This window comes from Somniosus microcephalus, chromosome 8 (genome assembly GCF_052327205.1).
Source record: "Somniosus microcephalus isolate GS21.2 chromosome 8, FLI_Smic_1.0, whole genome shotgun sequence".
Classification (NCBI taxonomy): domain Eukaryota; kingdom Metazoa; phylum Chordata; class Chondrichthyes; order Squaliformes; family Somniosidae; genus Somniosus; species Somniosus microcephalus.
This window is the reverse complement of record NC_140994.1, coordinates 132992538-133136716: the sequence shown is the minus strand read 5'-3', so window position 1 is coordinate 133136716 and position 144179 is coordinate 132992538. Positions and strand designations below refer to the sequence as shown.

Sequence of the window (144179 nt, the reverse complement as noted above, 5' to 3'; positions counted from 1 at the left end):
TATGCTGACAAGACAAAAGTGGCTCCCAATCACATCTGTCCCTGTCTCAGCCCCACCGTGGACCTGAATCAGCAAGGGGATTTGTGCTGATTCAAATATTTTAAACAGACGACTTTTATTTTGATGTGACTTTTTTGTGGAGTGATGAGGGTGAGTAACGATCCCCGATACAAAACCACAGAAATTGAGTAAGTAACCTTCCTTTTCCTGTGCTAAATGCTGATCTATCTGCTATGCATTTTAAAAGCACCGAATTTAACTTGGGCCACGTTCGAGGATGGTGGCAGGATGGGTGGAATGGGGCGGGGTGTGGAGTGGGGTGAGGTGGGGGGGAAGGGGGAGTGGGGGGTGGGTGGGGGAGGGGAGGGGGCAGGGCAGGGAAGCTCCCTTCACCTCAGTGGAGAATTGAGTGTTAGGTTCGGGCCATTTTAACTGCCCATCTGCCCCCTTCATTTTATTCGGGTGAGAGCATTTTTCTTTTTTGTCAAACCTTAAAAACACGTGGACAGAAATGAATGCTGATGGTAATTGTGGACACGTACTCAACACATTCACTTGTTATTCTGCTATGTTAACAGAGGTGTTAATACACTAAAAATATATCAGTTGAATTGGACCGTGAGCTTCAGTAGGCTGTTTGATTGTAGAATGCTTCAGTATAGAAGATTAAGAGGTGATCTAATTGAGGTGTTTAAGATGATTCAACTTAATCATAATCATAAACTTACCTTGATAGGGTACATTTGGTGATTTATTTCATTGCTGTTTGTGGGAGAATTCTGTGCATAAAATGGCTGCCGCGTTTTGCTAAATTATAACAATGACTACACATCAAAATTACTTAATTGACTGTGAAGCACTTTGGAATGTCCTGAGGTCATGAAAGACGTGAGATAAATGCAAATTATTTCTTTTAGTGACTGAGCAGAGGAGAGCGATGAGGCAAGATGTGTGGGTGGGGCCAGCAAATGACTCATTTAAGGAATGACTAAACATAGTCAGGATTATCAATCTGACATAAAACCAAATGGGGCTCAGGTTTTCTGGTCACCTGATCCAAATTTGAGAACTTGGGTTATCGAAATAATTAGGGGGTAGGGATAGAAAAAAAAGAAAGGAAGAACTTACATTTATATAGCCCCTTTCATGGCCTTTTTATGACCTTTTTATAGCTAATGAAGCACTTTTGAAGTGCAGTCACTGTTGTAATGTAAGAAACGCAGCAGCCAATCTGCACACGAGGTCCCACAAACAGCAATGAGAAAATGGCAGATAATCTCTGTTAATGATGTTGGTCGAGGGATAATTATTGACCAGGACACCGGTGAGAACTCCCCTGCCATGGCATCTTTTACCTCTATCTGAAAAGGCAGACAGGGCCCCAGTCTAATGTTTCATTCAAAAGATGGCACCTCCGACAGTGCAGCACTCCCTCAGTACTGTACTGGAGTATCAGCCGAGATTATGTGTTCAAGTCTCTAGAGTGGGACTTGAACCCACAACCTTTTCTAATTCGTCACACTGCTTGTCTGACATCCAGCATTGGATGAGCAGAAATTTTCTCCAACTACATACTGGGAAGGCCGAAGCCATTGTCTTCTGTCCACCCAACAAACTCCGTTCCCTAGCCACCGACTCCATCCCTCTCCCTGGCAACTGCCTGAGGCTGAACCAGACCGTTTGCAACCATGGTGTCATATTTGACTTCGAGTTGAGTTTCCGACCACATGTCTGCTCCATCACCAAGACCGCCTACTTCCACCTCCGTAACATCGCCCGACTCCGCCCCTGCCTCAGCTCATCTGCTGCTGAAACCCTCATCCATTCCTTTGTTACCTTTAGACTTGACTATTCCAATGCACTCCTGGCCGGCCTCCCATCTCACACCCTCGCTAAACTTGAACTCTGCTGCCCATACCCTAACTCACACCAAGTCCCTTTCACCCAAATCCCTGTGCTCGCTGACCTATATTGTCTCCCGATCCGGCAACGCCTCAAATTTTAAAATTTTCATCCTTGTTTTCAAATCCCTCTGTTAAGTCTGTGTGTTCCAGTTGTATTAAGATTAATTACTGACACAGACTACAAGAATAAAGTTCAACAGGTCTTTACTAGTTGGAGGTCAGAACTATACTAAATACAATATCACTACACAGTACTTATATACCGGTGGTCACCACCGGTATTACGTATACAGCAGCCAGAGAAAGTAGTACATCTCTTAAGGTGGAACAGGCTTAAGTTCTCTTAAGGTGGAACAGGTTACATACACCACAATCCTCCCTTTTTAGCTTAACAGTCATATCCCCACTTAACATAACATAATAACATATATACATATATAACTTCAGGTATAAACAGTTCAAAGGTTCAGTCTCTCAGGAGGCCTTCTGATTCGGTTTGGATAACGCCTTTCAGTGATCTCTGATTCTTGTTGCTGAGGTGACTCTTCTTGTTGGTTTCCTATGTATTGGACGTCATCATCAGGTACAGTCCCTGCCGAGGTAGATGCTTCAGGTTCATTAACGTCTTCCACAGTTGTCTCTGTCGCAACCATGGGTTCGACCCTTGCTCTTGATTCTACCAGTTGATCCGCATGACGCCTTATCACATTGTTACCAATATCTACTGTGTACATCAGAGGTCCTTGTCTGGCCCGAATTGTTCCGGACTGCCATTTTTCATTTCCATAGCCCCTTGCCAACACTGGTTGTCCTACGTCGAAACTTCGAGTGGACTTGTTATTAATATGCCGGAACTGTTTGTTTTCCACTTTCCTCCGCACATTTGGTTTTAACAAGTCCAACCTGGACCGCAACCTCCTGTTATAAAACATCATGGCAGGACTTTGGTTAGTCACTGCATGAGCGGCGTTTCGATATACCATTAGTAAATTGTCCACCTTGTGTATTAACGGAATCTGATCATCGTTCATGGCCTTTATTGTCTTTTTGAATGTTTGGACAAATCTCTCGGCCAACCCGTTTGTCGCCGGATGATATGGGGCAGAGGTATAATGTTTCACCCCATTCTTCTTTAAGAATTTTTGGAATTCTTCCGACACGAACTGTGGTCCGTTGTCCGAACATATCTGTTCTGGCAATCCGTTCCTTGCGAATATTGTTCTTAACACCGCAATTGTCTTTTCTGAAGTAGTGGTATTCATCTTGATCACTTCTGGCCATTTGGAATGTGCGTCCACCGCAATTAGGAACATGGAGTCCATGAATGGACCAGCAAAGTCAATATGTACGCATTGCCATGGGGCTGAAGGCCATTCCCATGGGTGTAGCGGTGCGATCGGAGGTGCATTTTGCACTTTTTGGCACCCAGCGCAGCTTTTTGTCAACTCCTCTATCTGTTGGTCAATGCCCGGCCACCATACATAAGCTCTAGCAAGACTTTTCATCTTAACTCCCCCCAGATGACCTTCATGCAGTTCCTTTAGAACTCTTTCCCGTAACTTGGGAGGAATAATCACTCTTGTCCCGTACATCAAAGTACCATGGCAGACGGACAGCTAGTCTCGCCTTGCCGAGAATGCCGGTAACAGAGGATCACCATGTGTTGGCCATCCCTTCACTGTCACCTCGTAAACTTGGGACAGTGTCGGGTCGTTCCTGGTTTCTCTTTCAATACTTGCATTGGTGACTGGTAAACACTCGATGATGGTTGAATGAAATAACTCAACAGGGTCAACTTTTGTCGTCTCTTCTGCTTCAGGTAGTGGCAGGCGCGACAGCCCATCAGCATTGCCATGCTGCTTTGTACCTTTGAATTCTATTTGATATTGATGTGCCCCTAGGAAAAGGGACCATCTCTGGAGTCGCTGTGCTGTCATCACCGAAACACCCTTCTTAGGGTTAAAAATGGATACCAACGGCTGATGGTCTGTCAGAAGTGTGAATTTTTGGCCCTGCAGGTAATGATTAAACTTCTTCACTCCCCATACAAGGCTGGGAGCCTCCCTATCGATCTGCGCATAGTTGCGCTCAGCGGAGGTCAATGATCTGGATGCAAACGCGACTGGCCTTTCCGTGCCATTTGGCAACTTGTGTGAGAGTACTGCCCCAATACCATATGGAGAAGCATCACAAGCCAACCGAATAGGCAGTGTCGGGTTGAAGTGAGTCAACACTTCCTCTGAGGTGATCAATTCTTTGCTTTTGCGAAATGCCTTCTTACAGTTTTCGCTCCATTCCCATGGTACCCCCTTCTGTAAAAGAGCGTTCAGCGGGTGCAGTACCATGGATAGATTCGGTAGAAACTTATGGTAATAGTTAATCAATCCCAGAAACGACCTCAACTGAGAGACAATATCCGGAGCGGGAGCCTTTACAACTGCCTCTATCTTGTCAGGAGACTTATGAAGCCCCTCCCGGTCAATGACATGACCACAGTACGAGATCCGCTTCTGAAAGAACTCACGTTTCTGCCGATTAACTCTAAGTCCATACTCTTTCAGTCTGTTGAGCACCAGTTCCAAGTTTGCGAGGTGTTCTTCATCACCATCACCTGTAATCAGAATATCGTCCAGGTAACATTGTGTGCCTGGAATTCCCTGTAATACCTGCTCCATGGCCCTCTGCCAAATTGCCGGAGCCGATGCCACTCCAAAAACCAGCCTATTATACCGGTACAAACCTCTATGCGTGTTGATCGTGAGGTACTGGCGTGACTCTTCTTCAACTTCCATCTGCAAGTATGCCTGCGCCAGGTCTATCTTGGTGAAGTGTTTCCCGCCAGACAACGAAGCAAAAATATCCTCAATCCGCGGAAGCGGATACTGCACCGTGTGAAGCACCGGATTAACGGTAATCTTGAAATCTCCACAGATGCGAACCTTCCCTGGTTCTCCTGGCTTGTTGCTCGAAGGACGTTTCATAACGGGAACAATGGGCGTAGCCCACTCACTCCAATCTACCTTAGACAGTACACCTGAACGTTCTAGCGCTTCCAGTTCCGCTTCTACAGTAGGTCGTATTGCATTGGGTACCGGTCTGGCTTTGAAAAATTTTGGTTGTGCATGTTCATCAATCTTGATGTTTGCCGTAATTCCTTTCAGTGTTCCCAGTCCTTGCTGGAACACCTCTTTAGCATCATCCAATATTTTGGACAATCGTTTAGGTTTGACATCTGTTTCCCTGGAATCTACCGTTAGTGCTTTTAAGGAGTGCCAGTCCATATTCATTTTCCTAATCCACTCCCGTCCCAGTAGTGGTGGACCTCCTTCAGGTAGCACATATAAGTCCATTACTTGGCTTTCTTCGCCCTTGTGGACCACTTTTACCTCTATCTTTCCGATGGGGTACACTCTTTGCCCCGTGTATGTTTTCAATATAATCTCCGTATCCCGTAGGGGAATATGTTGGAATAACCTTTTGTAATCTTTCTTATTCATGACCGTCAATGCCCATCCAGTGTCCAATTCCATCTTTACTTGGACTCCTGCTATCTGAAGAGTGACCCAAATTGTCTGGAGATCTGCATCCTTACCAACGTTGTGTACTCTTAAGCTACCCAGTTCATTACTGCTAGCGTCTGAATCTGACTTCTGTTCGTTCGAACTGGTCTTTGTCACCTTGTGCACCTTTATGTATTTTCCTTGCGGTGACTTTTTGTTGCTGGTCTTCTTTCCTGACCGGCATACTTTAGCTATGTGGCCAAGCCTGCCACACGTTCTGCATTCTTGGTTTTTAAACCAACACTGGTTCTGATCGTGTGTTGTCTTTCCACAACGATAACATTTTACAGTACTCAAACCCAATTTATTTGTACTGAGTTCCGGTGACCGTAGCTGCATTACTGCCGTGCCTCTCGCTGCGGCTTCATGTGCTGCTGCCATAGTGACCGCTTTCTCAAGCGTCAGCTCATTCTCCTCGAGCAGTCGCTTTTGTGTATCTTCTTTTAATAATCCACACACAAATTTATCTCTTAGCGCGTCTGTTAGTCCCGTTCCAAACTGACAGTACTTTGCTGGTTTACGCAATTCCATTAAATATTCAGCATTGCCTTCATCCTTCAGCTGCCTTCTGCTGTAAAATTTAAATCGTTCCGCTAGCATCAGCGGCGTGGGGTTTAGATGATTTTTCAGGACAGTAACAATCTCCTCGAACGTCTTATCCGCCGGTTCATCTGGTGATAAAAGGTGTTTCAATTGCCCGTATGTCTTCGCACCCATTAAGTTTAATAAAGTTAGTGCTTTCTCTGCATCTGGGATTTTATTTGCTTTACAATAATTTTCTATGTGTTCTACATACATGGCCCAATCTTCGATGTCGCTATCAAAGATATTAATGTTCCCATGTTTAGGCATCGTTGCAATTTATTTTATCCCAAGATGGCGGCTTCCCGCTCTTGTCTTCGTCCTCCGCCTACAAAATGGCAGTTTTCCCGCGCTTGGCGGTCTTCACCCACTGGCTGCAATGGCGTTTGGCGTGCCGCTGCTGCTCCCCTTTCCCAGCGGTTAGTAACTCCCCCGACGCTGTCTCCGCTTCACCGCGGCTCCCTCGGGCATTCGCGCTTCCCCGATGTCGCGCCTCGCAGCCCTTCTTGCAGCCCGGTTATTAGCACTGGCTGCGTTCGCCTTCACCGCAGCTTTCACGCCTTCAGTCGCCCCAGACGCTGCGCCTTTTTGGCCCGAAAGCGGCCCGGCCCTTATCACCAGCCGCGATCGATGTCCCCGCGCTGCGCCTTTCGGCCCGAATGCGGCCCGGCCCTTATCTCCAGTCGCGATCGATCTCACCGCCCTTATTCCTCCGTCTTCCTCCCCCCGTCTGTACAGCCAACGCGGCCGACTTTCTGCTCGCGTCGCTGACCGGCTTACCCACCACCGAGGTAGAAAGAAGATAGCTGACTGCCGCTGATGGAGGCTTCGAGTTCAGGATGTCTTCTGCACTCCGGGTTCTCAATGCCTGCCGCGCGACGTGTCTTCCAGCAGGGTGATGAGGGTGGATGCCTCGCTTCGACGCCCGTTCTGTGGACGAAGCCGCCGTGGATATAAACTGCCGCAGGGTAAGAATCGGACTCGTCGCCACTGTTAAGTCTGTGTGTTCCAGTTGTATTAAGATTAATTACTGACACAGACTACAAGAATAAAGTTCAACAGGTCTTTACTAGTTGGAGGTCAGGACTATACTAAATACAATATCACTACACAGTACTTATATACCGGTGGTCACCACCGGTATTACGTATACAGCAGCCAGAGAAAGTAGTACATCTCTTAAGGTGGAACAGGCTTAAGTTCTCTTAAGGTGGAACAGGTTACATACACCACACCCTCCATGGCCTCGCCCCTTCCTATATCTATAACGTCCTCCAGCCCTACAATACTTCAAGATCTCTGTGTTCCTCCAATTCTGGTCTCTTGCGCATTCCCGATTTTACTCACTCCACCATTGGCAGTCATGCCTTCAGCTGCCTAAGCCCTAAGCTCTGGAATTCCCTCCCTAAACATCTCCATTGTGCCACCTCTCTCTCCTCCTTTAAGATGCTCCTTAAAACCTACATCTTTGTATGAGATTTTGGTCATCTGCCCTATGTATGTCCTTATGTAGCTCAGTGTCAAATTTTGTTTGAAAACTCTCCTGTGCAGTGCCTTGGGATATTTTTCTACATTAAATATGCTATGGGGGAGAAATTCAGCATGTTAGCCTGTGGGAGGCGCTAATGGGTTTGCGGTGGTGCACGGCGAATCCAACGCCTGACGAGAAATTCACCTGAGATTTAGCGCTGGCGCTAACATTTACCGCCTGGGCCTTTAGCGGATGCCAGATTGTGACGTCAATACATTTGGAACGCCCCGTTAACGGCCCAGATGCAAAATTGATGTTCGCCCCCCTGCCTTAGTGCCTGGCCTGAACAATGGCAGGAAGAGGAGACGGGATGCAGTCGGATGGCCACAATAGGAGCGGTATTTAAAGGGATCAACAGCCGTTTTCAGTGAATTAAACGTTTCTTACTTTCAGAAGTGTTCTGCCTTCTAAAAAATTGTCACTTTCATTCTGCTAAGATTTCAAAGTTCTACATTTGGTTACATTAATGGGGGCTGTACTGGCACTCCACCTCGTCCTCCAGCATCAATGTCGCAGGCAGCGGAGGCAGAGACAAACATTGGAAAACGTGGCCTGAGGGAGGAGGGCCAACAGGGCTCTCAACAGAAGGCCTTGCCCTCCCAGGGTATTCCGGGAACACTTCTCCTACATAAATTTAACTGAGCAGCAGTGTCTGAAAAGGCGCCGCTTCACCAAGGAATTGGTCACACAGCTCTGCCACTTCCTGCATCCAGACCTCGAGCCTCAGGTCAGGACCACCACGGCACTCTCAGTGGCAGACAAGGTCACCGTCGCCCTCAGTTTCTATGCCAGCAGATCCTTCCAGTCTGCAGCAGGAGATATATCTAACATCTCGCAGTTCGCTGTCCATTGCTACATCCGGGAGGTCACAGATGCTCTCTACAGAAGGAGAAGGGACTACATTTCCTTCCCCATCACCAGAGAAAAGAAGGACAAGCATGCATGTGGCTTTACCAGGGTAGCGGGATTCCCCATGGCACAGGGCACCATTGACTGCACCCACGTTGCTTTGCGGGCATCATATAACAATCCTGAGATCTTCCGTAACCGCAAAGGCTACCACTCACTTAATGTCCAGTTGGTGTGTGACCACACACGGCGAATCCTGACCGTCAATGCCCGGTATCCTAGCAGCAGCCACGATGCCTTCATCCTGTGCCAGCTCTCTTCCAGTCACCATTTCAAGCTCGTGGCTGGCTGGCTGACAAGGTCTATCTGATCTCCACCTGGCTCGTGACTCCCCTCCACAACCCCAACACTTCTGCCCAGCGCTCATATAATGAGTGCCATGCCGCCAACAGGAACATCATCGAGCAGACCATCGGGGTGCTCAAACAATGGTTCCGCTGCCATGACCGCTCGGGAGGAGCCCTCCAGTACTCGGCTGAGCGGATGTCCCATTTCGTCGTGGTCTGCTGCATGCTGCACAACTTGGCCATCATGAGGACCCAGCCCTTGCCACCAGGCATAGTGGGACCACCTAAGGAGGAGAAAGAAGAGGAAGAGGAGGAGGAGGAGAAGGAACAGCAGCGAGGGAGGAGGCAGCCACTCAATTGGCTTTCTGGAAGGGTGGTCTGTGACCGCTTCATCAGACTGCGGTTCCAATAAATAGTACCCCACATCCCGGGTGCTCACCACATCCCCATCATTCCATCTGTTTCGCAGGCCATATCACAGCACAAAGCTGAAATGAGAGAGCGTAGAAAATCTGCAAAATTCCAATAATAAATTTATCAACATTCAGCTAACACATATATACAACAACAATATTAACTAATCACCCTTGTGCAAACCCTTACTTCCCCTTTTCCTAATCTACTGCTCCTACGTAATCTGTTCCCAGTGGCTGCAGCAGGGCTGGTGGAAGGCTGCTGAGTGTTGAATCCGTGATTCTTAGAGTATGATGTTTTCCCAATAACTACACGGAGGCTGTAACTTAACAATCAACAGGTCTTTACTGGAGTAGGGTAGTCTCAAGACTGGCAGTACAGAGGCTTGCTCAAGGCTTATATACAGGTGTGGTCACTGCCAGTACTACAGTATACAGGAGCTGTAAAAGTAGTTCTCTCTTAAAGGTACATACACTACAATTCCTCCCCTTTTAGATTAGCAGGACCCATAATATTCAAATAACAATTAACACTTTAACATGCACAATAAACAGAAATAGTCCATTTATAGATTCAATCTTTGGGGCGGCTTCCTGATCCTTTCTGGATAGCGCCTTTCCTGAGGTTCTTGTTCTTGGTGCGGAGGCGATTCTGGCCTTCTTTCGTCGGTTAGTTCGTCAGTTTCCACTGCTACTGTTTCTGAGGTAGATGCTACCGGTATGTTGGGTTCATCCCCAGGTACGCGAGACATGGGGTTGACTCGTTCCTGTGACGCTAAGATCTGGTCGACGTGGCGTCTCACAATGTTCTCCCCGACATCCACTGTGTACATTAATGGCCCCTGCCGTGTGCATATCGTTCCGGGTTGCCATTTCTCTGTTCGGTAGTCATGGGCCAAGACTGGTTGTTCTACATTGAAGCTCCTTGTCGGCTTCTCATTGATGTGCTGGAATTGTTTATCCTCAACATTTCTTCGCACATTTGGTCTGAGCAAATTCAGACGAGATCTCAACCTTCGGTTAAAGAACATCATGGCCGGGGTCTGGTTGGTAACTGCATGTGTCGCATTTCTGTAGGCTAACAGGAAATTGTCCACCTTATGCTGCAGTGGAATTTCATCATCGCACATGGCCTTTATCGCCTTTTTAAAGGTTTGTACGAACCTCTCAGCCAATCCATTTGTGGCTGGATGATACGGGGCGGATGTGTAATGCCTTACCCCATTCCTTCTCATAAATTTCCGAAACTCTTCGGACACAAACTGTGGTCCATTATCAGAGCAAATCTGCTCTGGCAAGCCGTTCCTGGCAAATATGGTCCATAGGACTGCAATTGTTTTCTCTGTAGTGGTTGAGGACATTTTTATCACCTCAGGCCATTTCGAGTGAGCATCCACTGCTATTAAGAACATTGAGTCCCTGAATGGACCAGCAAAATCAATATGCACCCGTTGCCATGGAGAGGAGGGCCACTCCCATGGGTGTAGAGGGGCATGTGGTGGTGCATTTTGGACCTTCTGGCATCCTGAGCAGCTCTTGGTTAGGTCCTCGATTTGTTGATCGATCCCCAGCCACCACGCATAAGCCCTAGCAAGGCTTTTCATTTTCACCCCTCCCAGATGACCTTCGTGAAGCTCATTTAGCACTCTCTCCCTTAACTTGGGTGGAATTACCACTCGGGATCCACACATCACTGTCCCCTGGCATACTGACAGCTGTTCTCTTCTGGATGAGAATGCTGGCAACAGTGAGTCGCCATGTGTTGGCCATCCCCTCACCGTCAAATCATATACCTGAGACAGTGTTGGATCATTGCGGGTCTCCTTCTCTTTATCCGCGTTAGTTACAGGCAATCGTTCAATTATTGACGAATAAAATATCTCGATAGGGTCCACTGCTGGTGCTTCCTCCACAGTAGGCAGTGGCAGGCGTGATAGCCCATCAGCGTTGCCATGCTGTTTCGTGCCTTTATATTCTATTTCATATTGGTTTGCCCCTAGAAAAAGGGACCATCTTTGTAACCGTTGTGCAGTCATCACCGGAACGCCCTTCTTAGGATTAAAGGTGGAGACAAGTTGTTGGTGGTCAGTCAGCAAGGTGAACTTCTGCCCATGCAGATAGTGGTTGCATTTTTTTACTCCCCATACTAGGCTGAGGGCCTCCCTGTCAACCTGGGCGTAGTTGCGCTCGGCTGAGGTTAGTGACCGAGACGCAAAGGCTACTGGCCTCTCCAACCCGTCTGGGAATTTGTGCGACAGCACCGCTCCAATACCATAGGGTGATGCACCACATGCCAGCATCTCGTGAAGTGGTGCGCCGATAACAACCTGGCCCTTAACATCAAGAAAACCAAAGAAATCATTGTGGACTTCAGGAAGTCTAAAGGCGGAAGTCACAACCCCATCCACATCCATGGGGCTGTGGTGGAAAGGGTGGACAGCTTTAAGTTCCTCGGAGTCCACATCACGGAAGACCTCTCCTGGACCCTCAATACCTCCTCTCTAGTGAAGAAGGCCCAGCAGCGCCTATATTTTCTAAGGAGGCTGAAGGGATGTAACCTGTCACCCCTGATCCTCTCTAACTTTTATCGCTGCACAATAGAGAGCATCCTGATGAACTGTAGCACTGTATGGTATGGCAGCTGTAGCTACTATGACCAGAAAGCCCTGCAGCGGATAGTCAAAACTGCCCAACGCATTACCGGCACCCGGCTACCGACCATAGAGCACATATACCAGAAACGCTGTTTACGGAGGTCACGGACCATCATCAAAGACCTTACCCACCCCAGCCACAGTCTGTTCGCCCCCCTGCCATCTGGGAGACGCTACAGATGCATTTGCACACGAACGACCAGATTTAGGAACAGCTTCTTTCCCAGGGCTGCCATCCTATTGAACTTCACAAATAAACTCTAAAGCCTGCACATCTGTCAATGCACTTTATTATGTTTATGTTAATGTATTACAAGCCAAATGAATGTTGAATGTTTAAATGTCTTAATCTAAATGTACACTCTCAGGAGCCGCAAGCCTACATTTCGTTGTACTGCACTTGTGCACTAACAATGACAATAAAGTTGATTATGATTATGATTAAGCGAATTGGTAGTGCTGGGTTGAAATGGGCCAACACCTCTTTTGATGTGATCAATTCTTTGCACTTCTGGAAAGCTCGTTTACATTCGTCATTCCACTTCCATGGTACCCCCGTTTGCAGTAGGGTGTTCAGTGGGTGTAATACTGTAGACAAATTTGGTAAGAACTTATGGTAGTAGTTCACCAGCCCGAGGAACGACCTCAGTTGTGACACATTTTCCGGTGCTGGAGCCTTGACTACTGCCTCAATCTTTTCAGGGGACTTATGTAACCCCTCTTCATCAATAACGTGGCCACAATACGAGATCTGCTTCTGGAAAAACTCGCACTTGTGGCGATTAGCTCGTAGCCCACATTTCTTTAATCTAGTGAGCACCTTCTCCAGGTTGGCGAGGTGATCACTGTCATTTTTGCCCATGACCAGGATGTCGTCCAAATAACACTGGGTCCCTGGAATCCCTTGCAGGACTTGATCCATCAACCTTTGCCAAATAGCCGGAGCCGATGCTACCCCGAACACCAGCCGGTTGTATTGGTAGAGACCTTTATGAGTGTTGATCGTGAGGTATTGTTTCAAGGCTTCTTCTACCTCCATTTGCAAGTACACCTGGGCTAGATCAATTTTGGTGAAGCGTTTACCTCCAGATAGCGAGGTGAAAATATCCTCAATCCGTGGAAGCGGATATTGTACCGTGTGAAGGATTGGGTTCACTGTCACCTTAAAATCCCCACAGATGCGGACCTTCTTTGGTTCCCCAGGCGTATTACTCAATGACCTCTTCATTACAGGAATGATGGGTGTAGCCCACTCGCTCCAGTCTACTTTGGACAGTACTCCTGAACGTTCCAACCCTTCCAGCTCTGCTTTGACGGCTGGTCGGATCGAATAAGGCACTGGTCTGGCCTTAAGAAACTTTGGGCTTACATTTTCCTCTATTTTAATCGTTGCTGTTATGCCTTTTAGTGTTCCGAGTCCCTCCTGGAACACTTCTTGTGCGTCAGTTAGCATTTTTGACAGTCATCCAGGTGTGACGTCATCATCCTTTTTGGCCTCAACCTTCAGTGCCTGTATGGAATGCCAATCTAATTGTATCTTCCGGATCCATTCACGTCCTAGTAGTGGTGGTCCTCCATCTGGCAATACATATAGGTCCATTTTAGGTATTTCCTGGCCTTTGTATATCACTTTCACCCTTATTTTTCCTTTGGGGTAGACTTTTTGCCCCGTGTACGTCTTCAAGACAATCTCTGTAGCTTTCAAGGGTATATGTGAAAATAGCCGCTTTTAGTCCCTTTGGTTTATGACTGTTAGGGCTGATCCTGTGTCCAATTCCATTTTCACTTGGACTCCGTCTATCTTGAGTGTGACCCAGATAGTCTGGTGATCCTTCATTTTGTTTACCTTATGTAGTTTCAGACAACCCAGCTCCTTGCTTCTGGAGTCTGTATCACTTTTCTGTTCGTCTGAACTACTGTCCATCACCTTATGTACTTTTTTGTACTTCTCCTGTGGAGATTTCTTGCTGTTGGTTTTCTTCCCTGACCTGCAGACTCTTGCTATGTGTCCTGCTTTTCCACACTGCCTGCACACTTGGTCCTTGAACCAACAATCCTTCTGGTCGTGTGTTGTTCTGCCGCAGCGATAACACTTCCCTGCTCCATATGACATTTCATTGGTGCCATATTCTTGCGGTCTCCGTTGTATCTCTGCAGCGCCCCTTGCGGCTGCTTCGTGTGATACTGCCATGCTGAAAGCCTTGTCCAGCGTAAGATCCTTTTCTGATAGAAGCCGTTTCTGGGTTCCTTCACTTTGAAGCCCACACACAAACTTGTCCCTTAACGTATCTGCTAGTCCCACTCCAAACTGGCAGTGTTTCGATAGCTTGCGCAGTTCCGTTAAGTACTCAGCATTACTTTTGTCTTTATGCTGGTTCCTTTTGTGGAACTTAAATCTTTCTGCTATCAGCAGCGGTGTGGGGTTTAAGTGGTCCTGTAGGATTTCTACTATGCTTTCGAAATTCTTATCCACGGGCTTCTCTGGGGTTATTAGGTTTCGCAGTAAGCCATAAGTTTTTGCACCCATGGAATTTAACAAAACCAGTGCTTTCCTAGCATCTGGCACTTCATTCGCCCTGCAGTACACCTCAATGCGTTCCACATATGTCGCCCAATCTTCGACTTCATTGTCGAACACAGAGATACTGCCACTCTTCGGCATCCCTGGGTGTGATTTAACTGTCAAAAATGGCGTCTCCCGCGCTCTCCCTTCTTCTCCGCTGGCAGAAAATGGCATCTCCCGCGCTTTCCTTTCTTCCTGCGCTCGCCCTTCTTCTCCGCTGCGGCTTCTAAAAATGGTGTCTCCCGCGCTCTCCCTTCTTCTCCGCGGCTCAATGGTGTGTCCCGCGCTCTCCCTTCTTCTCCCCGCAGATGCTGTTCAGCCCCTGAGCCCTGGCTGTGCTCTGCGCATTCTCCTGTGCGCCTTTCCCGTTTCCGCCGCTCGGTCCTGAACCCAGCTGCTGCTTTACCCTCTCTCTCTCTGTTTTGTTTTTCCTCGACGCCGCTTGGTTTTCAACCCCCGGCTGCGCCCTGTGCGCTTCAGCCTCTCTCTTACCCCTTCGACGCTGCTCGGCTTTTTCTCTGCCGTCGGTCGGCTCCAGCCGCCGCTGTCCGGGAAGGGTCTGCACTGTACCTGTTGCCAGTCTGTTGCTGGATCGTCGTGGCTGGGGAACCAAGCCCGGCTCTCAACAGCCTCCCCTGCGATGTTCACTCTCTGCCGGACGACTGGGCGGTTGCTCGTGGTCGACGCCCGTGCTTCTGGCCTCGACTTTCTTCCACCGCCCTCCTGGAGCGAATCCTTGAAGGGAAATGCAGAGTTGCAGGTAGATTCGAATCGACCTCGTCGCCACTGTTGAATCCATGATTCTTAGAGTATGATGTTTTCCCAATAACTACACGGAGGCTGTAACTTAACAATCAACAGGTTTTTACTGGAGTAGGGCAGTCTCAAGACTGGCAGTACAGAGGCATGCTCAAGGCTTATATACAGGTGTGGTCACTGTCGGTACTACAGTATACAGGAGCTGTAAAAGTAGTTCTCTCTTAAAGGTACATACACTACACTGAGTGTCGTTGCCAGAGACTACAGATGGCCTTGCAGGATGCCCTCGACCAGCTCTGGGCCTGGAAGGCCCGGCTGCACACTGCACCACCTCAGCATGGGTGGCAGCAGTCTGGGCTGGCTGGATGACAGGCAACGTCAAGGGCAATGGTGGAGTGACAGTGGTGGGAGCAGGAATGCTCTCATCCTGAGAGAGGACAGCTGGTTCCTGCTCCACTGACCCACTGCCACTCCCCCGGGGCAGCACTTCAGCATCCCTACCAGTCTGCTGGAGAACAGATTGCTGGCCTGCTGCGACACTGTGAGATACCCGATGGACTGTGGTGGACCCACGACGATAGCAGCAGTCAGAGCTTGCGTGGCATCAACTGAGACTGAATGAGAGTAGTCGGAGACTCGATGGGAGCAACCATTGACTGCATTACAGCACTAAGACGTTGCGTGGCTTCTGTCTGTGCTGCATTGGAAGCTGCCTCATCACCCATGACACGCGGCATGAGATCTGGGTCCCCACGGTCTCTCGAAGTCCACCATCCCTTGCAGACTGCCAATGATGAACTTCATGGTGTGCACAGAGCTCAGTGCAATGTTGGAGGTGGACTCCTCCACGCTCCTTACGATTTCCAACAGGCACCTATCATCTTGGTGTGCATGCCCATCACCCTTCTTGTGAACGCCTCCCCATCGAGGTCCTCATCTGAGTTGTATGCAGCAGAACTCGCACGTGAACTCGCCCTCCAGGGAGCTGGCTCCCGAGCTATCCTTTCCCCCTGGCCTTGCTACAGCCCGCTCGTCCCTGGTGCATCACCCAGTGCAGACCCCTCTAGTAAACTTGCCTCTAAAGATAGTGCAGTGCCAGTATCTGAGGTGGTGCCTGCGGGTGAGACATGCAGTGAGGTGGTGCTTTCTTCTGTAGTGTATGTAACTGTTCTACCGTTAAGAGAACTATTGTATGTAACCGTCCCCCTTTAAGAGAACTATTTTAGGTGTGGCACTATTTGATCTTGGCTGCTGTATACTGTAATACCGACGGTGACCACACCAGTATATAAGTGCTGTGTCAGGATTTATTGGGCAGATTCGCCCTGACCTTCGAATAGTAAAGTCCTGTTAAAGTTACTCTTGTAGTCTGTGTATTAATTCAACATAATACCCACAGACTTTACAGTGGCGACGAGTTCGATCTTACCCTACGGCAACAATACTTCCGAAGCAGTTAACGAGCGTCGAGAAGAGGCACCCGCCTTCGTCGTTCTGCTGAGAGAAAACTCGAGTCTGCAGAGCAAGGAAGAAGGAAGAATTCAGACACAAAGCCTTCCATCAGCAATAGGCACTGATTGTCCCTTCTGCCACGGTGGTGAGTGAGCCGATCAGCACGAGAAGCAAGTCGGCCACGGTGACTGTGAGTAAAGGGAAAATAAAAAAATAAACGGAGGATAAGGGCGGTGAACTCGACCATGGTCGGGGGAAAGGAGCCGGACAGAAGTCGGGCCCAGAGGCGCTGAGACTGGGGCAGCGTGGAGCACGGAAGCCGCGGTACAAGTGGGCTGGGAGACGCAACGGCATCGTGAGACAGCTAGACCGCGACTGGCGAAAAAGGCCGGGCAGCTACCGAGGCCACAAGGCGCTGTGACCGGGATCGTAAGGCGCGGGAAGATATAAAAATAAATAAACCGCGGTGAACTCAGCCGCAGCCGGGGAGGAAAGCACCGGACTGCGAGAGGGCTGGGAGGCGCGATTGGAGTGAAAAAGGCCGGCAGCGACCGAGGCCACGAAGCGCTGCGACCGGGATCGTAAGGCGCGGGAAGATATAAAAATAAATAAATCGCGGAGAACTCAGCCGCAGCCGGGGAGGAAAGCACCGGACTGCGAGAGGGCTGGGAGGCGCGATTGGAAGCTGCTGAGGGAGAGACAGAGCCCGAGCGAGCGGAAGAGACAGAGCCCGAGCGAGGGAGACTGAGCGAGATCCAGCCCGCAGCTGGAACTGTTCGCCGTCAACGGGTTGTCCCCAGCGCCAGTTGCCCTGCCGAGAAAAGGGAACAAAGAACGCACTGAAGCCGACGCGCAGGCTGCGAACCCCGAAAGCCAGCGGTCGTCGCCCGAGGGAAAAAGCTTACCCTCCCGCCAGGAGAAGACAAGCGCGGGAAACCGCCATTTTGCCAGTAGGCGGGGAAGAAGACAAGCGCGGGAAACCGCCATTTTGCCAGTAGGCGGGGAAGAAGACAAGCGTGGGAAACCGCCATTTTGGAAAAAAAAAGTTAACAAACAAATTCGTTGTTGTTTCGCAGAAAGATAGTGAGAGATAGTGAAGATGCCTAAGCATGGTAACATCAACAACTTCGATTCCGAGGTGGAAGATTGGGCCACGTACGTAGAACGTATTGAGATATATTGTGAGGCCAATAAAATAGCAGATGATGATAAAGCTCTCACCTTATTAAACGCAATGGGGGTCAAGACATACGGGCTATTGAAGCATCTTCTATCACCAGCTAAACCGGCGGATCAGACTTTCGCTAATATTGTTACTGCCCTGAAGGATCATTTGAACCCCACACCACTGATGTTGGTGGAATGATTCAAATTCTATGCGAGAACACAACGGAAAGAGGAAAGCAACGCGGAATACTTGGTCAAACTGCGTAGACTAGCGAAATACTGCCAGTTTGGGGAAAATCTGAGAGAGGCATTGAGAGACAAGTTCGTGTGCGGGTTGTCGAAGGAAGGAACACAAAAGCGTCTGCTCGAAGAGAACGATCTTACACTTGATAGGGCTGTCCTTATTGCAGCATCGCATGAAGCCGCAGCGAGAGGCACAGCGGAAATGCAGCTGAAGGCAGCGGTACTCAGTGTGGATCAAATTACTTAGGGTACATCGAAATGTTATCGTTGTGGGAAGACAACACACGACCAGAACCAATGCTGGTTTAAAAACCAGGAATGTAGAAAATGTGGCAAGCTTGGTCACATAGCTAAGGTATGCCGGTCAGGGAAGAAGACCAACAACAACAAAAAAAAGTCACCGCAGGAAAAGTACAACAAGGTACACAAGGTGGCTGAGAAGAGTTCAGATGAACAGAATTCGGATTCAGACCCAAACGGCCAGGAACTGGGTAGTCTGTGAATTCACAATGTGAGTAAAGAAACCGACCTACAAACTATATGGGTCATGCTAAAAATAGCCGGAGTCCGAGTGAAAATGGAATTGGACACAGGATCAGCCCTATCAGTCATAAATCGAAAGGATTACAACCGGCTATTCTCACATATACCCTTGAGAGATACTAAGTTTGTATTGCAGACATACACGGGGCATAAAGTATACCCCATGGGAAAGATAAGAGTCAAGGTGAGAGACAGGGGCAAAGAACACCCAGGAATGGATTTATATGTACTACCTGAGGGAGGACCACCACTTCTAGGACGGGAGTGGATCAAGAAAATAAACATGGAATGGCACTACCTAAAAGCAATAACGAGTGAGGACTCGGTGCAGACAATCAGCTCAGACTCTGAAACGGATGACGATAAGACCAGCCCAAGTACGAAAGACAAGTCTAAAATGGACTTGCTGACTAAGGTTGGAAAAACGAAGGCGTGCATAAATGCTTATGCTCCAGAGGAGAACAAAGTTGCAGAACAGAATTCCACTGAACAACAACAACATAGTTTGACAGCGAATTCTGAGTCTGTCCAGGTTACAGACATATACATTACTGAGGAACACCGAACTCGAACTCAACTCCATTGCAAATTACGACAGCAATTAGAACAATTGAGTTGCCGTCTCGAGCAAGAGATGAAAGCAATGCAAAAGTTCTTGGACACCGAATGGGAGGATCTGGAAAGACAACAGAAGCAGCTGAGGGAGGAAAGGGAGCAGGAGCACACAAACCGTCTGTGCAAGGAGGCCAAATGAATCAAAGCTGATTCGGGTTCTGAAGGTGCGTGCTCTAATCTGGTGGAACATGATGTTCAGCAACTGAAGGCGCTTGTTAGCAGGTTGCAGGCAGAAAAGGCTGAGTTGGTCGACATGACTTCCGAGCTCCTACTGAAGTTGGGTGCAGCATCACCGGACGATTCAATTGTGGAAATTCGAATGGTGGAGGCTGCGGATGATGGCGAAGTAGAAACAGCAAAGGAGCCCCAGGGCGAATGGGAAACGGATGATGGCAGAAGAATTAACAGTCAGCCAACTCTTTCATATGCTGAGGGACAAGACTCTAAAATGGAAAAAACTTGAACACGAGCCTCAATCTTCAAAGAAAAGGGGTTCGGAGCTCTCAAAAGTTATTGAAATAGCTGAGGTGGCAACACAGACTGAGAAGACTGCAGCAGAGCAGCCCTTGGATGCCAAAAGTACGCTGACTCGCGTCAATGTAGAACAACGGAATGCTGAAACAGCTACTTCAGTAGAAGGATTGAATAGTCCGATCAATCAATCTCCGAATGAAGTTGAAGTATTGAAATCACAAATGAGGTCATTAGTAAAAGACTTGCAGGAAGCCCAGGAAAAGCGGGATGAAGCTGAACGCATGAAGAAGTCTCTTCAGGAAAGATGTCTGGATTTGGAACAAAAGTTGGCTAACGTCCAGCTGGGTAAGGAGGAAATAGAAGACCCTCTCGCTGGTCTAGCTCAGGACGACACCGAATATTACCATGACCTGTTGAGCGACACTGAATATTACGATGACCTGGTCTGCCCAGCTTGTGCTGAAAACTCCCAAAGTGCCGAAACCATGATGAATCACCTAAAGTCTAAGGAACATCGGGAGATGGTGGCGCTACTACGGGAAAAGGAGGATGAGAGGGAGGAACTGTGCATGCAGCTGGCAGCTGACAGTGGAGCCCAGAGAGTCTCCAGGAAGCAGAAAAGGAAAAGATGAAGCAGAAGACGATGACCATCTGAACCATTATCACCTCTACCAGATCACGCACGTGGTCCCTCCGAACGGAGCCAAATCAGTTGGGAAGTAGAGAAACTTCCCAAGGCAATCTAGCTGTTTGTAAAAGTCAACAATGCTGGTTCAGAAGTGACGGAAGTTCAAGCTGTTAAGTTAGGGAAGGACTATTGGATGAGTCACTCCAGCAACGTGAACCGACTACACCACAAGGAACTGCTACACCACGGAGGCGTTGTCCGGACCGAGTCAAGAAGCACAGGAGACGCCTCCACAGAGACTGAATCTGTGAACTGTTTCCCGCAGAGACTGAATCTGTGAACTGTTTTCTGCAGAGACTAAATCTGTGAACTGTTTTCCGCAGAGACTATATCTGTGAACTGTTTTTACATGAAGTGAATATATGTTATGTTTAATGGGGAATAAGTATGTTGTAAGCTAAAAAGGGAGGATTGTAGTGTATGCAACTGTTCTACCGTTAAGAGAACTATTGTATGTAACCGTCCCCCTTTAAGAGAACTATTTTAGGTGTGGCGCTATTTGATCTTGGCTGCTGTATACTGTAATACCGACGGTGACCACACCGGTATATAAGTGCTGTGTCAGGATTTATTGGGCAGATTCGCCCTGACCTTCGAATAGTAAAGTCCTGTTAAAGTTACTCTTGTAGTCTGTGTATTAATTCAACATAATACCCACAGACTTTACATCTTCCTCCTCCTCTTTTCCTGCCTCACTCTCACTGGGAGGCTCAGGGATAAGCTGGTCAGCTGGCTGCTGAGTATCTGAAAGCTTAAAGGCTCAAGACTCACGTTAAGGTGAGGGCAAGGGGGCAGGAAGGGAGCAAGGAATTCAGACAGTATAATAAGCTGGAAAGTGGGAAAGGCTTGTGGTGTGAAGGGGAACTGGGATGAGAAAAGGAGAAGGGATTAACATACCATTGTTATCCCTAAGGGGGTTGACGTCGCCAACGGCCATGGCGCCCATCACCTGCTGCCCAATGACTCTCAGCACTCACTCCTCCAAGTTTGTAAGCTGTTGGATGTTCGCTTCACCCCTGCCTGTACGTCGCTGGTCCCTCCTATTGTGGGCCAGCTTGGCCTGCAAGAGAAAGGGAAGTGTGTGAATGAGTGTGCAGCTATGTGTTTGGGAGATGTGCCTGCCATAGTTGAATAGCTGTGATTGTAGGCAAGGTGAGAGATGTGGATGTAAGTTTGAATAGGTGGAGATGTTTGGTGGGTGAGTGGTGGGGTGTGGGGGTTTGAGCAGTGTGTACGGACCGACTTTGCAGAACGCCGATTGAGTGGCTGCCTCCTCCGTTGCTGCTGTTCAGATGCATGTATGAAGCATATACTCACCCTGAGTGAGGTCATTGAATTTTTTACAGCACTGTGTGAGGGTCCTGAGGACCACACTGCTGGCCAAGACATCCTGGCCCACTTTCCTCCACATTGCCCTGAAGACCCGGGGCAATGGCCTCCTGCCAGTGGCTGGGAACAACACTGCCCTCCTTCTTTTGACTGCCACGACCAATGCCTCCAATGCCTGGTCGCTGAAATGGCGAGCTCTCTCCCTGGGATTGGGATCAGCCATGAGGATAAGAGGTGTAGCTGTTGAGTTACTTGGAGGTCGCCTTCAGAACCAGCAATGTTGAGAATGAGGTTGTGCAGAATGATTGAACCTCCTCTTTAAGAGCTGGAAGGAGCCAGTGTGAATGATGAGTCCCGATTGGAGTGCACCTGAAATTGGTTATCGCTCTGTGGGTAGCGCCCCGCTCTCTCTGTGTAGCGCCTTAAGTTAGGTGATTAGCACTTGATTTAGCGCTCCAGTTCTTTCTTGGAGCTCTAACAATCAATTTCGCAGGAGGTCAGAAGGATTAGTGCCTGCCTAATTCTACAAGATTTTAAAATTTAGCACTCCAACTGGGGCATTAGAGCCATCACTGAACCACGGCTGACTCCAGGATGTGTACCTGATTAAAACTAAGATGCAGAATCCTTGAGTTAGCTATTTTGTCAGCTTTGTTCATGGCATGAGGTTATTTAGTGGGCTAAATTCGGTTGATTTGTGCCTCCCGTTAGCGCCCTAATTCAGCGAGATGTTAGCGGTGGCGCTAACCGTTAGCGCTGCGCACGCTGCACTGCCAACAAGGACGTCATCGCCGTGCGCAGTGCCACGCCCGCACCCCGGCTGTAACATTGGGTGGCGTCCCCCGACTTACCGCCGGGTGCTATGTCCGCCGGGGTCAGGGGGGCCCATCTGCGGCTAGGGCGGCGCTCGTTAAAGGGGAGGTGGCGGGCGGCCATTTTTGTTGTTGGCCACCTGCCAGCACCTGCCCCCATTGCTGGCCCCGGCCCTCGTGAAGCCCCCCCGCAGAGTGCTGGGCTCACGGAGAGCAGCCGGCACTCCCGATCCCTGGTGGCCCAGCTGGGCGCCGGGATAGGCTGCGCCACGCCCCTCCCCTTTAATAAGGGGAGGAAGGCCAGCAGTACCATGGCACATAGCGCTGCGATATTGGCTCGCAGTGCCCCAAGAGCGACGCGGGGCGTTTCCAGTAGCGCCCCTCCTCCTTCTAGGGACGCTACCCGGGACAATCGGCCACGGGGGCGCTAATTTTTTCGGGGAGCTACCCAATTTTTACCCCTTAGTCTCACATTTTTTCTGCCTTTGGTCTGAGCTACTCTGCACGAGCTTCTTACTGGCAGTCTAAACAGCTGTGAGTTATTTCTGCTCAACCAGCTGCAATTCTCATATCCTCATCATGACAATATCACCGAGGAGAGAAATCAACTCAGGGAGTTCCCCGTGGCCTTCCTTACCCAGTTTTTATCTTCAGAGTGCCTTCTCCTAGGTAGGCTGTAACTAAGGATAAAGAGCCCACTTTCCCTTCATGATGGGCAGGCCACCCGCACCCATCAGTCACAAGTACCCCCGCAGGACGTCAATCCACTATTCAGATCCAGCATTCCTGAGCCTATCTGGGTAGCTAAGGTAGCTAAGTCTCTGCTCACTGGAGCTGTCAGCTACTGACTCCAAGGCAGGAAAGCTACCACTGAGCCAGTGGTCACTCTGTTTATCACCGAGATAACTTCACTGCTTTCCTACCTCAGCCTCTCCACCGAGCAACTTCTCATCCTCGGTGATTTCAACCTCCATCTCAATTCAACATGCTCTCTCTCCTCTGAGTCCACTAGCCTCTTATCCTCCCTTAACCTCTCCCTTGATGTAAACTCCCCAACACATATTCATGGCCACCCCCTTGACCTTGCCATCTCTCGTGGCCTCGCTACTCCCATTGTGTCAATTGCAGATAAGGCCATCTCTGACCACTTCCTCGTATCGCTCTCCACCCACGTCCCCCTTCCCCCTACTTCCTTCTGTGTCCGCCCCTGGAAAAAACTCTCTCCCATCTCTCTTACAGCAGCACTTATGAAATCCCAACTGTCCAACCTTTGGCCCTCCATTCATCATGACATTTCTGCAGCTACTGCTCAACCACACCCTCACCACCACCTTTGATGCCCTAGTCCCTACTAAAACAATTATGCTCTCTCACCCTGGCCGTTCCCCCTGGTATGGCCCTCACCTTCGCTCCCTTAAGTCCAAGGGGCGCAGACTTGAATGGATATGGCGGACAACTGGTTTCGCCATTCACCGCCAGATCTGGATGGACCACATAAAGCATTATTGGGTCCTGCTCTTGTCTGCCAAAATTGCTCACAATTCCAGAATCATTCTAGAATGCAAAGATAAACTGCGGCTTCTATTCTCTACTGCTAACTGTCTTCTTAACCCCCTCTCTCCTGTCTCCTCCACCCTCATCTCCAACAAGAAGTGTAAGGAGCTCATGGACTTCTTTGCTCTAAGCTGTTCAGCTGCCTCTGCCACTTCCCTTCCTTCCCCTAGCCCATCGGGCCAAACTTCCTCTGCCCTGAACTCCCATCTTTCTCCAGTTTCTCCACGATCTCCCCTCATAACCTCTCTACGCTCATCTTGTCAATGCGACCCACCTCCTGCTCCCTCAACCCTATTCCCACCAAACTGCTGACCACCCAACGTCCTTTTCTGGCTCCCATGTTAGCTGATATTGTTAACGGTTCTCTCTCCTCAGGTACTGTCCCCCTCGCCCTCAAATCTGCCGTCATCACCCCTCTCAAAAAACCAACCTCCGTCCTTGCAAACTACCGCCCCATCTCCAATCTCCCTTTCCTTACCAAAGTCCTTGAATGTGTTGTTGCCTCCCAAATCCATGCCCATCTTTCCCGCAACTCCATGTTTGAATCCCTCCAATCAGGTTTCCGCTCTTGCCACAGTACCGAAACGGCTCTATCAACGTCACAAATGACATCCTTTGTGACTGTGACAAAGGTAAGCTATCCCTCCTTGTCCTTCTTGACTTGTCTGCAGGCTTTGATACGGTTGACCACTCCATCCTCCTCCAATGCTTCTCTACCGTCGTCCAGCTGGGTAGGACTGCACTCGCCTGGTTCCATTCTTATCTATCTAATCATAGTCAGAGAATCACCTGCAACGGCTTCTCTTCCCGCTCCCGCATCATTACCTCTGGTGCCCCCAAAGGATCTATCCTTGGCCCCCTCCTATTTCTCATCTACATGCTGCCCCTCGGCGACATCATCCAAAAACACAGCATCAGTTTCCACATGTACGCTGATGATACCCAGCTCTACCTCACCACCACTTCTCTCAATCCCTCCACGGTTTTAAATTGTCAGACTGCTTGTCCAACATCCTGTTCTGGATGAGCAGAGATTTTCTCTAATTGATTATTGGGAAGACCGAAGCCATTGTTTTTGGTCCCCGCCACAAACTCCGCTCCCTAGCCACTGACTCCATCCCTCTCCTTAACATCTGTCTGAGGCTGAATCACATTGTTTGCAGCCTTGGTGTCATATTTGACCCTGAAATGAGCTTCATGACCACATATCCGTAGCATAATTAAGACCGCCTATTTCCACCTCCGTAACATTGTCAGTCTCCGCCCTTGCCTCATCTTATCTGCTGCTGAAACCCTTATCCAAGCCTTTGTTACCTCTAGACTTGACTATTCCAACGCACTCCTGGCAGGCCTCCCACATTCTACCCTACGTAAACTTGAGGTCATCCAAGACTTGGCTGCCCGTGTCCTAAGTCGCACCAAGTCCCGTTCACCCTGTGCTTGCTGAATTTCATTGGCTCCCGGTTAAGCAACGCCTCGATTTCAAAATTTTCATCCTTGTTTTCAAATCCCTCCATGGCCTCGCCCCTCCCTATCTCTGTAATCTCCTCCAGCCCCACAAGCCCCCCTCCACCAAGATATCTACATTCCTCTAATTCTGCCCTCTTGAGCATCCCTGATTATAATCGCTCAACCATTGGTGGCTGTGCCTTCCGTTGCCTAGGCCCTAAGCTCTGGAATTCCCTGCCTAAACCTCTCCGCCTCGCTACCACTCTTTCCCCCTTTAAGATGTTCCTTAAAACCTACCTCTTTGACCAACTTTTGGTCATCTGCCCTAATTTCTCCTTCTGTGACTCAATGTCAAATTTATTGTCTTATACTACTCCTGTGAAGCGCCTTGGGATGTTTTACTATGTTAAAGCTGCTATACAAATGCAAGCTGTTGTTGTCCAGATGCAAGTATCCCACTGGATGTCAAACCAGTATTTACAGACCATAATCTAGTCTGCACTCACTATTTGATCATTAGGAAATTACATTTTCACTATGTGTTGACAAGAAAATTGCGACCTGAAGTGACCAGACACTAACCTAACAAGGGTTGAGTCCAGCTAACCACAAGTCACATCATGAGATTAGATTCATTTGATTTATTTGTGTGCGTGTGTTTGCGTGTGAATACTGGGCTCATTAAGGCTATTCAAAGTTATGAAATGGAACACTTTTCATTCGGGAAACCCAGTGTCAACTTGAAGCACACCCAGCTTGAATACAGCACCATTAGATGTCAAGTGTCTTGACAACGCACCTCAGCCCAGGCCTCACGCGAGTGCCCCGACTGCTCCAGTGAGATATTCTCCATCTCCCACACTGGCCGACCTGTGAGTGAGACTGTCTTTAATATTTAGAAGCCAGCGTGAAGAACCAAGGCCCATAGTCCAGGACTTTGTGTTGGAGACATGGCCTTCTCAGCTTCGTGGTGCAGACTCCACTCGATGGCATGCTTCAGATAGTCCAAAAAATTCAAACCCTTCTTAGGCACTGATGGAAAGTTCTGCTGAAAAGTCTATTCTTCTCAGCTGGTTGCTTACAACACACCCACACGGTGCATGCATACACCTACACACACACACACACACACACACACACACACACACAGTGCATGCACACACCTACACCTACACACACACATGGGCGTACACACACACACCCACATGGTGCACGCACACACCTACACCTACACACACACACACACACACACACACGGTGCATGCACACACCTACACCTACACACACACACATGGGCATACACCCACACGGTGCACACACACACCTACACACACACATGGGCGTACACACACACACCCACACACACATGGTGCACACAAACACACCTACACACAAGCGTACACAAAGACACCCACACCTACACACACACAGGCGCACACCCACACACATGGGCGAACACAAACACACACACGCACACCCACACAGGTGTACACACACACAGGTGCACACACACCCCCACAGGTGCACATGCATACGCCCATACACACAAACACCTACTCACACCCATTCATATGTGCAATTGCGTGAACACAGTCGTCTGCACACAAATGCACATATACATGTGTACATACAAACACAAACACAGAGACAAACTCATGTAAGCATGTGTGCAGATGGATACACAGACAAATGCACACTTGTATGCCCACTCGCATGTGTGTACACATGCATACACTCAAACCCGGCACTAAGCTCATGGTCTACAGAGCAGCAGTGATACCCGCCCTGCTGTATGCCTCAGAGACATGGACCATGTACAGCAGGTACCTCAAAGCACTGGAGAGGTACCACCAACGCTGCCTCCGCAAGATCCTGCAAATCCATTGGCAGGATAGGCGCTCCAACGTTAGTGTTCTCGCCCAGGCCAACATCCCCAGCATTGAAGCTTTGACCACGCTCGATCAGCTCCGATGGTCGGGTCACATCGTCCGCATGCCCGATACGAGACTCCCGAAACAAGCGCTCTACTCGGAGCTCCGACACGGCAAGAGAGCCCCAGGTGGGTAGGGGAAACGCTTCAAGGACACCCTCAAAACCTCCTTGACAAAGTGCAACATTCCCACCGACACCTGGGAATCCCTGGCCCAAGACCGCGCAAAGTGGAGGAGAAGCATCCGGGAAGGCGCTGAACACCTCGAGTCTCTTCACCGGGTGCAAGCGAAAGCCAAGCGCAGGCAGCGCAAGGAGCACACGTCAACCCAAGAACCCCACCCACCCGCCCCTTCAACCACCATCTGCCCCACCTGTGACAGAGACTGTAGGTCCCGCATTGGACTCATCAGTCACCTGAGAACTCATTTTTAATGTGGAAGCAAGTCATCCTCAGTTCCGAGGGACTGCCTAAGAAGAAGAATACACTCAATCACTAAACACATTGATTTAGTTCCCCTGATGACTCAAGGGATGCACGTGTCCCTGTTATGGCCCTGAGCCACATGCACCTGGTGGGCCCCACATTCAATCCCTGGCCTGTGCTGAGTTGGGCGATCTCTCCCTGGGTGGTGGCTAGGGCACTGTGACAGACCACCGCGTACTTAGGTTAGGGGAGAGAAAGAACTCGGCAAGGGTTCTTGGTCCCGATTGCTGTCAGGTGAAGCCCGTTGCAAGTGTGTCTGAGGACAATGGGTTGAAGGCAAGGCTCACTGTTGATGCCCAACCTCCCCCTCATTCCTCAATCAAAGAGCCTGCTGACACTCACTGGGTAGGCTCACCCGTTCAGGCAGGTTCTGCATTGTTGCTGACTCCAGCGCACCTGTCTCCTGCGGAGGAGGGATAAACTGGGGAGAAAATTAACACAAATTTCCCCCAAAACAAAAAAACACCCTATAAGCCGGAACTCTGACCCCAATACTGAAATGTTTACGGATGCAAGTTTGTGCTAACATAGGCTGGAAAATTCCTCTGAGTTTCTCCCGCTCTACCAGAAGTGCAGCGGAAATCCCATTTACGTCAAGGGAATTACTGGCCATTGATTATTTTTCATTAGTTTGCATTATTGACACATGACTAGCCCAGTCATTTTGAACAGACACAACCTTTTGAACACAGCAACTACTAATAATCCACGTATTTTAATTATTTCTCAGGGCGGCATATTCTGGTTAGCAGTTAATCCGCAATTACTCGAAATACACATTTTTTTTACAACATTTCGATGAACACGGTGAAATTCATAGACAAAGCCCATAGCTGTACAGTAATAAGGGTATTTTCACTAAATATATATATTAAAAAAAAGACACTGTAACATATCATACATCCCCAGCTCCCTATAAATCAATGGCAGGTTGTGCAAGGAACAAAGTGGAGTAATCTCAACATTGGGTGATGGTGAAAGCAAATTAGCCGCCTATTGTAAACCCGTCTGATTGTCTTTTCCATTGACTTTAACAGGAAGGAGGATCAGGCGGGCTGTATACTGGTCGGTCAATTCGATATCGCCATCATCCACAGTTAAACTCACCCCCCGGAGTTACGCTTTATATTATACAGTTTGGCACTGCCTTAGATTCACAGCTGTCCTGTATTTCATTGTATTACACTCTAGCCAGGCACAACTGGAGGGATGTACCGCTTCCTTTCTGCAGACCGGTTAATGATTATAATCATTGTATAATTATTCAAGTTCAGAATATTAAAACAATGTTTTTGTGAAATGCAAGTCTCTTTTCCACAGAAGTGGCGGTATGTTTCATTCCTGAGATTCAGTGTCTTGAGACTCGGAACACTTCTAATAACTGAAATCAGTTTTTGTATCTAAACAATAGCAAAAAAGTAAGTTAAGACGATTAATATTGATTTGAAAAAAATGCTTAATAATTATTGAAACATTACTTGTTAATTTAGGTTCCTGTATTTTCGATGTTAGTTTTTTTTTAATATTCTAGATTTCTCCCTACATTTGTAATCGGCAGATCTTAGTTTAATTGAAATTATTCCAATGGATGCAGAGTTTAGTTTTATATGAGTTCTACTATGGAATGTTACACTAGCCTCTTAATAAAAGTTAATGAGAATAGAGAAAATCAGAGAGAGTAAGAAATCTATAGAGAGAGTAAGAAATCTATATAGAGAAATAGCGAGAGAGCTATAGAGAGACTGAGGTAGCGAGATAGATAGGGAGAAAGGCAGAGACATAGGGAGAAAGAGACAGTGATAGAATATATAGATGGATATATACATAAAAATATGGAAATTGTGAGAGATATATATTAAGAGAAAGCAAGAGTAATGTAGAGAAGTAGATAGGTAAACAGATAGATTGGGAGAAAGAGATAGCGATAGACAAAGATATACACAGGGGTATATTATAGATACATAAATAGATATATAGAGAGGTAGAGATAGAGAAAAAATAGATAGATAGATAGCAATAGAGTTAGCAATACAGATAGATAAATCGATAACAAGAGAGATAGATATAAATATGTATATATAGATAGACCAACACGCTAGGGTTGCCAAACCTCCTGGATTATCCTGGAATCTCCAGGAACTAAAGATTAATCTCCAGGACACTGCTGCGATCAACCCGGGAGAAAAATCAGAGGAGCATCAAACAAATATTGGAGAATGGAAAAAAGGCTGTTGGCCTGCCAGTCCAGCATAATCCAATTGGGTAATGAAGAGCCTGTTCGCTTTCCAATCAGTTTGGGATGGTGGTGCCATGCAAGGGTGGGCGCGCCAGGTGGCCAATGCCGGGCGGGCGAGGGCAGGGCGGTTGGAGGTCATGTGATAAAACCTCCCGGAATTCATCCAAGCAGTGTTGGCAACCCTACGACACACATCAATCGATTGAGTTGTAGAGAGACAGTGGAAGAGGAAAAGCACAATAGTAAATTCCAAGGGAAAAAACTATCAGATTGAGGGGGTGACAGACACGAGAACCTTACACATGTTTGTCTGAGAATGTTTGCACGTGCATATGTTGAAGAGAGGCCTCTTTGTGAAGAGCAAGTCCCAGGCCATTGAGTCTCTGCCTAATATACAAGGGTGTTACATTTGCGAGAAACACTGACTGCTCGTAGTTTCAGAAGTGCATGAAGCTGTGTATGTGAGTTGTAAATAGGAAAAGAAATTGTAGCTAAAAAAAACTTTTCTGAACTCTTCATGTATGTGAATAATGAGGCGGATGACATATAATTCATCTTCATCCTGCAATGTCACCTACACAATACCAGCCATATTCTGATGTAGAGGCTTGTGTTCCAGTGAATGCTCCTCTTTAAACCTGCTTTTGATCATTAATTGACACATTTACATATGTTTCTTACCATTCGGTTGTTAATGTTGTGCTCGCTAAAGTTGAGGGAAGTTATCGCTGGGCAAGGAAGACTTCAGGCGCCAACAAGTCGTTTTTCTGAAAATTTCTTGCAGGGTGGAGAGGCGGCCACTGGGAGAGTATGTTGAGGAGTCGCGGGCGTGCTGCCCTCGCTTTGCTGCCCGCGCACCCATTGGTTTCCCAATCCTGGTGAGCGGGCACTTCTGAAACATCAGCTCTCAAGTGCCGGCATCATGCAGTCAGAAGTCAGACGTAGCATGGTTCGATACAGAGTAAAGGTCCCGCTACTCAACCCCAACCTCAGAAGACCCCGACTGCATCCTGCCCCACACCAAGCAATGCTCAGCCTCTTCGAGTGAGACTGTCAATTAGTGCAAATCAGAGTCAGTTTTGTTCTGCAGGCCCATGGTAAGTATAAACTGGAATAAGACTGTTCAAACTCACTTCACATAGTATCCCTACAGTCAGCACACTGAGGAGATTTTCAGCCCATCAGTATGGGCTGGATTTGCGCTCAGAATCCAAGAGGTGAAAGGTCAATGTCTCACCCACTGCACTATCCAGTCCCGTACCTTTTATACATTTTCAATACTTTTTTTTTAAATGATCATTTACAAAAGCAGGGCAGACCCAGCTTACATCTAAATGTACAATAGGTTTATAAGAATTTACAGTGTTCCAGCTTACAGTAAGATTTATTCATCCTTTTATGGAATATTAGCAGATGTCCTGTGGCATTGCTCACAGTGAGTTGGAGCAGACGCTGCTTTAAAACAATAAGGTTGAAAACAACAAAGTGTAATGAGGAAAGTGGGATGGGGAAAATATGACAGGAAGTAAATTACAGGAGTGCACACTATATGCATGGGGAAAAGTGTGATGTGGAACTGTGGGACGGGAGAACGTGGGACGGGAGAACATGGGACGGAAAGTATAACAGGAAGTAAATTACAGGAGTGCACACGATGTGCAAGGATTTTGACATATTATACATATAACAGCCTGTAACTATTTTACTTCCATTGCACAAATATATGGTCAGGGTTCATTTCCAAATTAGTTTACCCGTAAATTACCACACACAATTTGTTCAGTGTCATTTAGAGTTTCGCTGATTTTCTGTCATCATCCGTATTATTGAACTGATTGCAGGCATGTTCTTTCACACAGTCCCCAAGAACTCCACTCTGTCACTCTGACCTTTTGCTTGCTGTTGGCCGTTTGATTCGTGCTGCAAGTTAGCATAGGCAAATTCGTTTTCTCGTCGGCCGCTGGCCTCAGATTGAGTTGCCTGAGACTGCAGAGAGAGGAACAATTCGAGATGCTACAAAAGCTGTAAAGCTCATATCCTAACGCACACCAAATCCCATTCACCCGTCATCCCTGCGCTTGCTGACCTACACTGGCTCCCAGTTAAACAACGCCTCGATTTTAAAATTCTCATCATTGTTTTGCAACTCCCTCCATGGCCTCGCCCCCCCCTATCTCTGTAATCTCCTCCAGCCCTACAACCCTCTGCGATCTCTGCACATCTCAAATTCTGACCTCTCGCGCATCCCCGATTTTCAGTGGTCCACTTTTGGTGGCCGTGCCTTCAGCTGCCAAGGCCCCAAGCTCTGAAATTCCCTCCCTAAACCTCTCCGCCTCTTTACTTCTCTCTCCTCCTTTAACACGCTCCTTAAAACCTACCACTTTGACCAAGCTTTTGGTCTGCTGTCCTAATATCTCCTTAGGTGACTCAGTGTCACATTTTGTTCGAAAACGCTCCTGTGAAGCACCTTGGGACTTTTACTATGGTAAAGGTGCAAGTTGTTGTTGTAGTAAGGTACATTTTGTGAGCCCAAGATCCCGGTATCATCGAATCTTGAATTAATTACCTTGATGCCCGATTCCCCACTCCCATTGAGTGAGACTCAGCACTGTGAGACTAACCTTGTGAAATTTGCCCTATATTGCTCATATTGCATTCCAGAAGTTATTGTCAGGACAAAATTCCTATTCTTGCCTCAGTTCCAGAACTGTAAATTTATTATTAAATTGAAAAGAAGTCACTACTAAATTACTCACAGTCAGTTGATGAAAATATATATTTTTTACATACACAGAGTTGGGAGAGAGACTTCAAAAACACACTCCACAGAGCCACCTAGTGGCCAGAGCCTGAAACTCACGATGAGTAGGGAGATGCAGGCCCCATGACTACCCAGAATGGTGATCTATAATGCGCCAGCAGGAGATGTATTGATGCTGTTTCCTGACCCAAGCACAATTGCCTAGGCAGGAGCTGGTCAAACAATTGTGGCATGTTGAGGTGGTTCCAGGACAGAACTCTGAGCATCTTTTACGAAGAACCCTCTTGTTTTTGTAATGAAGGGTCCTGGAATACCTATACAAGTTATTGACTCTCAAACTTCCCTACAGCTCAGTGGGGTAAATGCCCTGCACATTGTGGTACTGATCTGGGAAGTTCTCAGGTTTAATTCTCTGCCTCAGACTTGTTTACTAATCTCTTTATGACCTCATTCCACCCTGCCTCTGCAACCTCCTTGGACCCCCCATGTCTCCTTATGCCCCAGAGATGAGGGACTTCAGTTGTGTAGTGAGACAGGAGCTGGTCAAACAATTGTGGCATGTTGAGGTAGTTCCAGGACAGGACTCTGAGCATCTTTTACAGAGAACCTCACTGGTTTCATAATGAAAGCCCTGGTGATGAAGCTGGGACTGTTCTCCTTAGAGCAGAGACAGTTAAGGGGAGATTTAATAAAGGTGTTCAAATTTATGAGGGGTATTGCTAGAGTAAGTAAGGAGAAACTGTTTCCACTGGCAGGAGGATTGGTAACCAGAGGACACAGATTTAAGATAATTGGCAAAAGAACCAGGAGGGAGATAAGAAGAATTTTTTTTGCACAGCGAGTTGTTATGATCTGGAATACACTGCCTGAAAGGGTGGTGGAACTTGATTCAGTAGTAGCTTTCAAAATGGAATTGGATCTATAATTGAAAAGGAGAAATTTGCAGGACTATAGGGAAAGAGTAGGGGAGTGGGACTAATTGGACAGCTCTTTCAAAGAGCCGGCACAGGCACGATGGGCTGAATAGCCTTCTTCTGTTCTGAATGATTCTGTGAATCTGTGCCCTCCAGTACCTTAACTCCAGGTTTCTATTCATCTGAACCTGCTACACCATTGTTGGCAGAACCTTCATCTCCTTGCGTTACTCTCTGAAACTCCCTCCCTAGCCCGTTCTGTCTGACTACATCTCTCCCCATCTTTAATTGCCCCCTCAAAACAAATCTTTTAGACTATGCTTTCGGTCATTTCCCCAACTCTGCTGACCGCCTATTTTTCTCTTCCGTGAAGCACCTTGGGATGGTTACTATGTTTAAGATAAATGTGAGGCATTACATTTTGGTAGGAAGAATAGGGTCACTTATCACTTGGAGGGTGCGAGTCTAGGTGGGGTAGAGGAACAAAGGGATCTCGGAGTACGAATACACAAATCACTAAAAGTTGTGCCACAGGTTAGCAAGGCCATAAAAAACAGCAAACCAAGCACTAGAATTTATTTCTAGAGGGATAGAATTGAAAAGTAGGGAAGTTATGCTAAACCTGTATCGAACCTTGGTTAGACCACACTTAGAGTACTGCGAACAGTTCTGGCCGCCGTATTATAAAAAGGATATAGAAGCACTGGAGAGGGTGCAGAGAAGATTTACAAGGATGATACCAGAAATGCGAGGGTACACATATCAGGAAAGGATGAACAGGCTGGGTCTCTTTTCTCTTGAAAAAAGAAGGCTGAGGGGTGACCTAATAGAGGTCTTTAAAATTATGAAAGGTTTTGATAGAGTGGATACAGAGAGAATGTTTCCACTTGTGGAGAAGAGCATAACTAGAGGCCATCAATATAAGATAGTCATCAAGAAATCCAATAGGGAATTCAGAAGTAATTTCTTTACCCAGAGAGTGGTGAGAATGTGGAACTCGCTACCACAGGGAGTGGTTGAGTCAAATAGTATAGATGCATTTAAGGGGAGGCTGGACAAGCATATGAAGGAGAAGAAAATAAAGGGTTATGTTGATATATTTAGATGAGGAAAGGTGGGAGGAGACTGGAGTGGAGCATAAACGCCGGCATAGACTGGTTGGGCCGAATGGCCTGTTACTGTGCCGTATATCCCATGTAACCCTATGTAAGACTCTAAATAAAAGCAAGTTGTTGTTAATCTGTTGTTGAGTTTGGCTGATCGCGTTCATAAGGCAGCAGTTCATGTGGGAGGAGGGGGGCGAGGGAGCTACAATTGCCCTCAGAGTCCCTGGGCTAGGGAGTGAAAAAAACAACCAGTGTCCCTGCTCCTGATCATCATCCAGTTGCAACAGGTGGAAAGTAACGTATAATCAGAGTGTAACATGTTTGGGAGGAACAGATGATTTTGGACACATGGTTCCCAAAGCTCTCCAATACTCACATCTGTTGTAGACTACTTGATAGAGATTGATCATCATTATTAGTCAACAACTCCATTATCATTGTATCGTGTGACTACCAGGATGGTAGAAGGTGAACTGGATGGACCATGGTCTTTTTTCATCTAGCAATCCCTATGTAGTAAATTTAAAATCCTTGTCTTCAAATGCTTCCAACATCCTCGTTCTACCCTACCCTGCAACTGTTCCATCACAACATCCCCTCCCATTACCTTCAGACTCTAGCCTTCTGTGCATTGACCCCTCCCACTGCCCCGCCATCAGCTCCACTATCTGGAACACCCTCCCTAAACCCCTCAACCTCTCCACTTCACTCGCCACCTTTTAAGAGCCTTTTCAAAACCCACCTTTTTGGTTAAGCTATTGATCATCCTAAGCTCAGCATCCATTCCTTGTATTTATTTTTGTCTCCCCTCTCTGTGAAGTGCCTTGGGATGGTGTTCCCATATCAAAGGTGCTATATTAATGCAAAAAAAAGAGGCTGACTTAACTGGAAGCACTTTTACAAACCTTTTTTGGTGTCTGCACTTCAGTGTAGATCACTGGTTGGGAATCACTCTCCAACTCTTGCCCTGAGACAATACAAAAGCAACCGATTAATAAATAAAGATGAAAAGATAACTCCCATGCCCCTGCGCTCCCAGGGAGAACCCATGCTCGAAGGGAGCGAGTATTGGAGTTAAAACTACAACCTTCTTGTCTCAATTCTCTGACCTGTGTTTGCTACAAGCTTGGCTTCTGGTAGTGTGCAATCTATGGTAAACTGTGAAACTACTGGCAAATACAGAGAAGATCAGTCAGAATCTGAACGAGAGCCTCCTCCCACCCTACTTCATCTAACCCTTTCTGCATATCCTTCTATTCCTTTCATCCTCATGTAGTTATCTACCTGGCTGTTATGATGAATGGCCCAACCCAGAATGTTAACTTGTCTTTTCTCCTTTGGTTGGTGACCGACTACCTGCTTATCTCTGGCACTTCCTGTTCTTATTTCAATCAATTTTAGTTCAAAATGGACCAGTCACTATGTGTAAAGGCTTAGAAAGAAGTTTCATGCAAGAATAACCCAGCATGTTAAAATCTAAATAACAGTGCATGCAGTTACATAGAATTTACAGCTCAGAAACAGGTCTACCCAATCAAACCCCTTCATAATTTGAAAGACCTTTATCAGGTCAGCCCTCAGCCTTCTCTTTTCTAGCTGACGTGCATCACCAGATATTCCGAACACAGGCCCCACTATGTAGATAGTCCTGGCTCCTGAGTTCATACATGTGTCTGGTCTTATTCTTCGAAAGTGGAGCCAACAGAGGGATAGATCTTGACTTTGTATGATGGTGTAAAACGGGTGATACGAGCTGGCAGTCCATTTTCCATCTCTCCCCATTTTTAATTTGCCCTCACATCAATGGAAATAAAAACCGGGAGAGATGTAGAATGGGCTGCCGACTCGCTATCGCCCATTTTACAGCAGCGCGCAAAGTCAAGATCTACCCCAGTGTGTGCTACTATCTGACACAACTGATGAAGGTTAGGATACATGCATGCTGCTAATGTGGTGGAATACTTGCATTTATATAGCACCTTATCACACAATGACTTAATTTATTTGTAGGGTATTGATTGATTATAAAGTCAGATTGAGGCCATTCTGTGCCAGCAACAGTCCTCAAACAGTAATGAGATCAGTGGTGTATATTCAATGAGTTATTTTACAACTTTCAAAAAAAAATATTCCACTGAGGAAAAAAGGGTGTAAAAGAAAAGACAGCCATCTGTGGCTAAGTAAAGTAATAAAGGATAGTATCCGACTAAAAACAAGGGCATATAAAGTAGCCAAATCTAGTGGGAGGACAGAAGATTGGGAAGTCTTTAAAAGACAGCAAAAAATAACTAAAAGATTGATTAAGAAAGGGAAGATAGATTATGAAAGTAAATTAGCAAAAAATATAAAAACAGATAGCAAGAGTTTCTATAGTTATATAAAAAGAAAAAGGGTGGTTAAAGTAAATGTTGGTCCCTTAGAGGATGAAACCGGGAAATTAATGGTGGGAAACATGGAGATGGCAAAAACGCTGAACAAATATTTTGTATCAGTTTTTACAGTAGAGGACACGAAGAATATCCCAACACTGGACAAACAGGGGGCTCTAGGGGGGGAGGAGTTAAATACGATTAAAATCACTAAGGAAGTGGTACTCGGTAAAATAGTGGGACTTAAGGCGAATAAATCCCCTGGACCTGATGGTTTACATCCTAGGGTCTTGACGGAAGTGGCGGTAGGGATTGTGGATGCATTGGTAATAATTTTCCAAAACTCCCTGGACTCAGCAAAGGTCCCGGCAGATTGAAAAACTGCTAATAGGGAGCTCTTAGGATGGATTCACTAGCAGAGGCATGCTCTAGTTCTTAGTCAATAAAAGCCTACTTCATATAAGTCCATTTCGTAGTCTTTGGTATTGTTGATAGCGCATCACTTTGTATAGCAGTTCCAGTTTTGTCTCCACTCAGTAAACACCTATTATAACCAACAGGTTATCGGCAGCGGGTGGAGGCGGAGCAGCGCGGCAGAGCGACTACAAGAGGCCCCAGAGGCTCAGGTAGGCCTCAGTGCGGCATCGGCAGCGGGTGGAGGCGGAGCAGCACGGCAGAGCGACTACAAAAGGCCCCAGAGGCTCAGGTAGGCCTCAGTGCGGCATCGGCAGCGGGTGGAGGCGGAGCAGCGCGGCAGAGCGACTACAAGAGGCCCCAGAGGCTCAGGTAGGCCTCAGTGCGGCATCGGCAGCGGGTGGAGGCGGAGCAGCACGGCAGAGCGACGACAAAAGGCCCCAGAGGCTCAGGTAGGCCTCAGTGTGGCATCGGCAGCGGGTGGAGGCGGAGCAGCACGGCAGAGCGACTACAAAAGGCCCCAGAGGCTCAGGTAGGCGTACCAATCTCCAATCTCAGGCAAGGAGAGAGGTAAAAAGAATTCAAGGTGTGACGTCACCACAAAACAGGTAGGTGATTGGTTGGAGTATTTCTCTCGTTTTAAAACTTTTAGTCTGTGGTTTATAGTTTTTAATGTTGCTGTGGTGTACCAAGGCCTTTCTGGTGCAGAGTGACTGTTGGTAAACCATTAACTGGTGTAACTAGAGGGATTGATTTAATTTAAATCCAATTAATTAAAGGGAATACTGGCATCTAAAATCGGGCAGAGGGTGTCCATAACTAACAATAAAAAATTTAATTAATTACATAGAATGGAGCAGGTGATGTGTTACTGTTGCGAGATGTGGGAGCCGGTGAACCACATTGAGGCTCACGGTGATTACGTCTGTGACAAGTGTCTGCTGCTACAGGAACTCCAGCTCCGTGTTGATGAGCTGGAGTCTGAGCTTCAGACACTGCGACACATCAGGGAGGTGGAGAAGTACCTGGACTCTGTGTATCAGGAGGTGGTCACACCTATGAAGTTAAGTAATTCAGCTGTAGCCCATGATCAGGGACAGGACGGTGTGACTACGAGTGAGGCAGGTATGGGGATCCAGGAGGTAGAGCTGGAGGAGCCGCAGCCCTTGCTCTTGACCAACAGGTTTGAGGTTCTTACTCCCTGTGGGGACAGGAGCAGGGACTGCAGGGAGGATGAGCAACCTGGCCACAGCACCATGGAATGGGGGGCCATTCAAGAGGGGGGAGTAAATAGAAATGTTGTAGTGGTAGGGGATAGTATTATTAGGGGGATAGATAGAGTTCTCTGCAGCCGAGAGCGAGAGTCCCGAAGGCTGTGTTGCCTACCCGGTGCCAGGGTTAAGGACATCTCCTCTGGGCTGGAAAGAAACTTGCAGTGGGAGAGGGTGGATCCAGTTGTCGTGGTCCATGTTGGTACAAACGACGTAGATAGGAATGGAAGCCGATTCTGTTAAAGGAGTATGAGCAGCTAGGGGTCAAATTAAAAAACAGAACCTCAAGGGTAATAATCTCTGGATTATTACCTGAGCCACGAGCGAATTTGGCTAGGACAAATAAAATTAGAGAGTTAAATGCGTGGCTCAAAGACTGGTGTGGGAGAAATGGGTTTTGCTTCCTGGGACACTGGCACCAGTACTGGGGCAGGAGGGAGCTGTTCCACTGGGACGGACTCCACTTGGCCAGTGCTGGGACTAGAGTCCTGGCGGATCATATAACTAGGGCTGAAGAGAGGGCTTTAAACTAACTAGTGGGGGGGAGGTTCCTAGAGAGCAAAAATAAAAATGACAACAGAGAAGGTCATAGACTTAGGTAGCAGTGGGGAAATTAAAAACCAGAGTGTGTCAGGAAGGGGCAGAAGGTATGGAGTAAAAGGTAAAGTAATAAAAAGGGCAAAAGCAGGAACTAAGTGTCACAAAACATATTTGAAAGTTCTCTATCTGAATGCACGTAGCATTCGTAACAAAATAGACGAGTTAATGGCACAAATAACTACATATGGGTATGATCTTGTGGCCATTACAGAAACATGGCTGCAGGGTGACAATGCCTGGGAATTAAACATACCAGGTTATTTAACGATCAGGAAGGACAGGCAGGAAGGAAGGGGAGGTGGGGTGGCTATGTTAATAAAGGAAGGAATCACTGTAATACAGAGAAATGATATTGGGTCAAAAGATCAGGATAATGAAACAGTTTGGGTGGAGGTAAGGAATAATAAGGGGAAAAAAACACTAGTGGGCGTAGTCTATAGGCCTCCGAACAGTTGCAACTCTGTTGGATGGAGTATCAATCAGGAAATAGTTGAGGCTTGTAATAAGGGAACATCTATAATTATGGGGGATTTTAACTATCATATTAATTGGACAAATCAAATTGGTCAGGGCTGCCTTGAGGATGAGTTCATTGACTGTATTAGGGATGGGTTTCTTGAGCAGTATGTAACTGAACCAACCAGGGGGCAAGCAACCTTAGACCTGGTCCTGTGTAACGAGACAGGATTAATTAAAAATGTCCGAGTAAAGGATCCCCTTGGAATGAGTGACCATAACATGGTTGAATTCCATATTCAATTAGAGGGTGAGAAGGTTGGATCTCAAACAAGCGTGCTAAGCTTGAATAAAGGAGACTATGAAGGTATGAGAGCGGAATTGAGTAGAGTGGATTGGGAAAACAGATTAAAGGGTAAGACGATACATGATCAGTGGTGTACATTTAAGGAGTTATTTTACAACTTCCAAAAAAAATATATTCCACTGAGAAGAAAAGGGTGTAAAAGAAAAGACAGCCATCCGTGGCTAAGTAAAGAAATTAAGGATAGTATTCGACTAAAAACAAGGGCATATAAGGTAGCCAAATCTAGTGGGAGGATAGAGGATTGGGAAAACTTTAAAAGACAGCAAAAAGTAACAAAAAGATTGATTAAGAAAGGGAAGATAGATTATGAAAGTAAATTCGCAAAAAATATAAAAACAGATAGAAAGAGTTTTTATAGTTATATAAAAAGAAAAAGGGTGGCTAAAGTAAATGTTGGTCCCTTAGAGGATGAGACCGGGAAATTAATGGTGGGAAATATGGAGATGGCAAAAACACTGAATGAATATTTTGTATCAGTCTTTACAGTAGAAGACACTAAGAATTTCCCAACACTGGACAAACAGGGGGCTATAGGGGGGGAGGAGCTAAACACGATCAAAATCACTAAGGAAGTGGTACTCGGTAAAATAATGGGACTCAAGGCAAATAAATCACCTGGACCTGATGGCTTACATTCGAGGGTCTTGAGGGAAGTGGCGGTAGGGATTGTGGATGCATTGGTAATAATTTTCCAAAACTCCCTGGAATCAGCAAAGGTCCCGGCAGACTGGAAAACTGCTAATGTAACGCCCTTATTTAAAAAGGGCAGTAGACAGAAGGCTGGAAATTATAGACCGGTTAGCCTAACATCTGTGGTAGGTAAAATATTGCAGTCCATTATTAAGGATACAGTAACAGGACATTTGGATAATCATAATTTAATAGGGCAAAGTCAGCATGGTTTTATGAAGGGGAAGTCATGTTTGACAAATTTGCTGGAGTTCTTTGAGGAAGTAACATATAGGGTGGATAAAGGGGAACCAGTGGACGTAGTGTATTTAGACTTCCAAAAGGCATTTGACAAGGTGCCACACAAAAGATTATTGCTTAAGATAAAAAATCACGGGATTGGGGGTAATATTCTGGCATGGATAGAGGATTGCCTATCTAACAGAAGGCAGAGAGTTGGGATAAATGGTTCATTCTCGGACTGGCAATCAGTAGCTAGTGGTGTTCCACAGGGGTCAGTGCTGGGTCCCCAACTCTTTACAATCTATATTAACGATTTGGAGGAGGGGACCGAGTGTAACATATCAAAGTTTGCAGATGATACTAAGATGGGAGGGAAAGTAGTGAGTGAGGACGACATAAAAAACCTGCAAGGGGATGTAGACAGGCTAAGTAAGTGGGCAGAGATTTGGCAGATGGAATACAATACTGGAAAGTGTGAGGTTATGCACTTTGGCAGGAAAAATCGTAGAGCAAGTTATTATCTTAATGGCAAAAAACTTGAAAGTACTGAAGTACAAAGGGATCTGGGGGTCCTGGTGTACGAAACTCAAAAGGTTAGTATGCAGGTGCAGCAAGTGATTAAGAAGTCCAATGGAATGTTGGCTTTCATTGCTAGGGGGATAGAATATAAAAATAGGGAGGTACTGCTTCAGTTGTACAAGGTATTGGTGCGACCGCACCTGGAATACTGCATACAGTTTTGGTGTCCACCCTTAAGAAAAGACACACTTGCTCTCGAGTCAGTACAAAGAAGGTTCACTCGGTTAATCCCGGGGATGAGGGGATGGACATATGAGGAGAGGTTGAGTAGATTGGGACTCTACACATTGGAGTTCAGAAGAATGAGAGGCGATCTTATTGAAACATATAAGATTGTGAAGTGGTTGGATCGGGTGGATGCGGGGAGGATGTTCCCGATGATGGGTGAAACTAGAACTAGGGGGCATAGTCTTAGAATAAGGGGCTGCTCTTTCAAAACTGAGATGAGGAGGAACTACTTCACTCAGAGGGTGGTAGGTCCATGGAATATGCTGCCCCAAAAAGCTGTAGAAGCTACATGATTACATAAATTTAAAACAGAAATAGACAGTTTCCTAGAATTAAAGGGAATAAAGGGTTATGGGGAACGGGCAGGAATTTGGACATGAGTCTAGGTTCGGATCGGTCATGGCCCTGTGGGTAGCGGAGCGGGCCCAGGGGCCGTGTAGCCTGATCCTGCTCCTATTTCATGTGTCTAATTCTGTTAGATTCAGGAGATGGTTCAGTGATAGTAGATTGGCGGTTAGGATCAGATCAGCCATGATCTTATTGAATGGCGGAGCAGGCTCGAGGGGCCGACTGGCCTACTCCTGCTCCTATTTCTTATGTTCTTATGTTCTTATGTAACTCCTGCAGTCCGTGTCTCAATTACACACGGACGTAACACTGGCGACGAACAGATCCGAACTTACCTACAGTTCTGCACCACCTCATGGGGATCCATCCCTGAAGTGAAGTTGTTAGAGGTCGAGGCCAGAAGGAAGAAAAACACCCCAAACAAACAGAAGAAACGGGCGTCGACCGTGGGCAACCGGCTCTGATTCATCGAATTCGAAGATTTGCAGGAGAGGCTGTAGAGAGCAGGGCTTGGTTATCCTGTCTATAGCGTTCCAGCTAATCGGGCTGGTGGCAAGTAGTATACTGATCCTTCCTGGGCTGCGGCGGGCTAGAGCTCGATCGGGTGGCTTTTCAAAGGGGCCGAGCAGCGTTGTCGGGAAGAGGAGAGAGAGAGAGAGGGTGGAGCACACAGGGCACGGCCGGTGCTACGAAGCCGGGCAGCGTACAGACCCGAGAAGATGGAGGAAAGTGTCCCGTAGGGTTTGCTCTGACGACGGGAACAGTAATTAAAATAAAAGAAATTAGAAGCGCAGAAAGCCGCGAGGAGCTGCAGTTTGCCACGGGGACCGCGGAGAGTGGCGTTAGCAGCAGCGCGGGGGGGAAGTGCGCGAAGACCATAGGGCGTCGCCATCAAGGCATAAAAACGCCAGCAACAGCGCTAGCAGCAGCGGAGAAGACAGAAAGCGCGGGAGGCGCCATCTTAATCCAGCGGGGAAGAAGGCAAAGCACGGGAGGCGCCATTTTGTTCAATCGGGGAAGAAGGCAAAGCGCGGGAGGTGCCATCTTAGATCTCCAAGATGCCGAAGACTGGCAATATCACTGCCTTCGATAATGCAATAGAAGACTGGACCACGTATGTGGAAAGAGTCGAAGTATATTGCAAGGCAAATTAAGTAGCTGATGAGAAAAAGGCATCGGTACTACTAAACTTAATGGGCGCAAGAACGTACGGCCTATTGCGGATCCTGATCACTCCAGCCAAACCGATGGCGAAGAGTTTTAACAAAATTGTTGATATCCTACAGGAACACCTAAATCCTACACCGCTGCTGATAGCAGAAAGATTTAAATTCCACAAGAGAAATCAGCATAAAGATAAGAGCAATGCTGATTACCTTACGGAACTACGCAAGCTATCAAAGCACTGCCAGTTTGGAGCAGGACTGGCAGATACCCTACGGGACAAATTTGTCTGTGGACTCCTGAGTGAAGGAACCCAGAAGAGGTTACTCTCAGAGAAAGAGCTGATGCTAGATAAGGCTTTCAGCATGGCAGTATCGTACGAAGCAGCAGCAAGGGGAGCTGCGGAAATACAGCAAAAGCCACAGGAATACGGCACCCATGAAATGACACGGGGATTTGAAAAATGTTATCGCTGCGGCAGAACAACCCATGACCAGAAGGACTGCTGGTCCAAGGACAAAATATGCAGGCAATGCGGAAAGATGGGACACATTGCACGAGTTTGCAGGTCCGGGAAGAAGACTAACGACAACAAAAAGGCTACTAAGGAACAGTACAGGAAAGTACAAAAGATGACGGACAGTAATTCCGAAGACCAGAAGAGCGCCAGTGAATCCGGGAACAAGAGACTAAGCTGTCTCAAACTTCACAACGTAATCGCAAAAGAGGATCACTGAACCATTTGGGTCATCCTCACGATAGCAGGGTCCCAAGTCAAAATGGAATTGGATACAGGATCAGCCCTGACCATCATGAATCGACGAGACTACGAGCGGCTATTCTCACACATACCCTTGAAAGACACATCCATTGTCTTGAAGACGTATACGGGGCAGAAAGTATAACCCAGAGGGAAAATAAGGGTGCCTGTCGAATACAACGGCAAGGAAATACAGAAATTGTATCTGTACATACTGCAAGATGGTGGACCACCGTTATTGGGATGTGAATGGATCAGAAAGATAAGTTTAGACTGGCATTCCATTCAGGCACTGACTGTGGCTGGTAAAAAGGATGACGACGTCACACCTGGACGATTGTCAAAAATCTTAGCTAACGCTAAAGAGGTATTTCAACAAGAACTGGGAACTCTTAAAGGCATAACCGCCTCGATAAAAATAGAAGAGAATGCAATTCACAAGTTTTTCAAAGCAAGACCGGTACCGTATGCAATTCGCCCAGCCGTCGAGGCAGAGCTGGAGAATCTGGAGAATGCAGGCGTGTTATCTAAGGTAGACTGGAGTGAGTGGGCGACACCCATCGTTCCTGTCATGAAGAAAACGTTAAACAATAAGTCTAAGGAGCCAAGGAAGGTTCGCATCTGTGGGGACTTCAAGGTGACGGTGAACCCAGTCCTTCACACAGTACAGTATCCTCTCCCGGGGATAGAAGATATTTTCACCTCACTATCTGGAGGGAAGCGTTTTACAAAAATTGACCTAGCACAAGCATATTTGCAGATGGAGGTTGAAGAATCCTCTAGGAAGTATCTCACGATAAACACTCACAAAGGTCTTTACCAGTATAATCGACTGGTATTCGGAGTAGCATCAGCTCCGGCGATATGGCAAAGAGCGATGGAACAAGTCCTGCAAGGGATTCCGGGGACTCAGTGTTACTTGGACGACATCCTAGTGACAGGTGAAAATGACAGTGAACACCTTGCCAACCTAGAGCAGGTGCTCACTAGACTAAGAGAACATGGGCTACGAGCCAATCGCCCCAAGTGCGAGTTTTTTAAGAAACAGACATCGTATTGTGGCCACGTGATTGATGAAGAGGGGTTACATAAGTCCCCTGACAAAATTGAAGCGGTAGTTAAGGCTCCAGCGCCTGAAAATGTGTCGCAACTGAGGTCATTCCTCGGATTGGTGAATTACTACAATAAGTTTTTGCCGAATTTGTCCACAATTCTGCACCCACTGAACGCCCTACTACAAACTGGAGTAGCATGGAAATGGAGCGATGAATGTAAGCGGGCCTGTCGGAAGTGTAAAGACCTAATCACTTCAAGAGAAGTATTGGCTCACTACAACCCATCACTACCGATAAGACTGGCGTGTGATGTGTCTCCCTACGGCATTGGAGCGGTACTGTCACATAAATTCCTTGATGGTTCAGAGAGGCCGATAGCTTTTGCGTCACGCTCGTTAACTTCAGCCGAGCGTAACTACACCCAGATTGACAGTGAGGCCCTCAGCCTGGTGTGGGGGGTGAAGAAGTTCAATCACTACCTGCACAGTCAGAAATTTACTCTACTAACTGATCATCAACCTCTTGTCTCCATTTTCAACCCTCAGAAGGGCGTCCCGATAATGACAGCACAACGGCAACAGAGGTGGTCCCTTTTCCTAGGGGCACACCAATATGACATCGAGTACAAAGGAACTAAACAGCATGGGAATGCTGATGGATTGTCGCGCCTACCGTTGCCGACGGTGGAAGAAGCACCTGCAGTGGATCCTGTGGAGAAAGTCCACTTGACCATAGACGAAGGAAACACGAAATGACCCGACACTCTCCAGGGTCTATGATTTAACGGTGAAAGGATGGCCAGCACATGGCGAACCACTGTTGCCAGCATTCGTGCCGAGAAGAGAACAGCTGTCAGTGTGCCGAGGAACCTTGATGTGTGGATCCAGAGTAGTAATTCCATCCAAATTGAAGGATAGAGTGCTCAATGAGCTTCATGCGGGTCATCTGGGAGGGGTAAAAATGCAGAACTTAGCCAGAGCGTTTGTGTGGTGGCCGGGAATCGATAGAGAAATCGAAGAGATGACCAAGAGCTGTACAGGATGCCAGAAGGTCCAAAACGCCCCACCACAAGCCCCTCTACATCCATGGGAGTGGCCCTCATCTCCATGGCAAAGGGTACACATTGATTTTGCCGGTCCATTTATGGACTCGATGTTCTTAATTGCGGTGGATGCACATTCAAAGTGGCCAGAGGTAATAAAAATGTCCTCAACCACCACAGAAAAACTATCACAGTCTTACGAACCATATTCGCCAGAAATGGGCTGCCTGAACAGATTTGCTCCGACAATGGACCACAGTTTGTGTCTGAAGAGTTCCGGAGGTTCTTAAAGAACAATGGTGTTAAGCATTACACATCTGCCCCATATCATCCAGCCACCAATGGATTGGCTGAGAGGTTCGTTCAAACATTCAAGAAGGCTATCAAGGCAATGTGTAATGAAGACATACCCCTACAACACAAGGTGGATAACTTCTTGTTTGCCTACCGGAATGCGACACATGCGGTTACCAACCAAACTCCAGCCATGATGTTCTTCAATCGAAGACTAAGATGCCGCTTGGATTTGGTTAAGCCAAACATCAGAAGAGATGTGGAGAACAGGCAGTTTCAGAATATGAATGAAAGGCCAACCAAGAGTTTTAAGATAGGTCAACCAGTTTTGGCCCGGGACTACCGCACAGAGAAATGGCAGCCAGGAACGATCTGCACACGGCAAGGACCTCTAATGTATACCGTGGACGTTGGAGAGAGCATTGTAAGACGCCATGCTGACCCGATTCTAGAGCCACTGGATAACATCAAATCCACACCACGATCCGATACACCTGGTGATGAAACCGACGTACCAATTGCATCTACCTCAGAATCGGTGATATTGGAAGCAGACGAACCAAACGACGTTGATCCCGAATCAACTTTGCCAGAAGAACCTGATACCCCAAAGAGGCGTTATCCAGACAGAATCAGGAAGCCTCCTCAAAGACTGAATTTATAATTGCTTATCTTCAGCTAATGTATATAGCAACTGTAATTGTAAATATGTTATTTAATTATTAATCGAATGTTATGTACTGTTTAGCTAAAAGGGGAGGAATTGTAGTGTATGTACTTTGAAGAAGGAACTATATTCTGCAGCCCCTGTATACTGCAGTACCAGTAGTGACCACCCCTGTATATAAGCCTGTTGCGTAACTTTGTATAGTAGTTCCAGTTTTGTCTCCACTCAGTAAACACCTGTTATAACCAACTCCTGCAGTCCGTGTCTCAATTACACACGGACGTAACAACACCCTTATTTAAAAAGGGAAGTAGGCAGAAGGCTGGAAACTATAGACCAGTTAGCCTAACATCTGTGGTTGGTAAAATTTTAGAGTCCATTATTAAGGAGACAGTAACGGGACATTTGGATAAACATAATTTAATAGGACAAAGTCAGCATGGTTTTACAAAGGGGAAGTCATGTTTGACAAATTTGCTTGAGTTCTTTGAGGACGTAACATGCAGGGTGGATAAAGGGGAATCAGTGGACGTAGTGTATTTAGACTTCCAAAAGGCATTTGACAAGGTGCCACACAAAAGATTATTGCTCAAGATAAAAAATCACAGGATTGGGGGTAATATTCTGGCATGGGTGGAGGATTGGCTATCTAACAGAAAGCAGAGAGTTGGGATAAATGGTTCATTCTCAGACTGGCAATCAGTGACTAGTGGTGTTCCGCAGGGGTCAGTGCTGGGTCCCCAACTCTTTACAATCTATATTAACGATTTGGAGGAGGGACCGAGTGTAACATATCAAAGTTTGCAGATGATACAAAGATGGGAGGGAAAGTAGTGAGTGAGGAGGACATAAAAAACCTGCAAAGGGACATAGACAGGCTAAGTAAGTGGGCAGAGATTTGGCAGATGGAATATAATACTGGAAAGTGTGAGGTTATGCACTTTGGCAGGAAAAATCATAGAGCAAGTTATTATCTTAATGGCAAGAAACTGGAAAGTACTGCAGTACAAAGGGATCTGGGGGTCTTGGTGCACAAAACACAAAAAATTAGTATGCAGGTGCAGCAAGTGATCAAGAGGGCCAATGGAATGTTGGCTTTTATTGCTAGGGGGATGGAATATAAAAACAGGGAGGTATTGCTGCAGTTGTACAAGGTATTGGTGAGACCACACCTGGAATACTGCATGCAGTTTTGGTGTCCATACTTAAGAAAAGACATACTTGCTCTCGAGGCAGTACAAAGAAGGTTCACTCGGTTAATCCCGGGGATGAGGGGGTTGACATATGAGGAGAGGTTGAGTAGATTGGGACTCTACTCATTGGAGTTCAGAAGAATGAGATGCGATCTTATTGAAACATATAAGATTGTGAAGGGGCTTGATCGGGTGGATGCGGTGAGGATGTTCCCAATGATGGGTGAAACTAGAACTAGGGGGCATAATCTTAGAATAAGAGGCTGCTCTTTCAAAACTGAGATGAGGAGAAACTTCTTCACTCAGAGGGTGGTAGGTCTGTGGAATTTGCTGCTCCAGAGAGCTGTGGAAGCTACATCATTAAATAAATTTAAAACAGAAATACAGTAGACAGTTTTCTAGAAGTAAGGGGAAAGGGGTTACAGGGAGCGGGTAGGATATCGGACATGAGGCTAGGTTCGGATCAGTCATGGCCCTGTGGGTGGCGGAGCGGGCCCAGGGGCCGTGTAGCCTGGTCCTGCTCCTACTTCTTGTGTTTTAATTCTGTGTTAGATTTCAGGAGATGGTTCTATTCACAGGGATTAGTGGAGCCCTCGGGAACAGGCTGCCAGCTAGGAGTCCTTCAAGAGTAAATTGGGCCTGTTCCTGGCTGGGGTGGAGATCACCTCTTACAGAAGGTAAGTACTGCAGGAAATACAGGGACAGAGTGATCTCCTGGACGAGTTTCGATCGCCTAGATGGGTTGGAGAGGAATTTCCCAGTTTTTTTCTCCCAAATTGGCCATTGGTTTTTTTAGCTGGTTTTTCGCATCTCCCGGGAGATCACATGGGTTCGGGTGGGATGGAGAGTGAAAGTAGATTTGAGGTTAGGATCAGATCAGCCATGATCTTATTGAATGTTGGAGCAGGCTCGAGGGGCCGATTGGCCTACTCCTGCTCCTATTTCTTATGTTCTTATATTCTTATGAGAAGAAAGACAGTTAATGTGTTTCTTGATAGTATTGATTGAGGCAGGGACATTGGCCAAATCTTGGGATCTTTAATTTGCACCTTGGTGTGACAGTTTTGGCCTTTACCTAAAACATGTCTATATTGTACTCATGGAAAACCTCTTATGGACCAGAACCTGTGCCTTTATATGTGATATGAGTGGAACAATGGAGGTGATTTTATCAGTGAGGGCGCATTGGAGGCGGGACTGCTGCTTGTCAGGTTTTAGTCCCGCCCCCAACGACGTCCATCCAACCCACGCTATTTTCCCTTGATTGACCTTGTTGAGCCCGCCCAGCGGGCTTAGCAGGCAAATTAAGGGAAAGCCGGTGACAGAGGACATCAGCGTATGACGCTTAATCTGTCAAAAAAATTTTGACAGATGAGTTGTCATCGTTTGACAGCTTTGAGAAGCTGTCAAACACTGACATTCTCTGTTGTTTGGTGAGTCCTTGTACTGAAGACTCACCAAACCTATTTCCTGAGCAGAAAGCAGATGGCTGTTGCATCGGAAAATGCAGCAGCTGTTCTGTCATCTCTGCCGTGGAGATGCCGGAGCTTCCGGATCCCCAACGGTTGAAGCCTGCAGGAAGAAACAAAGGTAAGGAAACTTTTTCTAAGACTTTTCACTCACCTCAGATACTTACCTCTCCACACTTGCACCCATCATTCACCTCCACAGCGCACTTTTTGGCCACTCCGACCCCCGCAGACCCACTGCTCGCCTCACTGACCTTGGCGGGGTTTCCCGACGTCGGGAAGCCCGCACTTCTGTTGGAAAAATGGGGATAATCCTCTTAACTGCCTGTTAACTAGCTGTTAACAGGCAGTTAAGTGGCTGTAATCCCTTTCCCGCCTCGAGGAGACAGGACCCGGTGCGGGACGGGTACCCACCTCCTGGGAAGGTGGCACGGAGGAGAGTTGGGGGCGGGATGGGATACCCGCCCCCAGATTCTGCCATTTTCCCGGCAGTCCTGGCAGTCCCGCCTCCAAACCTGCCTCCCCAGGGCTGGTAAAATCGCCCCCATGTGTCCAGAATTAACATTTACCCCAATTGTGGCATTGACCTCTGGAGATCACCTGGGATGCCCCCCACGTCATCCTGACTTTTACAAAAGTTGGAAAGGACCACACATCAGAACAATGGATTCAGGCTGAAGCTAATAGTCCGAATTTTTTTTTTAAATGGGTTGAATAGTACATAGAAGCAGTGAGACACTGAGCAAAAAAAACTGTTAAACAATCAAAATAGAATCAGTCCACAAAGATTTCCCTTTTTAGAACCTACTTCTTATAAAGTTTCACAAGCAATAGGACTTTTGGATGAAATAGTCTCTCATTAGTCCTTCCTGATGCGATGTTGTAGGTCGTGACTTTCCAGTTCACCTACAGCGATCCGATCTCCAGCCTATTGGAGCACTCCCCAGACTTAAACAATTCAAGAAGGCTCTGAAGTCAGACCTGTCAATCATCACTGAGTCAAAACACAATGAAAGAGGATATTGCACATCATACTAATGAGCAGATGTTCACACATCATTTATATTTCATGGCTTTGACCGTGTATGATTTAATTAACATCAAGAACAAAATCCCTTCACTTAGATGATGTACCCAAATGCCTGGTGTGAGGCTGGACCCCTCAAGATGTTGACCCAGAGGTGAGAGTGGCAGCATGGCTATCACTGGCCAGAAGTACGCCTCCTGCCATGCTGGATAAGGCCAAACAAGAGGAGTCCCTTACCCATTCTTGAAGCAGGCGTTAGGCCCTTGGCATATGCAAATGAAGGGGGCCTACTGCCTGCTGGAGGTCAACTCTGCGAGCTGGTGACCCAGAAAGCAAGAGGGGCAACAGCATCACGGCGAGCTTACCTTCAATCACTTGCTTCTTTCGTTTCCACGCAACAATTATGAAAATGATGATGACAACAGCTCCACTGGCGATGATCCCAACAATCAGCAGCAACAACTTTGTAAACGAGCCTACCAATCGAAACGACAAAGGTAGAGTTAGGTGAGACGCGCTCAGCTGAACACTGTACACATACAAGTAACGATTGTAGGAGTGAAATGGAATCCGTCCCGTCGATAATTAGATCGCAAAAGATGGCATGATTACAAGATGGGGTCCGTACCTTTCTGCCCAAATTGATGAAACAGACCCAGCCTGTTTTCCCTGGTAATATAGTGATGGATTTTCCATTCTTCAGTCTGGATTTTCAGCCTCAACGCTAAATGAAAAAGGTCAAAGGACACTAAAAGTGTCCAGGGAGGCAATTTGTGGGGCGCTGTTGAGGAATCTTTCCTTGGTGAAGCTCTGCAGCCAAAAGTAGCAGCTATATTCCAATAGATGGGACAATTCTGGGATGAGAGGGTTGTCCTATGAGGAGAGCTCGAGTAGAATGGGCCTATATTTTCTGGAGTTTAGAAGAATGAGAGGTGATCTCATTGAAATATATAAAATTCTTAGAGGGCTTGACAGGGTAGATGCTGAGAGGCTGCTTCCTCTTGCTGGAGGGTCTAGAACTAGGAGTCATAGCCCAGGGAAGAGGGGTTGGCCATTTAGGACTGAGATGAGGAGAAATTTCTTCACTCAGAGGGTTGTGAATCTTTGGAATTCTCTACCCCAGAGGGCTGTGGATGCTCACTCAATGAGTATATTGAAGACAGAGATCGGTAGATTCTTGGGCACTAAGGGAATTTAGGGATATGGGGCTAGGGCGGGAAAGTGGTGTTTGTGTAGAAGTTCAGCCATGATCTTATTGAATGGCAGAGCAGGCCCAAGGAGCTGTATGGCCTATTCCTGCTCCTATGTCTTATGTTCTTATTCTGATCCAGGTAACTATAGCTGGTTACTCTAACCTGAAGAGGAGTGCCCGTATAGCAATAGCTTTGATTAAAAACAGCCATCATGGATATAGATGTGGAAGATCTTGTCTGTCAAATCTCTTTGACTTCTTTGAGGATGTTACAGATACAGTACAGTAGATAGTGGAATTCCCTTTGTTACAAGAGCAAATCCACCAATGGCCATCTCTGAGCAAGGAGCTGACCTCGCAGGGAGCAGCAGTCAGAGAATTGGCTCTAGAGTATTGTAACCTTAAATTTGGCCTGTTAAGGATTGCTCCCAACTTAGAATCTGCAGCAGAGAGGCTGTTCGCCCTAATTGGTCTATGCCAGTGTTTATACTCTACATGAGCCTCCTCCCACTCTAATTACTTCTTCCCACCCTACTCCCATATACCTCTATTCCCTTCTCCATCATGTATTCATCAAGCCTACCCTTAAATGCATCAATAAGGGACTTCAGTTATACGGAGAGACTGGAGAAGCTAGGATTGTTTTCCTTAGAGCAGAGAAGGTTGAGAGTAGATTTGATAGAGGTGTTCCAAATCATGAATGGTTTTGATAGAATAAATAAAAAGAAACAGTTTCCAGTGGCAGAAGGGTTGGTAACCAGAGGACACAGACATAAGGTGATTGGCAAAGGAACCAGAGGTGACACAAGGAAACATTTTTTTTACACAGCGAGTTGTTCTGATCTGGAATGCGCTCCCTGTGATGGTGGAAGCAGATTCAATAGTAACATTCAAAAGGGAATTGAATAAATACTTGAAGGGAAATGATTTACAGGGCTATGGAGAAGAGCAGGGGAGTGGGACCAATTGGATAGCTCTACCAAAGAGCACGCTGGCTGAATAGCCTCCCTCTCTGCTGTATCATTCTATGATTCTAATGCTCTCTGCTTCAACCACACCATGTGGCAGCGAGTTCCCCATTCTCATCACGCTCTGTGTTCAGAGATTCCTCCTAAATTCTTTATTTGATCTGTTAGTGTTTGTCTTTTATTTATGCCCCCTTGTTATGGACTCATCCAAGTGGAAACAGTTTCTCCACATCCATCGTATCGAACACCTTCAGAATTTTAAAGACATCTATCAGTTCTCCTTTGAGCCTTCTCTTTTCCAGAGAAAAGAGCCCTAGCCTGTTCAATCTGATAGTTGCATACTCTCGATTTTGGTAATGAAAATCTTTTCTGTACATTTATCAGTGCTTCAATATCCTTTTTTTAGTATGGAGACGAGAACTGCACACAGTACTCTAAGGTTCAATATCAATTTAACATTACTTTCCACTCAGACCAGCACATGGTTCTATAACTCTTTCTTTAAGTGCTTATATTAGACGCATAGCCCCATTGTAACAGAATGAAAGCAATTCCCGAAGTTTGTGACAATTTATGACTGTAATGTTAGAGTTTGTTTTTAGTGCATGAGCTGAAACTTGAAATAAAAAGCCAGCCCAGGAAGAATGAAATTTGCTGGGACTGGCTGACAGTCTAAGGATTAATTAAAATGAATGAATTAAAGGTACTTACTCTTTGTTAGCCTAGAGAACTTCTGTTACACTTACCAGGTGGGCACCTCTCCGTCACCGACACTCCATGCTTATTCTGAGCTAGGCACGAAACACAAAAGCTTGCTGTTGTTTCCAGTCTCAGTGTACTAACTGAATGAGTGCCATTGAATTCTGACATTATACTGACCCTGGGATCAGTGAGATTTATACTGTCATCACTGATCTTCCACGTGATGACTGCAGGAGGACTGGCCTCGGCAATGCACTTGTATAGAACTTCCTGGCTGATTGTGACCTTGTCAGGTTTATCTGCAAGAGAAAATTAAACCTATTGGAGGTCTTGCTTAGAAAGAATGAAATGCTGGCTCAGCGGGTTAATGCGCTGCCCAAAGTTGGCACTGGACCATGCAGACCAATCAGGTCCCGGGTTTGAGCTTTACTACTGTGTTGAATTAACTAATCTCTGCCAAAGCAACGGTAGCAGTTCTACTACTGGCCTTAGAGCCTCTGGGTTAAGGAGGAAAACAAAACACAGCCAGAATTTCCATTTCTGATCACATGTGTGTATATGTGTGTGCCTGTGTGTGCGAGAAAGAACTTCAGATAAGGAACAAGAGTGGACATAGCTGATAAACTGTACCTCAGCACAAGTTACCTCAGCACAAGTTACCTCATCCAGGAGGGGAGGGATGAAAATTTGGGAAGTGGCTGGGGCAGGGGTGGGGGGGAGGGTGTGCTGGCGGAAATAAAAGTTATAACAGAATATAATTTAGAAAATGAAAATACTTAGCAGGGAATTATAAGATACTAGCAAATCTCCTGTGGTGTTGGAAGGGAGAGTGTCTCTTGTAAAGAAATTGGAAATATATTTGTAAGTAACTGTTTCTCGATTGGCTCCTGGAAATAAAAATAGTATTTTTATTACCCTTTTAAGGCAGCTAATTAAATACAGTTGCTCATCTTAGATACCATAATTTCAAAAATAAAAAAATCTGTGAATGTGATACGCTGCCATTACATAAACAACCTTTCTTATAAAAGTTACTTCAGATAAAGTTCAAAAGTCCATGCCTTATGTTGCTTTGATGTTTTTATATTAAAAACAAACATATTCACAATTAGTTTTCATGCTCATAACATCTGCTTAGCTTTGTGTTATCAGTCCATCGCTGAGTAAGGAGATGGAGAGGAGGGGGTTACAAACAGCAACTCTTGGCATGCTCCGTGAATTGTCAGTCTCGCTGTCAATCATAAAATATTCCTTTCCAGCTCCAAAATTATTGTTTATTAGACCCAAAAGGAAGCTGCTTTAACTATATCCTCTGGCCAAAATGAAGAAGGGAGGTGTTTGCTATGATTGACATGGCTGGCAGCCAATTGGGACGAAGCAAGGCATCAACTGAGAGGGGAAGAAATGAACAAAATCCAATTTGCTAATGAAAGCTCCCAGTCAGTATTTCCCCAGGCTGTTATAGGGTCCCCTCATGTCACGGGCACTCAGTGTCAATGATTCGACTTGGCAATCTCAATTGGGTATAACAAGGCTTTATTGTAACATTAGCAGAATCAATCATGCACACAGTATTCAAGCAACAATTAACAGAATCAAGGTCGGTATTACTGGGTCCGTGTCCCTGGGCAGCGTGGTCGGTCTTGTTCAGATCTGCTGTGTTTTGTTCTGTTCGTGCTCTTTCATTTATACCCTTTTCCTTATGGCTCTGTGGTGCATGTATACTCTTGCATCAGCCGAAACTAATTGGCTCCACTCTGTCTAGTTTCAACCAGCCATTTATTAACTTACACAGACTACTGTGTCCTTGTTTGCCTGGAATTAGGTGTGACTTCCCTCTAATCAATTGTCAAAGCATATAATAGATAAGTTGTTCACAGTTAAGGAAGTTAAGTCCTTCAAATGCCATTTAACAGTTAACAAGGTATTATAAACATCCCGATTGGCTCCACTCTATCTAGCTTCAACTACCTAACAGTTGACAAGGTTATCTAACAATGAGTTATCAAAAGAGTTAATTCACTATATTTCAATGGTATAAAAATGGTTACTTCATCATACTTCAACATTCCCCAACTTGAGGGAGAAGAACTTCTTCTGATACATTGCTATTATCATTCCCTTAATGAAGCTGCCATTTCATGTCGATCTACTTTCTTATTTAAGCATTTCTTATGACACCTCTAAGCCAACTGACTAAAATGAGCAAAACCTCCAGTACCACAAACTAAGCGACAATTAAAGATTCGGATAAGAAGCAGTGCCACGGATGCTGATCTACATTATACACCATAGAATCATAGAATGCTTACAGCACAGAAGGAGGCCATTTGGCCCATCGAACCCGTGCCGGCTCTCTGCAAGTGCACTTCAGCTAGTTCCACTCCCCCGCCCTTTCCCTGTAGCCCTGCAACTTTTTTTCCATCAGGTACTTGTCCAACTCCCTTTTGAAAGCCACGATTGAATCTGCCTCCACCACCCTCTCAGGCAGTGCATTCCAGATCCTAACCACTCACTGTAATGATCAATAACATGTCATTCTATAGTGGACACTAGGTGGAGCTGTAGAGCTGTATATAGCTGTATGTATAAGACTACACTACCCAGCTGTATGTATATTAAGACTACATTACCCATGAGGCACTAGGCTACCCACAAGGCAGCAGTCAAGATGGAAGCCTCTACAGATACTGTACCTAGTCCACATGTGCTCAATAAAGTAACTAGCAAAAGCTAGCTGTGTTCATAATAAGAATGTCTATTTATTAATGAACATAAGATGGTACCAGGATGGTGAAGATCTGCTGAAAATTGTGAAAAGCGACATGGAGAATTTGAAGCCACCAGACCGTTTGAAACTCACAGGAAACATCGACTACAATTGGCAGACTCTTAAACAACAATTCGAACTCTACATTGCAGCCATCAGATTCGGTACAAAGCCAGACGCAAGGAAGATAGCGTTGCTGCTTATGGTTGCAGGCCCACAGGCGATAGAGGTATTTAATACATTTGTATTTAATCCAGAGGAGAACAGAGAAAAATTAGAAGATGTGCTAAAAAAATTTGATGCACATTGCTCTCCCAAAAAGAATGAGACCTATGAAAGATACATCTTCTGTTCTCGGACACAGCAGCAAAATGAGACTTTTGATAGCTTTATAACTGATCTGAAACTGAAAGCACAGACATGTAATTTCTCTGAGCTCAAAGCATCCATGATTCGTGACCAGATTGTGTTTGGTATTCATGATAAAAAAGTCAGGGAACGTCTGTTGAGAGAAACCGAACTAAATTTGGAAAATGCGGTGAAAATATGCCAAGCCAGCGAGCTAGCTCGAAAGCACGCGAAGACTTTCAGTGAAATCAATAATGATGCGATTGTAATGAGTGATAATGCTGCTGTCGGTGCTGTGTCCTACAAGGGGAAGAAACGTGGGCAGAACAGAAATGAAAAGCAATCGGAGGATGAAATTTTTTATTGTAAACGCTGTGGTTACAAACACCAGTTAAGACAATGCCCAGCGTTTGGAAAAATGTGCACAAAGTGTAATGGAAAGAATCACTTTGCCAAACAATGCTTTTCAAAAGTAAAAACTAAGAAAGGGCAATGAGTTAATGTAATTGAGGACACTGATTTAAGTGAGACATATTTTGTACGAATGGTGTCATGTGACAATATCAAAAAGGATACAGAAAATGTGCAGCCCTCAGAAATGGACAATGCTGAACATAAAGTTAATGCAGTAAAAGAGGACAAATGGATGATCCCACTGCAGGTAAATGGAGCATTAGTTACCTTGAAACTAGACACTCGGGCAAAAGCAAACTTAATCAGTATGAGTGACATTAACAATATGAAAGAAAAGCCCAAAATACAGAAAAAGTCAGTACTACTGAAGGACTATAATGGACAGAAAATAGATAGCTTAGGTGTATGCAGACGTAAAGTAACAGTCAAAGACAAAGTGCATCATCTCATGTTTTCTGTTGTGGCTGAAAGACTTGATTCGCTATTAGGTGACAAAGCTTGTGAGGACTTAGAACTGGTCAAGAGAGTCTACCGTATAAACTGTGCCATAAGCAGACCAGATGACTCGGTGGATTTTGTAGTGAATAATTTCCAGGATGTGTTCAAAGGATTTGGAGTTCTACCATTCACTTACAAGATCCAGCTAAAGGAGAATGCTCAGCCAGTGGTACATGCTCCACGAAGAGTTCCAGCACCCCTGCGTGACCGGCTCAAGAAAGAACTGGACAGAATGACCACACTAGGAGTCATCAGGAAAGTCGAAGAGCCAACAGACTGGGTTAACTCCATGGTATGTGTAAAGAAAAAGTACAATGATCTAAGAATATGCATGGATCCAAAGGACTTAAATGCAAACATAAAACGTGAACACTACCAGATTCCCAAGCGAGAAGAAATCACCAGTGAAATGTCAGGTGCCAGATACTTCACAAAGCTCGATGCCTCACAAGGATTTTGGCAACTAAAGCTGGATGAAGAGAGCACCAAATACTGTACCTTCAACACACCATTTGGCAGGTATTGTTTCCTCAGAATGCCTTTCGGGATAATATCTGCCTCTGAAATCTTTCATAGAGCGATGGAACACATAATTGAAGGTCTGGAAGGAGTTCGGGTCTATGTTGATGACATCATCATCTGGGGCTCCACACTGAAAGAACACAATGAGAGACTGACTAAAGTGCTACAGAGCATACACTGGAATGGACTGAAGCTCAACAAAGCCAAGTGTCAGTTTGGCGTCCAGGAGGTCACTTTCCTAGGAGATAATCTATCTGGTAAAGGAATAGAGCCAGATATGGAAAAAGTAAACGCCATACTCAAAATGCCCCGACCCACTGACAAAAAAGTAGTGCTACGCATCATGGGGATGATAAACTTCATTGGAAAGTTCATTCCTAACTTGTCAGCCAAGACAGCCTGTCTGCGAGACCTGCTACATAAAACAAATGAGTTCGCATGGACAGAAAGACATGAACAAGAGTGGATAAACCTCAAAACAGTGCTGACAACCATACCTGTACTCACCTTCTTTGACCCAACCAAAAGAATCAAAGTGTCAACGGATGCATCAAAAGATGGCCTAGGTGCGGTCTTGCTACAAGCAGAGGGTGACAATTGGAAGCCTGTTGCCTATGCCTCCAGGTCTATGACTGATACTGAGTGTCGATACGCCCAGATTGAAAAGGAATGTCTAGGCTTGGTAGTTGGACTAGAAAAGTTTCATGGCTACATATATGGACTTCCCACCTTCACAGTTGAGACAGACCACAGCCCTCTGGTTGCCATCATAAAAAAAAACCTGAATGAGATGTCTCCAAAGATTCAACGACTCATGATGAAGCTGCAAAGATATGACTTTGAACTGATCTACACACCAGGCAAATACATAGTGTTAGCAGATGCACTATCCCGAGCACCCACAATGAGTCATGTGAGCTCTACTGAAGAAGACGTGGATGTTCATGTGAGTATGGTCACTGCTGCGCTGCCCGTGTCAGACACAAAATCAAAGCAAATAGCAGAAGAAACAGTAAAAGATACAGTATTACAAACAGTAATAGAGAACATTCATCATGGTTGGCCAAAAGGTTCCTGTCCAAAATATTTTCACATAAGGTCAGAATTGAGTGTTGCAAGTGGACTATTACTAAAACAGAACAGAATAGTCATTCCACAGGCTCTATGTCAAGACATGCTCAAAAGGATTCATGAGTGACACCTCGGAATTGAAAAATGCAAAAGGAGAGCAACAGACACTGTTTATTGGCCTGGCATAAATAAGGACATTGAGAACATGATAGGCAAATGTGAGACATGTCAGAAACACCAAAACAAACAAGCAAAGGAACCAATGATAGTAGCTGACATACCAACAGCACCATGGCAAAAGGTTGGTATGGACCTTTTTCATTTAAATGGTAAAGACTATCTAATAGCGATTGACTACTATTCTAACTATCCTGAGATGGCGCTGCTCTCAAGCACCACAGCAAGCAGTGTCATAATGCATGTGAAATCCATCTTCGCCAGACATGGAATTCCCAGGGTTGCCGTTAGCGACAATGGTCCGTGCTTCAACTGTAAGGAGTGGCAACAGTTTGCAGCACATTATGACTTTCAGCACATCACATCCAGTCCTTTGTATGCTCAGTCAAATGGTAAGACAGAGAAAGGTGTTCAAATTCTCAAGCAGCTACTGAAGAAAGCGACAGAAAGCAAGTCTGATCCTTATCTCGCCCTGCTGAGCTACCGAGCCTCCCCTTTAGACTGTGGTTCTTCACCTGCTGAACTACTAATGGGTCGCAAGTTGTGCACCACGCTACCCTGCTGTGCAAAAGAACAGCAAAGTGAGGAACTGAGACAGAGACTTCAACTGTTAAAGCTGAAACAGAAATCATACTATGACAAGTCATCCAAAACTCTAAAACCATTGACAAGGGATGGTGTTGTCAGGATTGAGGATCCAGATGCATGGAACAGGAAAGCTACAGTTCTTGAGGAAGTAGGACCAAGTTCATCCCATACACTGTTAGAACTGAGGAAGGACAGATTCTCAGGAGGAACCGCCGTTCCCTCCTAAAAACACAAGAGACTATTCAAGACCAGATTGAAGACAATGCTGCAACTGCATCTTGTCATTCACCGCCAGAACAATCTCATGAAGACATATCAGACTTACCCGTGTTGAGAAGATCCACATGTGAAGTAAAAAAGCCTGATAGACTTAGTCTTTGAGTACAATGTAACGCTTTGAAAATGTGTTGACTGTTTTGAAAATGTTTATGTTTATAGAGCACTAACAAAATTGTTACTGATATTATCTTTATTGTTTTCTTGAAAGTTGATTGATATTGAGTTTGTTAAACCTCAAAGAAAGGGGGATGTAATGATCAATAACATGTCATTCTATAGTGGACGCTAGGTGGAGCCATAGAGCTGTGTAGAGCTGTATATAGCTGTATGTATAAGACTACACTACCCAGCTGTATGTATATTAAGACTACATTACCCATGAGGCACTAGGCTACCCACAAGGCAGCAGTCAAGCTGGAAGACTCTACAGATACTGTACCTAGTCCACATGTGCTCAATAAAGTAACTAGCAAAAGCTAGCTGTGTTCATAATTAGAATGTCTATTTATTAATGAACATAAGACTCACTGCGTAAAAAAGTTTTTCCCTCATGTCGCCTTTGGTTCTTCTGCCAATCACCTTAAATCAGTGTCCTCTCGTTCTCGACCCTTCTGCCAATGGGAACAGTTTCTCTCTATCTACTCTATCTGGACCCCTCATGATTTTGAACACCTCTATCAAATCTCCTCTCAACCTTCTCTGCTCTAAGGAGAACAACCCCAGCTTCTCCAGTCTATCCACGTAACTGAAGTTCCTCATCCCTGGAACCATTGTTGTAAATCTTTTCTGCACCCTCTCTAAGGCCTTCATATACTTCCTTGATGGCTTTCCTACTTGTTGGATTTGTCCCTCTGCTGCCTCATTTTGCTGAAGCATGTATAGACGTTCTAGGCTATATCTTACAGCTCCCAACACAAGGGTAGGCCACAACTCTGTAAACAAGAAGGATTTTATGCTGAACTGTTTAATGTTTTATGGGCTGCTGATCCTATACATGTTAGTTATACTGGTACATTTTCAGATAGCTGGAATAGTAAGATGATTCTGAAACCAAGTTCACAAAATTAAACAAGTTATTTGATTGTTCAGTTTCTGCTATTTACCAGTTCAGAGTTAGTCGCTCTGGGGGAAAAGGTGGTCAAGTTTCTTGCTCAGATTTCAGCTGCTAACTCATTCCTTACCAATTGATTTAACCTGTTTTTGATTCATTCAAATTTAGCTTAATCAGAGATTTGATTAGTAAATTAACAGATTGGTCTTCATTTCAGCCAATCACTTAACGTTTGCTCTGTGGATTTTGGAGCTGTGACACCCTGAAGTGTGACAAAAAAAGGTGACTTTTCTGCAATCAGATATTCAGCTGTGACACTTTTGGCAGCCAGCAATAATATGAATGACAGGGCTAGACTCAAGACTTTAAATTATATAGATGGAGAAACACACCACCAATCATTGCTACATCTTAGCCAATCAACCAATGGAAATCGCTCAAAGAGCTCAGAGGTTAAGTGCACTGCAAGGAGGAAGGAAGGAAGATTTGCAATTATATAGCATGTTTCATGACCACAGGCCGTCCCAAAGTGCTTCACAGCCAGTGAAGTACTTTTGAAACATAATCGCTGTTATAATGCAGGGAAATGTGGCAGCCAAATTGCGCACAGTAGTCTCCCACAAACAGCAATGTGATAACAACCAGATCATCTGTTTTTGATCATGTTGGTTGAGGGATAAATGTTGGCCATGACACCAGGGAGAACTCCCCTGCTTTTCTTCGCATATTGCCATGGGATGTTTTACATTCAGCTGGGAGAGCAGATGGGGCCTCGGTTTAACGTCTCAACCAAAAGACAGACTGCATAATATGTAACTAAGTTACAAAGACCAGGAAGTCCCTTTATTCCCTTTATCATGCTGAAGTCCAGTCCCTGGTCTGTGTCAAGCTAGCTGACCTTAGGCTGAGAGGCAATGAGAGCATCACCATTGTCCTTAGTGGCCTGTCTATTCAGGGTCAAAATGAAGCATGGTTCCTGCTACAAACCATCCTCTCATGACTGATTCTGCAAAGATAAAGAACATCAGGTGATGTAAGGAGCATGCTTTGCCATAATGGCTTCCATGGTGGAATAGCTTTTCAACACTCGCTGTACAAGGAATAATCAAAGGTGAAGATTCTCAACTGGAATCGGGCTAATTTCAGTGAGTTGAAAATGTATCTGGCACAGGTGGATTGGCAGGTATGGTAGGTAAAACAGGAAATAAGCAATGGGAGGCCATCAAGGTGGAGATAGTTTGGGTACAGACTAAATACATTCCTATGAGTGGGAAAAAAAGGACATCCAGAGGAGTGCTGAGCTCACGGAAAGCAGCCAGTACCCTGTGGGGGGATTTCACGGGGGCCGGGGACAGCAACGGGGGCAGGTGCTGGCAGGTGGCCAGCAACAAAAATGGCCGCCCACCACCTCCCCTTTAACTAGCGTCGCCCCGGCCACAGCTAGGCCCCTGACCCCGGTGGACATAGCGTCCAGCAGTAAGTCGGGGGGTGCCACCCAATATTACAGCCTGGGCGCTAACGGTTAGCGCCGCCGCTAGCCTCCCACTAAATTTTGCGGGAGGCGTTAACGGTGCCGTGCCCAGGTGCTATTTGATTTGCACCCCATTAGCGCCCTCTTAGGGAGGTGCAAATCAACCGAATTTAGCCCCCCTTGACATTAAAATGAAACAGCAAAAAGAGGCTTATAATAAATGTAGGGAATCAAGCAGAATACAGAAAGTGCAGAGGAGAACTGAAAAAAGGAAATAAGAGGGGCTTAGATAGTACATGAGGCTGGGGTAGAGAAATTGTATAGGATAAAAACAAATAAAGAGGAGGTACTTAAAAGATTGGCAGCGCTCAAAGTAGAAAAGTCACCAGGTCCGGATGGGATGCATCCTAGGTTGTTCAGGGAAATAAGGGTAGAAATAGCAAAGGCTCTGGCCACAATCTTTCAATCCTTTTAGATATGGGAGTGCTGTGAGAGGACTGGATGGTTGCACATGTTACACCTCTGTTCAAAAAATGGGGAGAGGGATAAACCTGGTAACTACAGGCCAGTCAGCCTAACGTCGGAGGCGGGGAAAGTCTTAGAGACCATAATATGGGGCAAAATTAATTGTCACTTGGAAAATTATATGAGTTAATAACTGACAGCCAGCACAGATTTGTCAAAGGCAAATTGTGTCTGGCAAACTTGACTCAGTTCTTTGATCAAGTAACAGAGAGGGTTGATGAGGGTAGTACAGTTGATAAGGGTAGCGCAGTTGATGTGGTGTACATGGACTTTCAAAAGGTGTTTGATAAAGTGCTACATAATAGACTTGTTAGCAAAATTAAAGCCTATGGGATTACAGGGACTGTGGCAGCATGGATATGAAATTGGCTAAGAGACAGAAAGCAGAGAGTAGCGGTGAACAGTTGTTTTTCAGACTGAAGTGAAGTGAGCAGTGGTGGTCCCCAGGGGCCGGTATTAGAATCACTGCTATTTTTAATATATATTAATAACTTGGACTTTGGTGTATACAACTCATAATTTCAAAGTTTGCAGATGACAAAACTCTTAAGTGTAGTAAACAGTACAGAGGATATTAACAGACTTCAGGAGGACATAGACAAACTGGTGAAATGGGCAGACACATGGCAGATTAAATTTAATGCAGAAAAGTGTGAAATGATGCAATTTGGAAGGAAGGATGAGTAGAGGCAATAAAAACTAAATGGCACAATTTGAAAAGGGGTGCATGAAAAGAGAGACCTGGGATTCACATACATAAATCTTTGAAGGTGGCAGAACAAGTTGATAAGGCTGTTAAAAAAACTTGTGGGCTTTATAAATAGAGTTACAGAGTAAAAAAGCAAGTTATGCTAAACATTTATAAATCACAGTTAGGCCTCATCTGGGGTATTGTTTCCAATTCAGGCTACCACACTTTGGGAAGGCTGTCAAGGCCTTGGAGATGCTATAGAGATTTACTAGAATGGTACCAGGGGTGAGGGACTTCAGTTATGCAGAGAGACTTGAGAAACTGGGGTTGTTCTCCTTAGAGCAGAGAACATTAAGAGGAGAATTAATAAGGCGTTCAAAATTATGAATGGTTTTGATAGAGTAAACGAGGAGCAATTGTTTCCACTGTCAGGAAGGTCAGCAACCAGAGGACACAGATTCAGACAATTGGCAAACAAACCGGAGGGGAGATGAGAACTTTTTTTTTACCCAGCGAGTTGTTATGATCTGTGATTCACTGCCTTGAGTGGTGGAAGCAGATTCAATAATAACTTTCAAAAAGGAATTGGATAAATACTTGAAAAGGAAAAAACTGCAGGGTTATGGGGAAAGAACGGGGGAGTGGGACTAATTGGATAGCTCTTTCAAAGAGCCTTCACAGGCACAATGGGCTGAATGGCCTCCTTCTGTGCTGTATGATTCTATGATTCTAATGTCCACTGGGGCGATGACAGCTGCTGCTTCTCCCATATCTGAGTCAGCGCCTACCCGAGAGAAAGGCAAATAAGAGGAAAACAAATACCGACAGGTGTGCCCCAATCATGAAGGGAGGTCTCCTCATCCACGGGATCAATGATCAATCCAGGATTTTGACCCAGCAATGATGAAGGAATGGCGATCTATGTCCAAGTCTGGATGGTGTGTGACTTGGAGGGGAAACTGGAGATGATGGTGTTCCCATGCACCTGCTTCCCTTGTCCTTCTAGGTGGTGGAGGTCACAGGTTTGGGAAGTGCTGTCGAGGAACCCTTGATGAGTTACTGCATTGCATCCAGCGCAGAGTGAACCGAATTTCCATTTGAGAGTCCAAAATTGTTGTGTTGTAGCTCCTGGACTGATCCAGGGTCCCTTTAAGCCCCTGTACAGTACACAGTGCAAGAGCACTGCAAGAGGCAACCCAACTATGTGAATGATCCAATGATCTTGCTGTCTGGTGGGTCTTTTGCTCCCTGCTTTCTGACCAAAAGTGCCAAAGTTGGCGATGGTAAACAGGTCTCGCCAGTGGCATTGGGTCAGTCTTCCTTGTTCCGACCTCTCAGCGTACAGGTATGGGGTCAGCAATGTCATTTCCACATTGCCAACCTGAACAGATCATCCCCTGATGTCAGGCACAGTCTTCGACGAGGTTAGCAGGATCACCAACCCAACCTTGCATTTACTACACGTGGATGATGTTCCAATGAAAGCAATGCAAGAGTATTAAAGGGATATGAAACAGCATAATATTACGGCATAACCGCCTAACTGTGGTTTAACAACTGTCCCTTTAAATAATAGCTGCAGGGATGTATTTGATTTGAAACCAATTATTGTCTATAGTCTTTTTGACGAAACATATATTTTGTTCAAAAAGAAGGAAATGCATTTACATAGCCCCTTCTACGACCTCAGGGCATCCCAAAGTATGTTACAGCCAATTAAGTACTTTTGAAGTGTAGTCACTGTTGTATAGTAGGAAACATGGCAGCCAACTATCACAAAGCAAATTCCCACAAATAGCAATATGATAATGACCAGATAATCTGCTGTTTTAGCTATCTAGGTTGAGGGATAAATATTAATAATAATAATAATAATAATAATTCAACTTTATTGTCATTGCACAAGTACATGAACAACGAAATGTGATCTTGCAAGCTCCCATGACTGGGAGAAGCAAAGCCGCTGCGTCAGTGCGCGCCGCTATTCCATTTCCACCATTCCTCCTGTCCGACAATCTTCAGCCCAACGCCCGGGCCTGCTCACCAGCCGCTCCTCCTTCCGTGACCTTCTCACCAACCGCCCCTCCTCGGGGCTCCTTCCGTGACCTTCTGCACCTGGTCTTCCCTGATGGTCACCCCTCCAGGTACTAACCAGGCCTGGCTCTGCTTAGTTTCCAAGCCTTGCCCAGTGACCCTGTCCCTAGTCCCAGGAACAGGAATATTGGCCAGGACACCAGGAGAACGCCCCTGCTATTCTTCGAAATAGTGCCATGGGATCTTTTACGTCCACCTGAGAGGACAAACGTGGCCTTAGTTTAACGTCTCATCTGCAAGAAGCCACCTCCGACAGTGCAGCACTCCTTCAGTGCTGCACTGAAGTGTCAGCACAAGTCTCTGGGTTGGGACTTGAACCCACGACCACCTGACTCAGAAGTGAGAGTGCTACCGACTGATCTACAACTAACCTTACTCTGCAGCAAGTGCTGTCCATTGCACAGAGAGAGTTGTGTCATAAGTAACCTTTCCATTCCTAACCTAAGTGTGGTTGATACCATCACTGGATGGAAAGAGAAAGGAGTGTTCCAGTTCCTCTTCATTGTTACTCTTCAGCTTGATGGCTACTCATCGCAAGAATTATTTTTCATGTAGAATATGTATAAGCATAGGATTGTAATGGCTCTCACAAACCTTGGGGAAGTAGAACCTACCCTTTTAATACAAAACCAAATTTCTACTCAACAACAGGTGTTTATTTCCTTTGTCCGTCTTTCATTTTCTGCCCCAGTGCTGAGTTGAAAAGCTAGAAGTATTTGTGATTACAAAACTAAATGGGAGCAAAACAATATGGAGCAGAGTTCCCTATTACTATTCCTGGGTGTATTGGATCTGTTGGGTGCAGCGCAGAGAGGAAATTTGGGTTATTAGTTTGAGGCACGGAGGTGTGACATGTTGGTGTCATGGACTGGTTAGATGCGGAATTACCCAAGTGATTCTCTGTGGGATGAATTGCACATTTTAGCCGTGCCATCATGGGGGAAGTGAAAGTTGGACACTCCCAACCAAAACAAAGCTGCTGTCCCCAAATCCTCACTAAGGTGCTTTCTACACTTGACCAGATTCTTGGTCTTATCATGGGAGACACTCCCTATGACGCTCTCCACCTCCTATGACGCTCTCCACCCTTTCAGTCTTGATATCAGGAGCTGATCTCTGTGGCGACGTGGGGCTCTGCTGTGTAAGACTGTGCCCTGCAGTACAAACCCATTAGATGAGCTCCCAGCATTTACTCAAGCTGGCGGCCTCAAAATAAGTGGTGGCACTTTGGTAGATCCATTGCTGCCTGCTCATAGAGTGATACTGACAGAGGCTCACGGGCAGTTCTCAATACAACAACAACAATTTGCACTCAAAAGGCCATGGTCAGAAGACCTCAAGATGTGGGGGAGAGTCACATGTAAACCACACCAAGCAGGGGTGGCAAGTCCCCTTCTCTAAAAGACACGAGTCAGCAAGGTGGGTTTTTATCAACATCCCAGCATATTTCACGGTCACTTTTATGCTGGTGCCAGGTCGAACGTTACCAGATGTATTGTATTACAACTTGCACATAACGGGATACTAGTCCAGTACCATAACCACCACACTACCATACCCTCCAAATACTTCCCTTAAACTTTGGGAATACGAAAACCCAAATACTCACATTGCACATCAATTTCCACTTCTGAAGACAAACTGCTTCCCAAATAATTTGTGGCCATGCAGTTGTAGAATCCAGAATTTTTCCTTGATATTTTTTGGAATAATATATTGCTGCTTGCAGTATTCAGAATCTCTGTTTTATTTGTGGATCGGTCTTTCTTGTACCAGGTGTAGTTAGCTTCAGGGAAACTGTTGCCGACACACACAAGTGTAACGCAATCACCTTCTTTTATTTCTTCCTGTGATCCGTTCACGAGAAGGACTGTGTTTTTCGGAGGGTCTAGAGGTACAAAAAAACAATCACTGGTCAGTGAAATTTAAAGCATGTGAAACACTGCATTATAGCTATTGGGTGATGATATAATGGGGAATAAGAGGAGCCTGTTGTGGCTAGTGGTGTCAATCACCAAAATGGCAGTCATCGGTATAACTGCAGAAAAGTTTTGGATTCATTAAACTTAAAATTTAGATGTTTGTGATGCTCTCAATCCAGATTACACCAACTCAATTCCAGGGGCACCACTGCATATTTATACACAATACTCCACCTGTAGGTACCAGAAATACCATAGTATATATTTATATACAGAACACATCATCTGTAGGTACAAGGTATGTACCAGGGATACAACTTCTGTTTATATACAACCCACCAACTGTAGGTACCAGAATTACCACTCCTTGTTTATGCACATCACACCACCTGTAGGTTCAAGGTATACCACTACATAGAATTACATAGAATATACAGCACAGAAATAAGTCATTCGGCCCAACTAGTCTGTGTTTATACTCCACACAAGTCTCCCATTCCATCTACCTCATCTCAGCCTTTCAGCCTATCTTTCTATTCCCTTTTCTTTCATGCACTTGTCTAGTTTCCTTCTGAAAGCATCTAAGCCATTTGCCTCAACCACTTCCAGTAGTAGCGAGTTCTACATTCTAACCATTCTTTGAGTAAAGAAATGATTTCCTATTTCATTATTAGATTTATTAGTAACTATCTTGTATTTATGGCCACTAGTTCTGGATTCTCCCACAATTGGAAACATTCTCTCTTCTTCTACCCTTTCCAACCCATTCATAATTTTAAAGACCTCTATCAGGTCACCTCGAAGTCTTCTGTTTCCTAAAGAAAAAAGCCCCAACCTGTTCAATCTTCCCCGATACCTGTAATCTCTCAGTTCTGCTACCGTTATTGTAAATCTTTTTGCACTTTTTCCCAGTGCTTCTATGTCCTTTTAATAGGATGGAGACCAGAACTGTGCACAATATTCCAATGCGGTCTGACCAGGGCCTTGTACACGTTTAACATAACTTCATTACTTTGGAATTCTATACACCTAGAAATAAACCCCAGTGCTTTGTTAGCATTTTTAATTGCTTTGCTGATCTGTACCGTTGCTTTTAATGATTTGTTCACTTGTATCCCAAGATCCTTTTGCTCTTCTACCCTATTCAGTTTCTTATTTTCTAAGGTGTAAGTGATGTTTCTATTTTCCCTACCAAAGTGCGTCATCTCACATTTATCTACATTAAAGTTCATTTGCCAGTTACTTAACTGCCCAGTCTTCAAGTTTCCGAATGATTTCCTGTATTATGTTGCATTCTTCCTCAGTGTTAGCTATAATTGGTATCATCTGCAAATATTTATATTGAGTTACTTGTTTGTAAGTCCAAACCATTAATGTAAATTATGAATAAGAGTGGTCCCAGCACTGATCCTTGTGGAACACCGCTTTCTACCTTCCTCCAATCTGAATAACTAACCTTTATCCCTATGCTCTGCTTTCTATTTTTTTAGCCAATTTGCTATCAATTTAGCTATGTGTCCCCTGACTCCACATGCCCTAACCTTTGTCATGAGCCTACTGTGTGGTACCAAATCGAAGGCCTTTTGAAAATTCAAGTATATGATCTCTATCGCATTACCCTGGCCTGCTCTTTCCATTACCTCTTCAAAGAATTCTATCAGGTTAGTTAAGCATGAATTAGCCTTTCAGAATCATTGCTGACTATTTTGTTTTATATTTTCTGTCTCTAGATGCTCTTCTATCACCTCTTTTAGTATAGATTCCAGTATCTTTCCTATCACTAACATTAAGCTGACTGGTCTATAGGTCCCAGGTTTAGTTCTGTCTCCCTTTTTGTATATAGGAACAACATTTGCTGTCTGCCAGTCCTCTGGCACTATCCCCTCTTCTACGAAACATTTATATATAACCTAGTGTGTCTGCTATCTTCTCCCTAGTCTCCTTGCGTATGCGTGGGGCAATGACTATCTCCAACAAGCAAGAGTCTAAACACCGCCCCTTGACATTCAATGGCATTACCATCACCAAATCCCCTACCATCAACATCCTGGGGGTCACCATTGACCAGAAACTGGACCAGCCACATAAATACTGTGGCAACAAGAGCAGGTCAGAAGCTAGGTATTCTGCGGCGAGTGTCTCATCTCCTGACTCCCCAAAAGCCTTTCTACCATCTACAAAGCACAAGTAAGGAGTGTGATGTAATATTCTCCACTTGCCTGGATGAATGCAGCTCCAACAACACTCAAGAAGCTCAACACCATCCAGGACAAAGTAGCCCGCTTGATTGGCACCCTCTCTACCACCTTAAACATCAACACCCTCCACCACCAGCGTACCGTGGCTGCAGTGTGTACCATCTACAAGATGCACTGCAGCAACTCGCCAAGGCTTCTTCGGCAGCACCTCCCAAACCCGCGACCTCTTCCACCTAGAAGGACAAGGGCAGCAGACGCATGGGAACACCACCACCTCCAAGTTCCCCTCCAAGTCACACACCATCCTGACTTAGAAGTATATCGCCGATCCTTCATCGTTGCTGGGTCAAAATCCTGGAACTCCCTTCCTGACAGCAGTGTGTGAGTACCTTCACCGCACGGACTGCAGCGGTTCAAGAAGGCAGCTCACCACCACCTTCTCAAGGGCAATTAGGGATGGGCAATAAATGCTGGCTTTGCCAGCGATGCCCACATCCCATAAAAACGAATTTTAAAAAAATCATCCGGACCTGCAATTTTATCCTCTTTTAGTTTTGCTAGTTTGTCAATTATTTTCTCCCTTTCTATCCCAACTGTATTAATATTTTTTAAGCACATCCTCCAGTGAAGTGTTTACTTTGTTAGATTCTTTAGTAACAACTGAGGTGAAGTAGTTACTCAATACTTCTGAAGCAGCACTAGTTGATATGTTTATTAATAATGGGCCGTATTTTGCAATCCCTTCGAGGTGCGCACGTGCCCGTTGGGGCCGTGTAAGTGCCGGGTTTAGGCGTGTGAAGTGCATGCGCTAAAACCCGGCACTTGAGATCTGTCAAGAATCCTCTCAATTCCTTTAATCATCTTAAACATCTCAATTAGATTACCCCTTCATCTTCTATACTCAAGGGTATACAAGCCTAGTCTATACAACCCGTCCTCATAATTTAACCCTTTTAGCCCCAGTATCAATCTGATGAATCTGTGCTGCACCCCCTCCAAGATCAATGTATCCTTCCTGAGCTGTGCTTCCCAGAACTGAATGCTAATCTTTAAATGGGGTCTAACCACAGCTCTGTACAGCTGTAACCTAACTTCCACTCTTTGTATTCCAGCCCTCTTGAGGTAAAGGCCAACATTCTATTAGTCTTTTTGATTATTTATTCTACATGTCCATCAGTTTTTAGCAATTTCTGTACTTGGACCCCTAAATCTCTCTTATTCATAGTCCTTAGCCTCTCACCATTTAGAAAATACTCGGATTTATCTTTCTTAGGTCCAAAGTGGATGATCTCACACTTCCCCACATTGGACTCCATCTACCACAGTTTTGCCCATTCACTTAATTATATCCCTTTGCAACTTTCTGCTCCAATCTACACTATTTAATTGCTTGGTGTCATCATCTAAGTCATAGAAACATAGAAACATAGAAGATAGGAGCAGGAGTAGGCCATTCGGCCCCTCGAGCCTGCTCCACCATTCAATGAGATCATGGCTGATCATCCAAATTCAGTACCCTGTCCCTGCCTTCTCCCCATATCCCTTGATCCCTTTAGCCTTAAGAAATATATCCAACTCCTTCTTGAATATATTTAATGAACTGGCCTCTACTGCCCTCTGTGGCAGAGAATTCCACAGGTTCACCACTCTCTGGGTGAAGAAATTCCTCCTCATTTCAGTCCTAAATGGCTTACCCCTTATCCTTAGACTATGACCCCTGGTTCTGGACTCCCGGCCATCGGAAACATCCTTCCTGCATCTAGTCTGTCCAGGCCTGACAGAATTTTATAGGTTTCGATGAGATCCCCTCTCAATCTTCTAAACTCCAGTGAGTATAAGCCCAATCGACACAACCTCTCCTCATACGTCATTCCTGCCATCCCAGGTATCAGCCTTGTGAATCTTCGCTGCACTCCTTCCATGGCAAGAACGTCCTTCCTCATTTATAAATATAGTGAAAAGCTGAGGCCCTAGTACATAGCCCTGTTGGACTCCACTAGCCACATCCTGCCAATTTGAGTATATACCCATTATCAATGTTCCCTCTCATTTTTTTGGGCGCTGTGCGGCCCCTTTAAGGGGCTGTGCAGGCCATTTAAAATATGGTGCATGCGCGGTTTTTACATTGAAAAGCAGGCATGCAGGTTGCACGGGATCCCTGGAGTGCTGCACGGCCGCGCAGCTTAAAGGGAACGTTGCCCATTATCCCTACTCTCTGTCTACTACTTCTTCACCAACTCCCTATCTAAACCCATAGGTTGCCTCCAATTCCATGCAGTCTCATTTTTGTTCACAATCTCTTATGTGGAACCTTATTGAATGTCTCCTGGAAGTCTATATAAATCATGTTTTTGACCTTCTCAGAAAATTTCTTAGATATGATTTACTCTTTATAAATCCATGCTGGATCTCTCTGATCAGTTTATAATTGCTCAAGTGCTCAGTCATTATGTCGCTAAAAACAGATTCTAGTAACTTCCCAACAACAGATATTAAACTAATAGGGGGCTAAGTTCGATAAGGCCCAAAAACGGGCGCAGGGATCGCGATGTGCGATCTGTCCGTGCCCATTGAAAGTAATGCAGGCAGCACGCAAAATTTGTGCTGCTTGCTAATTAACGCGATTGAAGCACTGAGCCCTGCGCTGAATGTGCTGCTGGTTGGTTCAGTGCTGAGCATGGGACCCAATTTCGTTGGAAGTCTGATGTCTATGTTGAAATGTTGTCTGCACTTCTTAAAGGGGAGGTGCATTCTGAAAGAAGCACCTCAGTCTTAGTGGAGTTAAGGAAAGGGGAAGGTACTAATGTCACAACAGGGCAGTGAAAGGGCACCTTGGTTCTTGGACATAGCACTAGAGGCCTTAGTGCAGGGGGTCGATAGGAGGAGACAGGTCCTCTACCTGCAGGAGGCCAGGGGGCCCTCCAGACAGACTGTACGAAGGCAGTGGGAGCAGATTGCTGAAGCAATCAGTGCCACCAGTCTTTCTCCCAGGTCCTGGATCCAGTGCCGCAATAAGTTTAATGCCCTCACACAAGTGGTCAAGCTCAGTGAGTGCATCGTCAAATGCCATATCCTATCAACTGCACCACTAGCCTCACACGCGGCTCAATGCACCACACGCCCATCAATTACCTACCAACAATCTCTAGCAATCATGACTCATAGCTCACAATCATAGCTTCACCTCACCCTCACACACTTACCTATGTTGCAAGCCTCACACCCACATCTCTCACCTTGCACACAATGGCAGCTATTCAACCATGATTGGTGCATCACCCAAACACATTGCACTACACTCACTGACGCACTTCCCTTTCTCTTGCAAGTCAAGGTGGCACATAACCGGGAGGGGGCGGGCACTGCTGCAGAACCTGACGCAGCTGGAGGAGACAGTTCTGGATATAATTGGAGGGGCCGTCACTGAGGCCGTGGTGATCGGCGAGGCTGAAAGCATTGATGATGATGGTATGCTCATACCTAATCCTTCTTCTCACATCCCACTTCCCCCTCATCCCTCATCCCACACTCTTCTCATTTACAAGCTGCTGATGGTGCAAACATGCATAACTTGATTTCCCCACCATTCCCCTCACCACAACCTGACCCTTACGCCTTTCTCCTTTCAGATACCCAAGAACTCCAACCAACCCAGACAGTGCATGAAGAACTAGAGGAGGAGAGTGATAGAGAAGAAGAGACACTGTCTCGATCTGACACTCCCAGACACCAGCTCAGAAAATGGCACAGTGCGAACTTTAGAGGGTAATATCGAGGCAAGATCTGCATGTGGTGAGTCACTGGGCACGTGGGCTGCAGCGAGGGCAGGGGGAAAGGGTAGCACAGCTGCCAGGTCCTCAGAGAGCGAGGTCACACACGGAAAGTCAGCAGCCTTCCACCAGCCATGCTGCAGCCACTGTGGTAGCACTAAGATAGGCCAAGGCACACAAAAGACAGACTCTAAGGGAATGTACAAGGGTGATTAGTTGACTTTGTAATGTCGTTTTGGAATTAATCATTTATAAATTATGTTTGGAACGTTTGCTTTGTGGTGGCTTTTATTTCAGCATTCTGGTCAAGAGGACGTTGTGCTGTTCCATGACAGAGTGAATGGTAAGGTGAGGAAGTGGTGAGCAACAGGGATCTGGGGATTCATTCAGGGGAGCCTGATGAGGCACTCACGGAAAGACTGTCCGGAACGGGGATTTGCAGGCTGCCCCCTCCCTTCCTCCTCCTCCTTCTGAGGTGGTCGCGGAACCTGTGGTGGCAAGGGCTGCACACTCATGTTGGTCAAGTTGTGGAGGATGCAGCAGACCACTACGAATTGAGACACCCACTCCGGTGAGTACTGAAGAGCTCCTCCCAAGCGGTCAAGGTTCATGGTGGCAGCATGGCTGTCATTATATGATTGCTGGCCACGAGTGCTGGGGTTGTGGAGGGAAGTCATCAGCCATGTGTAGAGCGGATAGCCCTTGTCAACTAACAGCCACCCTTGGGTTCGGCGTGGTAGCTGGAAGGTTTCTGGCACAGCTGACGGGCGCAGGATAAAGGCATCATGACTGCTGCCAGGATACCAGGCATTCACCATCATGATGTGCAGACTGTGGTCGCACATCAACTGCACATTAAGTGAGTGGTGCCCTTTGCGGTTATGGTACAGCTCAGCATTGACATGTGGTGCCCGCAAAGCCACATGTGTGCAGTTGATGGCGCCCTGCACTATGAGGAAGCCCGATATCCTGGCAAAGCCACATATGCGCTCCTCCTGCTGATCCCTGTTTAGAAAGAAGACAATGTAGTCCTTTCTCCTAGAGTACAGAGCCTCTTTGATCACCCGGATGCAGCGATGGATGGTTTGCTATGTCGCCTGTTCCAGCCTGGAAGGATCTGCTGGTGAAAAAATTCAGGGCCACGGTCACCTTGAGGGCAACTGGCAGGGCCGTTGTTGCTCTGTTCTGAGGCTGCAGATCTGGTTCCAAGAGGTGGCAGAGTTCTGGGACCGCCTCCTTGGTGAAGCGGAGCAGCCAAACACACTGCTCCTGGCTTAGGTGCAGGTAGGAGAAGACCCTAGGTGGGTAAGGCCTCCTGCTGAGAGCCCGCCTCCCCCTCCTCCTCCTCCATTTGTGAGCAGCTTGTCTTTGTTGCCTCTGCTCCATCTCCCTGTCATGCTGCAGCACGAGGGGAACTGCAAATAGATTCCCCATGACTGGGAGCAAGTGGTGTACTCAGAGGCCTTCCAGGAGCAGCCAACACCTTCCCAATGTCCAGCAGCACTCCCTTCACACTTTAACACTTTTGAAATGTCTTCCAGCAAGCCAGTATTCATATAAACTCTGCAAGAGACAGTGCAAGAGAAATAATCAACTTACCTGCAAGTTGGATGTATCCCTTTAAATAGCGCTGGTGAGGGGTCCTGCGTGCAGCTGAACACACGTTCAACCATGCCTGTTTAGAAACGGCGTTGATTGGAGCAGCAACGCCAAAAATGGCAGGTCGTGCATCAAATCAGCGTTACATGGTCTCATGATCTCATTGAATGGCGGAGCAGGCTCGAAGGGCCGAATGGCCTACTCCTGATCCTATCTTCTATGACTGATGTCACAATCTGCCTACTCTGCATACTGCCGATGCACGCAGGTCCCTCCCACGCTATTGCCCTCACCAAGATGGTGAACAGTGCGGGCCGTGTCGGAAGTGGTCAGAAACGAGGTGGCCACCATTTTCTTCTCCAAACCGGCCTTAACTACCGGTGCTAAATTGCCAAATATCACAGCCATAGACCTATAATTTCCTATCCTTCTCAAATAATGGAATGGCATTGGAAATTTTCCAATCCAAAGGGACAATTCCAGAATTAAGAGAGTTTTGGAAGATCATGACTAGAGCATCTACAATTTCCTCACCTACTTCTTTTAATACCACCTGTCAGTATCAGGAATACCACTGCATATTTATACATAACCCACTACCTATAGGTACCAGGGAAACATTGCATGCTTATACATAACACACTGCCTATAGATACCAGAGATATATATTCCTCCTTCCTTGCTCCCTCCTTCCTTTCCTTTCTCCCTCCCTTCCTCTTTTCCTCCACACTTCATACCTGCCTGCTTGCTTTCTTACTTCCTCCTTCCCTGAGTTCCTTCCTCCTTTCATTGTGTCCGATTTCCTTCTTCCTCTCTCCTTCTATCCATCCCCAAAGCTATCCCCTGTCTTTTTGACCACAATAAATAGGGGAACCTCCCCAGCACTAAAAATCAGTGTGCAATGTGACTAATCAGGTGACAATAGTCCCAGCGTTTAAAGAAAACCTTTGTCCTTTTTCTCTACATTGATCAATTATAGATTTACAAGATCAATCCCTTTCATGATATTACTCTTGTTTAACCAAACCATTAATAGTCTTTACAGAAGACCTTGTAACCAGTACCATTATTGCGCCCAAGGCTTTGTTTGTAATTGAGAGTCATTTAAAAGCCGTGTGAACTTACATCTTATTTGCAGTGTTAAGTAGGTTTCATCTGAATATGGGTATGGTATGTAATTAACCATACATTTGATGAGCTGGTTGTGATGCTGGTAAGATGGGATGAATGCAAAATTACTCGTGAGTGACCAGGAGTATCCAGCCCACTGTTCTTCGGTCCTGGGAACCCATTCTGTCAGATCAGTGATACCATCCCAGCTCAGAGTGGCTCTCCCCCTTTGGTCAATGTTGGTGGAAGAACACGTCAAAGTCACCATCTCGTCACCTTCAAGTACTTCTTCCGGGACAGATATATATGGTTTCGTAGGGCGACCTGTACAGTAGGAAAATAAAGCAAGCTTACAGAACGAATACTTCAGAAAACTTATAAGTCAGAGAAAGAAGGAAGAATTGTGCAATATCATTCCCAGTTCCCAACAGGCAATGTGTGTACAACAGATGTCTCTACATGGATCTGGTAGTTTAGTGGTTTGGTATCAGATGAGTGTACCAGCGGTTATCCCTATAATATTGCCAGTCTCCGCCCCTGCCTCAGTCCATCTGCTGCTGAAACCTTGGTCCATGTGGCCAACTCTTAATACCCTCTGAAGTTGCCTAGCAAGCCACTACTGATGACAATAAATAAATCACCCACATCCCGAGAATCAAAGACAAAAACATTCAGCACCAACTGAGACTGAAGGTTAGAAATGAGAATTGAAATGGTGGACAGTGGAATCTCAAATAAATGAGTTAGGCATTGAACAGCCCAATATCTCAAACAGAGACTCTAATCCACAGATTCACTCTAAGAGGTCACAGGTTGGCTGGTGTGGGAAGTGGAGCAATGCGATGCTGGCACAGTAAGGTGGGGGTGCTTCTGAGTATGACAGAGTTAAAGGGAGCGCTACTCTGTGACCGAGATAGTCCGATCGGGACTGCCCGATGTTCCGGCATAAATCAGTTGGCTCAGTTTGGATTTCTGATCCACCATAACCTTAGCGCCCAACCCACTTTCCACCGCCATTTCCAAATGGCCAGCGGAAGCGCGCACCTACAACAGGAGGGTACCTCATTTAAATATGAACATGGTGGCAGGGATGTCCTGCATGTCATTTCCCAATGTTCTGGTGTGCAAAACAAGGGGGGAGAAATTGGGTGGAGCCGCAAATGGGGCGCCAAGCTCGCCTGGGCGCCAGATTTTGCGCTGCGATCGGAGCAGCAGCGATCGCCGGAAATTCAGCTTGAGCGCCCCAAGAGAGACACAAGGCGAGGCTCGAGGTGCTCCGCGTCCCTCTTAGGGCGCTGAAACTGAATATCGCAGCGCAACGTGCCGCAGCGCCACACGCTGCAGCATGGCGCGCTGTGGTACTGCAAGCCTTCCTCCCATTCTTAAGGGGGAGGGACCTGCACCAGCGCGATGAGCGATCGTGAGTGCCGGCAAAAGAGCCCGGCATCGAGGAGAAATGCTGGGCTCTCGGAAAACAGCCGGCATTGCCACGGGGGGAGAACAGGAGGCCGGGGACGGAGGTGCTGGCAGGCGGCCGCTGAAAAAAACGGCCACCCCGCACCTCCACCTTAATTTGCACCACTGCCGCCACAGGTAGGCCCCGTGAACCGGGCGCGATTAGCGAGCGGCGCTACAGAGGCGGTCGCTGCCAAGTATTGCGATCGGGGCGGTAGCGGGGCGCTGCGCACACCGATGACATAATCGGTGGCGGTGCAGCGCAACAGGCTAATGCTGCCATTAGCGCCCCAGCTAAATATCGCGGGAGGCGTGGCCAGTGGCGCTAAAGCCACTGAGTGCCCTCTTTAGGCGCTAACTGGTGGTGCAGCCCACCGAATTTCTCCCCCAATGATTCTTAATTAATTCTACGTGAATTAGCTATCCAGCTGTGCTACATATACTCAAGAGTATTCAAAAGACACAGTTATGTTAAGGAAAGGCTCCTATTCCCAGAAGCAGCTGACAAAAAGCCACCTCTAATATACATAAATGCCTGAACAGTCCTAATGTTGGATGGATGCTTCATTGGAAGCATCCCTAATCACAGTGCCCCATGGTACTGAATGAAAGCAGGCTTGCCAGGGTGTCCAACCACACAATGTACCCTCATTGGTCGCAGTTGCCAAATTGCCACCAACCACATCTGCAGACATTGTTGGACATACCTGGTGTTGACTGTGGGGAACTATCTTCACAGGGTGTGGGTCAGCAGAGGCCTAGATGCAGGGCTGTGCCATCTAGTACTAGGACACCTGTAGTTACCATGCGGCTTGGAACTGGCACAGCCAATGACAGTGCCAATTAGCTGCAGATTTTAACCCGTCTCAATCTCCTGGCCCGCACTTTGAAACGCTGACCTAGGCAGATGGTGGCATCGGATGGCAAAGAGGTCCACCCGCCTCGCAATGCCAGCTCATGCAGCACCTCCCCCACTTCAACAGCTGCTAAACAGGGCCAAACAGGATGCCTGGCTGCACTGTCGTTTGATGAGAAGTTGGACCTGGGGTTTCCCCTCTTGCCTGTTGCTTCTTAAGTCTTGGCTGATGGGTTGAAATGCTTTTTTGAGCCTTTCTAAAGAATTTTTGCCGCACTATTGTGCCACTTTCCTTTAATTGTCCCCATGCCTTTAAATTCGACCCTCGCACAATTTTCTGCACCTGTCACTTCCATGCCCGCCCACATCTGAAATCTAGAGCCGTGCTAATGAGCTGACCGAGGAAAATGGTGTGCAAACAGTATACTCCCAGTCGATTCCGTCTGCTTCTAAACATTCGGGTCAACGAAATATTGCCATTGTCTTTGGTCCCCGCCACAAACTCTGTTCCCTAGCCACCGACTCCATCCCTCTCCCTAGCATCTGTCTGAGGCTGAACCAGACTGTTTGCAACCTTTGTGTCATATTTGACCCTGAAATGAGCTTCCGAACACACATCTGTGCCGTAACTAAGACCGCCTACTTCCACCTCTGTAACATCGCCCATCTCTGCCCTTGCCTCAGCTCATCTGCTGCTGAAACCCTCATCCATGTCTTTGTTACCTCAAGACTTGACTATTCCAATGCACTGTGGTGATTATTCTTTATGTTTAGTAAGAAGTATTGTGATTGGTTGTTTGTTCCTGCCTTGGGATATATGCTGTAATCTCATTGGTAGTTGATGTCATGTGATTTGTGGTGGCCATCTTAAATTCAGTTCTTTCCAGCCTTTAGTTGGGACTGGGTGTTGAAGATGTGCTACAGGATTTTTAAGTTAATAAAGCCTAGATTAGAAAGGCAAATCTATTCTTCATTTCAATTTATTAACTTTATGTCAGAATGGAGCGATATCTTCAACCAGAACGATTCAATGCTGACCCTAATTCTGCAGGAGTGGATGATAAATGGAAACATTGGTATTGTACATTTAAAAACATTTTGGGCGTGTTGGATCAAGAGTCTCTAAACAAGCTGAATATGTTGATCAACTACATTGCTCCGGATGTGTATAAGTACATTTTGGACTGTAAAACTTACGAAGTGGCTATTTCTACATTGGAAAAGATTTTTGTTAAACCAAAGAATGAGGTATTTGCACGTCACCTTCTATCTGCCCGTAGGCAGCAGGTGGGAGAATCTTTGGATACTTATTTACAAGCACTTCGGTGCCTTAGTGTTAACTGTAATTATAAGGCCGTGACGGCTGAAGAATATAAGGAAGAATCGGTACGGGATGCTTTTATTAATGGATTACTGTCTAGATCAATTCGTCAGCGGTGGTTAGAAAATAAGACTTTGGATCTTAAGAGTGCTTTTGAGCAAGCTTCTACATTGGATGTGGCTCAGAGAAGTTTGGATTCTTATGCTCTTTTTAATCGGCCTGTGACTGTGGTTTCGGCAGTTCCGGATGAAAAGGAATTATGTGGACTTAATAGGAGTGGTTTACTAGATTCTGAAACAGTTTCTACTTCAGCGGCTGTTGCCTCTAGGATTCAGAAGTGTTATTTTTGTGGGAACGTCCGGCACCCTCGTCTGAAGTGTCCTGCTCGGGAGGCTGTGTGTAGTAAATGCGGCAAGAGAGGTCATTACGCACGTGTGTGTAAATCATTAGGTTCAATTACCTCCTCTGTGACTATTCAGCCTTTAGATAGGGCGTTTATTGCATCAATTTCTGCTGCATTTGCTCATGGCCTAAACAAAGCTATAGTTACGGCCCAAGTTAATGGGTTGGAAGTGAAGGCCCTTATAGATACGGGCAGTACCGAGAGTTTTATAAGTCTTCAGTTTGTAAAGGAGAAGCATTTGAACATTTCGCCTGTTTCCTATCAGGTGTGTATGGCTCAGACGACTCTCACTTCACAAGTAGCTGGTTGTTGCCTTGTGAAATTGATTCTTCTAGGTAATACGTATACTGATATACGCCTATCTGTTTTGCCTAATCTCTGTGTGGATATTTTGATTGGCCATGATGTGCTTCAGTTACACGAGTCTCTCAGTCTTTCATTTGGCGGGACTAAGCCACCTTTATCTATTTGTGGATTAACCTCTTTATCCATTTCTCCATTATCACTTTTTTCCAATTTGATGCCGGATTGTAAGCCAATTGCTACCAAGTCAAGAAGGTATAGCAGTCAGGATAGAGAATGTATTAATTCTGAAGTTCAACGTCTCTTATTGGAAGGAATCATTGAACCTAGTTGTTCGCCTTGGCGGGCACAGGTAGTTGTCACGACTAACGAGAGACATAAGAAACGAATGGTGATAGACTATTCCCAAACTATTAATAGGTATACTCAATTAGATGCGTACCCTTTGCCTAAGATTGATGAGCTTATCAATAAAGTATCTCAGTATAAGGTTTTTAGCACTATTGACCTAAAGAGTGCTTATCATCAGATTCCTATTGTTAAGAAGGATCAACCATATACGGCCTTTGAGGCTGGTGGAAAGCTGTATCAGTTTTGCGGAATACCATTTGGTGTTACTAATGGTGTTGCTTGTTTTCAACGGGCAATGGATGCTTTTATAAGTGATAACTCTCTCTCTGACACCTTTTCATACTTAGATGACATCACGGTGTGTGGCAAATCAAGGGTGGAGCATGATTCTAATTTAGAAAGATTCCTTCAAGCTGCGGAAAAAGTTGGTTTAACTTTCAATAAAGAGAAGTGTACCTTTTCGACCACTGAGGTAAATCTACTGGGGTACATTATCTCGGGAAACAAGATTAAACCAGACCCAGAATGTCTGCGACCATTGATTGATTTACCTTGTCCTACTAATTCTAAGGCTTTGCAATGAGTTGTTGGACTGTTTTCTTACTATTCTAATTGGATTGCAAATTTTTCACAGAAGATCCGGCCTCTTATTCGGGTTATGACATATCCTCTATCATGGGAGGCCAGGACGTGTTTTGATAATTTTAAAAAGGATATCCTTGGAGCAGTTGTGCATTCTATTGATGAGCAGGTTCCTTTTGTGATTGAGATGGATGCTTCTGATTTTGCAATTGGGGCTACTCTGAACCAAAATGGAAGACCTGTGGCCTTTTTCTCACGTACCTTGAATAATAGTGAAAAAAGGCATTCTTCAATAGAGAAAGAGGCGTATGCAATAGTAGAAGCACTGCGTAAATGGAGGCATTATTTATCGGGGCGACATTTTACGTTGGTAACTGATCAAAAGTCTGTGTCCTTTATGTTTGATGTCAAACATTTTGGAAAGATTAAGAATGATAAAATAATGAGGTGGAGCATTGAGTTGGCATGTTACCATTTTGATATAGTTTATCGTCCGGGGAAGGATAATGTTGCTGCTGATGCGCTGTCGAGGGCTTATTGTTCTGTGATTCATGGAGATACGCTTGTTAATCTTCACAATGCCTTATGCCATCCTGGGGTTACGAGGATGATACACTTCGTACGCAGTAAGAATTTGCCCTTTTCAGTTGAAGACGTCAAGCGGATGACTTCATCATGCTCTATCTGTGCTCGGTGTAAACCGAATTTCTTTAAGCCTCAACGAGCTCATCTTATAAAGGCTACTTCTCCTTTTGAACGTTTGAGCGTCGATTTCAAGGGGCCTCTTCCTTCAACTACTCAAAACCGATATATATTTACTGTTGTGGATGAGTTTTCAAGGTTCCCTTTTGCTTTTCCTTGCGCAGATGTATCAGCTGCTACAGTTATCAAATGTCTGACTCAACTTTTTGTCATCTTTGGGATGCCTGTGTATATCCATTCGGATCAGGGAAGTTCTTTTATGTCTTCCCAGTTGAAGGAATACCTTCAGAGTCAGGGAATTTCTACTAGCAGAACTACCCCGTATAATCCCCAGGGTAATGGACAGTGCGAACGATACAATGGGGTGATCTGGAAGGCAGTTATGTTGGCTTTGACATCCGGGGACCTTAAGAATACACAGTGGGAAATGGTACTGCCTGATGCCCTGCATTCCATTAGATCATTGCTTTCAACGGCTACTAATGTGACCCCCCATGAAAGGCTCTTTAACTATCCACGGAGATCTACTACGGGATATTCGGTACCTTCATGGCTTACTATGCAGGGACCTGTGCTGCTTCGATGCCATGTTAGATTGTCAAAATATGATCCTTTAGTGGAGGAGGTGGAGCTGTTGGAGGCAAATTCCCAATATGCTCATATTCGATTCCAAGATGGGAAAGAAAGTACCGTTTCAATTAAAGACTTGGCTCCTTGTGGTGGCCAGCCCTCTTCTGAGGGTATTAACAATAGTCATGATTCAGATAATGTGGATGCTGTTACAGATACTACGAATATTTCCAATCCGACTGCAGATAATTATACTTCTATTAGTCAGCCCTCGATGGATGTTCATGACCGTCCCAGTTTACCTCCTGATGGGGTTTCTAATCCGGAAACCGTTGAAAACCGGGATATGGATAGCCTTCCTGCAGAAGATACTTCTGTGTCTCCTGGTGTGGGAGGGCAAGGAATTTCACCAAGGTTGAGAAGGTCGACACGAACAAGATATCCGGTCGACTGATTGAAAATGGACTTTTAAATTGATAGTAATGTTTTAAAATTATTGAAATATTATATTATATTGTTTTAGTTGAGAGATACTTAATACTTATGTGCAATGTTACTAATTGTTGTTGCTCACTTAGTATTGTGTCATGTTGAATAGTTTTATTTTGTCTGTGCATAGTTTTAGTTGTAAATAATTAATTATTAATTGTAAAGGTTATTTAGGTTGGAGTATATTTTAAAAGGAGGGGTGAATGTGGTGATTATTCTTTATGTTTAGTAAGAAGTGTGATTGGTTGTTTGTTCCTGCCTTGGGATATATGCTGTAATCTCATTGGTAGTTGATGTCATGTGATTTGCGGTGGCCATCTTAAATTCAGTTCTTTCCAGCCTTTAGTTGGGACTGGGTGTTGAAGATGTGCTACAGGATTTTTAAGTTAATAAAGCCTAGATTAGAAAGGCAAATCTATTCTTTATTTCACGCACTCCTGGCTGGCCTCCCATGTTCTACCCTTCGTAAGCTTGAGGACATCCAAAACCCTGCTGCCTGTATCCTAACTCACACCAAGTCCTGTTCACCCATCACCCCTGTGCTCGTTGACCTACACTGGCTCCCAGTTAAGCAATGCCTATATTTAAAATTCTCATCCTTGTTTTCAAATCCCTCCATGGCCTCGCCCCTCCCTATCTCTGTAATCTCCTCCAGCCCCACAACCCTCCTCTAATTCTGGCCTCTTGAGGATCCCTGATTATAATCACTCAACCATTAGTGGCTGTGCCTTCAGCTGCCTAGGCCCTAAGCTCTGGAATTCCCTCCCTAAACCTCTCCGCCTTGCTACCTCTCTTTCCTCCTTTAAGACGCTCCTTAAAACCTACGTCTTTGACCAAGCTTTTGGGCATCTGCCCTAATTTCTCCTTGTTGACTGTGGTTCAGTTGGTAGCACACTCGCCTCTGAGTCAGCAGGTTGTGGATTCAAGTTCCACTCCAGGGACTTGAGCACATAAAGCTAGGCTGACACTCCAGTGCAGTGCTGAGGGAGTGCTGCACTGTCAGAGGTGCCGTCTTTCAGATGAGACATTAAACTGAGGCCCCGTCTGCTCTCTCAGATGGATGTAAAAGATCCCATGGCACTATTTCGAAGAAGAGCAGGGGAGTTATTCCCGGTGTCTTGGCCAATATTTATCCCTCAACCAACATAACAGAAACAGATTATCTAGTCATTTTCACATTGCTGTTTGTGGGATCTTGCTGAGCGCAAATTGGCTGCCGCATTTCCTACATTACAACAGTGACTACACTTCAAAGGTACTGCATTGGTTGTAAAGCACTTTGGGATGTCCTGAGGTCGTGAAAGATGCTATATAAACACATGTTCATTCATAGAATCATAGAATAGTACAGCACAGAAAGAGGCCATTTGGCCCACCGAGTCTGCGCCGGCTCTTTTGAAGAGCAATCCAGTTATTCCCACTCTCCCACTCTTTCCCCATATCCCTGCAATTTTTTCTCCTTCAAGTATTTATCTAGCTCCCTTTTGAAGGCTTCTATTGAATCTATAACCATCACCCGACCAGGCAGTGCATTCCAAATCCTAACCACTCATTGCATAACAAAGTTTTTCCTCATGTCACCTCTGGTTCTTTTGCCAATCACCTTAAATCTGTGCCCTCTCGTTATCGACCCTTCAGCCATTGGAAACAGTTTCTCTTTATTTACTCTATCCAAACACTTCATGATTTTAAACACCTTTAACAAATCTCCTCTTAGCCTTCTCTGCTCGAAGGAGAACAACCCCAGCTGCTCCAGTCTATCCATGTAACTGTAATCCCTCATCCCTGGAACCATTCCAGTAAATCTCTTCTCTACCCTCTCCAAAGCCTTCATGCCCTTCCTAAAGTTTGGTGCCCAGAATACTTCAGCTGGGACCAAACTAAGTTATATCGATTTTGCAAAACTTCCTGACTTTTGTACTCTGTGCCTCTGTTTATAAAGCCCAGGATCCCATATCCTTTATTAACTGCTTTGTTAACCTGTCCTGCCACCTTCAAGGATTTGTGCACAAGCACCCCCAGGTCTCCCTGTTTAAAATTGTACCATTTAGTATGTATGGTTTCTACTCATTCTTCCTACCAAAATGCATCACCTCACAACTCTCTACGTTGAATTTCATCTGCGATGTGTCTGCCCATTCCACCAGCCTATCTATGTCTTCTTGAAGTCTATTACAATCTTCCTCACTGATAACTACACTTCCAAGTTTTGTGTCATCTTCAAATTTCAAGATTGTCCCCAGTACACCCAAGTCCAAGTCCAAGTCCAAGTCATTAATATATACCAAAAACAGCAGTGGTCCTAGTATTGAACCCTGGGGAATGCCATTGTATACCTCCCTCCAGTCCGAAAGCCAGCCATTCACCACAACTCTGTTTTCTATCCTTTAGTCAATTTTATATCCGTGCTGTTACTGCCCTGTTTATCCCATGAGCTTCAATTTTGCTGACAAGCCTAATATGTTGTACTTTATCAAACACCATTTGAAAATCTATATACACAATATCGACTGCACTGCCCTCATCCACTCTCTCTGTTACCTCATCAAAAAACTCAATCAAGTTAGTCAAACACGATTTGCCTTTAACAAGTCCATGCTGGCTCTCCTTTATTAGTCCATGTTTGTCCAAGTGTCTGTTAATTTTCTCCTGGATTGTTTCTCAAAGCTTTCCCACCGCTGACATTAAATAGACTGGCCTGAAATTGCCAGGTTTATCTTTCTCCCTTTCTGACAAAATTCATACACAATATAAAAATTTCAGGTTACCATATACATGGACATTGATCCCATCTTCTCCCGACCAGTTGTTGCCTTGACCCAGTTCAAATCTGAAGTAGTAAATCCCAGTGTCCGCTTTGTGGATGTTGTCAATCTGGAGGGAGCAGTTTCTCTCGTTCAGATCTCCGATCAGCTGCACATCGGTTGACACTCTCTCCAAGTTCCTGCTGTTGTATATTTCAGCGGCCTGGTTGTTATTTGGAAAGGGAGAGTTCTTCAGCCACCTGGCAGTTACAGTGGAGGGGTCTCGCAGCGGGTCAGGGTACTGAAAGGAACAGTTCAATATCACGGACTCTCCTTCCCAAGCGAAAACAGAATTATCCACCGAGACGGACCACTGGCAGACTGACCCTGCAGGGATGGAACAGAGGAAGGTCACGACTTCTTAACATTTGCCTGTGATTCAGTCTGAATCTACCTGTTGTCCTGTAATGGGGCAATATCCAGTTATAAGGGCACAAGTCAGAGTCGGTGCTATGATGGATTTAAAGGCCTCCAAAGTCCCTGCAACATTGCTTTCCTTGAATCATTTTCTGCCCTGCCCTCCGGAAGGGGCTGACTCCAGCTTGGTATGATTCCATTGCCCTTCTGATACCTCAGCCCGCTGGTCATTGTTCATACATGAACCCAGGACAGTGAGTGTCAGTAGGCTGTTTGACCACGGGGAGGCACCCCACCTCATCTGCACCCAGCATTCACACAAAGTGAGGTCGTGAAAGGTGCTATATAAATGCAACTTCTTTCTTTCTTTACCCTGCGGATTGGTACTGAATCGGGGCAGTTGCCGTCCATGCCCATTATCTCACACAGTGCCCTTACCGCCAGGAGACAGAGGAAACTGTTGCCCATCAGGCTCTGAATCCAGATCCCATATGAACAACCAATCTTCTGACCCACCGCACCACCCAGATTAGCTTGCTATAATTGGCCCCGTCCATAAGGCAGTAAACTTAAACATGAAGCGATACTTAAGTAACTGATGACACTTTCCGATTAATAGTCAGGTAATCACAAACCAACACATACAAGCCTCACAGCGTCAGGGACCCGGGTTCGAATCCGGCCTCGGGTGACTGTCTGTGTGGAGTTTGCACATTCTCCCCGTGTTTGTGTGGGTTTCCTCCGGGTGCTCCGGTTTCCTCCCACAGTCCAAAAATGTGCGGGTTAGGTTGATTGGCTATGATAAATTGACCCTTAGTGTTAGGGGGATTAAATACGTGGGGTTACGAGGATAGGGTGGGATATGTGTTGGTGTTGGTGTAGGGGTTACGGGGATCGGGTGGGATATGTGTCGGTTCAGGCTCGATGGGCCGAAATGGCCTCTATCTGCACTGTGGGGTTTCTGTGATTTCTGTGATTTCTGTGAACTGAGTAAAATTAATTAACCGACATCTACAGTAAATTAACATTTATTTTCTTCCAACGTTCTCCCTGTAAGGAACTGATTCCGATCAGGGTACGGTTCCTCAGGCGGTAGCAGTCCTCCGACACTCTGCTCGAGTGGCCATTCTTTACTTGTGAGCTGAGCCCATGGGTTATTCCACCACAGAGGGCATTACAGTAATGTCCGATCTGGTCCTCATTTGATGTCCCACACACACTTGGACATTCCAGCAAGGGTCACTGGATGTTAATCAGGAGTACAGGGACTTGCTTTAGCATCCCGGATCCCACTGCAAGGCCCTGCCAAGAGACTTGGAAGGTGCACAGGCCATGCAAGTGGCCCAGATCATGAATTTTGGACGGACACCTCCCCTCACATGAGCCCAGCTTGGGCTAGTATGCGAAGAATGGCCAAGTAGATGAGGGTGACCATTACCTATAAGGTTGTAGCCCAGTAACAGTCAGGAGAGGAGAGGCAGAAAAAGACTAGCAATAAAGGAAAATATATAAGTTATGTGGAGAGACTGGAGAAGCTGGGATTTCTCTCCTTGGAGCAGAGAAGGTTAAGGGGAGATTTAATAGAGGTACTCAAAAGTGGTTTTGATAGAGTATCGTATCATAGAATAGAATCATTGAACCTTACAGCACAGAAAGAGGCCATTCGGTTCATCATGCCTTCTGCTGGCTCTTTGAAAGAGCTGTCCAATTAGTCCTACTCTCCCACTCCCCCGCACTTTCCCCATAGCCCTACAAATTTTTCACTTCAAGTATTTATCCAATTCCCTTTTGAAAGTTACTACTGAATCAGCTTCCACCACCCTTTCAGGCAGCGCATCCCAGATCATAATAACTCGAGAGTAAATATGAAGAAACTGCTTCCACTGGTGGATGGGCCGCTAACCAGAAGACGCCGATTTAAGATAATTGGCAAAAGAACCAGAGGGGATGATGAGATGAAATGCTTTAATGTAGCGAGTTATTCTGATCTGGAATGCACTGCCTGAACCCAGTGTGGTGGAAGCAGATTCAATAGTAACTTTCAAAAGAGCATTGAATATAAACTTGAAAAGTAAAAATTTGCAGGGCTATGGAGAAAGAGCAGTGGAGTGGGACGAATTGGATAGCTCCTTCAAAGAGCCGGCACAGGCACAATGGGCCGAATGGTCTCCTTCTGTGCTGTAATGTCTTATGATCTCTAAAGCTTAGACATAGTGATTGGTGGAATTGGATACTTACCCTGGATGAGACACACGGCTATAAGTGCCAGGGTGCAGTGTGATGTGCTCATTGTGTAGATCTCAGCCTCAATGGGACATGTACACACAGCAGCTGCGGACAATCAGACACATTGATACCTGCACAATAGACAATGGACCACAGTCAACAAAGAGATCATTTAAATCGTGTTTAGCAATGGATGTTGCGCGGACTCCCACATCTGTCAGACCAAACACTGAACTCTCATTGTACTCTCTGACTCTCACTCCTCTCCTTTGCAGGACTTGCAGTCATGGAACTGCAGGGCTGAAATAATAATCATTTTTCGAAAAAGAAATTTTACAAATTCGGATTTCGTGAAACAAAAAATGGCTCTGTGCTTTTTTACCATTACGTGCGGTTGAAATTCTCCACTCTCCCCCAGTTTTTGCTGTGGCTTACACAGGTTTGACTGCTTTAGTACCTCACCCCCGAGTGGCCACTCTTGATGCGTGGCAGGCAATTTGACTGTGGCGGGCATCGCAGCCGAGCCTGATCCCGCCCTCGTCTAATGCCAGCGCATAAACACTTTCCAGCAGTGGATAACTGGCTAGTGATCAGGGCAGCGACCCTCGTTCAAGGGACCGATTATAGTGTCCGAGCTGAGATCAGCCACTTCAACAGATGAAGGAGGTAACCGGAACCTTATGGGACTGTGTGGCTTAGGACTAACCGGTCGAAGCATTTACCTCGTGAGGCACAGTCGAATTAGCAGCTAATTATGCACAGGCGATCCTCAGGCCTGTCAACCTTAGGGAAACTTTAGATCAGATTAGAAGCCTATTTAAACACAAGGGTCGAAATCGGGCTATTCTTAGTGAGCATATCATTGTTTAAAGCAGTTCTATGAAAAGTCATCGACCTGAAATGTTAGCCATGTTTCTCTCTCCACAGATGCTGCCTGACCTGCTGAGTGTTACCATCTTTTTCTGTTTTTATGGCAGATTTCCAGCATCCGCAGTATTTTACTTTCGTTTAAAATACATAGGGCTAAAAATTCAGTTTGGGGCGCCAAGCTCGCCTGGGCGCCGGAATTACCGCTGCGCGCGGAGCCACTTGCGCCATCGGGATATTCAGTTTCAGCGCCCCAAATGGGAGCCGGCCGCTAAACAAGGCTTTAGGCGCCCCGCTTGGGGCGCTGAAACTGAATTTTGGCGCGCAAAGTGACGCAGCGCCACCCACTGCGGCACGGCAGGCTGCGGTACTGCAGGCCTTCCTCCCACTGTGAAGGGGGAGGTGCCTGCAACAGCGCGATCCCCGCTCGCGAGTGCCGGCAAATGAGCCCGGCACCAAGGAGAAGTGCCGGGCTCTCGGGAAACAGCCGGCAATGCCGCGGGGGGGGGGGGTGTAGGAGGCCGGGGACGGAGGTGCTGGCAGGCGGCCGCCGAAAAACCGGCCAGCCGCACCTCCACCTTAACTCACCCCACGACCGGCTCAGGTAGGCTCCGTGTACCGGTCGCTGTTTGCGGCCGGCGCGGAAGCGGCGGCCACGACCTAATATGGCGCTCGGGGCGGTAGCGGGGCGCTGCGCACACCGATGACGTCATCGGTGGCGGCGCAGCGCTACAGGCTAGCGCCGCCATTAGCGCCCCGCTAAATATCGCGGTGGTTGTGGCCAGCGGCGCGAAAGCCTCTGAGTGGCCTCTTTGGGCGCAAACTGGTGGCGCAAGCAACTGAATTTCTAGGCCATAGTCTAATGCCCGAGTTAAAATAATGGATAAAGTTGTTTTATATGAGCACACATTTAAACACATTTCTCCCCCGCCCCCATTCCAATCCCCCTCCCCCATAGCTTGCTCCAATCCCCGCCCCCTCCCCGCTCCAACCCCCCTCCCCATAGCCCACTCCAATCCCCCTCCCCATAGCCCACTCCAATCCCCCTCACCTGCTCCAACCCCCCTCACCCGCTCCAATCCCCCTCACCCGCTCCAATCCCCCTCACCCACTCCAATCCCCCTCCCCCATAGCTTGCTCCAATCCCCGCCCCCTCCCCGCTCCAACCCCCCTTCCCATAGCCTACTCCAATCCCCCTCACCCACTCCAATCCCCCTCACCCACTCCAATCCCCCTCACCCACTCCAATCCCCCTCACCCACTCCAATCCCCCTCCCCCATAGCTTGCTCCAATCCCCGCCCCCTCCCCGCTCCAAACCCCCTCCCCATAGCCTACTCCAATCCCCCTCACCCACTCCAATCCCCCTCACCCACTCCAATCCCCCTCACCCACTCCAATCCCCCTCACCCGCTCCAATCCCCCTCACCCGCTCCAATCCCCCTCACCCGCTCCAAGCCCCCTCCCCCGCTCCAATCCCCCTCACCCGCTCCAATCCCCCTCACCCGCTTCAAACCCCCTCACCCGCTCCAATCCCCCTCACCCGCTCCAATCCCCCTCACCCGCTCCAACCCCCCTCACCCGCTCCAACCCCCCTCACCCGCTCCAATCCCCCTCACCCGCTCCAATCCCCCTCACCCACTCCAACCCCCCTCAACCGCTCCAATCCCCCTCACCCACTCCAATCCCCCTCACCCGCTCCAATCCCCCTCACCCGCTCCAATCCCCCTCACCCGCTCCAATCCCCCTCACCCGCTTCAATCCCCCTCACCCGCTTCAATCCCCCTCCCCCATAGCCCGCTCCAATCCCCCTCCCCCACTCCAATCCCCCTCCCCGCTCCAATCCCCCGCCCCCATTCCAATCCCCCTCCCCCATTCCAATCCCCCTCCCCCATAGCTTGCTCCAATCCCTGTCCCCACCCCGCTCCAATCCGCCTCCCCATAGCCCGCTCCCATCCCCCTCCCCATAGCTCGCTCTAATCCCCCTCCCCGCTCCAATCCCCCTCCCCATAGCTCGCTCTAATCCCCCTCCCCGCTCCAATCCCCCTCCCCATAGCTCGCTCTAATCCCCCTCCCCATAGCTCGCTCTAACCCCCCTCCCCCATAGCCCGGTCCAATCCCCCTCCCCATAGCCCGCTCCAATTCCCCTCCCCTACTTCAATACCCCTCCCCGCTCCAATTCCCCTCCCCCGCTTCAATCCCCCTCCCCATAGCCTGCCCCAAACCCCCTCCCCGCTTCAATCCCTCTCCCCTGCTCCCATTCCAACCCCCTCCCCATAGCCCGCTCCAATCCCCCTCCACATAGCCCGCTCCAATTCCCCTTCTGCCGCTCCAATCCCCCTCCCATTAGTCTGCTCCAAACCTCCTCCCCCATAGCTCGCTCCAATCCCCCTCCACATAGCTCGCTCTAATCACCCTCGCCGCTCCAATCCCCCTCCCCATAGCTCGCTCTAATCCCCCTCCCCGCTCCAAACCCCCTCCCCCATAGCTCGCTCTAATCCCCCTCCCCATAGCTCGCTCTAACCCCCCTCCCCCATAGCCCGGTCCAATCCCCCTCCCCATAGCCCGCTCCAATTCCCCTCCCCTACTTCAATACCCCTCCCCGCTCCAATTCCCCTCCCCCGCTTCAATCCCCCTCCCCATAGCCTGCTCCAATCCCCCTCCCCGCTTCAATCCCTCTCCCCTGCTCCCATTCCAACCCCCTCCCCATAGCCCGCTCCAATCCCCCTCCACATAGCCGGCTCCAATTCCCCTTCTGCCGCTCCAATCCCCCTCCCATTAGTCCGCTCCAAACCTCCTCCCCCATAGCTCGCTCCAATCCCTCTCCCCGATTGCTCGCTCCAATCCCCCTCCACATAGCTCGCTCTAATCACCCTCGCCGCTCCAATCCCCCTCCCCATAGCTCGCTCTAATCCCCCTCCCCGCTCCAAACCCCCTCCCCCATAGCTCGCTCCAATCCCCCTCCCCATAGCTCGCTCTAAACCCCTCCCAATAGCTCGCTCTAATCCCCCTCCCCATAGCTCGCTCTAATCCCCCTCCCCGCTCCAATCCCCCTCCCCATAGCCCGCTCCAATACCTCTTCTCCCGCTACCATCCCCCTCCCCCAGAGCTCGCTCCCATCCCCCTCCCCCAGAGCTCGCTCCCATCCCCCTCCCCATAGCTCGCTCCAATCCCCCTCCCCCATAGCTCGCTCCAATCCCCCCCACTCCAATCCCCCTCCCCGCTCCAATCCCCCTCCCCCGCTTCAATCCCCCTCCTCCATAGCTCGCTCCAATCCCCCTCCCCCATAGCTCGCTCCAATCCCCCCCGCTCCAATCCCCCTCCCCCATAGCTCGCTCCAATCCCCCTCCCCCATAGCTCGCTCCAATCCCCCCCGCTCCAATCCCCCTCCCCCATAGCCCGCTCCAATCCCCCTCCCCATAGCTCGCTCCAATCCCCCTCCCCATAGCTCGCTCTAAACCCCTCCCAATAGCTCGCTCTAATCCCCCTCCCCATAGCTCGCTCTAATCCCCCTCCCCGCTCCAATCCCCCTCCCCATAGCCCGCTCCAATACCTCTTCTCCCGCTCCCATCCCCCTCCCCCAGAGCTCGCTCCCATCCCCCTCCCCCAGAGCTCGCTCCCATCCCCCTCCCCATAGCTCGCTCCAATCCCCCTCCCCATAGCTCGCTCCAATCCCCCCCACTCCAATCCCCCTCCCCGCTCCAAACCCCCTCCCCCGCTTCAAACCCCTCCTCCATAGCTCGCTCCAATCCCCCTCCCCCATAGCTCGCTCCAATCCCCCCCGCTCCAATCCCCCTCCCCCATAGCTCGCTCCAATCCCCCTCCCCCATAGCTCGCTCCAATCCCCCCTGCTCCAATCCCCCTCCCCCATAGCCCGCTCCCATCCCCCTCCCCATAGCTCGCTCTAATCCCCCTCCCCGCTCCAATCCCCCTCCCCATAGCTCGCTCTAATCCCCCTCCCCGCTCCAATCCCCCTCCCCATAGCTCGCTCTAATCCCCCTCCCCATAGCTCGCTCTAATCCCCCTCCCCGCTCCAATCCCCCTCCCCATAGCCCGCTCCAATACCTCTTCTCCCGCTCCCATCCCCCTCCCCCAGAGCTCGCTCCCATCCCCCTCCCCCATAGCTCGCTCCAATCCCCCCCCTCCAATCCCCCTCCCCGCTCCAATCCCCCTCCCCCGCTTCAATCCCCCTCCTCCATAGCTCGCTCCAATCCCCCTCCCCCATAGCTCGCTCCAATCCCCCCCGCTCCAATCCCCCTCCCCCATAGCTCGCTCCAATCCCCCTCCCCCATAGCTCGCTCCAATCCCCCCCGCTCCAATCCCCCTCCCCCATAGCCCGCTCCAATCCCCCTCCCCCATAGCTCGCTCCAATCCCCCCCGCTCCAATCCCCCCCGCTCCAATCCCCCTCCCCCATAGCTCGCTCCAATCCCCCTCCCCCATAGCTCGCTCCAATCCCCCCCGCTCCAATCCCCCTCCCCCATAGCTCGCTCCAATCCCTCTTCTCCCGCTCCCATCCCCCTCCCCATAGCTCGCTCCAATCCCCCTCCCCCATAGCTCGCTCCAATCCTCCTCCCCATAGCCCGCTCCAATCCCCCTCCCCCATAGCCCGCTCCAATCCCCCTCCCCCATAGCCCGCTCCAATCCTCCTCACCCATAGCTCGCTCCAATCCCCCTCCCCATAGCTCGCTCTAATCCCCCTCCCCACTCCAATCCCCCTCCCCATAGCCCACTCCAATCCCTCTTCTCCCGCTCCCATCCCCCTCCCCCATAGCCCGCTCCAATCCCCCTCCCCCATAGCTCGTTCCAATCCTCCTCCCCATAGCCCGCACCAAACCCCCTCCCCATAGCCTGATCCAATTCCCCTCCCCATAGCCCGCTCCAATCCCCCTCCCCCGCTCCAATCCCCCTCCACCATAGCCCGCTCCAATCCCCCTCCCCCATAGCCCGCTCCAATCCCCCTCCCCCATAGCTCGCTCCAATCCTCCTCCCCATAGCCCGCTCCAATCCCCCTCCCCCACTTCAATTCCCCTCCCCCTCCAATCCCCCTCCCCCATAGCCCACTCCAACCCCCTCCCCCAGAACCAGCTCCAATCCCCTCTCCCTCCCCCGCTCCAATCCCCCTCTCCCTCTCCAGCTCCAATCACCCTCCCATAGCCCACTCCAATCCTCCTCCCCATAACCCGCACCAATCCCCCTCCCCCTCCCCTGCTCCAACCCCCCTCCCCCTCCCCTGCTCCAATCCCCCTTCCCCATAACCTGCTCCAATCCACCTCCCCCTCCCCCTCCCCTGCTCCAATCCCCCTCCCCTGGGAATTACCTGAGGGTCACTGCTGGCAAGGCCTGGCGAGCTGCGTACAGGAATGTGATCAGCACTGGCAGCTCACGGCGAGTTTTGCTGATGACCCGAGGACCGATTTCCACCGATTATGAGGCCCCTCGGTTTGGGTGCAGGCTGGTCGCTCAGCGGCGAGTCTGGGCCTGACCAAAATCTACCCCATTCTTATTGAAGCTGTAGTTAGGACTGCTTTTGCCCCCTCGTAGTTTCCTCTATCTCTTACTGACTTCCACGGGTGCTGACTCCCCTCTGGTACCTGGCTCAAGTGGCCCTTCATGTGCCAGCCAAGGCTGCTGCCATCCTCACCCAATGTGCTTCCAACACATTGAATAGTATTCGTGAGCAGGAACCCTGCCTGGTATGGTCCGCTCCTTAGTCCAGGAGTGCCGAGGGCATTTGTAGTGCTCCAACTACTCAGCTAACTCAACACAAACCAAGGGTCAGACTTCAGGCTTTCTTCATCTGCATGGCTTGGCATCACACCCGTCATTGGAGGTGTCAGTCGTGGCTCAGTTGGTAGCACTCTCGCCTCTGAGTCAGAGGACTCAGAGCCCTACTCCAGTGTCCTGCTTGCATAATCTAGGCTGACACTTGAGTGCAGTACTGAGAGAGTGCTGCAACGTCAACTGCTGTCTTTATGATGAGATGTAAAAACCTCTTTTAGGCCCCTCAAGGTCTATCCTCTCAGGCCTAAAAGATCCTATAGCACTATTTCGAAGAAGAGCAGGGGAGTTCTCCCTGGTGTCCTGGCCAATATTTATCCCTCAATCAACAACATTAAAACAGATTTTCTGGTCATTATTATGTTTGTGGGACCTCGCTGTGCGCAAATTGGCTGTTGCGTTTCCTACATTACAAAAGTGACTACACTTCAAAAAAAAAGTACTTCAATGATTATAAAGCACATTGGGATGTCGAGGCACTATATAAATGCAAGCCTTTCTTTCTTTTACCCACTGACAACCTCAGATAAACTTAACATGACAACATACTGCTGCTGTGAACAGGCAGCATCTTTTGATGATCAAGAAGCAGCGCACCTCGAAAGAAATTACCTTGAAGCATAAAACCGGCTTGCAAAAAAGTCCAAATTGATGCTAAGTTTTCCCATCGCAAGAATCTGACTTACCCACGGGAAGCAGAATTACTAACATTCATGTTACATAAAAGACACAGCTTTCCTAAAAGCAAAAAAAAGACTGACTTGTAAAAACCCAAAATTATACTTACAGTTAGATCCTTGCTCCTTTGAAATGGTGCAAGGGAGGAGAAACCCGCTTTGTGTAAGAACAGAGCAGTGCCGGAGGGAAATGCCGCGAGCAAAGAGAGAAACTCTCATTCCAAGGCACAGGCACGAGGGGCCGAGTGGCCTCCTTCTGTGCTGTATGATCTGTGATTAAAACCTCAAAGGTCACAAAAGCTGAGTACTGTAATTCCTTTCATACATAAAAAAAATCAATGCAAACCAGAGCATAAAAATGGTAATTTTCCAAAAGGCTTTGAAATGGTAGTTCTGCGCAGCAAGTTGGCATTTTGTAATGTTAAACAAACAAGCAACACTCAACTTGTTGACATTTTCCCTTGTTCAATCATTGAATGTAATTTTTTTTCCACTCAGTGCTACCATTTAACAGAAATCATTAATTCGTTCTTACTTTTTCATCATTAAGATATGTTCGAACAAATTTCTTTCCCAGCTAACCAGACAATAAGAGACATCATTAACCCTTCCGACACCAATCACATGCTCCATTGTTGCCTAAAGGTTGTCACTCATCTAATTCGCCCTTTTCGAATTCCATTTTCTTTTAATTAAGAATTTTTTTTCAGCTTAACACAATGCAAAAAACAAACTGAGAATTTCCAACCTGCAGAGGATGCTTTGGAGACTGTCCACTTCTGCGGTGTAGGTTGCTGAGCACCATAAGGGATTGTTAGAGCTTTTGGGTGTGCATGGTACAATGCAGACAGAGTATCACACCACCAGCTCCGCACCACTCACAAAGAAAGGCTTCTGAAATGTGAGAAGAAGCCACAATAGAGGCACAGTTTGCATGATGGGCACACTCCAGCATGCAAGGGAGAGCGTGTCCGAGAGTGGGCCACTCTCAATCAACTGTTTGTACTGCCCATTGCAGACGCAGCCTCTATATGTTCAACACAATGCAGCCCCTGGTCTGAGCCAATCCTTCCCCCAGCTCCCGGTTTGTCCCTGACATCGCCTGCTCTGGTGAAGTCAGTCCTGTGGTTTGAAAATGGACCAGTTTTTGCTGAGTGCTCTAGCTGTTGGGTTTTTTCATTGTGCTCCCTCTTTGCTGTCTGATGCACTATCGCGCAAAGGCAACATCTACCCCTGTGTAACACGGATGATAGCTGATCGGCAGCCCGTTATACATCTCTCCCCATTTTTATTTTCACTGAAGTCAACGGGGATAAAAATCAGAAGAGATGTAAAACGGGCTGCCACTTCGCTATCCCCCCTTTTACACTATCGCACAAAGTCAAAATTACTGTGCCAGCCTCAGGCAATATGACGACAATTTTTTTTAAAAGATCCGCTTTGCACTGCTGTTAGAGAAGTGTTTAAAATTATGAAGGGATGGAACAAGGTAGGTAGATGTAAACTATTCACAGTCGTTGAGGGGTCAAGAACGAGGGGCCATAGATACAAGATTAAATGCACGAGATTGAGAACAGAGGGCAGGAGAAACTTCTTCACACAGAGAGTTGAAAGGCTGTGGGATTCACTTCCAGGGTCAGTGGTTGAGGCAGAAACTGTGTCAACATTCCCAATTAGATTGGACAGGTGATGAAGGAAAAGGACAAAAAAAGAGATAAGAGATCATGGTCGCTGGGTCAGAATCCTGGAATTCCCTCCCTCACAGCACTGTGGGAGCACTTTCACCACACGGACTGCAGCAGCTCAAGAAGGCTCACCACCACCTTCTCAAGGGCAATTAAGGATGGACAATAAATGCCAGCCTTGCCCACATCCAGGGAATGAATAAGGAACAAACTATTCTCGCTAAGGTGAAGTAATTAGTGTTTTTCTGTTAGCTGATTTAAAACACAGAATTTTAGGGGTTTTTATTAAAATGTTCTCTCCTCGTCTCCTGAAGGCACTGACTTTTACTGGGCTACGGGTCCATAAGCAACAACTGGTCTCTGGTCCCTCACCCCAAATTCCTGTTCCTCATGTGCAGGCCTGGGTGACAAACACTGCAGGCTATTTGGCCACAGAGGGCACCACAATCCAGCTCAAACGTGTCCCTTCTTTGCCAGCTACGAGCACGCATTTCCCAGCAAAGGTATTGATTGAGAGTGGGGACCTTTCCCAGCCCAGGGGTGCTGAGGCCAATTCTGATAGCCCAACTGCTAGCCCGGTTGAAGGTGTTTTTCTTTCAATTGTTCTGGGATACTATCCAACCAAATATTTCTGTGGGCTTTTTAATGTCATTTTAAAAATACTGACCTCTCAATGGCATCGTAAAAAAAATCTAAAATCCCACACAAGTCGTGGGTTTTTCAATAGTGTACAGTCTAGGTTACAGTGGAATATAAGTTTAATACTGTTTTTCCATGGCTAGTACCTTCCTCCATGCCCGTGTACATACAACAAAGCTTTATCTTACTAGGGATGAGGGACTTCAGTTACATGGAGAGACTAGAGAAGCTGGGATTGTTGGCCTTAGAGCCGAAAAGGTTAAGGGGCGATTTAATAGGGGTGTTCAAAATTATGAAGGGCTTTGATAGAGTAGATGGGAAGACATTGTTTCCAGTGGCAGGAGGATCGGGAACCAGAGGGCACAGATTTAAGATAATTGGCAAAAGAACCAGTGGGCAGACGAGGGGAATTTTTTTATGCAGCGAATTGTTACTAACTTCTCTCGTCTCTCCACATAACTGAAGTCCGTCATCCCTGGAATGCACTGCCTGGAAGGGTGGTGGAAGTGGATTCAATAGTATCTTTCAAAAGGGAATTGGATAAATACTTGAAAAGGAAAAATTTTCAGGGCTACGGGGGGGTTGGGACTAATTGGACTGCTCTTACAAAGAACTGTACAGGCACGATGGAAAATGGCCTCCTTCTGTGCTGTAAGATTCTATGATTCTATAAGTGGTCATTTTGAGATTTTGCTGTACAAAATGGCTGCCACCTAACAGCATTCCTTTCATGTGAAACGGGAGGTGTTGTGTAAATGCAAGTATAAAGAAAATACTTGCATTTATTTAGCACCTTTCACAACCTCGGGACATCAAAAAGCGCTTACCTCTTTCTTTTATAAGCGTATCAATTTGAAACCAATATCGTTTTAGATGGAGTTGACAGATTCTAGTTGTACTGTCGACTTCACCAGCTCTCTGTATGCGGCAAACCGCCAGCATAGAGTTCCATTCACTGGCATCCAATTACCAGCTGGATTTTAATGGTAGCGGAGAGTGGATTGGACAGTTGGCTCTCTGACAACGTTAAGGTGATTCAAAATGAAGTATTTATGCTTTGCGTTAGCCCATTTTCATTGACACTACAAGGGGTGTGAAGCTGACGTGATTGTCAGCTATCTCCTGGAGGATGTCTCCTTTCTCTCGATAAGTTTGATTCGGTTGACACTATGCCCAGTTACGCTGCACAGGCTCCGTATTTTACTTGCTTTGCTGATTGCTGTTCTGCAATGATTGGACTGGTTAAACACTGAGTCAACTAAAACCCCAGGATCCTTCCAAAGTCACCCTGGAATACATATGGTACACATTTTTCTTCCTACTAGTGGATCTCCCATGGCCTTGCTCACTGAAGGAAGGAAAGCAAGAAAGTCATGGGTTCAAGTCCCACATGCGCACATGCGAAAATACAGATGGACAGGGAGATACCCTCTGGTCCATTCAGTCTAACCCGCACAATTATGATGCCTTGTTCATTGCATACGCTCCCCACTCAAAACCATACGATCTCCTGGGAGAGGCAAAAAAAAAGGTCAATTTGGGGAAAAAAAAGGTCTGGGAAATTCCTCTCCAACCCCCCGCCCCACCACACTAGTCGATTGAAGCTAGCCCAGGAGATCACACTGGACCTGATAATTCTATGCAGTGCCTAACTTTTGCATGAGGTGATCGCTGCCCTAGCCAGAAACAGGTCCAGCTCTCGCTTGAAGCCAAATCGGTGTCTACCGCATGAGTCGGCAGCCTGTTTCAGAGGACCACTATTCTCAGAAAAGAACCACCTCCTGACATCTAACCTAGATCTGGTCTTATTCAACTTAAAATTTTGAGCCCTGGTCCTCCCTAGCCTATTTAATTGGAACAAACTGTCTACTCGAACACAACCTATTCCCTTGGTCTACATTTCTCTAAAATGTAGGGTCCCAGCTCTTTTAGCCTATCTTGATAAATAAGCTGCTTCAAACTGGGTATTAAACTAACGGATCTCCCCTGCACCCTTTTCAAAGTCTCAATCTCACCCACCATGTGAGGAGACCAAAACTGGACACAGTATTCTAACTGTGGCCTGACCAAGGTTTTATACAAGAGCAAATGCTTTGCCTTATAGTCAATTGTCCTATAAATGCACCCCAACACCCTATTTGCACTAGCTATTGCTTAATGGCATAGCTCATGAACCGTTAGAGATCTGTGCACCAGAAAGCCAGATTTCTTTCATTCTCTACCTGCTTTAATGCTTTTCCCTGAAGGATGTATGTATGATCAGCATTCACCCTGCCCACTTGTAAAACATTAAGGCCTAGAAATTCACTATGGCCCCGCCAGCTGGCTAGCGCCCAAAAGTTAGCGCTGGGCACGGAGCCATTTGCGACCATCAGATATTCACTTTTTGCGCCCCAAGTCGGAACCGGGCGCTATTCCAGGGTGTGCCCGCCCCCGCTTGGGGCGCTGAAACTGAATTTCAGCGCTCCAGGTGCCGCTGCGCCACCCGATGCGGTGCGGCAGGCTGTGGTACTGCAGGCCTCCTCCTTCTCTTAAGGTGGAGATGCCTGCAACGGGGAGATCGCCGCTGGATTGTGCCGGCAAATGAGCCCGGCACCACGGAGAAGTGCCGGGCTCGCGGAAAGCAGCCGGCAATGCCGCGGGGGGGGGGGTGGTGGAGGAGGCCGGGGAAGGAGGTGCGGGCAGGCGGCCGCCGAAAAAGCGGCCGGCCGCACCTCCACCTTTATGCGCCCCACTAAGGCTGCAGTAAGGCCCTGGTCTCCGGATGTTAGTAGCGGCCGCCATGGAGGAGGCGGCGGCAACTGAATATGGGCGTCGGGCCAGCATCGGGGCGGAAACGGGGCACTGCGCACACCGATGACGTCATCGGTGCCGGCGCAGCGCTACCGGCTACCGCCGCCATTACCGCCGAGCTCAATATCAGCGCAACCTCCTCTACTGGCGCAGAAGCCCTCTTTAGGCGGTAACTGGGCGCAAAGCTTGCAGCGCCTTACTGAATTTCTAGGCCTAATTTTGTATGTTAAACGTCATTTGCCATTCATGAGCCCTAACACCCCACAACACATTAAGATCCAACTAAAGCAGTCGCGCATCGCCTGACACTCGTGCAAATCTTAGTATTATCTGCATACTTGCAGATTGTGCCCCCAACACCTACATCTAGATCATTAATAAAAATAGTAAAGAGCAACGGTCCCAACACTGATCCCTGCGGGAGACCACTGGTCACCGGTCCCTAAGCAGATCCAAAAAGATCTATAATTACATTTTGCCTGTGGTGTTCCAGCCAGTTGTCAATGCAGCTCAATATAGTACCACTAATACCGGAGGCTTCGATCTTCTAGGGAAACCTCTCATGCGGTATCTTGTCAAAAGCTTTGTGGAAATCCAAGTAGACAATGTCTACTGGGCTTCCCTCATCCAACAGCTTGGTGACTTCTTCAAAAAAAAATCAAATTTCTAGGATATGACCTCTTTATTTTGAAGCAATATTGGGTGTCCCTGATACATTCCTCTCTATCCAAGCAGTCATATACCATATCGCTAATGATTCCCTCAACCATTTTCCCCCATTACTGATGCCAAACCAATGGGGTGAAAGTCACTCGGGTTTGCCTTGTCTCATTTTTTAAAGCTTAGCCTCCTTCAAGTCTAAGGGAACAGTCCCAGAGTGCGGTGAGCTATCAAAAATACAGGAAAGGGGCTCGCACAGCACATGCCCTTCTTCCTGAGGACTCTCCTGAGGACTCTCGGGTGGATATCATCCGGATCAGCTGCCCTATCTAAAACAATATGTTGATCTACATTAATATTAACAATTTTATTATTAACAACATTAAATTCTAACAACAATAACAACAACTTGTATTAATATACCACCTTTAATGTAGTAAAACGTCCCAAGGCACTTGAGCATCGTCTTTAAGAGTGAAGACCGATGCAAAGTACTTATTTAATATTTCCACCATACCCTGTGAGTCCTTCATAACCTGGCCTCGAGCTATCAATGGCCCAAAACAGCTCTTTATAGTTCTCTGAATCTTCACATGACTGAAAAAGCTTTTCCCATTACTTCCCCAATTGTCTACAGTCCTCTTTTCCATTATTCTTTTAGCTGATCTTAGTTTCCTTTAGTTGTTCCTGGTGCCTAACTCTGCTTAGTTGAGTATTAGGTACATTTATTTTGTAAAAACATTTTATTCACACAATCTAGGCGGGCACTCCAATGCAGTACTGAGGGAGTGCTACACTGGCCCAGAAATTCGGGTCCCAACGCGTGAGTATGCATGGGGTACTCACGCGTGGACCCAATGGAAGTGCCGGTTTCTTGCATGCACTGCGCATGCGCGGGAAACCGGTACTTCCGTTCCTCTGAACGAAGGGGTTCAGAGGTCGAACGCGTGCGTGCGGGAGTCTGCGCGTGCGCTTTGAACTTACGTTTTTTTTACAGGTTTTTCCGTGAGGTTAAGTCTTTAGATTTTAGAAATGTAAAAACCAGGCATAAGGCCTGCATTTTAAAAGGTAAGGGCCTAGAAATTCAGTTGCGTTCGCCAGCCGTTAACGCCATAAGAGGGGTATATTTCCAGCGCTAGGCACTTAGCGCCCGGGCGCAGGCCGATCTGCGCCTACGCCCAAATTCAGTAGACATTTAGCACCGGCGCAAAGTGTTTGCGCCCGCTCAGCTGCGCGCGCAGCTTATGACGTCATTTCGTCGTGCAACGCTGTTTGTGCGCCCCAAACCGGAAATTCAGTGGCGCCCGCCCAATGTGGGCGTGGCGCTGTTAAGAACTGTGAAGTGGAACGCAACAGCGGCCCTGTGGGCCTCGGGGAGCGCTAATTAAAGGGCACTTACACTGACCTATAAAGCCCAGCCATTTTGCTGCAATGACTTTACTGCTTTGGATTTCTGGACAGAGACCAAGGAACAGAGCTTACTGATTTGGGACAACATAGGAGAGGTATTTTTGGCTTCTGGCCAGAGCTTTGACATTTGAATCATTGTGATTTCACTGTTTGCAAGTTTATTATGGGGGCTGTATGGGGTTCCAACCCTCAGTTGCAGCATTATGTGCGAAGGGCTCGCAGACGCCGTGTGAGAGGGCCAGCCATGCCTAGACGCAGAGGGGCCATCAGGCGTCGGCAACGTAGGCCTTACACACTCAGGCAATACCGGCAGCAGGTGTCCTATCTCACCATGACTGCGGCGCATTGTGTTAAGAGGCTGCGCTTCAGAAGGGAGGTGGTTGCAGAGATCTGCCAGCTGCTTCACAGAGATCTGCGTCCACAGCTGATGTGCAGGACGTCTCTCTCGGTGGAAGTGAAGGTCACGGTGGCTCTGAACTTTTATGCAAGCGGCTCCTTCCAAGCCGCTGCTGGGGACATAGCGAACATCTCCCAGTTCGCCGCGCATCGCTGCATCCGGCAGGTCACCGATGCACTTTTCACGAGGAGACACCAATTCATCTCCTTCCCCATGATCCTAGAGAGGCAGGAGCAGTGTGCAGTCGGATTTGGCAGGATCGCGGACTTCCCCATGGTGCAGGGCGCCATTGACTGCACGCATGTGGCTATGCAGGCAGCTATCGACAATGCCGAGGATTACCGCAACCGGAAGGGCTACCATTCCCTCAATGTACAGCTGGTGTGTGACCACAGGCAGCGCATCCTAGCTGTCAATGCCCGCTTTCCAGGAAGCAGCCACGATGCATTTATCCTGCGCCAGACTACTGTGGCTGACATGTTCCAGGCACAGCCTCCACCAAGGGGATGGCTTATTGGGGACAAGGGCTACCCTTTGTGTACATGGCTCATGACCCCGCTTCGCGCGCTCAGGACCCCAGCGGAGGAGGCATACAACGAAAGCCATCAAGCCACAAGGAACATCATAGAGCAAACGATTGGCGTCCTCAAGCAACGGTTCCGCTGCCTGGATCGTTCCGGCGGATCTCTACAGTATTCGCCGGATAGAGTCTCCCAGTTTGTCATCGTGTGCTGCATGCTGCACAACCTGGCTATCCGCAGGACTCAGGCACTGCCACCTGACGTTGCACCACCACCTCAGGAGGACGAGCAGGAGGACCATGAGGAGGAGGAGGAGGAGTACCAGCCCAGGAGGGAGCCACAAGGTCCAAGGGCCGTCCGCCGGCGGCTTATTGAACGACACTTCTAGGCCCCCTGTCAGGGAATGGCCTGTGGCAATGAACGCACCTGAATGCAGCCGCTCCGCAAGCCCTCAGCCGGTTAACGCAACAACCACTTGATACATGACATCTGGACATGCTGAATAAATAAAAAGCTTTATTTTACAAACTCAGGGCCCTTCCCACATGAAACAGAAAAACAGACGAGACCCCCAAAAAACAGTCAAAAACATCTGTCACTCCCACAACCTGGGGAGGAATAACAAAACTTGCCCATCCAATTGGCCTTCATCATCGGCCTTACAAAAATAAGCCCCCCCCTCCACAACGCAAACACCCCCATAAAAACAAAAAATGCCTTCATCTTCGGCCTTACCAAAATAAGCCCCCCCCGAACACAAACACCCCCATATAAAAAAAAACGCTATCACCACACTCTACTGGGTGTGCCGAGAGGGTGAGTCCTTATGCAGGCTTCTCCGGCCCCTGCCCGACCTGCTACTCCGCCTCAACCTGGGCCCTGTGGGTGTGGCAAGGCTGGGGGAAGGCTCATGAGGGCCACAATGCGTGAAGGCAGATGCCCCTGGGGGTCGGCCTAGACGAGGCCCGGCCCGGGAGGGGCCGGCTGCTGACTGCTGCAGCTGTGGCTGGCCAGCATCAGTCTCTCCAGCAGCTCGTCGCACCTTGGCTGGGGGAGTGGCAGTGTCGGCTGCACCAATGGGGGCAAGCTGGCTGATGCCAGGCGCGCGCTGTTCGCCAGAGACACTGGCACTCGGCTGGGCTGGCAGTGCAGCAAGCGCAGCAATCTGGTGGAGGCCAGACCGCTGTGCTGCAGCAGGGCGGCGGGTGCCCTGGCGATGCTTCCGCGCCACAGCGAGTGTGGCAGAAGTGAGTGCCCGAACTGCCCTGGTATGTGCCCGCATCAGATCTGCCAGTGTCTGGACGGCACCACTCATGGACTCGCGACTCGCGTCCTGCGCTGCCGCGAGTTGCTGGACACCCCTGTCCTGCGCTGCCACGAGTTGCTGGACACCCCTGTCCTGCGCTGCCGCGAGTTGCTGGACACCCCTGTCGTGTGCTGCCGCGAGTTGCTCGACCCCCCTGGCCTGTGATTCCCCGAAAGCGACCACACTATGAGCCAGGGACTCAATGGCCTGAGGCAACTGTCCCACAACCCCCATGAACTCCTTGTGGCGCCGCTCCGACGCCGCGGACATCTCATCAAGGAGGCGCACCTCCTGGGCGAGGACCGTCTCCGGACTGGAGGGCAGACTCTCCCTCTGGGGAGAAGGCCGCCGAGCTGCCTGACCCTTCCCGCGTGCCTCGACCCCACTGGGCCCAGGAACTGCCCTCCCCTGCAACACTTCCCCCCTCTGGGGAGAAGGCCGCCGAGCTGCCTGACCCTTCCCGCGTGCCTCGACCCCGCTGGGCCCAGGAGCTACACCCCCCTGCAACACTTCCCCCTGCCTCTCCTCCAGGTCAGACGTCTCCCCTCCATTGCCATCCCCTGGCGCGGATGAGGGTTCCCCCGATGTGCCGCCTTCCTCCTGGTCCTCGTCGTCCTCCTCCTCCAAGGGCCTGGCACTCTGAGCTTCAGGGACCACCTCCTCCTCACCAGCTGAAAGCAGGAAGGCACAAGAGTAGCTTTAGAGTGAGGACAGGGCGTCAGCGAGGGAGGCATGAGTGGTGGCATTATGCGCATTGGTCGGACAGTGGGAAAGGATGTAGATCTGAAGCGCAAGGGCAACGAGAGAGGTCCAACCAGTCATGTCCTTACCAGTGGGTCCCAGTACAGGGTCCGCATCTCCAATGGCAACAGGGCCAATCACCCGGCCACGCATGAGTCGAGCCACGCTCTCCTCCAGCTCACTGAGCGCCTGGTACTGGGGACGGCCTCCCCCGGTGGCAGACTGGCTCCTCAAATTCCGCGCCAGCTTGGCCTGCAAGAGAAAGGACGGCCTCTAAGTACAGTGTGGTGCCCTGTTGCTGTGTGCACTGCCTCCCATGGTCGAATAGCTTGGCCAGTGTGGTGCCCTGTTGCTGTGTGCACTGCCTCCCATGGTCGAATAGCTTGGCCAGTGTGGTACCCTGTTGCTGTGTGCACTGCCTCCCATGGACGAATAGCTTGGCCAGTGTGTTAAGTGCAGAAAGTGCTATTGATGATCATGCCAGTGCCACAGCTGCGGGAGGAGGGCTGCCCATTAGGCCTCTGAGGTCCCTTTGCCCATAATGTGAGGTGCACATGCAAGGATGAGGAGGACACTGGAAAGGGTACTCACCTTCACCATCCGAGTGAGGTCGTTGTACTTCTTGCGGCATTGGTCCGCACTCCTGGGGACATCGCTGGTGGATGACACCCTGTGGGCGATTTTCTTCCAGGCTCTCCTGTACTGCCTCCTGGGAGCCTTCTTGCCACTGTCCGGGCACAAGATCTCTCTTTTCTTTTCCACACCATTAACCAGCACCCTCAAAGCATGCTGGGAGAAGCACTGCGCTCGTTCACGGGCCTTCTCCATGGCTTCAGGCGCTATGTGGGTCCACCAGCAGTGTTGAGGCCTAGCTGCAGGGCTCCACTATGCAGGGCGTGGCAGCAGTCAAAGTCGACCCTTCCCCCTTTAAGAGCTGGCCGGCGTCAGGGTGTCTGCTGTCAATCAAAACATGACCGCACCTGCGCTGCGCCCGGCCTCGGCGTTATCAGTCCGCATCGCCGGCTTAGCGCCTGAAGATAGCAGTGCAACGCCAGTTTCAGCGCTCGCCCAAACTCTTGGCCAAATTTACTGAATTTCGGCGAAGTGGCCTACACTTTCCGGCGGGCGCTAACTTTAGCGACCGCCCGACTTTACCGCCCCAAAAGTGGCCAGACTGAATTTCTAGGCCAAGTGGTCAATTAATTAAAATTAAAACATTTTTTTCACAGGTTTATTATTTTTAAATACAGGTAGACTACCCTTTATCCGGACTTCCGAAAACCGAAACCCTCTAAAAACCGAAGGTTTTTTCATTCAGCGTAAGTCGTGCGTACGAACGAAAAAACCTTCGGTTTTTAGAGGGTTCCGGTTTCGGAAGTTCGGATAAAGGGTAAGTCGTGCGCACGACCCCCCCCCCCGCGGACCCCGCCGGCCCCGACAACCGCCGACCCCCCCCGCGGACCCCGCCGGCCCCGACAACCGCCGACCCCGCCAACCGCCGACCCCCCCGCGGACCCCGCCGGCCCCGACAACCGCCGACCCCGCCAGCCCCGACAACCGCCGACCCCCCCGCGGACCCCGCCGGCCCCGACAACCGCCGACCCCCCCGCGGACCCCGCCGGCCCCGACCCCCGCCGACCCCGACTGACTTACGCTGAGCGTCAGCGTAAGTCGTGCGCACGACCCCCCGCCGACCCCCCCCCGCGGACCCCTGCCGACCCACCTTCCGAAATCCGAAATTCTCCTTTATCCGAAACTCGGCTGGTCCCGAGGTTTTCGGATAAAGGATAGTCTACCTGTACTTTAAAAGCAAGGTAAGTTTATTTTTAGCCCCGTTTTTGTATAAAATTATTTTTTCAAAAATTTAAATTATTGTTTAAAATAGTTACTATATGTAATTTATAGTTTATTTAAAAAGTGTGATGTTTTTTTAAAATTTATTTGAAGGTTTACTGTTATTTTGGGGCCCGTATATTCATAAGTTTAGATAGGTCTTCCTGTCAATCTTATGAATGGGCTTTTCCCTCCTCTGATTGGCTGCCCATGGCTCACATGATCCCAGGGGACGCATCGCACTAACTACGCCCCTGGGACACGCAAGCACAGTGCGCCGGGAGTTGGAGCAGGCCCCGGAGCGGAATTCCACAGGAGCCCAGAGCTCAACTGCCGGCGTGCAAGGTAAGTGCAGGTCGGGGGCTTGCACCCGCGGGAAGCCCCCGACCCGAATTTCTGGGCCATTGTCTTTTGGACCAGAAATTAAACAGATACCCCGTCTACCGTCTCAGGTGAATTTAAAAGATTACATGACACTATTCGAAGAAGGGCAGGGCAGTTCTCCCCAGTTTCCTGGCCAATATTTATCGCTCAACCAATATCATTAGAAAAGATGATCTGGTCATTATCTCATTGCTGTTTGTGGGATCTTGCTGCGTGCAAATTGGCTGCGTTTTCTACATTACAACAGTGACTGCACTTCAAAAAGTACTTAATTGGCTGTGAAGTATTTCCGAATGTCATGAAAGGCACTATATAAATGAAAGTTATTTCTTTCACTGGTGTTGCAGATCGGCCTGAGAGTATAGAAACTGCCTGATTTTCATTTTTGTGGCAATCAATCAAAAGGAAAAAAAGGTGTTTCCATAATGTGCGGCCGATCCATAACGTCACTTTCATGTCGGGTGGCAAGTTCAAAATCTACCCTGCATGTTTTTCACCAACATACAAAATTGACGGGCAGGAAAAGCCCAGTGGTCCATCAAACCTTCCCAACACGATGATGGCCAGAGCATCAGAACTAAACACTTCTTCCCTCCACTCGTAGTCATGTAATCTCCTGGGAGAGGCAAAATAAACAGAGAAAAAACCCTGGCCCAATAAGGGAAAAATACTGTGGAAAACTCCTTTCCTACCCCCTCAGGCGATCGAAACCAGTCCAGGAGATCACATGGAACCAGTGTTGTCTATAAAGACTCTTATCTTCTATATGATGCGATCTCTGCCCTCAAGAACCGTCCAGCTCCCTCTTGAAGGCCTGCAGAGAGTCAGCACCCACTGTACCAGACAGCAACACATTCCGGAGGCACACTACTCGCTGGAAAAGGAACTGCTTAATGTCCAGTCTATTCCTACCCTTACATAGTTTGAACTTGTGTCCCCAGTCCTCCCTAATCTGTTAAACTGGAATAATCTATCTATAGCGACGCTATACAGCCCTTTAATTATTTTATAGACCTCTATCAGGTCACCTCTAAGTCTTCGCTGCTCTAAAATAAATAGACTAAGGTCCTTGAGCCTATCTGAGTATCTGAGTAGCCAAGGTTATCACGCAACATGTGGGGGGACCAAAACTGGGCACAGTACTCCAGATGCGGTCTGAGCAGCAACCTCTATTGTGACAGAATGGAGTCCTTTGATTTACAATGGTTCTATTAATACAACCCATTACCCTGTTAGCTTGAGCTACAGTTTCTCTACATTGGTCATGAAACTTCAGTGATCGGTGCACAATGACCTCAAGATCTTGTTATCTCTCAACCTCATTCAGTATTGTTCCCTGCAAATGATATGTATATTCCGTGTTGACCTAGCAACATGCATGAAACTACTTTTATCTAAATTAACTGCCATTTGCCATTGTGTGGCCCACTCCCCTAACATATCTAAATAATTTTGGATTTGATTGCACTCCTCTACTGTCTTAACCATTGCACAGCTTTTGTTGTCATCTGCAAACTTACTGACCATACTTCCAACAACATTATCCAGGCCATTAATAAAGACAGTGAGCAGTAGTGGCCTATGGCTGATCCCTGGGGACACCATTAATAACGTGCCTCCTGGTTGAACCACATCCGTTAACTACAGATCTTTGGCTGTGGGAATGAAGCCAATTCCTAATCCAATGGCCCGTATATTCTGATGTCTACGGGTGTGTATGGGCTGTGTAGACACCCATAGGAACATCAGAAATGCTGGTTTCAGGCATGCGAAGCGCATGCGCTGAAAACCGGCATTTCCGATTTGTCAAGAATCCTCTTGACAGATCGGACGACTGCCCTGGAAAAGGGCCTCTGCGGGTGGAGAGTTCCGCTTTCTGCAGAACCTCCGCCCGCTGAAAACCCCATGAAATCTTACCAGCATAAGAGTTGAAAAAAGTTTAAAAAAAATGCTTCGCTCATTTATAATTTAAAAATACTTTTAAAAAAGGTAAGTTTATTTTTAGCCCTGTAAAATACTTTAATTTTTTTTTCAAAAAATAAAATTTTTGTTACAATATTTAATTTAATGTAATTTTAACTCATTTTAAAAATGTGATGGTTTTCAAAAAAATTATTTAATGTTTTAGTGCCTTTTTGGGGTGATCTCCATTCATATATTTGACAGTTCTATCTGTCAAAAGTATGAAGGTAGATTCCTTTCTCCTATTGGTTGACCTGGCCCACGTGATCCCAGGGATGCTTGCGAACCACATGCACCTCTGGGATACGTGGGCCCTGCGCATTTCGACTGTGGAGAGGCCCAGGAGTGGAAGTGTCCGGACCACGGGAGCCCTCAGGTAAGGGTGTAGATTTTTTTCCGATTGGAGGCATCCGCACGCAGGAAGCCTCCTATTGGAAATTACAGGCCAGTGTTTCTATTTCTTATCAATCCCACAAGATTCTATCTTGTGAAGTAACCTCATGTGAGGTACCAAAGGCTTTCTGAAAGTCCAGGTAGACAATGTCTACCGGATTTCCCTCATCCACTAGCCTAGTGAATTTATCAAAAAACTAAGGCACAACCTATTTTATCAAAAGCCAAGTTGTGAATTTATAATGGCCTCTTCCCTTTCCCAGTAATCATAAAGGACATCTCTTATGATCCCTTCTAGCATCTTCCCAATAATGGATGTCAGGTCTCCAGTTCTCTGGCTTTGATTTGTCCCCATTTTGAAAATGGGAACTACAGGAGTTGGCTTCCAGTCTAACGATCACTCTATTGAAGGTACAGGCAAGGGACTCAAAAACACATGCCCCCTCTCCTTACATGGACATTATCTGGATGTGGAGCTGGGCCTAGTTGCATTTGTTGTAACAGGCCAAAATGATGGGCAGATCAGGGCCAAGCGAGAAGAGGAGGTGACACCTGCACAACATCACAACCAATAGTGGGAGGACAACCCCGCAGGTGCCAGTGTTATTTATTTGTGATAAATCCATGTAGGGAAACAAGGAACTCGAAGAGGCGAGATATTAGAACTAGTCCGTGTACTTTATTAAACAACTGCGTAACAAACATACAGGCCTGCATCCTCCCATTCCACCTCTGCTGACCTTAACTAGCAGCAGCACTAACTACAGCACCACCTGGTGGATAACCTTAATCATAACATCCCAGATTACTATATTCCTCCTCCCTTAAGATTTCAGTATGAATTTCTTAACAAACAACCATTCCTAAGGGTCACATAAGAAGCCTCCATTCACTATGTTCAATACTTGACGAATCTAACAGGTCAGTACCAATCTCTCTGGTGGCTTGCGAGCCCTTTGTGAATGTCTAACAGTAAAGTCCCTGCTTGTTTGTGGTGAAGCCACCAGCTGCTCCTGAGCAGTGCTCAGAGTATTTGACTCTGCAACAATGGTTTCCTCTTGATGAATGGGTTCCTGTGGAATTGTCTCTGTCCATGGTGGTGGCACCACAGATGCACTTGGATAACTGGGGGCAAACCTGTCCTCAGCCATTGCATCTGGAACCTCAATTTAAATTTCCCCTTGTCTGGTAAGTATCTGATCTACATGTCTGTGTACTACCCTACCATCTCCCAATATGACCTTGTATGATACTGGGCCTGTCATTGAGTCTATGAAGCCAGGAATCCACTTTGGTCCATAACTGAAATTCCTGGTAAGGACTGCATCTCCTTCTCCAAAACTTCAGCTCTTTGTTCTTTTGTCATGGTTCTCTTTTTGTTTGTTTTGTCTGTTTTCCATTTTCCTTTTTAGGTCTGGGTGGACAAGGTCAAGAGTGGAGCGTAGTCTACGACCTAATAACATCTCAGCAGGAGAGAGTCCTGTGGTGGATTGAGGCGTTATTCTGTAGCTGAACAGAACCCATGACACTTTGGCTGCTAAACTCCCTTCTGCACTTTTTTTTATCATCTCTTTAAATGTTTGTACGGCTCCCTCCGCAAGTCCATTTGAGGATGGATGATATGGAGCCGAGGTCACCTGCACTATGCCATTGTTTCTCATGAACCCTTTTGTCTCTGTACTCACAAAACAAGTGGCATTGTCACTTACCACGATCTCCGGTAGCCCTTGATTACTGAAGCTCTGACGCAGGCAGTCTATAGTAATAGTGGAGGAAGCAGAATTAACAGGATAAACATCCATCCATTTGGAATGTGCATCAATGATTATGAGGAACATCTTCCCCATGAATGGACCCGCATAATCTAAGTGCAATCTTCTCCATGGTTTATCCGGCCACTCCCAGGGGTGGAGAGGAGCTGCTGCTGGTGCCTTCCTGTGTACCTGACAAGTGCTGCATGTCTTGACTAGATTTTCTATCTCCTCATCTAGCTTTGGCCACCACAAGTAACTCCTAGCCAAGGCTTTCATACGCAACACCCCAGGATGACACTGATGTAGTTGCTCTAGGATAGACTGTCGTGCTGGCTGTGGAATAATCACTCGTGCTCCCCACAACACACAACCATCCTGCACACTCAGCTCTGTTTTCCTGACACTGTAGGGTGTGAAGTCAGTCCCTTCCGGATGCTGTGGCCATCCCCTCACCACATATTCTCAAACTCTAGACAGTACTGGATCTTTACCTGTCCATGTTCTTACTTGCTCTGCAGTCACAAGTGCTGTGTCAGTGTCCTCCAACATCAAAACTCTGTCCTCTGGAGTTGCAAGGATAGGTGTGCCTGGCAGTGGAAGATGGCTCAAGGCATTTGCGTTCCCATGGTACTTGCCCGCCTTGTAGACGATGACACACTCATATGCCCTCAACGTCACTGCCCACCTCTCAATCCGGGGTGACACCATCTGTGGAACTGCTTTCATTTCATTGAAAAGAGAGAGCAGAGGTTTATGATCGGTGCATATGGTGAACTTCCTGCCATATATGTACTTGTGGAACCTCTGTAACCCAAACATTACTGCTAACCCCTCTTTGTCTAACTAGGAATAGTTTTTTTCCGCTGGTGTTAGAGTTCGGGACATAAACCCGATTGGTCTTTCAGTTCCATCTTTCATGCAGTGTGAAAGAACTGCCCCCACCCCGTAAGGTGAAGCATCACAAGAGAGAATGATGTCTTTCTCTTCATTGTAATGAACCAGCACATCCGACGACAACATCAGTTTCTTGGACTGTTCAAATGAAACTCCCTGCTCCTCTCCCCACTGCCACTGTGTCTCCTTGCGCAGTAGTTTGTGAAGCGGTGCTAACACTGTTGACAAGTTTGGTAAAAACCTGTTATAATAGTTCAGCAGTCCCAGGTAAGCTTTTAACTCAGCCACATTGGTAGGAGCAGGGGCGTCGTGCAGTGCTTGTATCTTCTCCTTGATTGGATGGAGCCCGGTGGCGTCCACTCTGTGTCCCAGGAACACTGCCTCATTCCCCAGGAAAGTGCACTTACTCCTCTTGAGCCATAACCCTGCCCTCTCCAATCTCTGCAGTACCTCTCTCAGAGTGCTCAGATGCTCCTGGTCGGTTCTTCCCGTCACCAGAATGTCATCCAGATAGATGGAAACATGTGGAATCCCTTGTAGTACACCTTCGATTGTCCTCTGGAAAATAGCTGGGCTAGATGAGACACCAAATGGTAAGCGGTTATATGTAAACAAGCCCTTGTGTGTATTTATGGTAACATACTTCTTTGATTCGCCATCCAGTGTAATCTGCAAGTAGGCATGACTCATACCCAACTTTGTGAATTTCTTTCCTCCAGCCAGGTTTGCAAAGAGATCCTCTGTTTTGGGAATAGGATACTGCTCTAGTTTGGACACCCGATTGACTGTCAATTTATAATCTCCACAGAGTCTTACCAAATTGTCCGGTTTTAAAACAGGTACTATGGGAGCTGCCCATTCTGAACATTTCACTGGCTCCAGTATGTTCTCTCTCAATAGATGGTCAAGCTCACCCTCTACCTTTGGTTTCATGGCATAAGGCACAGGTCGTTGTTTAAAAAACCTTGGCGGTGCCTCCTTGTCTACATAAATCTTAGCTGGGGGGCCATTAAATGTGCCAAGTTCCTCCTTGAACACATTCTCATGTTCACTCAACACTTCTTGCAAAGTCAACTGTTTGACCTCATCTGTTTGATTTACTGCTCCCCAGTCTAATTTAAGTTATTTTATCCAGCCCCGACCTAACAGGCTTGGTCCGGTACCCGATACTATAACTACAGGTAGCTGTTCCACTGTGTCCCTGTGCTGCACAGTTACATTAGCTGCCCCATTGTCGCTACTCGTTCACCTGTATATGTTTTAAGGTGCAGAGAGCAAGACTTTAACTCTGGAACTTTTGCACGGTTCCACAATTTTGCGTACTCTACCCTGTTCATTATGGTTACACCGCACCCTGTATCAACTTCAAAGTTCACCTTAGAGTCATTTACTGTCAGTTGCAAGGTGATAGGAGCCACTTTTGGAATGTTCTCTAACATGCTATACATTATGAACATGTCCTCTTCTTCCTCAGCTTCCCCGCTGATGTGGTGTGCTCCATGTTTTTTCACTTCTCTTCCTTGGTTTTGCTTTCCTCCCCCTTTTGGTTTGGATTCCTCCACAGGTGATTTTGCCCTGCATGTTCGTTTTATGTGTCCTTGTTTCCCACACTAGTGGCATTTTTCCTCCAGAAACCGCATTCACTCGCCAGGTGATTGCCCTTGCATCTATAACATGCCTTCACATGCTCACGTTGTGGTTTCTGACGCATGTTTAACTTGTGCACAATAACCTGACCCGCAACTTAGCCCTGTCTGAACCCTGTATTTCTTTTACATCTTGGTTCGCTGTCTCTATGGCTTGAGCAAGTTCCAATGCTTTTTCATAAGTAAGCCCAGTCTCGGATAATAACTTACGCTGCATTCGGTCGTCCATTATTCCGCAAACTAGCCTATCTCTCAGCATTTCCTTCAGGTTGTTCCCATAATTGCAATCTTGTGCTAATTTACGCAACACCGCTACATAGTCCATTACACGCTCTTCCTCTTTTCTGTTCCTTGAATTAAACTTGAACCGCTGTACAATCTCACTAGGCTGAGGGTTGAAATATTCTTTTAGCAAGGCCACTAATTCAACAATTGATTTGTCTCCAGGCTTTTCAGGTCTGAGCAGATTCTTCATCAAACTGTAGGTTTGGCTTCCCACTGAACTAAGCAGAATGGCTTTCCTTTTTCCGGCATCATTTATTTCATTTGCTTCGAAGAAATAACCTAACACTTCATAGTATTCCTCCCAGGTTTGTGCTTGAATATCAAAAGTGGAGACCGTTCCTATCGTGGCAGCCATGCTCTCGTCCAATTGGTAGCTAACTTTAGCTCATGAGTTTTTTTTTTAAAGTCCCGGCAGACTTCTCTTCTTTATTCAATGTCCTTTTACCTCGTCGCCAAATGTGATAAATCCATGTAGGGAAACAAGGAACTCAAAGAGGCGAGATATTAGAATTAGTTTGTGTACTTTATTAAACAACTGCATAACAAACATACAGGCCCGCATCCTCCCATTCCACTTCCGCTGACCTTAACTAGCAGCAGCACTAACTACAGCACAACCTGGTGGATAACCTTAATCATAACATCCCAGATTACTATCCTATTAAAATAATAGCAGCGACAAATAGCATTTCATTTTAGCCATTAAGTCTACACATTACCAATGTCACAAAAGCATGACAATAGGAAATAGGCATGACAAGTATAGAGCCTGAAGAATTTTATCTCTAAATAAATGGACAATACTTTATGGTTTTACCAATATGAAAATTTCATCCTATAGGGAGTCCAAGACTAGGGGCCATAAATATAAGATAGTTACCAATAAATCCAGTAAGGAATTCAGGAGAAACTTTTTTACTCAGTGAATGTTTGGAATGTAGCACCTGCTACCACAAGAAATAGTTGAGGCGAATACCATAGATGCATTTAAGGAGAGGCTAGATAAGTCACGAGGGAGAAAAGAATAGAAGGATCTGTTGTCAGGGTGAGATGAAGTCGGGAGGGAGGAGGCTCGTGTGGGGCATAAACACCAGCATAGACCTGTTGAGCCGAACGGCCTGTTTTTGTGCTGTAAATTCAATGTAATCTTCAATGGTCTTCTATTTGCATATTTTATCCAACTCACTTAATAGATTGTTAATATAAGAGGCAGGTTATGGGTTCAAGTCTCATGACAGATGGCACAGTCTGCTATTGAGTGCAGTACTGAGGGAGTACTGCACTGTTGGAAATGTCATCTTTCAAATGAGACGTTAGATCAAGGCCTCGTCTGCACTCACAGATGGACCTAAAAGATTCCACGGCACTACTCAAAGTCCTCCCTGGTGTCCTGGCCAATATTTATCCCTCAACCAACATCACTAAAAAACAGATTATCAGAGAATCATAGAATCATAGAATAGTACAGCACAGAAGGAGGCCATTCGGCCCATCAAATCTGTGCTGGCTCTTTCGAAGAGCAATGTAGTTAGTCCCACTCCTCCGCTCTTTCCCTATCAGGTAGTACATTCCATATCCTAACCACTCGTTGCATAAAATAGTTTTTCCTCATGTCGCCTTTGGTTCTTTTGCCAATCACCTTAAATCTGTGTCCTCTTGTTATTGACCCTTCAGCCATTGGAAACAGTTTCTCTTTATTTACTCTGTGTCAGCTAAGTGGCTTAGTTGGCAGTACCTTCGCCTTTGAGTCCGAAGATTGTGGGTTTAAGTCCCACTCCAGAGACTTGAGCACAACAAATCTAGGCTGAATGCCAGTGCAGTACTGAGGGAGTGCTGCACTGTCGAAGGTGCCGTCTTTTGGATGAAATGATAAAGCGAGGCCCCGTCGGCTCCATCAGGTGGACGTAAAAAATCCCATGATACTAATTCAAAGAAGAGCAGGGGTGTTAACCCTGGTGTCCTGACCAATATTTATCCCTCAATCAACATAACAAAAACAGATTATCTAGTCATTATCACATTGTTGTTCGTGGGACCTTGCTGTGCGCAGATTGGCTGCCACGTTTGCCACATTATAACAGTGACTCCATTTCAAAAGTACTTCATTGGCTGTACAGCGCTTTGAGACATCCGGTGGCTGTGAAAGGCGCTATATAAATGCAAGTCTTTCTTTTTCTTTCTTAGCCTTCTCTGCTCCAAGGAGAACAAACCCAGCTTCTCTAGTCTATTCATGTAACTGTAATCCCTCATGCCTGGAACCATTCCAGTAAATCTCTTCTGTAGCCCCTCCAAAGCCTTCCTTTCCTTCCTCAAATGTGGTGCCAAGGATTGGACACAATACTCAAGCTGGGGCTGAACTAATGTTTTATATAGGTTTAGCAGGACTTCCTGGCTTTTATACACTATGCCTCTATATATAAAACCCAGGATCACATATGCTTTATTAACCTGTCCTGCCACCTTCAAAGATTTGTGAACAAGCGCTCCCAGGTCTCTCTGCTCTTGTACCCCCTTTAAAATTGTACCATTTAGTATGTATGATCTCTCCTCATTCTTCCTACCAAAATGTATCACCTCACACTTGTGTCCGCCCATTCCACCAGGCTGCCTATGTCTTCTTGAAGTCTATTACTATAAGAACATAAGAACATAAGAAATAGGAGCAGGAGTAGGCCAATCGGCCCCTCGAGCCTGCTCCACCATTCAATAAGATCATGGCTGATCTGATCCTAACCTCAAATCTTCTATCACTCTGCATCCACCCGAACCCATGTGATCTCCCGGGAGAGGCGAAAAACCAGATAAAGACCCAATGGCCAATTTGGGAGAAAAAAATCTGGGAAATTCCTCTCCGACCCATCTAGGCGATCGAAATTCTTCCAGGAGATCACTCTGTCCCTATATTTTCTACAGTACTTACCTTCTGTAAAGGCGATCTCCACCCCAGCCAGGAACAGGAATAAAACCATCTCCTGAAATCTAACAGAATTAGAACACAGTAGGAGCAGAACAAGGCTACACGGCCCCTGGGCCCACTCCACTACCCACAGGGCCATGACCATTCCGAACCCAGACTCATGTCCAATTTCCTGCCCGCTCCCCGTAACCCTTAATTCCCTTTACTTCTAGGAAACTATCTATTTCTATTTTAAATTTATTTAATGATGTAGCTTCCGCAGCTTTCTGGGGCAGCAAATTCCACAAACCTACCACCCTCTGAGTGAAGAGGTTTCTCCTCATCTCAGTTTTGAATGAGCAGCCCCTTATTTTAAGATTATGCCCCCTAGTTCTAGTTTCACCCATCATTGGGAACATCCTCACCGCATCCATCCGATCAAGCCCCTTCACAATCTTATATGTTTCAATAAGATCGCCTCTCATTCTTCTGAACTCCAATGAGTAGAGTCCCAATCTACTCAACCTCTCCTCATATGACCACCCCCTCATCCCCGGGATTAACCGAGTGAACCTTCTTTGTACTGACTCGAGAGCAAGTATGTCTTTTCTTAATTATGGACACCAAAACTGTATGCAGTATTCCAGGTGCGGCCTCACCAATACCTTGTACAACTGCAGCAATACCTCCCTGTTTTTATATTCCAACCCCCTAGCAATAAAAGCCAACATTCCATTGGCCTTCTTAATCACTTGCTGCACCTGCATACTAACTTTTTGAGTTTCGTGCACCAGGACCCCCAGATCCCTTTGTACTACAGTACTTTCAGTTTCTTGCCATTAAGATAATAACTTGCTCTATGATTTTTCCTGCCAAAGTGCATAACCTCACACTTTCCAGTATTGCATTCCATCTGCCAAATCTCTGCCCACTTACTTAGCCTGTCTATGTCCCTTTGCAGGTTTTTTATGTCCTCCTCACTCACTACTTTCCGTCCCATCTTTGTATCATCTGCAAACTTTGATATGTTACACTCGGTCCCCTCCTCCAAATCATTAATATAGATTGTAAAGAGTTGGGGACCCAGCACTGACCCCTGCGGAACACTACTAGTTACTGGTTGCCAATCTGAGAACGAACCATTTATCCCAACTCTCTGCTTTCTGTTAGAGAGCCAATCCTCCACCCACGCCAGAATATTACCCCCAATCCCGTGATTTTTTATCTTGAGCAATAATCTTTTGTGTGGCACCTTGTCAAATGCCTTTTGGAAGTCTAAATACACTACGTCCACTGGTTCCCCTTTATCCACCCTGTATGTTACTTCCTCAAAAAACTCAAGCAAATTTGTTAAACATGACTTCCCCTTCATGAAACCATGCTGAGTTTGCCCTATTAAATTATGTTTATCCAAATGTCCCATTACTGTCTCCTTAATAATGGACTCTAACATTTTACCAACCACAGATGTTAGGCTAACAGGTCTATAGTTTCCAGCCTTCTGCCTACTACCCTTTTTAAATAAGGGTGTTACATTAGCAGTTTTCCAATCTGCCGGGACCTTTGCTGAGTCCAGTGAGTTTTGGAAAATTATTACCAATGCATCCACAATCCCTACCGCTACTTCCCTCAAGACCCTGGGATGCAAGCCATCAGGTCCAGGGGATTTATCCGCCTTGAGTCCCATTATTTTACCAAGTACCACTTCCTTAGTGATTTTAATTGTATTTAGTTCCTCCCCCCCTAGAGCCCCCTGTTTGTCCAGTGTTGGGATATTCTTAGTGTCCTCTACTGTAAAGACTGATACAAAATAATTGTTCAGTGTTTTTGCCATCTCCATGTTTCCCACCATTAATTTCCCGGTCTCATCCTCTAAGGGACCAACATTTACTTTAGCCACCCTTTTTCTTTTTATATAACTATAGAAACTTTTACTGTCTGTTTTTATATTTTTTATATATCTTCCTCACTGTTTACTATTCTTCCAAGTTTCATGTCATCTGCAAATGTTGAAATTGTGCCCTGTACCCCCACATCCAAGTCCTTATTATAGATCAAAAACAGCAGTGGTCCTAGTAATGAACTTTGGGGAATGCTCCAGTCATAAAAACAGCCATTCAGCACAACTTTCTGATTTTTATTCATTAGCCAATTTTGTATCCATGCTGCTGCTGCCCCAGTTATTCCATCGGCTTCAACTCTGTTAACAAGTCTAGTATGTGGTACTTTATCAAACGTCTTTTGAAAGGCCATATACACAGTAGCTGTGTCAGCTGTGGCTCAGTGGATAGCACGCTCTAGGTGGGAGGGGCTAGGAGTGAGCAGGTGTTACTGGTTTTCTGATTGCTGCAGGGAGTTGGAGTGAGCTTGTAAAAAGTTGGTGGAAGTTTTTTTTCAGGTTTTAGGGCCTTTTTGGCCCATAAACAGCAGCCAGATAGCTGCTGAGGGGTCCGGCGTGCTGGGCCCCTCAGAGGACAGTGTTCCCAAGATGAAGTTAATCAGGGGAGAAACTGTGATTGGAAGGGAAAGAAAAAGGCCCAATGATTTGGGCCGGGACCCCAGGAGGTTTGGAAAAGAAAACACAGTGGTGGTTCAGTGCGAGGATAAGGAGATATGAGCTTGGGATATTATCCTAGCAGTATATGAGGACTGTGGCGAGGGAAGCTGCTTTGCCTGCCGACCAAAGCCGAATGTTGAGTTTGAGGTGATGGTCAGTGGCTGAGAGGAGGTGGAAAGACTTTTACTCAGTTTGAAGGTTGGCGATAAGCTCTTGGAGGTATCTCTGCTATATTCGGAAGAGGTGGTGGTCTCATTCTTAAACTTGCCAGTTTATATTGAGGACGATGTGCTAATCAAAAAGTTGGAGTCATGGGACATTAAAATTTGCTCAGCGATAAAGAGGAGATACTATCCAGGAACACGGGTAGCAGATATAACCCATTATGTGAAGGTACGGTTCCCAGAGGGGATGAAGTCATTACCATAGAGCATGAAATTCGAGGCAATGGAAGGAGTGCAGTACTTCCGAGTACTGCATGATAACCAAGTGAAGGTTTGTTATTATTGTCTTGGACACGGCCATCTTGTAAGAAATTGTCTGGACTTGTACTGTTATAATTGCGATGAGTCTGGACACATCGCTCAGAGCTGCAAGGCGGAGAGCTGTGAGGTGTTTCACAAAGGCCCCACCCACTGTGAGTGTGAGGCAGAAGGAAGCTCTATGACTGATGAGGAGATGGGAGAAGGAGGAGGAGGTGTGAGTGGAACGGCCGGAGGAGCGGAGCAGTTGGAGGACACAGCTGGTAAATTGAAGGAGAAAAGAGTACAGGAAGAGGCAGAAAATTGCAGAGCAGAGAACAGGATGTAAATGCTAGAAAACACACCAAGTACAATGGTAAAGAACAAAGACAGCAGAGGGCAGCACGGGTCGAGGGCAGACTCGAGCCATAATACGGTTCAGCTCTCCCTAAAGAATCTGGTGTCCGCAAGGGGAGAGCAGGCGGGAGCGGAGTAAATGTAAGTACTCCAAAGAAAGATGGGGAGTCAGACATCTCGGTGAGCGGGAGGGGGCAAGACAAGGAGAGTGTGCAAGAGGCAGGATCCTTAAAGGGGCAGCAGGACGGGAGCAGCGAGACAAAGACGTAGGAAGGGAGCAATGTAGGTGCTCCATTGTCCCAGAGAGAGAAGGATCAGGGAGCAAGGATCAGCGGTGGAGATGAGGTCGAAGGGAGCAGCACTGTTGGAGAAACTGCGATAGCAGGAAGACTCTCTATGGGAGATGATGGGCTGGATTTTGATGCTGGAGGCGTGTAGGAGGCGGGACTACAACTTTCGGGGTTGTAGTCCCGCCTCCATCGAGTAGTGGCCAACCCACGCGATTTTCATTTGATTGACCTTGTTGAGCCCGCCCAGTGGGCTCAGCAGGCCAATTAGGGGCCACCCGGCAATAGGTGACATCAGGGCTTTTGACAGATAAAATATCAGCGTTTGACAGCTCCTTGAAGCTGTCAAACACTGACTATCTGTAAACTAAGTTAATTCCTTCCTCTCAGGCTGATTTAGAGATCTCTCCAGAACAGAAAGCTGAATGCTGCAACTTTTGACAGCTCCCGGCCATTCTGCTTTCTGTGCCGGTGAGGTGAGGGACTCCCGAGACCTGAAGGAAGGAAGGCTGTAAAGGTAAGTAAAACTTCTTTAAACACTTTACACACACCAAACACACTTACCCCTTCACTCATGCACCCATCACTCACCTGAACGCCAGACATAAGAACATAAGAACATAAGAAATAGGAGCAGGAGTAAGCCAATCGGCCCCTCGAGCCTGCTCCGCCATTCACTAAGATCATGGCTGATCTGATCCTAACCGCCAATCCACTATCACAGAACCATCTCCTGAATCTAACAGAATTAGACACACGAAATAGGAGCAGGATCAGGCTACACGGCCCCTGGGCCCGCTCCGCTACCCACAGGGCCATGACCGATCCGAACCTAGACTCATGTCCAAATTCCTGCCCGCTCCTCGTAACCCTTAATCCCCTTTACTTCTAGGAAACTGTCTATTTCTGTTTTAAATTTATGTAATGATGTAGCTTCTACAGCTTTTTGGGGCAGCATATTCCATGGACCTACCATCCTCTGAGTGAAGAAGTTCCTCCTCATCTCAGTTTTGAAAGAGCAGCCCCTTATTCTAAGACTATGCCCCCTAGTTCTAGTTTCACCCATCAACTGAAGCAATACCTCCCTATTTTTATATTCTATCCCCCTAGCAATGAAAGCCAACATTCCATTGGCCTTCTTAATCACTTGCTGCACCTGCATACTAACCTTTTGAGTTTCGTGCACCAGGACCCCCAGATCCCTTTGTACTTCAGTACTTTCCAGTTTCTTGCCATTAAGATAATAACTTGCTCTACGATTTTTCCTGCCAAAGTGCATAACCTCACACTTTCCAGTATTGTATTCCATCTGCCAAATCTCTGCCCACTTACTTAGCCTGTCTATGTCCCCTTGCAGGTTTTTTATGTCCTCCTCACTCACTACTTTCCCTCCCATCTTAGTATCATCTGCAAACTTTGATATGTTACACTTGGTCCCCTCCTCCAAATCATTAATATAGATTGTAAAGAGTTGGGGACCCAGCACTGACCCCTGCGGAACACCACTAGTTACTGATTGCCAGTCTGAGAATGAACCATTTATCCCAACTCTCTGCCTTCTGTTAGATAGCCAATCCTCTATCCACGCCAGAATATTACCCCCAATCCCGTGATTTTTTAACTTAAGCAATAATCTTTTGTGTGGCACCTTATCAAATGCCTTTTGGAAGTCTAAATACACTACGTCCACTGGTTCCCCTTTATCCACCCTATACGTTACTTCCTCAAAGAACTCCAGCAAATTTGTCAAACATGACTTCCCCTTCATAAAACCATGCTGACTTTGTCCTATTAAATTATGATTATCCAAATGGCCTGTTACTGTCTCCTTAATAATGGACTCCAAAATTTTACCTACTACAGATGTTAGGCTAACCGGTCTATAGTTTCCAGCCTTCTGTCTACTGCCCTTTTTAAATAAGTGTTAAATCTGTGAGTTATCTAGTTAATTAAGACACAGACTAATTAATAACAATCAAAAACAGGTCTTTACTGGTTGGAGGTAGGGACTATTCTGAATACAAGATTACTGCACAGTGCTTATATACCGGTGTGTTCGCCCCCGGTATTACGTCTACAGCAGCCTGAGAAAGTAGTACATCTCTTAAGGTGGAACAGGCTTAAGCTCTCTTAAGGTGGAACAGGTTACATACACAACACTCCTCCCTTCTTAGCTTTATAGTCATCCCCCCATTTAACCTAACGTAATAACAGATATACATATATAACTTCATGTTTAACGTAACATAATAACATATATACATATATAACTTCATGTCAAAACAGATCACAGATTCAGTCTCTGCGGAAAACAGTTCACAGATTCAATCTCTGCGGTGTAGTCAGTTCACGTTACTCATTCAATAGTCCTTTCATGGATTTAACAGCTTGAACTTCCGAACTGATTTGGCTCCGTTCGGAGGGACCACGTGTGTGATCTGGTAGAGGTGATAATGGTTCAGATGGGTCATCTTCTGTTTCGACTTTTCCTTTTCTGCTTCTTGGATCCTCTCTGGGCTCCACTGTCAGCTGCCAGCTGCATGCAAAGTTTCTCCTTCTCTTCCTCCTTTTTCAGTAGTAGCGCCACCATCTCCCGGTGTTTCTTAGACTTTTTGTGATTCATCATGGTTTCTGCACTTTGGGAGTTTTCATCACAAGCTGGGCAGACCAGGTCACTATAATATTCAGTGTCACTCAATAGGTCATGGTAATATTCGGTGTCGTCCTGATCTAGGCCAGCGAGAGGGTCTTCTATTTCCTCCATACCCAGCTGGGCGTTAGCCAGCTTTTGTTCCAAGTCCAGACATCTTTCCTGAAGAGACATCTTCATGCGTACCTCTTCATCCAGCTTTTTCTGGGCTTTCAGCAAGTCGTTTACTAATGACCTCATTTGAGATTTTACTACTTCAACTTCTTTTGGAGATTGATTGATCGGACTATTCAATCCCTCTACCGGAGCAGCTGTTTCAGCGGTCTGTTGTTCTACGTTGACGTGAGTCAGCGTACTTTTGGCATCCAAGGGCTGCTCTGTTGCAGTCATCTCAGTCTGTGTTGCCACCTCAGCTCTTCCAATAACCTTTGAGATCTCCGAACCCCTTTCGTTTGAATATTGAAGTTCGTGTTCAAGTTTTTCCCATTTCAGAGTCCTGTCCTTCAGCATATGCAGGAGTTGGCTGACCGTTAACTCCTCTGACATCAGACGTTTTGTGTGCTCCTGCTCCATTTTCTCCATCAGCTGCTTCTGTTGTCTTTCCAGATTCTCCAACTCTATATCAAAGAACTCTTTCGTTGCATTCAACTCTTGCTCAAAACGGCGAAGCATTTGTTCTAATTGCTGTTGTAGTTTGAAATGGAGTTGAGTTCGAGCCCGGTGTCCCTCAGAAATGGGCACATCAGTAGACTTGCCAGACTCAGAATCCACAGTTAAACTATGTTGTTGTTGCTCAGTGGAATTCTGTGCTGAAACTTTGTCTTTTGCACCTGAGTTGGGCTTACCATCATCCGTTCCAGAGTCTGGGCCGACTATCTTCACCGAGTTCTCACTCGTTATTGTTTGTAGGAAATGCCAGTCCATATTCATTTTCCTAATCCACTCCCATCCTAGTAGTGGAGGACCTCCTTCAGATATCACATATAAGTCCATTATTTGACTGTCTTCGCCCTTGTGGACCACTGCAACCTCTATTTTCCCGATGGGGTACACTCTTTGCCCCGTGTATGTTTTCAATATAATCCCCGTATCCTGTAGGGGAATATGTTGGAATAACTTTCCGTAATCTTTCTTATTTATGACCGCCAATGCCGATCCAGTGTCCAATTCCAGTTTTACTTGGACTCCTTCTATCTGAAGAGTGACCCAAATTGTCTGGAGGTCTGCACCCTTACCAGCGTTGAGTACTCTTAAGCTAGCCAGTTCATTACTGCTAGCGTCTGAATCGGACTCCTGTTCGGTCACCTTGTGTACCTTTGCGTATTTTCCTTGCGGTGACTTCTTGTTGCTGGTCTTCTTCCCTGACCTGCATACTCTAGCTATATGTCCAAGCCTACCACATGTTCTACATTCTTGGTTTTTAAACCAACACTGGTTCTGATCATGCGTTGTCTTTCCACAACGATAACATTTGACAGAACTCCACTCCAATTTGTTTGCACTGAGCTCCGGTGACTGTAGCTGCATTACTGCCGTGCCTCTCGCTGTGGCTTCGTGTGCTGCTGCCATAGTGACCGCCTTCTCAAGCGTCAGCTCATTCTCCTCGAGCAGTCGCTTTTGTGTATCTTGTTTAAATAAACCACACACAAATTTGTCTCGTAGTGCATCTGTCAGTCCCGTTCCAAACTGACAATATTTCGCTAATTTACGCAATTCCAGCAAATATTCAGCATTGCTTTCATTCTGTAGTTGCCTTCTGTCGTAAAATTTAAATCATTCCGCTAGCATCAGCGGCGTGGGGTTTAGATGATCTTTCAGGAAAGTAACAATCTCATCGAATGTCTTATCCGCCGGTTCATCTGGTGATAACAGGTGTCTCAATTGCCCGTATGTCTTCGCACCCATTAAATTTAATAATGTTAGAGCTTTATCTTGGTCACGAATTTTATTGGCCTTGCAATAATTTTTTACTCTTTCAACATATATGGCCCAATCTTCGATGTCACTATCAAAGGTGCTAATATTCCCGTGTTTAGGCATTGTAGTACTTTATCAGATTTGTAATTCCTCAGATGTTTTTTTTTTTACAATCAAAGATGGCGGCTTCCCGCTCTTGCTGTCGTCCTCTGCCCCCAAAATGGCGGTTTTCCCGCGCTTAGCGGTCTTCACCCGTCCCCCGATGCTGTCAGCCCGAGTGCGGCCCTTATCTGAAGATGCGATCGCTCTCGCGGCTCCCGGCCCTTATCTGGAGATGCGATCGCTCTCGCGGCTCTCGGCCCTTATCAGGAGATGCGATCGCTCTGTTGAAACGTCTCCCGCTCGAAGCGGCTCTCGCGCCCTATTCCTCCGGCTCCCCCAGCCCCGTTCGTGCGGCCAACGCGGTCGACTGCCTGTCGCGTCGCTGCCCGGCTCAGACAACGGCTTACCCACCACCAAGCTGGAGAAGAAGCTGACGGTTGCCGATGGAGGCTCCGAGGTCAGGATGTCTTCCAGTGGGGTGGAGAGGGTGGAAACCTCTCTGCAATGTCCTGGCTGTGGACGAAGCTGCCGTGGAGTGACTGCCGCAGGGTCCGAATCAGACTCGTCGCCAGTGTTAAATCTGTGAGTTATCTAGTTAATTAAGACACAGACTAATTAATAACAATCAAAAACAGGTCTTTACTGGTTGGAGGTAGGGACTATTCTGAATACAAGATTACTGCACAGTGCTTATATACCGGTGTGTTCACCCCCGGTATTACGTCTACAGCAGCCTGAGAAAGTAGTACATCTCTTAAGGTGGAACAGGCTTAAGCTCTCTTAAGGTGGAACAGGTTACATACACAACAATAAGGGTGTTACATTAGCAGTTTTCCAGTCTGCCGGGACCATTGCCGAGTCCAGGGAGTTTTGGAAAATTATTACCAATGCATCCACAATCCCTACTGCCACTTCCCTCAAGACCCTAGGATGTAAGCCATCAGGTCTGGGTGATTTATCCGCCTTGAGTCCCATTATTTTACCGAGTACCACTTCCTTAGTGATTTTGATCATGTTTAGCTCCTCCCCCCCTTTAGCCCCCTGTTTGTCCAGTGTTGGGATATTCTTAGTGTCTTCTACTGTAAAGACTGATGTAAAATATTCATTCAGTGTTTTTGCCATCTCCATATTTCCCACCATTAATTTCCCGGTCTCATCCTCTAAGGGACCAACATTTACTTTAGCCACCCTTTTTCTTTTTATATAACTATAAAAACTCTTACTATCTGTTTTTATATTTTTTGCTAATTTACTTTCATAATCTATCTGCCCTTTCTTAATCAATCTTTTTGTTATTTTTTGCTGTCTATAAAGTTTTCCCAATCCTCTATCCTCCCACTAGATTTGGCTACCTTATATGCCCTTGTTTTTAGTCGAATACTATCCTTAATTTCTTTACTTAGCCACGGATGGCTGTCTTTTCTTTTACACCCTTTTCTTCTCAGTGGAATATATATTTTTTGGAAGTTGTAAAATAACTCCTTAAATGTACACCACTGATCATGTATCGTCTTACCCTTTAATCTATTTTCCCAATCCACTCTACTCAATTCTGCTCTCATACCTTCATAGTCTCCTTTATTCAAGCTTAGCACGCTTGTTTGAGATCCAACCTTCTCACCCTCTAATTGAATATGGAATTCAACCATGTTATGGTCACTCATTCCAAGGGGATCCTTTACTAGGACATTTTTAATTAATCCTGTCTCGTTACACAGGACCAGATCTAAGGTTGCCTGCCCCCTGGTCGGTTCAGTTACATACTGCTCAAGAAACCCAGCCCTAATACACTCAATGAACTCATCCTCAAGGCAGCCCTGCCCAATTTGATTTGTCCAATTAATATGATAGTTAAAATCCTCCATAATTATAGATGTTCCCTTATTACAAGCCTCAACTATTTCCTGATTGATACTCTGCCCAACAGAGTTGCCACAGTTTGGAGGCCTATAGACTACGCCCACTCGTGTTTTTTTCCCCTTATTATTCCTTACCTCCACCCAAACTGTTTCATTGTCCTGATCTTTTGACCCAATATCATTTCTCTGTATTACAGTGATTCCTTCCTTTATTAACATAGCCACCCCACCTCCCCTTCCTTCCTGCCTGTCCTTCCTGATTGTTAAATAACCTGGTATGTTTAATTCCCAGGCATTGTCACCCTGCAGCCATGTTTCTGTAATGGCCACAAGATCATACCCATATGTAGTTATTTGTGCCATTAACTCATCTATTTTGTTACGAATGCTACGTGCATTCAGATAGAGAACTTTCAAAGATGTTTTGTGACACTCAGGGCTAGATTTTGAGTTGCTTGCGCCAGCAGTTAGCGCCTTAAGAGAAGTGATTTTCGGGCGCTATGCGTGTAGCGCCTGGGCGCAGCGCAGTTTGCGCCCCGCCCCAAATTAAGTTGCCCGTTAGCGCCGGCGCAAAGTTTAGCGGCCGCCCGGATGCGCGCGCAGAAAATGACGTCACATCCTCGTGCAACGCCCTTTGGCCGCCCCGAATCCAAACTTCAGTCGGACCGCCCCATTGTGCGGCTGGCGTCCAGAGCGTTTGTAAAATGGAACGCAACACACTCTGGGGAGCGCAAATTAAAGGGCACTCGTACAAAAGGCACTCTGCATGTGTTGTGTGGAAGTAAGCAGTGTGCTGTTGTGAACGGTCTGTTTATGTTTCCGGGCACCTCATCCACCAATTCTTCTTCCAATTCCTCCTCCTCCTCCTCCTCCTCCTCCTCCTCCTCCTCCTCCTCCTCCTCCTCCTCCTCCTCCTCCTCCTCCTCCTCCTCCTCGACTTTGCATTTGAAAAAAATACATGCACCCTTCCCCTTTAAGAGCTCACTGGCACCAGAGTGTCTGCCGTGCGCTGCGCCCGAGCTCGGGTGTTGCGCTCTCCACCGCCGGCTTAGCGCCTAAAGATACTAGTGGAACGCCTCTTTTAGCGCTCCACCAACCTCTTAGGGCGAAGCCACTGAATTTCCAGCAACGGGGCGCTACTTTGGGGCGGGCGATAACTTCGGGCGGGCGCTAAGCTTAGCGCCCCAAAACTGTCTATACTGAAAATCTAGCCCTTAGTTCCTGCTTTTGCCCTTTTTATTACTTTACCTTTTACTCCATACCTTCTGCCCCTTCCTGACATGCTCTGGTTTTTAATTTCCCCACTGCTACCTAAGTCTATGACCTTCTCTGTTGTCATTTTTATTATTTGCTCTCTAGGAACCTCCCCCCCACTAGTTAGTTTAAAGCCCTCTCTACAGCCCTAGTTATATGATCCGCCAGGACTCTAGTCCCAGCACTGGCCAAGTGAAGCCCGTCCCAACGGAACAGCTCCCTCCTGCCCCAGTCCTGGTGCCAGTGTCCCAGGAAGCAAAATCCATTTCTCCCATACCAGTCTTTGAGCCACGCATTTAACTCTCTAATTTTATTTGTCCTAGCCTCGAACCCTCCAAGTCCTTCAGCCCGACGGCCCGTTTCGCTAACTTGCCGTGATTTGGAGCCGTCGGGAATCCCACACTTCAGGAATAAAAATAGAAATTAGGCTAAAAACTGCCTGTTAACTACCTGTTAACAGGCAGTTAATTGGCATTAATCCCCTTCCCGCCTCGTGGAGGCGGGTCCCAGCACAGGTCGGGTATCCACCTCCTTTGAAACAGGCATGGAGGCGGGTTGGGGGCGGGAAGGGTTCGTGCCCCCCGATTTCGAGATTTTAACCCCCCACATGCCTCCAATCCCACCACCACTGCCCAATGAAAATCCTGCCCGTTGTATCTGATGGGGAGCAGAATTATGTATCTGACGGGGAGCAGGCACAGAAGGTTACAGAAGAGCTTGAGAGTGAGGAATTAGAGGGGGACAGAGACATGGAAGTAGGGGCTGGGGTGGCATCATGTGGAAAGGGAAAGGTTAGTGAGGGGCAGAAGGACGGAGAAAGGGCAGCTCCTTGGCCCAAACTTAATGCAAGGAAGAGGCTGAAACAGCAGGGAAGGTTCAAACAGGATGTGAAAAAGAGTCGGAGGCTGAAGGAAATAGCAACAGCTGGCTGAAAAGTTGGGAAGGAGCATGAGAGGAGGGAAGGGACAGAGATTAAATGATGGGGAGATTATCAGGCATACATCCCTTCTTCGGAGCCACGAATACATTGGTTTCGATTAATGTGAATGGACTGAAGGGTGAGAAAAAATTGTAGCAGTTGTTGCAGTGTTTTAAAGGCACGGGCTTGTTGGGCAGGATTTTCATTGGGCCGTGGAGGCGGGATTGGAGGCATGTGGGGGGTTAAAATCCTGAAATCGGGGGGCACGAACCCATCCCACCCCCAACCCGCCTCCATGCCTGTTTCAAAGGGGGTGGGTACCCGACCCGCACTGCGGCCCGCCTCCCCGAGGCGGGAAGGGGATTAGTGCCAATTAACTGCCTATTAACAGGTAGTTAACAGGCAGTTTTTAGCCTAATCCCTATTTTCATTGGTGAAGTGTGGGCTCCCCGACAGCTCCAAACCACGCCAAGTTAGCGAGGTGGGCCGTCGGGCTGAAGGACTTGGAGGATTCGAGATGTCTGGTGTTCAGGTGAGTGATGGGTGCATGAGTGCAGAGGTAAGTGTGTTTGGTGTGTTTAAAGTGTTTAAAGAAGTTTTACTTACCTTTACAGCCTTCCTTTCTTCAGGTCTCAGGAGTCCCTCATCTCATCGGCACAGAAAGCAGAATGGATGCGATCTGTCAAAAATTGCAGCATTCAGCTTTCTGTTCCGGAGAGATCTCGAAATCATCCTGAGAGGAAGGAATTAATTTGGAGTACAGATTGTCAGTGTTTGACATCTTCAAACAGCTGTCAAACATTGATATTTCATCTGTCAACAGGTCTTGACAGATGAAATATCAATCTGTGATGTCACCTGTTGCCGGGTGGCCGTTAATTGGCCTGCTGAGCTCGCTGGGCGGGCTCAATAAGGTCAACCAAGTCAAAATCGCGTGGGTTGGCTACAACTCGATGGAGGCGGGACTACAACCCTGAAAGTTGTAGTCCCGCCTCCTACCCGCCTCCTCAATTAAATTCCAGCCCATTGTGTCTGCAAGAAACCTTTTGGGGTGAGGATTGAAGAGATCGCAAAGTCTCTGAAGAATGGACTCAGTCGGGAATATTTTGTGGACTTTATGGGATTTTTCTGCGGGTATTTTCCCTGTTATGGGATCGCCCTGTGCAGATACTTATGTGAAAGACTGGATTGTTAAAACTCCAGAGAACACATGGCAGTTGGCTGTGACAAAAGCACTGTCCTTCATCCAGTATGTATGGGTTCGCCCGACAGTCCTGGAAAAAGGAAGGGGATATTGAACTTGATTAGAAAAGTCACACTAATATGCAAAGCACTTCTCACTTCCATCTCAGAAGAGAAGCAGCACAATGGACCCATTAGCTTCACCCAGCCGAAGGGGAGCCAGTTTTTCCCAACACAAAGACCAAAGATATGTCCCAGACTTAGGGCCATTAATCCAATCATGGAATACGCATGGGTCCGATGATGACTCATCACTGATTAAGCACCGGCGTGCTCAGAAGCAAATGGATTTAAAGATTGGTGGGAAAAGGGGCAGGCAGACCACTATAAAGATAGAAACAACAACAGAAAATGCTGGAAAAACTCAGCAGGCCAGGCAACATCCGTGGAGAGAAAATAGAGTCGACGTTTCGGTTCTAACCTTTTTTCAAAACTGGAAAGGAAATGAAATAGATCGAAAGGCAGGGCTGGGAGAGAACAAAAGAAGTGAAGAGACATTAAGAGGTATTCAAAACGAGACGAGATGGTGATCGGGCTAGTGGAGACAAAATACGGCTCTAGATTAGGTCTGAAATATTCTGGCAGAATGAGAGACAGCTGCCATGTGGGAGAGAGAAAAAAAAAAGGTGGGGGGAAGGGCCAAAACAAAGATGTGGATAAAATATAAGCATATAATGGGGGCCGAGGTTATGATCTGAAATTGTTGAACTCGATGTTGAGTCCGGAAGGCTGTAAAGTGCCTAATCAGAAGATGAGGTGCTGTTCCTCGAGTTTACGTTGAGCTTCCGTGGAACAATGCAAGTGCCCGAGTACAGTGAGGTCTGAGTGGGAATGGAGCGGTGAATTAAAGTGACAGGCGACCGGAAGCTCGGGGTCCCCCTTACGGACTGAATGGAGGTGTTCCGCAAAGCGGTCACCCAATCTGCGTTTGGTCTCCCCAATGTAGAGGAGACCACATTGTGAGCAGCGAATACAGTATACTAGATTGCAAGAAGTACAAGTAAATCGCTGTTTCACCTGGAAGGGGTGTTTGGGGTCCTGGACAGTGGGAAGGGGGGAGGTATAAGGGCAGGTGTTGCATCTCCTGCGCTTGCACGGGAAGGTGCCGGGCGAAGGAAAAGGGGTGCTGGGCATGATAGAGGAGTGGACTAGGGTGTCTCGGAGGGAGCGGTCCCTACGGAATGCTGAAAGGGGAGGGGAGGGGAAGATGCATTTGGTGGTGCGATCACTTTGGAGGTGGTGGAAATGGCGGAGGATGATACGTTGAATGTGGAGGCTGGTGGGGTGAAAGGTGAGGACAAGGGGAGCCCTATCGTGGTTCCAGGAGGGAGGGGCAGGGGTGAGGGCAGAAGTGCAGGAGATAGAACGGACACGGTCGAGGGCTGTGTCAACCACAGTAGAGGGGAATCCTCGGTTGCGGAAAAAGGAAGTCATGTCGGAAGCACTGGTGTGGAAGGTGGCATCGTCAGGGCAGCTGCGGCGGGGACGGAGAAACTGGGAGAATGGAATAGAGACCTTAAAGGAGCCCGCTTCTACCTCCTTCCCAAGATCCACAAACAGGACCACCGAACTTATCTCTTCCTATCTCAACTCTATCTTTTCTCCCCTTGTCCAGTTTCTTCCCACCTACATCTGCGACTCTTCGGATGCCCTCCGCCACTTTAACAGTTTCCAGTTTCCTGGCCCCAACCGCCTCCCTTTCACCATGGACGTACAATCCCTCCACACCTCCATCCCCCACCAGGATGGCCTGAAGGCGCTCCGCTTCTTCCTTGAACAGATGCCCGACCAGTTCCCATCCAGCACTACCCTCCTCCGCCTGGCTGAACTTGTTCTCACATTGAACAACTTCTCCTTTGAGTCCACTCATTTCCTCCAAATCAAAGGTGTTGCTATGGGTACCCGCATGGGTCCTAGCTATGCCTGCCTTTTTGTGGGCTATGTTGAACACTCTTTGTTCCAGTCCTACTCGGGTCCCCTCCTTCACCTCTTTTTCCAGTACATTGATGACTGTATTGGTGCCGTTTCCTGCTCTCGCCCTGAACTAGACAATTTCATTCACTTTGCCTCCAATTTCCACCCTTCCCTCACCTTCACATGGTCCATATCCGACTTTTCCCTTCCCTTCCTCGATTTCTCCGTCTCCATCTCTGGGGATAGGTTATTGACCAACATTCACTACAAGCCCACTGACTCCCACAGCTACCTGGACTACACTTCCTCCCATCCCGCCTCCTGTAAGGACTCTATTCCATTCTCCCAGTTTCTCCGTCCCCGCCGCATCTGCTCTGATGATGCCACCTTCCACACCAGTGCTTCCGACATGTCTTCCTTTTTCCGCAACCGAGGATTCCCCTCTACTGTGGTTGACACAGCCCTCGACCGTGTCCGTTCTATCTCCCGCACTTCTGCCCTCACCCCTGCCCCTCCCTCCTGGAACCACGATAGGGTTCCCCTTGTCCTCACCTTTCACCCCACCAGCCTCCACATTCAACGTATCATCCTCCACCATTTCCGGCACCTCCAAAGTGATCCCACCACCAAACGCATCTTCCCCTCCCCTCCCCTTTCAGCATTCCATAGGGACCGCTCCCTCCGAGACACCCTAGTCCACTCCTCTATCATGCCCAGCACCCCTTTCCTTCGCCTGGCACCTTCCCGTGCAAGCGCAGGAGATGCAACACCTGCCCTTATACCTCCCCCCTTTCCACTGTCCAGGACCCCAAACACCCCTTCCAGGTGAAACAGCGATTTACTTGTACTTCTTGCAATCTAGTATACTGTATTCACTGCTCACGATGTTGTCTCCTCTACATTGGGGAGACCAAACGCAGGTTGGGTGACAGCTTTGCGGAACACCTCCGTTCAGTCCGTAAGGGGGACCCCGAGCTTCCGGTCGCCTGTCACCTTAATTCACTGCCCCATTCCCACTCAGACCTCACTGTACTCGGGCTCTTGCATTGTTTCACGGAAGCTCAACGTAAACTCGATGAACAGCACCTCATCTTCCGATTAGGCACTCTGCAGCCTTCCGGACTCAATGTCGAGTTCAACAATTTCAGATCATAACCTCGGCCCCCATTACATTTTTGCTTATATTTTATCCACATCTTTGTTTTGGCCCTTTTCCCCCCCCCTTTTTTTTACTGTCTCCCACATGGCAGCTGTCTCTCATTCTGCCAGAACATTTCACACCTAATCTAGAGCCGTCTTTTTTCTCCACTAGTCCGATCACCATCTCGTCTCGTTTTGAATACCTCTTAATATCTCTTCACTTCTTTTGTTCTCTCCCAGCCCTGCCTTTCGATCTATTTCATTTCCTTTCCAGTTTTGAAAAAGGGTTAGACCCGAAACGTCGACTCTAATTTCTCTCCACGGATGTTGCCTGGCCTGCTGAGTTTTTCCAGCATTTTCTGTTGTTATTTCGGATTTCCAGCATCTGCAGTATTTTGCTATTGCACTATAAAGATAGACTTTTTTCCACCATTCTCTCTCTCTCTCTCGCTCCCTGCTCCTACAAGATCGAACTAACAAGAAGTACCGGAGAAGCTAACGAGCAGAGCGATCGAAACCAACCACGTGTCGGGGTAAGCATAGTCTCTCAGAAGTGCAGCTTTTGGGCTATTCCGAGGGTGGGAGCTTCGTTTGGTTCAGCCAGGCTAAGGGGTTTATGCGACTGGGTAATTCGTTGATAGGGGTGGAATTATAGTCCACCACAGCAACAAGGGAATTACTGCTTGTTATAGTCCCCAGTTTTGTACTGTATGTATGTTGATTGTAATCTGGATTTTATTCTCCACAGGGATTGTGATTTTGTTTAGTAGTGCATGTTTTAGCCAGTGTATGTTAGACCAAATAAATATAAGTTTGATTTTTCACCGAAGCAATCCTGTCCGTGACTTATTTCATTTACACTCTGAATAATAATTCCCGGGTATAGAACTTTCGTTAGGCAGGGCGATTCGAACCATCTGTCTAGCAATTGGGCTGGGATCAAAAACCGCTTACATCTCTTGGCGACCAGTGGCAGGATCTGGGTTAAAGAAGTGTAAAAACCGCCTACATCTCTTGGCGACCGGCGGCAGAACCTGGGTTAAAGGAGTGTAAATCAGTCATGGACAGCGCTTCTGGTGAAAGATCCTAAATGGAGGAAAGGATTTCTTCATATGTGTTTATGAATGTTAACGACACTAAGAAGTGGGTGCTATGCTTATTGCATGCTGAGCGTCTGGTGGACGCAGCGGCAGAATGGACGGAGGGCAAGGAGCATAGGCGCAGCATTGATAAGGTAATATGGCTCGTCTGTCTACAAAGAGAAGTGCAACCGCTAGATAAGCAGGTGGCTAAGTTAGAGGCAGAGCTCAGGGAGTCTGAGGCACAGTCAGACGCAAGGGCTGTAGTAGGGAGCAGGTTATGCACGGAGCTAAGGGATGAGAAGCAGGGAAGAATAAGCCAGGAGGAAACCTTCCGTAACCAAAAGGAGTTCCTGCAATGCCAGGTAACTGAGGCAAAGGGGAATGAGAGGGTGGTTAGGGAGGAGAACGCTCGCATGTCGAGTGAGGTAAAGTTGCTGGGAGAGCAGTTGAAGGATATTCAGGTGGCATACAGAGTCGCCAGGTGGGTTTGATATGGGTAATCATGGTCCTTGCCAGGAGCAGATCCGGAATTTGACCAATGCTCCATCTAAGGCCAAAGGGATGGTCTGCTTGGTTGCTCCGGGAGTGGCCCGGGTAGATGAGGAATAGCAGGAGGGGGATAAGGAGGACTGTAAGGCAAAGGAGGACGCTCGACCACCGGCCGAAGTGCTGGGACCAGGACCCATGTGCCCTGTCCGGCAGCGGAAATACGGTGCGCCCGTAGACGGTCAAGAGCAAGGAGCACTGCAGAGTGACTTAGTGGTCCCATATACAACCCCACAGCTGCAGGCAATGGTCTCTAACCTGACCAAACTGACCTGCACAGGGGACCCATCTGTCCATTTTACAGATGTGGAGCAGGTGGGGGGGATCAATAATTGTAACGAAGCTGAGACAGCCAAATTACTTTTATTTTCCCTGGATAGTGGGTTGTACTAGTCGCTCTCAGCGGGTAGCAAGAGGGGGCAGTGTACGTTAGAGGGGATAAAGGATGACATCCTAGAGGCTATGGGAGCGGGAGGGAATAGGCATTTTGGGGGCAGACTTCATACTGGCCCACAGGATATTGGTGGATTTCCGGAATCACTGTCTTTGGGGGGCAGTATGCACGGGGAAGGAGAAGGAGGTGGTAGTTATACCAGGGAAGCAAGGCAAGAGAACCGTGTGCACGATGAAGCTCAAGGGTAGTTATGACCTTGAACTTTTGGTCACTTCTACCCCGGCGGAGTACATAGCGGATGTGCAAGCCAACCTCGCGGCATTCGCTACACGCAAGCACGACTGTTGGAGGGTAATAGGGGTGGAGGTCAGAGTAGAAGGAGACCCCATGGCCCGACCACAGAAACAGTACAACTTCCCCAGAGAGGCAGAGGTGGATTTAGAGACAGCAGTCGGATCACTGGTTGAACAGGGTATGTTGAGACCCATAGCGACACATGTGAACTCTCATATTTATGCTAATATATATGTACAAATGTATGTTGAAATGTTTAAGTGTCCCAATCCAAATTGTACACTCTCGGGAGCCGCAAGCCTACATTTCGTTGTACTGCACTTGTGCACTAACAATGACAATAAAAGTTGATTTGATTTGATTTGATTTGATTTGATTTGATTTGGCCGGTTAGGAAACCGGACAATTCGTGGAGAGCCACTGTGGACTATCGGGTTCTTAACAAGAACATCCCAGCCTGTGCCCCCACCGTCACAGCCGTAGCCGACCTGATCGGGACTATCCCAGCATCCGCGAAAACATTTACGGTACTGGACATTTCGAACGGATTCTGGTCTATCCCTCTCAAAAGGAAGGACCAGTATAAGTTTGCATTCACTTTCAAGGGTCAGCAGTACATATGGACCTGCCTTCCCCAAGGGTTTCACAACAGTCCTTCTATTTTCCACCAATGTATGGCCAGCTGTTTAAAAGGGTTTAGCAGACCACAGCAGCTTGTGCAGTACGTGGACGACCTGCTTTTGTTCTCCAACGAGGGGGAGCAGCATGGCCCCCTGCTGGCTGAGCTGCTAAATCTGTTAAAGGAAGCTGGGCTTAAAGTTAATCCCAAGAAAGCACAGATGGGCCAGCAGGAAGTAAAATTCCTTGGGCTGACCATGTGTGCTGAGGAGAGGGCCATCGATGAGGCGAGGAGGAAGGCGGTACAGGAGCTACCTGCCCCGACCACGGTAATGGGGGTAAGATCCTTTCTGGGACTCACAGGGTACTGCAGGGATTTCATAGAGGACTATGCCGCTACGGCAGCTCCTCTACTCCGGCTCCTCCACAAGGGAGTGGGCTGGGAGTGGGATGAGGACTGCATGGCAGCTTTTAGTCATCTGAAGGGAGATCTGCAGACTGCACCAGCTTTAGGAGCGATTGATGGGGGGAAAGGAGTTCTTTTTGGAGGTAGCTGCCACAGGGGACAGTTTGAGCACAGTGCTGCTCCAGGAGAGGCATGGCAGGCTGAGGCCTGTGGTATACTCATCAAGCACCTTCACAGATGTAGAGAGGGGGTACTTCAATTTTGAGATACACCTGCTTGCCACACATTGGGCTGTGAGGAGATCACAAATCTTCACGGGGCTGTCCCCGGTAACTCTCTCAACCCATCATACGCCCACTCAGATGCTTCTGGATGGGAGGATAAAGGACGGCACGGTGAGCAGTGCACGCATTGCTCGCTGGACTTTATTGCTCTCTCAGATGAATTTGAGTGTGAAAGGCCTCTGTGAGCCCAAGCTCGCCGCAAATTTGATCTACCCAGGGGTGGCCCACAAATGTTCTGTTGAAGGGGTATGGGACGTAGACATAGGGCTGGATTTTCATTCAGGAGTCGGGTTGGAGGCGGGACTACAACTTTCGGGGTTGTAGTCCCACCTCCATCGAGATGCGGCCAATCCACGCGATTTTAACTTGATTGACCTTGTTGAGCCCGCCCAACGGGCTCAGCAGGCCAATTAAGGGCCACCGGGCAACAGGTGATGTCACAGACTGAAATTTCATCTGTCAAGAGATTTTGACAGATGAAATATCAACGTTTCACAGCTGTTTGAAGCTGTCAAACACTGACAGTCTAACTTCTAACCCGAGTCCTTCTCCACAGACTCAGTTAGAAATCTCTCCTGCACAGAAAGCTGCAGGCTGTCACTTTTGACAGTTCGCAGCCATTCTGCTTTCTGTGCCGGTGAGATGAGGGACTCCCAGAAGTTAAAGGAAGGAAGGCTGAAAAGGTAAGAAAAGGTAATTTACACTTCTTTAATCACTTTAGACGCACCAAACACACTTACCTTTGCACTCATGCACACATCATTCACCTGAACACCGACATCTCGACCCCTCCAAGTCCTTCAACCCGACGGCCCGACTCCTCTAACTTGGCGTGGTTTGGAGCCGTCAGGAATCCCACAGTTCAACCTTAAAAATAGGGATTAGGCTAAAAACTGCCTGTTAACTACCTGTTAACAGGCAGTTAATTGGCACTAATCCCTTCCCGCCTCGGGTAGGCGGGGCCCAGTGCAGGGCGGGTACCCGCCTCCTTTGAAACTGGCATGGAGGCGGATTGGGTGCGGGATGGGGTCGGGACCCCCGATTTTGAGATTTTAACCCCCACATGCCTCCAATCCCGACTCCACGGCACAATGAAAATCCTGCCCATAGGGCTTCGGGCTGGGATCCATCCCACGGGCCGTGAGATCTATGTAGATGGGTCCAGTACAGTGGTGGCCGGGGAGTGACTCACTGGATGTGGGATTTTTGACCCAAAGGCAGGCATTGCCAAGGCCATTAAACTCCCAAGCACCATGAGCACCCAGCACGCTGAACTGTCGGCGGTGGTGTATGTGGTTACCCACCCTGAAGAGTTCCCTACACTCTACACGATTTGCTCGGACAGCATGTTCACTTGCAATTCGTGTACAGAATATTTAGCCATTTGGTCTCGTCGCGGGTTCACATCTGCAGACGGGGAACCCCTAGAAACTAAGCCATTGTTGCGACAGATCTTAACATTGATAGGAACCCAGGGGGATTTCTATATCCACAGAGTCAAGGCCTATTCTAAGACAGAGCCCCGTGTGGAGGTCAATCAGCAGGCCGACGTGCTGGCCAAAGAGGGTGCTCGAACGGGCACGTTTTAGGATCCATATGGGTCGAGTCTGGTAGCAGCGATCAGAGACAGAGGTGGGACCCATGGGAGTGCAGGGGTAGCATTGGCCCCGGACCTAAAGATGGTCCAGGCACGGGATCCCACCCTAAAGACTGTTCTGGAGACGCTGGCTAAGGGAGATAAGGTAGAGGGTCCATACGGAGTGGCAGGTATTACGGTAAATGAAGGGATGGTTTTCAGAGGGCAACAGTGGGTAGTTCCGCAGCAGCACCGGAGAGAATTCCTTTAGTTGGCCCACGAGGGTTCAGGAGCGCGGCACCCCGGGCCGGAGACCACCTGGCAACGTGTGGAACAGGCAGGATGGTGGCCACAACTGAGGGAGGACGTCTGCGACTTCTGCGCGGATTGCTTGGTGTGTGCTGCAAACAACCCTGACCCCCAGAAAAGGAAGGTATCCATGGGACACACTAGGAGAGTGGAGGGACCATGGCAGTCCATACAGGTCGATTATATTGGACCGCTGCCCACCGCACAGGGGGATTACAAGTACTGCCTGGTCCTGGTAGATGTGTTCTCTAAATGGGTAGAAGCCTTCCCATGCCGAACAGCCACAGCTTTGGGGACCGCAAGGATTCTAGTGAGAGAAGTGTTCTCTAGGCGGGGGCTACCACAGTATGTGGAGTTCGATCAGGGGAGTCACTTCACAGGGGCAGTCATGCAGGCGACTCTGAAGATGCTAGGTGTAGAGGGTAAATGGCACGTCGCACACAACCCGCAGTCATCGGGGATTGTGGAGCAAATGAATAGGACCATCAAGGACAGGTTACGGAAGGAGACGGGAGACTCGCCTAGAAAATGGGTGGAGGTCTTGCCGTTAATTCTGATGGGGATCCGAGCCAGCCTGTCTAGAAGCACAGGGTATTCCCCGCATGAGCTCGTGACTGGCAGGTTCATGAGAACGCCCAGCCATGTACTGGCCCCGGTTCTCATGGAAGGTCGAAATAACAACAGAAAATGCTGGAAAAACTCAGCAGGTCAGGCAACATCCGTGGACAGAAATTTGAGTTGACGTTTCGGGTCGAACCCTTCTTCAAAACTCATGGAAGGTCAGTTGAGAGAGGTGAACCGGGACAGGTTTGTTAAGAATTTGCTTGAGCATCTCAGGCAGATCCATTGGCAGGCTGCCAGTAACATGGGGAAGCAACATCGTAGAAATCGTTTATTGCTTGAGCCTCAGAGGCACTACGAGTGGAAGGTCAGAGATCAAGTAATGGTTAGAAACTTTGCCAGGGTAGGGACTTTTGAACTGCTATACATGGGACCGTACAGTATCGTGGATAGGGCAAGTCCAATGGTATATGCGGTCAAAATGCCCCGATGCACTAAGTGGCTCCATATCAATCAGTGCAAGCTTTTCAACCCTGGGGAAAAAGCTGATAAGAGGAGGAAACAGCAGGGAGTGGTGAGCTGCGTGACAGGTGTGGGTCTCCAGCCCATAATCTGGGACTATGAGGAGCCCACAGCGGGACCAGTTGTTCCGCCTGTGGGGGCAGGAGCGAGAAGGAGTGCCAGGATCCCACGGCCGAGGTTGCCGTGGACGCCTCCTTACACACCAGTGAATGAAGGAAGCCGGAGTCGTAAGAGGCCCAGGGTCGAGGAGACCTAGTGTGGCCACGCGGAGACAGGTGGCGCTGTACATAACTTCTTTCTCTCCTGTCTGTTGCCTTAGCTTGTCTGTATAGTTTGGATTTTAATCATGTGTAGCTGCGTCTGGAAAGGTGAGGCATCACCCAAGGACAACGTTGCATTCTGTGTGTTTTCAGGGAATGCCTAAGAACAAGATGAAGTCAGCCATGGTAGTCCTGATCATCATGATTAAAGCCAGCACGAGTCACAGGGGCGACACCGAGGAATCGGTTATCTTCGGCTGCACCGGCGGAGACGGACCGACCGTGACCACAGGAGGCGGCTTGAAGGAGGGGGCAAGCGTCTATCTCCACGAGGGAAGATGGCCTGAATGGCTGGGGTCGAATTCCACCCGGTACTCCAGCCATGACGAGTTCACCTATGGTGAAGCGTCTGTCCCATGCCGGAGAATAGGGGTTACCACCTCCTGGGTTAGGGTAACAGAGGGTAAACGGGTGTGCCTTAGCTGTAGGGGACACATTCCACTGGGAAGGTGGTGGTGGCTCAGGAAACTGAGCAAGGATACAGGGGACCAGACAGCTGACTGGGAAAGACTAAGTAATGACGCGTACCGGACGATCACGGGTTCTCAGGGAGGAGTGAATGTGTGTTGGGATAAGTGGTGGGAATCCGAGGAAGGGATTTATGTGTGTATGTGGGGGTCGGAAAAGATCTGCCCAGCGGGTGTTTCAATCGCGTTTAGCAGGCGATGGCAGGACGCCGGGGGTGGGATTGGTTGGGATCGGAGTGTGGACTCCTGTGTGATCCCAAAATCCCCGAACACCATCAACGCCATAGAGCTCATCTCATACACCAGGAAGCCCCTGCCCGGAGCCCCGATGGTACAGACGACTGTAGATGAGTGTCCCACCACCACCAGGGGTCCAGGGAATGGGTTGGTGTTAATCCCTACTGACAAAGTGTTGTTTCAGAATGTGCACTACACCGTGGCATGCGTGACCCTGAACCTGACTGAAGTCCATCTGCCTGTGTGGTGTCCAAGGAAGATGGAGAAGCTTTATGAAGCTCTGTTAAAAGTGATGGTTCAGGAATTTTATGAACTGGACTATGGAAATGTAGTGAAAGAACAGCTTTATAATCTGAATGTTGGGGATAGTGTGGGGTCCGGGAGGCAGAAAAGAGGGACCTGGAACGATATAGCCACAGCGTTCAGTGCAGGAACGGGTATTATTAATAGTATGGATGATGCACAACTCCAGATGCAGATCACTCGGTTAAAGAACCAACTGCGTAAGATTCTAGGGGAAGAGAATACAGTGGTGGGTTCTGAACTTCGTGAGGACCAGGCAATGACCGTTCATTTAAAGGAGGTCATTGCGGAGCTGGAGAGGCACGCAAAAACTGTTAATGATTTGATACGGGAGGACAGGAACGCCTCGGAGCAGGCTGCACGGAATGAGGTGTGTGTGTTGTATGGAGCATGGTTGCTGGGCGAGGGCCGCAGTAACCTGGAGGACCTGAGGCAAGGTCTCATCCCTTCATGGTTAAGCAGCAAGCATCTCGCCGTGCTGCACCCGTATAGCAATTCATTGAGTCTGTGCCAGCTTCATTTAGCCTCTGACGCCTACCCTGTCCCTATAGATTGCGGGAGGTCCA

The 144179-nt window shown here is 47.4% G+C and overlaps 1 protein-coding gene across 9 annotated transcripts; it reads right to left on the bottom strand.

Annotated features, from left to right (window-relative positions):
- Positions 1–28600: 28600 nt before the first annotated feature.
- Positions 28601–97890, bottom strand: LOC147113802 (B-cell receptor CD22-like). 9 transcript variants are annotated; one of them, XM_085995130.1, is made up of 10 exons: positions 97585–97877; positions 96947–97106; positions 89528–89620; positions 86897–87259; positions 77112–77420; positions 68107–68385; positions 54043–54297; positions 51502–51612; positions 35827–35888; positions 28601–32126 (listed from the first exon to the last, which is right to left on the bottom strand). In XM_085995130.1, exons 1-10 carry the CDS (start codon positions 97639–97641, stop codon positions 31992–31994), a joined length of 1824 nt encoding a protein of 607 aa, XP_085851256.1. In that variant the 5' UTR covers positions 97642–97877; the 3' UTR covers positions 28601–31991. The 9 variants fall into 9 exon arrangements, with proteins under 9 accessions (XP_085851256.1, XP_085851261.1, XP_085851260.1 ...); XM_085995135.1 differs by lacking the exon at positions 96947–97106 and having other exon boundaries at positions 89528–89646; XM_085995134.1 differs by lacking the exon at positions 96947–97106 and having other exon boundaries at positions 97585–97876.
- Positions 97891–144179: the final 46289 nt, after the last annotated feature.

Excerpts from the sequence above, each read along its gene's own strand:
- LOC147113802 (XM_085995130.1), bottom strand. The coding sequence starts at position 97,641 with ATGGTGCTCAGCAACCTACACCGCAGAAGTGGACAGTCTCCAAAGCAT. Across the intron at positions 68,386-77,111 it reads CTTAACACTGCAAATAAGAT|ACCCTCCGAAAAACACAGTC; the intron begins GTAAGTTCACAC and ends TTGTACCTCTAG. Across the intron at positions 54,298-68,106 it reads AGTGGAAATTGATGTGCAAT|ATAAACCTGACAAGGTCACA; the intron begins GTGAGTATTTGG and ends TTTCTCTTGCAG.